Source organism: Paroedura picta, chromosome 9, assembly GCF_049243985.1.
Source record: "Paroedura picta isolate Pp20150507F chromosome 9, Ppicta_v3.0, whole genome shotgun sequence".
Lineage (NCBI taxonomy): Eukaryota > Metazoa > Chordata > Lepidosauria > Squamata > Gekkonidae > Paroedura > Paroedura picta.
In genome coordinates this window covers 4382668-4498105 of record NC_135377.1, presented here as the reverse complement: position 1 = coordinate 4498105, position 115438 = coordinate 4382668, and the positions used below count along the sequence as shown (strand labels likewise).

Genomic DNA, 115438 nt, shown 5'->3' with positions numbered 1-115438 from the left:
GGAAGTCGCCGGGTAATTCGTAATGCCGGATTACGATTTTTGCCAGAGGTTATTTGCAGAGGCGGCTGGTAAACTTTTGTTTGACTGAAGTGATAACGTACTCCGGTTCAACGACGGCAATCTGGCGCTTCCTGAAACACAAGCCCCTTCTGGATGATGCAGTGCTGCCCTTCACCCGGAAAAGTTTTGACTGACTGGTGTGCTCCCCCCCCCCATTCTGGTTTCAGTGGGACCTGTGGAGTTGGGCAAGGTGGTTGAAACAGAAGGGGTATGCTCCTGTTGACCCGATCTTGCGCATGCTTGGTTCTGCTCCTGGAAACTTCTACAGCCAGCGGACTTCTCCGTCGAAACAAATTGCCCCCTCTAAGTGCCTGGACAAGATATGGAACAGGGCGTGCTCTTGAAGAGGGCCGCTGCCTTGAAACAGCCAGGTTCGAATCCAGTGGCATCTTCCAGACCAGCAAGATTTTGGATCAAAGTTCCCTTCAAGAGGCAAACTTCCCTTCATCCGTTAGTCTCAGAATTGCTCCGGGACTGGAATCTAAGGGTTCTGCTGGGTCCCCTCTGAACCTGCCTTGAAACAGGCATGCTGGCGGGGCACAGCTGGTCTTCCGAAAAAACCAGCTGATGTCCTCCAGGCCAGACTGCTGTTCCAGGGGATCAATACATTTCCATGAGACAGGAGTTATTTTTAACAGCACTCCAGTTTGCGTGGGCAAAACACCAAGCTCAGATAGCCCTTGAAGTGCTCTGGTTTCGCCTGCCGCCTTGTTAAAAACATGTCTGTCAGTTACCTGTTGCAGAAAACAGATGGGGTATATCAATTTGCCCTCTCCCCTTTCCTCCGGCTGATGTCTTCCTCCAAGGCTGGCCGTCCCCCTACAAAATCCAGCGGGTCTAAGTGAAATGTGCATATCCCTCCCCCCTCCCTCCTTAGTCCTTCAAAATAGACCAGGGGTAGTCAAACGGCGGCCCTCCAGATGTCCATGGACTACAATTCCCATGAGCCCCTGCCAGCAAATGCTGGCAGGGGCTCATGGGACTTGTAGTCCATGGACATCTGGAGGGACGGCGTTTGACTACCCCTGAAATAGGCCCAAAGGGAAATGATCATGCCTCTTATGTGACATGTTGAGGTCTAGTACAATAAAATGTGGTAAAGATAGAATTGTTTAGCGAATGGCCGGTGGGCAAGTGTCATAAGCCATTAATTGCATATATTGTTATGCGTAATTAACAGAAGGATCTCAGTGTCATAATAAAACATGCTGGATTGAGCTTTTGCGTATTAAGGGAGCATCTGCAGTGGGAATGTCCAGACCTCACTGTCTGAATTCTCCTGTTTCTTGTCTTATGACTTTCAATCCTCCACTCCAACAATGCCATCGGATAGGCTGGGCATAGGCTATGGGGGACCTTATGGCTGCTGTATTTTCGTTTTGATATTTTCAATCTGCCTTTGCCCCAAACTACAAGGATGAGCTCACTTCAACCCTGCAACAGTGAAATGCATCAATATCTGTATATCTAGGATATTTTGAGCCTCCCTTTGCCCAAGAAGCTCAGAGAGGCATGTTCCTTTCCACCTTCCTTTATCCTCTCAGTAACTCAGTGAGTTGGTCAAGGCGCTGAGAGAATGACCGATCCAAGAACACCCAATGAGTTCCCTCAAATGTAGGCACTAGGCCAGCCCGTTTGGTGGTGTGGTTCAGAGGGGTGACCTCTACTCTGGAGAGCTGGGTTTGATTCTCTGCTCTTCCACATGCAGCCAGCTGGGTGACCTTGGGCCAGTCCCAGTCCTGTTAGAGCTCTTCTTGCGGAGCAGTTCTCTTAGAGAACCCCCCCCCCCCATCTCACAGAGTATCTGTTCTGCGGAGAGGAAGGGAAGGCTTGGAAGCTGCTTTGGGCAGTGAAAAGCAGGGTATAAAACCCAACTCTTCTAGAACTGTAGCCTCCTTGAACCCAACCACGTTTTATTTGGAAAGACCATTCTATTTTCAAGCCCGTTTTTTAATCTGAACGAGAACCGTGGTTAAGCACAGACACCTCCCACTCTCTCTTGGCGGGTGGGTTCTCCATTTTGGGGGGGCAGCAGTGCATAGGGTGATTTTTAGAAGTCACCGGCGTGAAATCTGCCACAATGCAGGGTCCAGACTTTCAAATGTTTTTCTTTCAACAGCAGAGGGTGCAGTTGATTTGCCAATGACTCCCTGCATTGGCTTGCATGTGGAAAAACAGTGCAGAAAGAGCCCCTACTCCCCTGAGCATACCGGATGGGGGAACTTTTTGTTTCTTTGGGTGAGGTGTAACCCGGACACCACTAGGGGGAGCTAAAGCATTGGAGTAAACGAATGGGCCCCAAACTTTTTCAGGCTGGGGACCGGTGGCACCAGGGAGGGCGATTGCCCGGCCATGCATGCGTGTTTTTGGCCGCGCATGGCGCATGGCGTGTGCGCGGCCCGGCTCCCCCCCCCCGCAGTAAGGAGCTTACCAGGCCGCAAGCTTGCGGCCTGGGAAGTTTCTTACTGCGGGGGGGGGGGGGCGGGGAGAGGGAGCTGTGGCCCAGTGCCAGGGCCTTCGCGGCCCGGCGGTTGGGGACCACAGGAGTAAACTAAAAGAAAGAGCCTCTTGTGGCATGCAGTCTGAAGCTCTGCCCATGAGGCTGGGAGTTTGATCCCAGCAGCCGGCTGAAGGTTGACTCAGCCTTCCATCCTTCCGAGGTCGGTAAAATGAGCTCCCAGCTTGCTGGGGGGTAAACTGTAATGACTGGGGAAGGCACTGGCAAACCACCCCGTATTGAGTCTGCCATGAAAACGCTAGAGGGCGTCACCCCAAGGGTCAGACATGACTCAGTGCTTGCACAGGGGATACCTTTACCTTTACCTTTAAACTAAAATAAGTGGTGCGAGATTGGAAATTGTGGTGGTAGTTGTGCCATAGGATTGCCAAGAGCCAGGCTTGACTACGTTGCTTAAATCATCATTCCTTGTAAGGTGAAAAAGGCACGCTTTCCCCTCATGTATTTGGAGGGCTTGAAACTGCAGGTCGAAACACTCTCCTGCTTTCTGCACTTCACAAATCGCCATGACCTGCCACAGATGGCATCAAAATGTGCGGAAGCTCATGGCGGTTTTTCAGTTCATGAACATCTCTTCGGAAACCACGGTAATGCTGGCAGGGGCTCATGAGAATTGTAGTCCATGAACATCTGGAGGACCACAGGTTGACTACCCCTGCCTTAAGCCATGACCACAGCTCTCAGATGCAGGACAGTCTGTGTCTTCCTACTGACACTTACGTGCTCCACTGGAGTGACAGGAACTCATAAGAATAGAGGTCTCCTGCTTCAGGGGACCTAACTGGATGGGACCTTCTCATTGCAAAGGGGTCTTTCTACCACCCAAAGCTAATGTTCTACTAACACAAGCCATGTTCCCCTCTGCAAAAACAATCAAATGCCGACCCGCTGGCTTATACTGAAATGTTTATTAAGACTGAACTGGAGAACAATGAATCGAACACAATGTAAATGTGAAATAGTGGTTCCGTTTTGTATTTTAAATCTACATTCAGCCTTTTTTTTTTTCTCTCTATCCGTACATGGAAAAAAAAAATAATTATACAAACAGACCAAAAAGTGCAGAACAGTTAAACTGTTTTCCATGCAACAAAGTCTTTTGACTTAAAAACCAGAAAAAAATAATAGCTTTGTGTGGAAATCAACCCCCCCTCCAACACCCCCCCCCCCAGCATCATCGGATTCACGCAGACACATTCATCGGTCAGGTTACTTGCTTGTTATCCTTTTTCTCCTTGTGAAAACTTAAACATTTATGTGTTTAACACACGCTTATAAACATTGCTAAACTCAGCAAGAGCTAGTACAGTGCCCCAACTTAATAAGTTGATAAAAAAGGAGTTGTCGTATGGCCAGTTCACAATGGAACTAAATATATATATTTATACTATTTTTTTTCTTATATTTTTCATTATGAGATGGCTAAGATGCAGCTTTTCACCACGCAAGGCATTTATATATATATATATATCTTTTAAAAAACAACACCAAAAAAAATCAGCTGGCCATTTGGTGACCAAGACGGTTTCACGTCCCAGTAGCGCCGGAAAGAAAAGGCCCCGCTCCGTTGGATCCACGCAGGGCTACTCAAGTCACGTTACACCCAGGAGAAGATTATGCTTGCATCGAATGAAAAACAACACTCAGCTTGGGTGAGGGTCAAGGCAAACATGTCTAAATTCTTGCACCTTTTTAGGGGAGTTAAAAATATATATTTGGAAAGAGAGAGCAGGTCGGGGGATTGGACAGACAGCTTATAAAGGTCTGCAGACCGAAGAGACATATACGGAGAGGGTGACTTTGTCTGGGAGATGTATTTACTCGGGGAAGTTTCTCGTGGGCAGCTAATAGCGGAAAATGTGTCCCTCTAATCTAGGGCCTCTGCCTTTCAGTTGTCAAATTCAGCGGGCAAGAAAATCTAATGCAAAAGGGGGAAGAGAGTTCAAGGCACCGGGGGGGGGGGTGGGGGTTAGTTTCTGGGTAATGTGATGTAGCTACAAGAAGAACCCTTGAAAGATTCCTCCGGGGTTACCAGGCAAAAACCTCGAGAGGTTTCAGGGACCAGACTGGAGACATTTAGAAGGAAGAACCTTCATGGTTGCATTGCAGTTTCTTTTGTAGCTACGCGTAAACGACAGAGAAAAGCCACATCTGCTGGGTGATCCCCCCTTCCAAACACCTCCTAAGGAGCAAGGCTAGCTAGAGGCCTCAGGAAACAGGTTTCCCCAGATTGGCTATGGGTGCTGCTTGCTCCAAGGTCCGTCTGTGGCAACCACAGCCTTGGCAAAGAGCAGGATTTGCAAGCATTCAGGTGTGCAGAAAACATCTGTGTTTTTCGTTGCTATTGCAAGCACAAGGTTCCCACCGCGCCCAGCTGTAAAATAGTACATTGGAACTAGCCCCTCCCTGCAAATTGTTCAGGATGGAAGTGAATCCGTTTGGGGGTGGGGGCTATCCTCAAAAGTCATCCATGTGCCTCCCCCCAGTGGGTTGTTGTTTATGCTCTCAGGATTCCTCTCCTAGGACCCCCCCCCGCAGGAAGGGGATGGGGGCATCACGAGTGATCCAGTGGAAAGAACACCTGGAAATTAACGTTCTAGTTCCGGGTGCCTCATGGAAACACTGAACTCAGCTAGGAGTTCCGCATGCGAGTGAGTGACAGAGCCTTTCCTAGTGCTCTTGATTTTTAAAAACAGCCACCAGTCCTGAAGTCTTGCAGAAATCCTCACTTTGGAGCCACCCCGGCTAGACTAACAACCCACTGAGAGGATAGGACCAAAGCTTTAGCCACCTGCCCGCCCCACAAGGCCTGCACGGTGACCCATTCCCACATCATAGCATTTGGCCTCCTTTACAGAATTTACCCCTACTATTAACAGAAAACAAAAGGTAGCTGCCAATTAATGCACAGCAGTTAGTCCCGCCCAACCCCAAGATGAGTCGGTAACCGAAGCTGCTACATGTTCTGTGGGGGAGCTGGAGAGAAGAGAGTCACGCGGGATTGTTCAGCAATGTGGGCAACGACATCAAGCAGATTGTGGGGAGGCGGCAAAAAAGGGTTGTGAAAACGACTCCGTAATGTACAAGCGGGCAGCGGCATCCAGCTGAGTTGGGGACCAAACGTTCCCTCCTTGGAGATATAAAAAGCTTTCAGTGACTTAGCTACAAGGAAGGTTAATGACTGGGGGGGATGCCAAACAGCAACCCCCCCCCCACCACACACACACACACAACCCCTGCACATACAGACTGAATAGGAAGGTCTGGAAACACTCCAGTGATTTTCGGCTAGCCGAGAAAACAGAAACTGCAATTCTCCCTCTGTGGTACAAAAGGGGACCTTAAAACGCCTTCTTGAATAAAGGTCACGGATTCGGCCACGTGGCGGCTACTGCAGCAGACCCCCGGGGCGAGGCGTGTGGCGCTCTGGTTTTGCCCCAAGCAAATGACCCGAACTCTCTGCCATGGTGTCCCGAGACAGGTCTTGGCAGAAAACCAGGAGGGGGGAGATGGAAAGATGGCATCACTTCCGCCCCGGACACCATCCCCCACTTCCTTCAGATCCAGAAGGCGGGACTTGGTTTCTCCTTAGGAGCTGGCAAAGAGGGGCGCATCAGCATGTCGACCCCTATTAGCGGATCTATTTTCAGGGATCACCCACCTTTTTTGAGGAAAGGGGTGGTCAAACTGTGGCTCCCCAGATGTCCATGGACTACAGTTCCCATGAGCCCCTGCCAGCACAAAGCAGGGGCTCATGGGAAGTGTAGTCCATGGACATCTGGAGAGTCACAGTTTGGTCACTCCTGGGCTACATTAAAATACACTGGGTGGGACTCGGAAGAAGCAAACATTGCAAATCTTAATGCTGGTTGCCTGAAGACCCTCTGCCCAAATCACCCTTCCCCCTCCAATGCATCTCTGAAGACTCAAGGAGGACCAATATCCTGCACATTTTGATTTGCCATCCTGATACCAATATCTGAACGACAGGACGTGCGGGGGAGAGATCAGAAGGAGCATTAAAAAGATCACTTGGTCAAGATTCCCTGTTTTGAACCCATAAGAACCCATTTATAGAAAAAGGTTATTGCTTTTGACTTCTTCCCTAAGATGCCCTAAAATGTACAAGCTTGCCTGTGATCGAAGATGACATCATTAAAGAGCAGGTTTCCGGGAAGAGCGGCCTCCGACCCTTTCGGGAGCCATAAAAAACCAGAAGGGACAGTGGGGGCTAAGAGAAGAATTCAAGATTCCCCATGCAAGAAGTTCATCCTGAGGCCAAAGAGTTGGCTGAAGGCAAAGAGAGTCTGTGTGAAGGAAGGACCCCCACCCTTCTGTTTTAAAAATCGGTCACAGTATTTTCTGTACAAGGTGAACTCAAGTTGCTGAGTGAAATTTTGGTCATTGTAGTTTTGCCAGAGTATCGAGGGCTCCTAGCTCAATTCAGAACTACAGCTCCCAAGAATTCCTTGGGAGAGGAACTTAATGCACCCAGGCGGGTTAACACACTCAATTTAAACGTGATGCTCTCTCTCAAAAAAAGGACACTCACAGGTGGGTTTTTGCATTGGCCGAACATTAAAACTGGGAGGCTACGTGCGCCGATCAGCTGCCCGGCAGGCACAGATGTGTTGCCTGGGTAGTCATAAGGGAGATGCTGGGAACGTGCATCATTTCAGCGAGGCCCAGGCCTGAACGGCAGAGGTCCCCTTCGTTGGGCTAAGTCCTGTATTCCTAGCCAGCGTGGGAAGTGCACGGTTCTCTCAACTCCCCAAAGGGAGGGGACACATGCCCTTCAAGTGACGATACAGCTAAATCTTGAGCTGCCTCCCTGTGGGAGAGATCGCAAGTGATATTTTCAGGACACGTAGAAGATCTACAAAGCTATCTCCCTTGAGTAGAATAGAAGATCTACAAAGCTATCTCCCTTGAGTGACTCTTTTGCGCGTTGCTAAAGGAATGTGTCTCTCTCTGGAGATACAGGTGTGATGGGAGAGACATTCCGGTCCTCCTAAAATGTCATGTCCGATTCGGGAAGATAAATACAATGAAGAATTTGGTGGTTGAAGCAGCTGAGAAGGCTTTCATTCTCCACTAGAACAAGTCTTATCTCCAGAATCTGAGATGCAGGTAAAATTTTGGCAGTATTCATTCAGCAAGGACACGTAACTGGGGGGGGGGGAGACGGCGTGTTCCGCAGACCATGCGGTTAAACCAAGATGGCGCTTCAGCTACTGAAATGCTTCGTAGGTTATAGGACCCCATGGAAGGCCAGGAGCCCCTAACCCTGGCCATATGAACCAGGTGGGTCAAAACAAGGAAGAGGTGGGAACACAGGGTGGGCTTGCTGGGATTCCAGCTGGTTCAAGGGATCATCCAACAAGGATAGGAAGAAGCCAGGTTGGTGGGTCCAAAAGAAGACTTGTCCCCCTCCAGAATCAGCGCAGATACGGACCCTTCCTGGAAGGAAACCGAGAGCTACTACTGGGGTGTTTTCAGACCCAGTTAGGGTTTCAGACATTTCCATTAAAAAGGTGGAAATAAAGGCCTGCTCTGTGGTGAAACAAGGGGTGCCTTGTGATTCGGAACGGGAAACACGACTCAGCCTTAACTGAGGCAGAACCCTCAAGCTTTGCCCACTTGGTGACTGGACTGGTTCAGGAGTATCTAACTCGCGTTGAGAAACAGATTTCATACCAGAGCCTCCACAATAATGGGCTGCATCCCATTACTGTGTGTTCTGCTGCTGGTGATGTGTTCCACATGCTATGTCCTGCTGATGCAAGGGGCCTTCTTGTTGGAAGAGGAAGCTGCCCCAGCACTGGGGAAAGAAGCCACCGGTCCCGGAACAGACCCCCTGGGGTCCAACCTATCCTTGTGATGGGAAAGTAACACTCTAGTCCAGGGGTAGTCAAACTGCGGCCCTCCAGATGTCCATGGACTACAATTCCCAGGAGCCCCCTGCCAGCGTTCGCTGGCAGGGGGCTCCTGGGAATTGTAGTCCATGGACATCTGGGGTGCCGCAGTTTAACTACCCCTGCTCTAGTCTTTCCTCAAACGCTGAAAAGGCGGTTCTGTGAAACCTCACGTAAAAAAAGGACTTGTACGAAGTCCCACTGGCCTACAAAGAGCCTATTCACCCACAACGGGGGATGGAAACAAGGGGGGGGAGTGGTAAACGAGGAATGGAAACCCGCACCAAGGAACAAACGGAAGCTGTAATCAGACTAGGCGAAGGGGACGGCCAGACGATTATCACCTGAGCCGTGTCATTAATACAAGGCATACCTTTTAAAAAAATACATCAGCAATCCAAGTCATTTATTAAAAACTGCTTCTCGTTCTGAAATATATATATATATGTGTGTATAGAGATAGACATTTGCTTTTGAAGTCTGATTGTGGCTGTGTGGCTCACAACATGCATTTCAAATGAGCAGGAGACAGGAAAATTTCACGGGGGCGGCCAAGATTCACCACGTTCAGCCTGCAAACCAGCCGCAGCTGCCACTCTGGCCCACCTGCTCAGCGGCTGCCAAGGAAGGTCCCAGGAGCAGCTGCTGATCAGTTGGGGAACCCCCCCCCCCCAATCCTGGAGGTGACGTCTCCTAAGGACAATCGTCACTGGCCGGGTAAGCCCCACGGTGTACCGCGTACTCTATCCGAGCCCGGCCTACCTACAGTTCCAGCCTGACCCAAGAGTCCGAATTGAAATTCAAGAAGTACTTTTGCGCATGTTACTGATCTTGTCCCGAAACAAATATTCCGTTAGAGCAGCGTGTGGTGAGTTTGGAGGAGGGGACGGTGCGGCAAGGAAAGGGGTCAAAAAGGAAGTGAGGGGAATCATTCAGCGAGAGACACAAGCCCCAAGGGAAAGGGCAGCATTTTAAGATGTTGGATCCTTTAAGGCGCAAAGTTGTTTTAAGACAGCATGGGGGGGGGGGGGAGAAACAAACGCCTAAGTATGACTGTTTGAGGCTGCCGTGTCCGAGGTAGGCCTTTTGGTTTACGCTCGCTGCAGCGAGACTAACCCTATTCTCACCATTCCCGCTCCGGAGGTTCAACAAAGTGCAATCCATAACCCTTTCGCGGTCAAAGGGGACGCTCCCCACCCATCTGAAAGCGCTCCCGAACAGGGACCCCTGTTCCCAAAGCAGCTTCGTCACGAAGGAGATGATTGGCTATCAAGGCTACAAGAAGAAAAACAAAGGATGTCTCGATTTAGATTTGACCAGCTCATTGGTCAAAAGGGATACTGTCATAAGAGACCACCAGCCACCCAAGGCATGCCGAAACCTCTCGTCCCACCAAGACGTCCCCCAGCTCTATGCCAAGCAGATCACACACCTCAGAAACGACAGTGACTGGCAGCTGTCGGAGGCAGATGTTCTCGGAGGGGGGGGGAATCTCAGATCGAAACAACGTTAATGACAATTTGACAGCGGTTTTCTCTGCAGCTGCAGCTATCTGTTGAGCGTCTGGCAAGTAAATGACAGCCCTGAAACGTGACGAAATCCAGACCGAGAGTTAACGGAAAGAACGTAACGAAAAAAGGACCGTCTCTTTCAAGCCGGCATCGCATTGCTAAAATAGGCCATTTGATCAAAACAACTAACTGGTTTGCCGATTAAAACTCGCAGGTTTTGAAGGGGGGGTGAAAGAGCTGAATGGAAACGGGGGAATCGCTGCATAAAAGCTGCAGAGATTGGTTTCGTTTTCAATTTATATCATTAAAAAAAGAAATCACGGAAACACATATTGTAATTTGTCCAAGGGGATAACTGAGCATTGTCCAAAACTACCATGACATTTTGGGGGGAAAAGAAAACATGCAAGAAGGTAGTTTAACCTGCCAATCGGTTAAAGTTATCTTTGAAAAAACCCGGGGGCACGACTCCTCGTCCGAAAGACCATGAGACGAGGAGATCCCCTGGACTGTAGAGAAAGCGCTCTGCCTTCAAGGCTGTCCTAAAACTATGGGATTTCATCTATGCTTTGTCTCAGGAACCATCCACCCACTGTAGCCCAGGGGACATCTCGTGAACGTTCAGATTTTGATTGTAACAATGTTCTGGTTCATGCACCTGGATGGCTTGGAATGTGCGCGAAATGAAGGTGTATTTTTTTGCTCAAACGGTCGATTCGCTCTCCACTTCGGACGGAACCGCCTCTTTCCAAGACAACTTGAGCACGGCCGGCTTCTCCTCGTTCACGCCACCGTTGCTGCCGGTCGCCTCGGGAGGGGCCAGGCTTTTCTGCTCTTCCTTCGGACTCTCGCCGACGCTGGGGTAGATAACCAGGAAAGTGGCTGTGAGGAAGCCCAGGAATGAGCCCACCGAGGCCACCACGGGGATGACCTGGACCGTGCCCACGGCGTCCACCACCCCGCCGAGAGCAGAGGCCACCAGGATCTGGGAGATGTAGACCTGGCAGGACAAGATGGCACAGTCTATGCCGAACCCTCGCTTGGAGTTGCCGGGACTGTGGTGAATATACTGGAAGAGAGATGGGAAATTAGCATTAGTCAACCCCAGCAAGAGAGAGGAAATCCAGGATATTGTTTTGCGGGGTCTGAGACACTGTTTGATGGGATTTGCATATATCAGGCCAGAGGCAGCCCTTTAACGCCAAGGGTCGTGTTTTGCTATTTAGACAATGTCCTTGTTTTCTTTCAGCAAAGTATTGTGGGGGGAGGGTTGACGATAGACTTAAGAAGGCAGACCTGTAAGGTGCCAGGACTGGATGGTAACTGTACCGTAGGGCAGGGGTAATCAACCAGTGGTCCTCCAGATGTCCATGGACTACAGTTCCCATGACCCCCTGCCAGCAAATGCTGGCAGGGGCTCATGGGAATTGTGGTCCATGGACATCTGGAGGGCCACAGGTTGACTACCCCTGCCATAGGGGGTTGATCTGGTTGGGCTGTTTGCCTGGGAAAGGGAAGGAGAATGAAGGGAAGTCTGTGTTCTTTATGTGGAAGTTATTACTCTAAGTGGCAAGGGAGAAAATGAAGTCTTGGTGGGGGGCGGAGGCAAAGAGAAAACGGGGGAGAAGGCGACTTGCATTTATGTGGCTACCAGGAAGCAAGTAGGCTAAGGGAAACCTTCAAATTTCAGCTACACCAAAACCATTTTGCTTTAATACTTCTTTATCTATTAGGGAGGGGTGGTTTATAAATCCACTGCAATCGGTGGAGTAACTCCGTAACTCTGCCCTGACCTGGATGGACCTGGCTAGCCATATCTCATCAGAAGTCCGTCCTAGCTAGTACTTGGCGACCACCAAGGAAGTCCAGGGTCTCTACCTAGAGGCAGGCAGTAGCCAACCACCCCCGGATGTCACTTGCCTTGAAAGCCCTAGGGGGATGCACAAATCAATTGTGACTTGATGGCACTTTCTACCCACAACTCTTGTATAGGTTTGCACTGTCATTTTGTAATGAGCAGACGGAATGTTGAGAAAATCCTTGTCTTTACACAGTAACATTTTGATCTGCGGATACCTAAATCGGCAGATTAGGACCATCTTCGCATACCTCAATCTGAAGATTATGTGCGAAGGGGCAGGATGCAGGCTCCTGTGCTGCATTGCGTACCTGTTTGATGTCATGATATTGTCCCAAAAGTGCGTAAGGGCAGTAGGAGATGCTCATGGAGACGATGCCCATCGTGCTGATCATTATCATGGCCACATACACGTTGGGGAAGATGGCCATCACGGCGGTGCCGATCGAGAACCCCAGAGTGCCCAAGATGTAGATCACCCTGATGCTAAGGTCATAGTTGTCCAGGTATTTCTGTAATAAGGCTGGGAAAGGTTTGGAGGAACGTTATTGGGTGGACCAAGGAAGCTGCCCACAGCCAAGCCAACCGAGACCAACAAATCCCGCTTCAGAGAGGTTCCCTTCTCTGCCCTATTGCCCCTGCAATGTCCTCTGATGCCACTGTGGCAATTAGGGCCCTTGTGCTCCCCAAGAGATGTGTGTAGCACGACAAGACAACGGGGCAAACTAAGACTAGAGCGCTAAAAGCAAAGAGCGGAGTGCAACATATAGGCAATAGGCTGAAATCACCACATTAGGATTTGGCAGCGCTGAACTCAGGAATGTCCGAAGAGCCAACCCAAGCCATCCACCACCCCTCCTAAGGGGCAAACCTATATCAGAACACTCCCTCCTTCAGCTGGTCTGGATGTTACAGGCACCACAATATTGGGCATTTCCAAGAGAGCTGTTTATTTGTACCCTGCTTTTTCCTACCCAAAGGAGTCTCAAAGCGGCTTACAATCCCTTCCTCCCCAACCTCCACCATTTCTGGCTTCTTGGCTCATCTCCACCGAATGCCTCAAGATAGGTGCTTAGAGGAGGGGTACAATATGATCTTCTCAGCCCTGCCCTCAACCAAATGCCTGGTGGAAAAGCTCCACTTTGGGGTAGCCTTGTGTTCAGAAAGCTCTCCCTTGGCCCCACCCCCTTATTTTAGCACTGTGCACTGCCTTTTCTGATCTAGGTTTTTTGCCAGCTGATTCAGAATCTCTTACCTGAACACACAGCAGCAGTGGCAGCGTAGATGACCAGTCCCCAACAGCCCATCTGGACACCAGCGTTGTATGCATGCAGCTCGGTAGAATTGGAAGGAGCCTGCGGGGAGACAACATACTTTTAACACCAGTGCAAAGTGCAGAAGCTCCCCTGTACATAGAAGCTCCCCTGTACATAGAAGCATAGAATCATAGGCTTGGGAGGGACCTCCTGGGTCATCTAGTCCCACTCCCTGCACTATGCAGGACACTCACAACCCTATCCCTCACCCACTGTCACCTGCCACCCCCTTGAAGCTTCACAGAATCAGCCTCTCCGTAAAAAATGCAGCAGGTTCTAGCGGGATGAAGGGGGGGAGGCAGGCTTGGGGAGGTGCGTAGAGACCTTCCAGCCTGTTTGCCACCGCCCCCCCCCCCGAACGCAGCGGGTCGAGGGAATGCAAACAGGACTTTCATGGCAGCTAGCGAGCTAGCAGAACATTATAAAATGCATCCCCTTTCCTTTCCTCTCCTCACAACAGGGGTAGGCGGGGCTGAGCGAGCTCTCAGAGAACTGCTCTACAGAATAAGTTCTAAGGGAACTGTGACCAGCCCAAGGTCACCCAGCTGGTTGTATGTGGAGGAGGGAGTGGGGACTCAAACCCGGCTGTCCAGATCAGAGGCCACTGCTCTTAACCCCTACTCCCCACAGAATTAACACATACAACAGGAAGGAGAGGTCACTGAGGGCAGTGGGAGGTCCTGGGACAGCAGAGGCAGCGCCTTGGGGTTTAGCAGTCAGGTAGGCATGTAGGGAAGCAGGCAATCCCGAAGAAATGTGGGTGTTTAAAGCACCCTGCACTGGGCCCAGGAACCACCTGGGAGCCTGTGTAGATGGGGCCAGTCCCACGGGCCCATTTTTGCCACTGGCGGCCCAGGCCTGGTGCTCACCTTGGGGTCCCCGTTGAAGATGACCTGCCCCATGAAGTCCGTGTAGAACACCGCTTCAGCGATGATGGAGAACCAGGTGAGGAGGTGGCAGAGGCAAAGGCGCAGCAGTTCCTTGGGCATCTTCAGCATGGACAGCCACAGGAGCTGGACGGTGGTTTCCGTCTCCCCTTCTTCGCTCTCCGTGTCCCCGCTGGAGTTGGTGGCGCCGCTCTGGTTCCGGTGCCGGTACCTCTGCCGCTGCCGCTTCTGCATGTCGTAGATGTCGTTCATGCTCCGGGAGGACTTGATCAGGACGATGGCGTTGGCTCGCCGGAAGCGGTAGCGGTGGGTGCCGATCTTCCCGTAGTAGGAGAAGGTGTAGGAGGGCTGGCGGTAGAACATGTGCCTTCGCCGGCGCATGGAGTTTGAAGTGCTCGACTGCTTCATGCCGATCCGGGCGTGTCCGTTCAGGAGGTCTTTGGGGAGGGAGCCGTTGCTGTTGGGGACTTTGGCTTCGTTCAAGTGATTATCAAGTAACATCTCCTCTTCCTTCTCGTTTTCCCTGAGGAAAGCAGACAGGCGGTTGAACTTGGACTTCATGAGTTCCTGGCTGGTGCTGTGCGGGGTGTTTGGGTACGAGGCGTCCTGAAAGATGGAGGGCTCGATATCGTGGAGAAAGAGCAGCTCTGATTCGATTTCCAGGGTGGCGTCCGGCATGTGCAGGACCGAATCGCTCTTGCTCCGCACGATGTCCACCTCGAGGAACTCCATGTCGAGGTCCTGCTCCGACTGGACCTCGTCCGGGAACATGGCGTTCCCGTACGGGGCTTCCTCGCTGATGACGTTCAGCCGATTCAGAGGCGGGAGGCTGCCGCTAAGTTTGACGCTGGAAAGGGTGTCCGCTTCGTCGTCGATTCTGTCCTGCTGCGGGTTGTACTGCTCCTCCTCGATGCTGAAAAGGTGGAGGACAACCGAGACCGAGAAAATGATGGCGGCGAAAAAGAAGAGCACCTGCTCTTGAGATTTGAAGAGGCTTCCTAAGAAGGTCTGTGTCCAGTCTAAGCCCCCCAACATGTAGCCAATGGCTCCTCCAAGACCTGGGGAGGAAAGAACAACAACAGTTAAATCACACACTTCTTTTGCTTTGTAACAATTTTTAAGGGATGAGACGGTAGGCCTCCCCTTTAAGAAGCCTTATGTGGCAGCCACACAAAATATGAAGGAGCTTTTTCTCCAGCCATGTACAACACATAAGCTTTAAACTGTTGCTGTGTGCCTGCTACAAATCAGGATTCTGTGAGCAGGGCATCCACGTGGTCCAAGAAAAACCACTAAATTCAATTCTAGTTGTACTTTGAGAAACCAAAAAGATAAGCTTGTGAGAGGCAAAGCTCCAGCTTAGATTCCCCAAATCCTGTTGCTTTCTTAGGTGCTTCTGGACTCTAATCCAGCTACTTAGAGCCTCTTTCTCATGTTATAAACAATTTGCAGAGACACGAGAAATGCATCCTCGTGGATTGGCGTGCGAAGTCTCCTCCACTGCTTCCAATAATTCTAGCCGAGGCTCAGTGGCAGAGTATCTACATGATGGGTCTGTTGGACATCAAGGCTGTCATGAGTGGGAGGGTCATATTTTTTACTTTATTTTTAATTTTTATTTGCATATGGGGCATTGCAGGCAAAGTGTGGTGGGGAGAGGTGATGGGGGGCTGGTTTCATGTTTATTTGCATATTTATATTTGCCTTTGGGGGCGTGGCCAGGAGCATGGTCAGCTATCACTTCTGTGGTATCGTGAATCCTGAAAATTCCCCAGCCTGTGTGAGGTTTACCTGGCCTCGACCAGGGCCAGAACCATTTTTATCTTGGCCCCCACCTGGTGGAATGAGCTCCTGGGAGAGCTGCGGGCCTTGATAGAGCTGTCAAAGTTCTGCAGGGCCTACAAAACAGAGCTCTTCTGCCAGGTTTTTGGTTGAGGTCAAGCGGACTGGAGGATCTTGCCCTTCCTCTGAATGCCTAACTGAAACAACAAACTGGAGACAGTAGCTGGGGTGGGTGAGGTGGAATAATAGGATTGGACTGGTGAGGACTTGTATGGGGTGGGTGGTTTGGGGATTGATTTTATTGTATTTTATTGTTTTAATTTATTATTGTAAACCACCATGAGCTGGCAGGACTGGGAGCTCTGGCCAAGAAATGGAATGAACGAATGAATCAATAAAAAAGGTTGGAAAAGGTCGACATACCAGCTGAGAAAGCGTGGATATTGAGCGCCATGTCCTGCTCTTCGCTGTCCACCACATCGAGCAAATAGGCTCGGATCGGCCCTTCTGTCGCATCAGCACAGAAATCCAAGACCACTACCCCCAGCACAGTGAGGACTATACCAATTGGCTGCTTGTCTGGTACATCTCCAATGGCTAGACCTGGGGAAGAGAAAAGACATCTGTTAGGTCACGAACAGAAGGGGGAAAGGTCGATCTCTTTAAGGGATTGGGGCCATCCTCATTCTCCAGCAGTGCAACTCAGTCCATTGAAACCACCCTCTCAACAGCGAGGTCCAACAACTCTGGTCTCAGCAGAGAGCATTTCACATTTGGGAAACCTGCAGTGATGGACAGGTGGCCAAGGTAATGCTTTGGTGCCTCTTCAAAGACTAGTTACCACTTCCTTGGTTCTTTTCAACACTGATGAAAGTAAGGTGGGTTTTGACAAAGAATCATATACTAAGATGCCAGCCTTGATAAAAAGAAACCTGCCTTACTGAAGTGGTATTGAGCGAACAAAAAATGCTGAAAAAAACAGAACCATTTAATTTTAGCCCTTCAGAGAGCAGCCATTCCCTGTTACTTTTATTTGTGCTTTAACTCAGCAACTGCATAAAAAACTCTCCAGCTTCTTTCATTGTGGAAATAGAAAGGGAAAGGCATATCTTCACAATGGAAGGGGTGGGGGACCTTCATTTTTCAAAAGAATTCAAAGAAAGGAATTTGGAGAACCTGTTATGAACAGGGTAATAACATTATGTTGATGAGATACTCAGTTGCTGAGTAAAAAAAAAAGCCCAAAAGCCTCAGTGGCCTGGGGGGAGGAGGGGTCCACTGCTGGGTGTCTGGGGCATGGTAACCTGCCAGGTGGAGGTCCCACTACGGAAGCAACAGGGAAACCAGCTATGGAGTTCCCAGTTTTCAGCAAGAAATCCAGGTGTCTGATTAAGCAAGGAGATTAAACCTTGCCAAGCTACATACATACACACAGAGCAAGTGTTCCCCCTTTCAATAATCTCTAGAAACTTTTTACAGGAATTTTACTGGATGCAGCATTATGAACATGCTCCAGCCCGTACTGCAACAATGGCCCAAAGGGGGGCGCCAATCGTTTTCTTCCGATGACGGCGTGACTAAAGCCGAATTTCCCGAAGAAGGTGAATTTCCGGCTTCAATTGTTCCTTATGGCATGGTTATTAGCAACAGCCTGGGAGGGAGGGAGATAAAGCCGGCTTTCCTCATGTCGCCGCCTGATAAACAATTATTCAATCCCGCTGTGATCTTTTCTTTTCAATGCGCGCATTTAAGAACAGAGCAAGGAAAAAAAGAGATCCTTTTCCCCTTCTCCGAATAATGCTGGAAACAGGATGTGGTTGGCTAGATACGCGTTAAGGGGAAATCGGAACACAACAGGAAATATTTCCCTGTGAACAGGTTCCTACGCTTTTCCCATGCCAAGAGACGGCTGGGTTCGCTCGGGTGGATAATGGGCTGGCCGACGTTTGTGGGGCAAGGAAGGTGGGCTAAATATGGCAGCCGAGTCAGGGGTGACCACAGTGCCCTCTAACTGTGTATGTTTCGGAGTTCCCCAGAGCCCAAACAGATGAAATGCAGGAGACCTGCATCTCATTAATCATCCACGACTGGACACCTTGCCTTTACTGTCCTTATTAAAACTGCTGATGAGGCTCCAATTTTGTTGAAACAGCCCAGCAGGGGGAAAGCGGGATTTAACCCTTCCCCACCCTGGAACTATTTTCTCTATTTAAACAGCGGTGTTCCCTAACATGATGCCCCTGGGGCACAACGGCACTCGTTGGTACTTCCCTTGGTACGTCCCCAGTGGCTAAACGTGGCAAAGAGAAAGGAAGTCTCAGTTACTTCACAAAAAGAAAGGGGGGGGGGGAGTTGGATCTCTTTAATGGATCGGTGGCCAGCATCAGCAACGAGAAAGTAGGTGAGGCTGGGAAGCTTTTCAGAAAAGGGAGACGCACGAAAGTCAAGGTTTGTTATTGGTTGCCCTCGTTCGAAAGAAAATGTTTTCCACCAAAAGATTGGCAACCTCCCCACCCCTGGAGCTTTCTGTAGTCAATGGTTGGTCCCAACCCCCCCTCCCCAAATCAGGCTTTCCTTCCTCCCAAGTGTTGTAAGGAGGTAGATATTCTGTTTGGCTCCACCTTCTGCGGCAACCATTTTGGGTTGCCGTTATCTTCTACGGAAGCCATTTTTGGAGTAGTGCTGGCCACATCCCTCTCGAAATTCCCAATGTGCCTGCAAGACAAGGGAAAGCTCTACGGGGGCCTTGCCTTGTCCTTGACTTGAAAAATACAGCTGGTCTAATCAGATTCAAGGTGCTGGTTTGACCTTTAAGGCCATATGGGGTCTGGGCCCTGTGTACCTAAAGGATTGCCTCTCCGAATACACCCCCTGAAGGGTGTTACACTTGGCAAGAATTAACCGCCTGCTGGCCCCTGGGCCTTGGCCTTCTTGGCCCTGGCACCCTCCTGGTGGAATGAGCTCCCAGAGGAAGTTAGGACCCTGTCGGAACTCCCCGCGGGGCCTGCAAGACAGAGCACTTCTGCCAGGCGCCAGAGTGGCAGATAACACCTAACTGTGAAGCTGATGACATCCAGTTGCAGGTTGCTGTAAAAAGAGGCTGAGAAGCATCACATGGGAAGGGCAGAGCTGTCAAAGTTTGGAGCTGTAAAAGTTTGGCTGCAACTCACCAATGCTTTCAAGCTGACTAGACTTCTCATTGGGGCAGAGCTGTGGTTCCGTGGAAGGGCCTCTGCTTGGCCTGCAGAAGGTCCCTGGCATCTCCAGTGAAAAGGGCCAGGCCCAGGCAGGAGGGACAGGAAAGATCTCCGCCTGAGACCCTGGAGAGCGGCTGCCAGTCTGAGTAGACAAGACTGGCTGATTGATGGATGGAGAACTTGCTCTGTGTTTGTGTCCGACCTTGCTGGTTTGGTTAACCCCCCACCCCCGCCCCTAATCTCATGGCCCTGAGCAGATTTTGCCTCTCTGTCCCATGGCCAATCGCAGGTTTAGATTAAAAACAGCAACACAGCAGCAATGTAGCCACGGAGGTTGCATCATCTCACCTCACTTGGCCCTAAACTTTAAACTGCAGCTGCTCGGTGTGATCCCACAGTGCCCGTTTCAAGGAAGAAGGGGTGTTCCGGGATACCCAAGCAAGCCTCCCCCCTCCCCGCCTGCTATTTACCTATGACAGAGCCGTTCAGGAAAAGGGCGACGCCAAGGAGGACCCCGATGCAGAGGGCGAGGATGAAAGGCCGCCGGCGGCCCCAGCTGAGAGTGCAGCGGTCACTAGCAGACCCTATCAGGGGAGTGAAGATCAGGCCCAGGATGGGGCTGAGGAACCAAGTGAGGCTGTAGTATTGCTCCGGAAGACCTGAAACAGAAGGGGGCAAGGGGAGGAGTTAGCGGCCAGGTTTCGGCAGGGGCCCTCCCCCTCCTTAGTCTCCACAAAATCGTCCACGGAGCCCAGAGGCGGATCAGATGTCGACACCAACCTGCACCAAAACTTGAGGAAGCCACTTTAGAGCTACAGGCAATTTGCTTTTCCGGATTAAGTTAAGGAAGTGTTTTCAGCTGCGACAGTTTATGTTCATTTTGAGGATGGTGAAAGTACCTGGTAACCTGTATTTTGAACTACAAAATCAGAGTCCAGCAGCACCTTTAAGACCAACAAAGGTGCGCCTTGAATAAATCTTTTGTTGGTCTTAAAAGTGCTGCTGGACTCTGATTTTGTTGTGCTGCTTCAGACCAACACGGTGACCCATTTGGATCTGTATTTTGAACTGTCAATGTGAAAAATGATCCACTGATTATTTTTCACGTTGACAGTTCAAAATACAGGTTACCACTTTCACAATTTAACAAATTCATTTTCCACCTGTGAAGTGCAATTCTGAGAACCTTCTATCAAAAATAAATCTAGGAAAAAGCAAAGAAATATCATCTTTGCAATTTAACTCAGTTGATTCTTGTCTTTCCCTTTTATATGTCCTTGACACAGTGTAGCCGTTCTTTGCTTTGTACTTTACAGCAGTGGTCCCCAACCCTCAGGCCGGAGACCGGGACCGGTCCGTGGATTAGTTGGTACCGGGCGGTGGCTCCTCCTAGTCCTCTTCCCCGGCTGCTGCCTCGGGGGCTGCCCTGCCACTCTGCCGCCGGCTCACCTTAGGTGCTCTCCGGTGGCCACCATGGCTGGGGCTCCCCCTCGGTGTGGCACTGCACAGCTGCTGCTGGCAGCGCCCCCCAACAGGCGGCGGGAAGTCAGGGGTGCCGGCGGGAAAGCAAGTGGAATAGGGGCTCAGGCGGTGGCAGGGACGTCCCTTGGTGAAAGACTGCCCCCCGCGGCCTCAGTAAAATTGTGAAGCGTTGACCGGTCCCCAGTGATAAAAGGGTTGGGGACCACTGCTTTAGAGTTACGGGCAAAATGGAGGACGGCCTGAGCGTGAGGTGATTCCGCTCCCACAATAAATGGTGCAGAAATGAGTATGCAATAGTTACCAATGTTCATTTAGAGCACAATCCCGGAACCAGTTTGGGTTAAAACCGTTTTAAAACACTGTTTCTGCATGTTCTAAAAAAATGGGCGTGGTCTTCAGAAAAGGGGGTGGAAGAGCTTGAGATGCATCATGTAGAACTAGGATTGCCAGATCTGGGTTGGGAAAGAGCTGAAGACTTTGGGGGTGGAGCTGGGGGTGGGCGGGATTTGGGGCAGGGGGGGACCTCTGTGGAGCAGGCTGCTCTGGATCCCACCTCCAAAGCGGCTGTTTTCTCCAGGGGAACGGAGCTCTCTTGCCTGGAGGTGAGCTGCAAAACCTGGGGACCGGCATTCCCCACGTGGAATCGCACATAACTGTGGCACAGAGCACAGAACAGCCGTGGCTTCCCTGGTTACCAAGCTGGTACTCTGCAACCGCAGGGGAAAGTTTTCCCACCAGATAAGGGTTATCACCGGAGGACTCCAGCTGGGAGCAGAGTTCTTCCCCGGGGAGGTTCACTTATCCAGCTAAGAGCAGTGTGACAATCTCACATGGATGCACCAACCCAGATAAACAGATTCCAACCGGGCTAACTCTGTTGCAAAAACTTTAAAAGGGAACCTTGCAGCACCTTAAAAAGATTAACGGGTCTTTCTCAGATGGGCCCTTTCCAGGACTAGAGACCGTTTTGTTAGATGCTTCCGGGGAATCTGACCAACAGAGCTTTGGCTCTGAAGAGTTTATAACCCTCCCTTCCAAACTTGTTGCCCTCGTACTGGGCTTGAATCGAGCTCTTTTCCCGCAGTGAGACATGGCGACCCTGACTCCCAGACACCAAATGTAGAGGTCCCAGACAAAATGCGGGTGGAAGTTATCTGTGGAAGTTCACGCCACAAAAAGCCACTTTGCCCTTAAGGTGGTGGAAGGTTGTACAGCTAACAGGAAAAGGTGGTTTCTCTGCATACTTCAAGCCACCATGCTGGAAGAAAACCAGGATATAAACATTTTAAGCAAGCAAATAACTGGGCCACTGATAGGGGTAGGCGTGAGAAGTCTGGTGCAAGGAGAATTACCATGTCAAGGAAGGGGAGGAGGAGGAGGGGGTATCCCTTTAAGTGTTAATAATAATAATTATTTCATTTGCATAGTCTGCCCTTCCCGGTTGGCTCAGGGTAGGTAACAACAGGCATGTACATGTACATGGGATAAAGTTATATTAATAACAATTGAAGTTTCTAAATTAAATTATTAATTAAATTAAATGATCTTATTGACTTATTAGACCTCTACAGGGATCTTGTGAAATGGGGGGGGGGGGAGAGCTTCATTTCTGCAGGGCAGTTAATGTGAGGAGGGCAGGCCCTCCATGGTGAACACTAGCAGAAGCAACACAAGTGGAAGAAACAAGGGTGAAGAATTTTAAGAGCTTTGAACCACACCTTTTGAAACAAGGGCAGAATTAAGAGTATGGTGTCGCATCCAATGGAAAATCTTGGACTGGGAGACTGAGATTCATAAGATCATCAGAAGAGCCTTGCTGGATCAGACCGGTGGTCCATCCAGTCCAGCATCCTGCCTCTCCTAGTGGCCAACCGGTTCCTCTGGAGGGCCAACAACAGGGCACAGAGGCTGGGGACTTCATAAGGACATAAGAAGAGCCCTGCTAGATCAGACCAGGGATCCATCTAGTCCAGCATCCTGTCTCAACCAGTTCCTCTGGAGGGCCAGCAACAGGGCAGAGAGGCCGAGGCATTCTGTTGATGGTGCTTCCTGGTTTGGTGTTTCAGTTCTAGGCTGGGTATTTAACTATGAAATTCCTTCATAAGAACGGAGGACATCTAATTCCCTCCTACCACACTCTTTCCCTTCCCCGAGAGCCCCCTTGGTCTATCCCCTTTTCCTCTTCCTTCTCTCCTTCCCACCCACCAGCCAACCTACAGATTGGGGCAAGTTGAGAACCACAGATATCTTGAATGATATACTGGATTTGTTATTTTGGGAAATACCACCTTTGAATGTACGGAGGCTTTAAAATCAGGAACGAAGCCAATGCATAAATGATGGGTCTTGTGCAAACCTACATAGAATAAAACCCCTTTAAATCCACTGAAATCAATGGGCTTAGGTGTGCACAGCTCTCTTTAGGACTGCATTTAGTGCAGTACTCACCTTGAGCCTGTAGATGGCGCCAGTCTCAATATAACCGCAACAGAACAAGTCCCACCCCCCCCCCACACACACACTAAATGCCCCCTTGCTCCAAAACTATGCTCAATTTACTTCAAGTAACCCTCTGATGGATGGTTTCGGCTGATCCTGCCTTGAGCAGGGGGTTGGACTAGATGGCCTGCATGGCCCCTTCCCACTCTAGGACTCTATGATAGGTCTCAATAATCAGTCCGTCAAGGCCAATCTTCCAGAATCCCACAAAGAGTAAGCACATCTGTTTTGCAGGGACGCACATGGCCCAGCTGTGATTAGGATTTGACCTTGCAGCCTGGATCAACACTCTCTGCGGTTCCTGTCCTGAATTTGAAACCGAGAGCACGGCAATCCTCCCACGGCTTTGGGAAGAACCACCTGCTGCAAACTGGAACCCATCCGCACATTTATTGCATGGGGTGATTTGCTGGGGTCCCGGCACTCCCCCCCCCCCAAAACCCTTCCCCCCTAGCCTGTCAGGAGCATTTGGGCAGATGGCAGATAAAAGCTCTGGGTGCATTTAACAGACTCTGAAGAAGTGTGCATGCACATGAAAGCTTACACCAGGGGTAGTCAAACTGCAGCCCTCCAGATGTCCATGGACTACAATTCCCATGAGCCCCTGCCAGCATTCGCTGGCGGGGGCTCCTGGGAATTGTAGTCCATGGACATCTGGAGGGCCGCAGTTCGACTACCCCTGGCTTAACCCTTGAATAAAAGCTCAACACCCTTCTGGACCGTTATCAGACCAGATGGCACTGCAGCTGGTTGCATTCGGAGGGTTTCGGCCCATTGAAAACACAACTCTGTTATCAGTTTGGCCGCTTTGGAGAGACACCGAAAAGCTTTTAAGAGTTCGGTATCGTTAAACAGCCTGCCAGGCTGCTAGTCCCTTGTGCTTATCACCTCATCCGACATGGCAGACGAACACGGACGGAGATCCGGATCCAGGAAAAGGCAGAAACGAAGGCAGCTCTCTTTCGGCCCTGCAGCACAGAGAAAGGGACTCCTGTATAAGGGAGGCCTGTGTTCAGGGGAGACTGATCTGACCTGGCCAATGTTCTTTCAGAGATTGTGAGGGATGGGCACTTAGTTAGAGGCTGGGAACTTTCCCTTTTGCGAGCATCGTAAGCCACACAAGGGCTGAGCATGCCGTGTTTTCAAACAACGGCACTCTGATTTGCTACGGCAATCATTGAAATTAGGCGGCGTGGCAAAAAAGCTTGCCACATTCTGCGGCCATTAATGCCTGTGAAAGTCTGAGATGGTCAAGCGGAGATTTTTCTATTCTCTCGAGCAGGGGTCTCCCACAGGGCTCCCATGGGTCGTGCGGCGTTTGCTGACCTGGCGAGGGAGGAAAAGTTCCACTTTGACACTTTCACGCATGCTCGATGGTGCAGTTTTAATTCGCTGCTTCCAAGTGGACGCTGCCATTTTGCACACTAAAACGCCATTGCAGGCTGCATTGGAAGGCCCGTGCCAAGAGAAGCAAATTTAAAGATGAGTAGCTGCTTCAAAGCAAGTCCCTAGCGAGTGTGGGTGAAAGCCAAGCTTGCCAACTCTCTCCACCCCGTGCACCACCTCCTCTATCACGTCCCCCTGCCTTAGCCATCTCTGAAAAGTCCCAGACTCTTCCGCCTTCCCACAAAGGGAAGGGCCTCTACCCCCCCTCAATGCTTTTGGTTGCCCTCCTCTGCCCTTCTAATCTTACAGAAGACCTTCCCCCATATAGTCTTTGGCCTCGGTCCAGACAGCCTTACAGAAAACTGAACAAAGTTCCAGTACCACAGCCCCTTTTAAGACCAACACAGTCTTCTTCAAAGTAGAAGTTTTCATGTGCAGACACACTTCTTCCGATACAACAGGAAAGAGTTTCCTCAGCCAAACATACAGGTCGAGCAGGCTGTCTCAACCAGCGTTTCATGATACCCCGGGGTTTCTTGATGGCCTTGGAAGGGTTTCCAAAACGGCTGGCAATTTTTAATATATTTTTTTAGATTTGTTAAAGATTTATCGGATAATATGACCACATATGGTCATGTTGACCCCCTCCCCAAATGGCCATTAATGGGCCTGGAGGGGGTGGGAAGGGAAGGGTCCCCGGAAGGGTACGTCTACAGCTCTGATTCCCAGCCATACCCTGCATAATTGCATCACTTCTGGGGGGTTCTTGACAGTAAAAAAGCTGAGAAAGGCTGCAGGGGAGAGAGAGAGAGAGTTTTGTGTGTGTGTGTGTGTGTGTGTGTGTCTGTGTGTGCACATGGGGTTAATTGCCAGGAATGTCTCGCTAGAGTTCAGATGCATATTTAACTGGGCAATTATAGCTGAGATCGGATTGAGGCGGTTGTCAGACTCTTGCCAAGGGCTGTCAATCGGCATGCAGGCGCAAGAGTTAAGGGACAGCAATTTGAGTTCCGTGGGAGCCCCAAGGTCAGCAGGTTCAGCTCTGGGTGGAAACGGGAACTGAGCAAATAGTTTGTGCATCTGAACAACTTTCCTTAAATGGAGGGAGGATTAATAAGAATAAAGAGAGGATTATATATAATAAAAATAAAGGTGTATGAGTAACCAGGCAATAAATGCAGCTCAGACTGCAACGATACGTTTGGCAAGACCTCTAAACTGGCACGATGAAAGAGTAAAGAAGAGCGAGGGCTTGTAGCTCATGTTTCAACCACCCAGGGGTGTCTCCAACCTACTTACAATCACCTTTGCCTTCCTCTCCTCACAACACACACCCTGTGAAGCAGGTGGGAGAACCCGGAGAGAACTGCTCTGGGAGAATAACTCAAGCCCAAGGTCACTCCGCTGCTGGCTGCACGTGAAGGACCGGGGAATCAAACCCGGCTCTCCAGATTAGAGGCCACAGCTCTTAACCACAGGGGTGGCCAAATCGTGACTCCCCAGATGTCCCTGGACTACAATTCCCATGAGCTCCTGCCAGCACCATGTTTGGCCACCCCTGCACTACACAATGCTGGCTCTTCCCACAATAGATGTGGGAACTGAGAGCGTGTCCAGTGTCTCCCCCCTCCCCCAAATAAGTTCAACATCTGGGTATAGGTGAAAACCCGTTTCGTGCCCTGCAGTCACATCTGACTGTCTTTTCCTGCTGCATTTGTTCATTTTGAGCAAAACCCAAAGGGCTGCACTATGTGCAAGGATCTTTTCGGGTTCCCTTTCAGGTGGCGTTTCCCCCTCGGCAGCAATTTGAAGATGAGCGTGATGGGGAAATCGGTACACATGCCCCCCCTCACCCGAGAGCACCTTCACACCTGTGCAGGGCCCAATTCAGACCTTCACCTTGTGCTTTTTTGTGATTCTGTATTTGGTTTCAGGTTGTTGGAAGCTATCCTGGGGGCCTGCTCTGTGGCCAAGGAAACAGGCTGGAGAAAAAAATAAAATAAATTAAAAAATAAACTGCAGGGATTAAAACCCGCCAGAACCGCAGCCCCCCCCCCCCCCCAGAAGCTCTCTCCCTGATTGCAAGAAAGAAAGCTGGCTATTCTTCTTCCAGCTGGGTAATCAAGCAAAAGGCTGAACAGAGCGATTTGTGCATAACCGCACCCCTGAATCAGCCGGAGCTTAACCCTCCCCTGCAGCTGACGGCTTGAAATAGGGGGTGGGTGGGTGGGGGTATTTGGAAGGTATTTTGGGAAGCGGGCGGCTGCAAAACAATTTGAGAATAACAGGTCACCCAAAAGGACCCCTGATAAGTAAAGCTGATTGCACCTTCTGAAAAACAAAACGACAACAACAACAACAAAAAAACCTACCCCAAGCACCACCAAGGCTCGGCACAAAGCTTTTGACGTCCCACGCGGATCAACAGAAAACAATTTCGTTTGTCTGAGAGTGACCGCTCGTGCTGAGACCCGGGAAAAGTGGCATTTCCCAGCGAGCTACAAACAAACAGGACATGGGACTGCAAGTAAATAATTTCTGCTTCCCCCCCTCTCACGTGCCCCCCCTCCAACACGAGGGGGGGGGAAATCCCATCAAGAAGCCAACAATTGTGAGACAAAAGCAGCCTGCAGTTCACAGGAAGTTCTTGGTGTGAGTCTTGGGAACCGGGGAGGTCATGAATTACCAGCGAGGGTCATGTGCCCCAATTCAAGACACCTTCTCGATAAGCTCGGGCAGGATGGAGGGTGGGGGAGGGACCCCTCTGGTCCTCAGACGATAACCTTCTGGGTTGGGAAAGGATCTTAAAAAAAGAAGACCTTGGGGCCTTGAAATAAATGTTCCAAGTTCACATCAACTAGCCTGTGGAGGACCCCCTTCCCCCCGAGGGGGGGACCATATCACGGCTGCTCAACTGCTTGAGGTTTTTTGCACAGAATGCAGTGCCTTCTACAAACAAGAGTAGCCCATCTCCAGGTTGGGAAATTGGTGGATTGGGGTCGGGAGCCTGTGGAAGGCAGGGCTTGGGGAGGAGAGAGAACTGCAGCCCATGAACATCTGGAGAGCCAGGGCCACCAGCTGTAAAGTGCCGATCGGGATGGCCAACCTGTGGCACTCCAGATGTCCAGGGACTAAAATCCGCACGAGGCTTTCCAGCATTTGCTGGCAGGAGCTCATGGGAACTGTAGTCCATGAACATCTGGAGTGCCACGGGTTGGCCATCCCTGGTGTAGAGTGCAGAGGCATGTGCCACCATGTTGCGGCTTATGGTGACTCTGTGGGGTTTCCAAGGCAATAGACGTTCAGAAGGGGTTCACCATTACCTGCCTCCATATCACCATCTTGGTATATCTTTGGTATACCCTTCCAAAGACTGATCCCAGATGACCCCACTTGGCTTCCGAGGCTAGCCTGAGCTACCTGGGTCAGGGCTGTGGACGCGGATAGCTCTTAAAGACAAGACACATTTCTCTAGGATATGAGATAAATGGGGTCCTGTCAGAATTTAATAACGGGATCCTCATTATAGCGCTGGAGCCTATGGGTGGATAATATTACAATGACAGGCTTTGAAGTGGCTGGGGTTCCCCCCGGGCGGCCGCCTCTCCGTCGACTCGCCAGGCTCCCTGTGGGCCTGCTTTGAGGCCCGCAGGGGAGCCTCCCATGGTGGCCCCCTCCCCGCCGACGCCCCTGTGGGCGTCGGAGCAGGCCCACTCCAAGGGCTGCAGGGAACGCTCTGCCGCCCGCCCCCCTCCCAGCCAACCTCCACTGCTTCTCTGCAAGTCTAGGAGCAGGCCCGTCGCGTCGGGGACGCGTTCAGCCTGGTCCGAGAGCCGCAGGGTAGTCTTCCCCGCTGCAACCCTCCCCGGCGATTCCCCGGCTTCCCAGCGAGGCTTGTAGCAGGCCCGCTGCGTCAGAGACACGGCGGACCTGCTGCGAGGCCCTCACAGAAGCCTCCCCCTGCGCGACCACCTACCTTCCAACTCCCTGGGGCTGCGGTGGCCTCAAGGCAGTGGGATAATGGGCCAATAAGAAGGCGCTTTGTGCCTTCCAATTGGCTCCTTGGGGTTCTGTATCCCAGAGACTCCGCCCCTTAACCAATTATTTATACCGCTCCCTGAGTGGTGTACAGATTTGGAAACAGTGTGAGAGAAAATTTCAAACATTTGAAGAATTGATCCAGAGTTGGTCTTTCTTCATTTTTAGATTTTGTGGACGGGACAGGCCCACCCTCTTCCTTGTGGCTCTGAGGAGACAAACAGTGGTTGTGAGGGACCCCCCCGTCTGACTCTGCGTGTGGGTGTGTGTTGAGGGAACAGCTCAGCACAAGTGGATTTATTTTGCACCACCTCCATGTTTGCGGTCCGGTGATGGCTCGTGGTAAACCGAAAGGCAAAACGGAACGAGGAAAAAGTGTTTACTGGAAACTGAAATGAAAACCCTGCGAGGCCAATAAGCAAAAAGCCTCACCTTACATATAACAGACTCCTGCCCCTTCCAGAAATGTGCACCTTCCCCTGCCCCATTCACTGTCTTCCCTTAATTTTATTTAGGTGCTAATTTCAACTTCACGGGGTTTTAAAAAAAGAACAAAAAGATGGGAAACAACAAGGCGTCTTAATTTATCAGAGCTGCTGAGCGTGTACAGAGTGTGTGTGCATGACAACGCCCTTGCCTGGAAGGTCCACAAGCAGCGCTGCACGAAGTTAATGGGTGTGGAGGAAAGACAGCAAGGCACATAGTGAAACAGGAGGGAGCGGTGAAGAAATCTGTGAACCAGGAAGTTGGGTTGAGTCCCTGTTCCTGTATCAATACAGCCCAATTGTTTCATAGGCTTGGCATCCGGAAGGTCCCAGGTTCAATCCCCAGCAGCCCCAGTTAAGAGTTAAGCTGTAAGTGGTATAAGACAGGGGTAGTCAACCTGTGGTCCTCCAGATGTTCATGGACTACAATTCCCATGAGCCCCTGCCAGCTGGCAGGAGCTCATGGGAATTGTAGTCCATGAACATCTGGAGGACCACAGGTTGACTACCCCTGGTATAAGAGACCTGCACCTGAAACCCTGGAGAACCCTTGCCAAACTGTCAACTATCAGGGGTGGCCAAACTGTGGCTCTCCAGATGTCCAGGGACTACAATTCCCATGAGCCCAAACTGGAGAGCCACAGTTTGGTCACCCCTGATAGTTGACAATCCTGGCTGTGATGGCCCAATGGCTTTGTGGCCTGTCATCTGCTCCCTTTCCTAAGACTGTGGAACGAGCTACGCTTGCTAAGCGGAAACACTCTATGCAAAGGTCAAGCGGAAGAAAACACTCTCTCTATGCTCAGAGGGCCCTTTGTATCGCCCGTGAAATGCCAAAGACGAGAGAGATGGTTAAAAGGCAGAGGGGTGTGTGTGTGTGGGAGTGGAATCCTACAATAGCAACACCAAGTTGCCAAGAGGGCTCTTTTTGGGAGCGACACAACCGCACCTCAACCAGGAACTTGGGATCGTTGCCACAGCAATATACGGTCCTTCCCTCGGAGGAACCACGTTTCTCCGAATTTAATAGTTTCAGACTATAGAGGAGTTTTGACGGATCCACCTGGAAATGCCCTCGATTGTGGGAGCTTGCTAGAGTCAATCTAGAGTCTCTGTTAAGTATCTCTTCACAGCTGATTACCTAGAAGGGAGCAAGACACTTCCTCCCCCTCCAGCACCAATTAGCTCCAGTCTGGGTTTCCGGATTCCCCTGAAAGGGGATGATCTTTATGTAATAAGTTGGCTTCAAATAACCGTATTGCCTGATTATCTTGCCACAATTCTTTACTCATCTGTGTCCATCTATGGTGGACCGGCTTAAGCCTGTAGCCCACGCATCCCGCTGTATGGTGGCCGGTCAGCTATTTGGATCAGTGTAGGGTCACCTTAAGAGCCTCTTTGTGGCGGAGAGTGGTAAGGCAGCAGACATGCAGTCTGAAGCTCTGCCCATGAGGCTGGGAGTTCAATCCCAGCAGCCGGCTCAAGGTCGACTCAGCCTTCCATCCTTCCGAGGTCGGTCAAATGAGTACCCAGCTTGCTGGGGGGTAAACGGTAATGACTGGGGAAGGCACTGGCAAACCACCCCGTATTGAGTCTGCCATGAAAACGCTGGAGGGCGTCACCCTAAAGGTCAGACATGACCTGGTGCTTGCACAGGGGATACCTTTACCTTAGGGTCACCTTCCGTTTGGAGTCTACTTATCTCAGGGCAATTGTACCCTTTCTAAGTATTCCCATTTCAGTGGATGGTTTGAAAACAAGATGCTGCTTCTTGTGCTTATTCAAGAAGGGCAGCTGAAGGACCCGATGTCAGCAGGGACTCACCAAAGCTCCTCCCCTGCCACAAATTGGGTTAGTCTTTCAGGTGCGCCTCTTTTCTGCTGCTGCAGAGAGACTAACACAAGCACCCATCCTGCTCTATGAAGAAGAAGGCAGGAAGAGGAAGAAGAACAGGAGAAAGACGAGGAAAAAGACGAGGGAGAAGATGACAAAGGAGATGGTGAAGTTTTTTTATACCCCGCTTTTCCAAAGGAGTCCCTAAGCACTTTACTAACACTTTCCCCTTCTTCTCCCGACAGCGGACACCCTGTGAGGTAGGTGGGGCTGAGAGAGCTCGATGAGAACAGCTGACAGAACTGTGACGGGTGCAAGGTCACCCAGCTGGCTGCACACGGAGGAGAGGGGAGTCAGACCTGGTTCTCCAGACTAGAGTCTGCCGCTCTTCAATCACTACACCACACTGGCTCTCTTTGGACTCCAACCAGAGGCAGAGCTTTGCTGACTGCAGACAACTTACTGCTGCGGAAAGGAACTTGAGGCACTTGAGGCTGGAGCAGGCGTGTTCCGGCTGCATGGCTTAATTGCAGCCTTTTGCTCGGGGGCGCGTCCCTTGTGCCTCACCGGTGACCTTGCAAAGAGTCACACGCCCTGTGGCGCTCTCTGAACTGGTGTGGCTGAGGAACTGGCCGCCTGCCAGGATTGCAAGAGGGCCCTTGGTCCCCTGACAGGACCTTCTGGGTAAGTTTGTGTGGCTTTCCCTCTTGACTCCCAAGAATCTTCCAGCCCAAATGAAACTTGAGTCCAGTGGCACCTTGGAGACCAACTGTGGCTAGACCACACTCTCCACCACCAAGTGATTTTGTGTCTCATTGCAGAAAAAGAAAAAAGAAAATCTACAGATGAGAAGTTCTCGGCCTGCAGATGAAAATGCTCAGTGCTTCTTTCAAGAACGTTCAAAGAGATACCTGAAGGCTGCTAGATGAATTTAGGTATCTCTGGCATGGTCCCAAAAGGCCTTGTTCACACCAGAGGCATCCTGGGTGATTTTGTGGGTGTTTTTATTCTTTATTCTATGGCCCAAAGATTTCGGAAGAAGGGCAATCACCAATACTTTGGGCTTGCTAGGGAAGACAGTGTTTCTTGTTCTTCAATCCTCTAAAGAACAGCTTTAAAAAAACATTTCAAGGGGGGAAAGGTGTAATGTGCTATGTACTCCGCCCCGCTCCAATCTTGGCTACAAGGTCCCTCACAGGCGACACCCTGAGGCCGCAAGTTAAGGAAATGATTTTTCAGAATTGCTGTGCAGCGAGAGTTTTATGACTGGGGGGGGGAGGATATAATTCCAAAACTGGTACATGTCGTGACTCACCTGTCATGACGGAAGGAGTAGAAATAAACATGATACATTTGAAGCTTAATGAAAAAGGGAAGACTTGTAAAAAATCATTCTGATCTACAGATCTCTTTGGTCTGAGGCAGGAAACACACTGCCTAAAGTGAGACAGAAACAACAAAACTGGGCTAGGCAACTGTGCATTTCATACAAATCCCTGGGTGAATGAGATTTTTTTCAAAGCCTAAGAACTAGACATTCTGACATCCAGATTAGATTACTGCAATGTTCTCTCGGTGGGGCTGGCCCTTGAAGACTGTCTGAAAGTGACAGTGTGAACAGGATGCTGCAGTCAGTGTACAGAACGGAGTGGGTTGTAAGGGACCATTCTCCTTCCACCTGCACTGGCTTCCAATTTGCTTCTGGGCGCAATTCAAGGTGCTGCCATTGACTTTCATACTTTAAGGTCCTTTTCTTAAAAACTGGGGACAAAACCTGGGGGTCTCTGCGTGCCAAGCAGATGCTCTACCACTAAGCCGTGGCCTCTCCTCAAATACTCACTTTCAGCTCTTTGGTGCAATGAGCAGACCTGGTCAGTGCTCCCCCTCCCCATGTGAAACAAGAGTGAGGCCCCTGAGGGCTCTGCAGCTGCCAAGTCAATGCGGGAAGAGTTCTGGGGGGTCAAAAATGCTCGAAAGCCACAGCAAATGGTGTTCTTCGGCCCAAGAAATGGGTTTGGGCTACGCAAGAGAGCGCCAACACAGGTGTCAGGGGTTGCTGCGAAGCAGGGGTAGTCAAACTGCAGCCCTCCAGAGGTCCATGGACTACAATTCCCATGAGCCCCTGCCAGCAAATGCTGGCAGGGGCTCATGGGAATTGTAGTCCATGGACCTCTGGAGGGCCGCAGTTTGACTACCCCTGCCGCAAAGCATGTATACATCCATTACCACAAAGGGGGCGCATGACAAAAGCACAGCCTGGTTATTTCCAAAAACCTCCAATTACTTTGTGGTCAATGGAGAGGACTGCACGGCCGTTTCCCTTAACCCCAGATTGTCGCTTGGGGGTTTCCAGACCTCTATGGGGGCAAAGCCACCATTCTTTTGTCACTGAACCCCCCCCTCCACCCCCCCCACCCAACATTTCTGCTGATTTACAAATTCCAGCCATTCCAATCGGCCCATCGATGCTTTTGGGCCACTGTTTATTGTCTGCCTGAACCCCGGAGCAGGCCTAAAATACTGTTCATTAAGCCTCTAATTCGGCACATGCCGACCTCTGCAGCACGTGGCCCTTACGGAAGCGAATGCCTTCTATGCAGCTCCGGGAGAGAGATGCAAATCCTATTTAGCCGTCTCCGCGGGCCGCCTCCTGCCCCGTCGGCTGCGGGGAAACCTCAACAGTATGCTGCTTGTTCACCAAAGCCCGTCGGTGAATAGACCACTACAGAGGGACGGGCATTAAGGGGGCTCTTGTGCCTGGGGCACTTGATGGGAGCAACAAAGGCGTTATTTGTCTTCTGCAGAGTCCCAAATTTAATACTGTTTAATAGTCCACTGGCCGCTGCGGCCTCTACTTGCCGCCCCCCTGCCCCCAAAGGATTGTAGAGGTTTAATTCAAAACAGGGAGGGAGCAAATTAAAGAGATTTTACGGAATCATAGAATTGGAAGGGGCCATGCAGGCCTTCTAAGCCAGGCGAATGCTGGCAGGGGCTCCTGGGAATTGTAGTCCATGGACATCTGGAGGGCCGCAGTTTGACTACCCCTGTATCTTAGCCATAGCTGCTCCCCTGTTGGTCAGGGGGTGGTGTCACGAACCCCACCGAACCTGTGGTTCGTGATCGCTGGTTGTAAATTTGGCCTCCAGACATCTCCGCTGGAAACACGCCCACCCTAACTGCTTCTCCTGCACTGCAATGCTGATTAACACAGCTAATAATGAATGGTGCTTAATCATGGAAAAATCTGCTAGTGGGAGGGCCTTCGCGAAAAAGGGGGCGAGGGTCTTTAAACAGCCGTCGAGCAGAGACAGAATTCCGCTCCGCGGTGAATCTCGCTGGGCTCTCTTAAGAAGAACACACAGCCCTGCTCTTGCAAAAAGACTCGCCAAGGTTCATTTAATGCAATTAACTGGTGGAAAATTCCACGGCCTGGAGTCACTTCCAAACAGTCAGCCTGGAGTTCGGGCGCTCCATGCCGCTGAAGTGAAAAATGCAGGTAGTCTGCAATGTTACACTGGGTTCTGATGGGCCGTTTGATAAGCTCCGTTGAAACAGGATAATCTGACCGCCTGCTGGCCCGTGCGTTTTTGCTAGGGTTCACCGAATTCTCCGGCAACATGCTGTGCTCTCCGTAATGGCAAACAGAACACTTTGCAACTTGGGGGATCACACAATACTCAACAGTGGGCCAAATATAAAGGCCTTTAACTGTCAAGTGGAGAGCTGGGCAGAAACAGAATAACTGCGCCGTCAGCTGGCTTTGCCCACCATTCATCCCCCTGAGCCCATTACTTGGCCTTTCCTCGTTTGTTCGTTCATTCAGCTTGGTGTAGAATCATAGAATCATAGAGTGGGAAGGGGCCACACATGCCATCTAGTCCACCCCCCTGCTCAACGCAGGATCAGCCCCAAGCATCCTAAAGCATCCAAGAAAAGTGTGTATCCAACCTTTGCTTGAAGACTGCCAGTGAGGGGGAGCTCACCACCTCCTTAGGCAGCCTATTCAGAGAATCACAGAATCATAGAGTGGGAAGGGGCCATACAGGCCATCTAGTCCAACCCCCTGCTCTACGCAGGATCAGCCCTAGGCATCCTAAAGCATCCAAGAAAAGTGTGTATCCAACCTTTGCTTGAAGACTGCCAGTGAGGGGGAGCTCCCCACCTCCTTAGGCAGCCTATTCCACTGCTGAACTACTCTGACTGGGAAACATTTTCCCCTGATATCTAGCCTGTAACTAGTGTAGTGGTTAGGAGTGCGGACGTCTAATCTGGCGAGCTGGGTTTGATTCCCCGCTCCCACATGTGCAGCCAGCTGGGTGACCTTGGGCTCTCCACAGCACTGATAAAGCTTTTCTGACCAAGCAGTGGTTCTGGGTCTCAACAAAATGCCTGGGGGAAGAGTGCTGTCTTGCAAGCCCTCCAAGACCTTAGGAAGCTGTGTGATGGCTTGCACTTCAGCCAGCAACTCACTCCACCAGGCTGGAGCCAGGGCTGAAAAGGCCCTGGCTCTGGTCGAGTCCAAGCCCACCTCTCTGGGCCTAGGGAATATCAGCAAGTTGGTATTTGCTGAGCGAAGAGCTCTTTGGGGAACTTATTCATAGAGATGGTCCCTCAGGTACACAAAACATTTGAAGCTAGACATTCATGCACCCTCTGCTGCAACTCTTCCATCTTGTTGAATAGAAGATTCTCGGGATGCACGATTGTCTTAGTTTTGCTTACATATGGGTAGAACTGCACTGCAAGTTGACTCTTGCAGAACTGTCCGGCTTGTGGTAATGCTTTTTTTTTTTTGATACATGATGCTTGGAGGACCTCTTGGGCCAGGTAATTTGGCCCTGCTGGTGGACTTCCTGATGACGTTCTGTGCTGTGTGCCACAGAGCGTTGGGACTCGACAGGACATTGGCCTGATTCTGCACAGCTTTTCTTATGTCCCTAGGCCAGGTTTTCTCAAGCAGTTTTGTGAAACCCTGGGGTTCTTGATGGCTCTGGAACGGTTTCCTGAATGGGTGAGAATTCATTAATTTTTTAATATATTACTGTTTAATCAGGACAGCTTTATCGGTGCTGTGGCAAGCCCAAGGTCAGCCAGCTGGCTACATGAAGGGGAGCGGGGAATCAAACTCGGATCGCCAGATTAGAAGTCCGCACTCCTTACTCCTACACCAAGCTGGGCTCCCCAGAAGTGGCGCGATCATGCTGAATAGAGTTGGGAAGCATAACTGTGTACATGACCACCCAGGGCCCCTTCCCCTTATTGCCCATCACTGGTCATTTCAAGATGGGGGGTGTTGACATGGTCATATATGGTCTTATCACCCGATAATTTTTTTAGATATTTTTAAAATTTGTTAAATGTTTAACTACAACCTATCCGGGATACACTTCCAGGGCCATCGAGATACCCTGGTTGAGAAATACCGTCCCCAAAACCATAAGGTGCTCTGAGACTTTAATCTAGCTACAAGCCTCCAGGGACTGGCATCTGGAAGTCCTTCCGAGACAATATCGTAAATAAATCTACCCTTTTCCGAATGGAACGAACTCGGGGGATCCAACTTAAGGTTTCAAGCCGTATTAAGTGGCACATTGAGAAGAAAACTTTTCAAAATCAAGTAACCCCACTGGCCGTGTTAAACGTAAAGGTTGCTAAGTAAGACACCAAACAGAACCTCTTTTTTAGTAAGCCAGGTTCTGGTGCTTCACGATAACCAGCTTTCAAGATTCAACCTGATCTCTGAGCAGTGACAAATGTCTTCTCGAGAGCAGCAGAAGGGCAACCTGCTCTAGTTCCGGACGGCTCTGGCCGCTTTCTCCCCCCCCCCCCGTGAAAACGAAAGCCTCGGGATTAGCGATATCTATGCTCAGAAGTGCAGCGACAGAAAATGTTCCCAACTGGCATACCTGAGTTGGATTAAGCACTAGAGGAATGCGCTTCATTAAAAGGGAGCCTTTTCAACAGAGTGCTAGGCTATTTCCCTTCTCTTTTAAGACCACTGCACGACAAGAATGCTGGGAAGCAGAATTCTTGAAAGATGCAGCCCTGGGACACAAACCTCAGGAAGCAGCAAAGGACTGGGGGCAGGGCTTCTAGCCTCTCTGCAGTACCTGATGGAACCTGGCTTTTAGCCACTGCGACACAGTGTTGGACTGGAGGGACCATTGGCCCAATTCAACCTGAATTCTCTTATGGTTCCTAGGAAGTCCAGCATGGTATGTTTGTGTGTGTTTACAATTTTTCTACCATGCAATCACAGAACGCACGGGATCCTTGTCATCAGTCTTGAAAATGCGCAGTTCATGATGCAGCGGGGAAATGTTGCAGTATAGCTTCATAGAATCAGAGTGGGAAAGGGCCACACAGGCCATCTAGCCCAACCCCCTGCTCAACGCAGGATCAGCCCTAAGCATTCTAAAGCATCCAAGCTTGCTTCTGGCAAGCTCTCATGCAATCAAGGAGGGGTGTTTTCCATACATACACCCCCAATGGCACCTACCTTAATCTGGGCAGTGGTCAAGAGGCTGAAGGTAGCCCCACTTACCTGGGTAGGTTTGGCACCAAAAACTGCTGCCTCTGTACAACTCTCCCTCGACCCACCCCAGATTACGTTCATACAGGAATTCTGAGACTTGAAAAGGCACATGTAGATCTTATCGTCTATACCAGAAGTGGCCAAACTACGTCTTTCCAGATGTCCATGGATGACAATTCCCATGGTGCTGGCAGGGGCTCATGGGAATTGTAGTCCACAGGCATCTAGAGAGCCACAGTTTGGCCACTTCTGATCTATACAGACTCCACGCTAGTTCCTAACGAAATTCATGGGACGTAGCAGCGTTAAAGGGCTCAACACCACCCAGACGTACCCTCTTCTGACTGGACTAGCTCCCCTATGTTCTAGTTAAGGCTTCTATCGTGGCAAAACAATCTACAGGAATTTCCAAAAAACAAGTCCGTACTGGATAATGCTCGCCAGGGCGAAAAGCAAAGTATCCTTGTAGCTCTCCAAGAAGAACTGCTCCATGAGGCAATATCGGCAGCCGGCATTCCACAAGCTAAGCACCTTCAGTTCTCCACCCACTCTCTCTGTTCAAATCACCTTCAATTACATGGCCAAAAGCAGCTGGAACTTTCCCCTGTCCCAGATAAGATTGCCAATTAACCGGGATGCACAAGGCTGACATCTTCCGGCGAGGTCCTTGCGCCCCCCGCTTGCGGGGTACCGTGCCGAGTGCCAATTTTCATCAAACTCCCCTTTGTCTCTTATTAGCCCATATGCCGTGCTGTGTTCCAGCAGGCAGTTTTGCAGGCAGCCTCTGCCAGCACCCCAGGCTCAAAGTAAATTGGATAAATGACTTGCTTAGATCCATTTCTCCACCTTACCTCCGGGGTAGAAAATGAAACAGGTCGTGTATTTTATTTTAAACACCCCTCCCCGCCCTGCTGTGTCAGGGATGTTAGCTCAAGCGTAATTCCCCCCAAGACCGTCTGGTGAATTAGATCTTGGTTGCCCACACGGTAAACCCCCGTCACTGTTGTAACTCAGGGCTCAGTAAAAGGTCACAAACTTCAGCAAGCATGCGTCTGACACTTGAAAACTGATATCCTCAAAATGCTGTTGGTCCCTAAGGTACTACCGGACTCGAATTCTAGCTGTTCTAGCCTGCTTCTCATGTTACAAACAACTTACAGGGACCTGAGAAAGACACCCAAGGTCAGGGGTACAGTTGACCACAGTCAACCTGTGGTCCTCCAGATGTCCATGGACTACAATTCCCATGAGCCCCAGCCAGCATTTGCATTTGCTGGCAGGGGCTCATGGGAATTGTAGTTCATGAACATCTGGAGGACCACAGGTTGACTACCCCTGCCCTAGGTGGCTTTACTAGCTGGGGTGTCACAAACTTGAATTAAAGCCTAATCCAGCTGAGATTTACACTTGAGAAACCCCTGAAACTTTTTTCAGGCTTCAAGAAACTGGGTCATGGTCCAGTTGCGCAGAATATAGTTGGGAAGCATAGTTGTGTACATACCTACCCGGGCCCCCTCCCCCTTCACACCTTCCCAGGCCATTTTGGGAGGGGGAGTGGGTGGGTTGACTTGAGGTGACATTGTCGAGAGTGGTGGGGTATAAATTAAAGCATGTGCTCAAGGATGTTACCACTACTGCCCAAGGACCTGTGGGACTTGAAGCCGGACCCTACCCGTTTGCACATGCTGGTACCGACAGCTCTTAGAACAGGGGTAGTCAAACTGCGGCCCTCCAGATGTCCATGGACTACAATTCCCAGGAGCTCCTGCCAGCGAATGCTGGCAGGGGCTCCTGGGAATTGTAGTCCATGGACATCTGGAGGGCCGCAGTTTGACTACCCCTGTCTTAGAAGGTTGGCAGGAAATACTGTAGAGCAGTGGTAGTCAACCTGTGGTAGCCCATGGACATCTGAAGGACCACAGGTTGACTACCCCTGCTGTAGAAGACCGACATGAGCTAACTGAACCTGAGGTTCCGCAGACTCCACATCAAAAGGTGAACAAGTGAGGAGCGTTTATCACGCCATGCAATAAATGTGTGGGTTTTTCTCAACTTACCGATTTGTAACAACACTGGAGTCACCAAAGCTGTCTCCATAGCGTAACAAAATTCCCTGCCGAACATGACGGCGCCGTGCATCACCCAGAGACGTACAGGAATCCGGTCTATGGATCCTTCGCTGATGGTCTCTTCCTTACTCTCGTTCTCCGGCTTCTGGATCTGGACCACAGGTAGCTCTTGAACTTGCATAGATTCCGAGTCGGCATTCTGCGGGGCCATTTTCATTACCACAAATATATATATATATATATCTTTTATTTATTTATTATACCTATATAAATAATGCTATCATCTCTAATGATAAGTTACAGTGTCTTCTCTTTCCAACGGCACGTTGCGTCCCTCGAGCAAGCGAAATTTGTAATTCCCCCTGGTTACGAACAGGCTGCGTCATCAATTTGCCGTGTAGACGTCGAAACATTCAGAGAAGAAGAAGGAGAAGAAGATCAACAATAACAAAAAGCTATTTGGTTGGAAATTCAACATATGGCGTGCTGGCTTGGGCTTTCGTTTACTGTGAACTAGAGTTAAAAATCCATAATTGCCATTCAGTTAATACCAGTTTCATAATTGTTATTGAAGAGTTGTTGAAGTTGTTTTGCTGGCTACACAGTGGTGGGAAGGTGACACAAAGAGCTGCTCCACTGGTAATCCCCATCGAGCGGCTGATTAATCTGCAAATAAAAGAGTAACTCATGTGAACATATGAAGAGGCCTTAGACTAAATCAGAACCACTAGCTCATCTAAGGCTCCTCGGACGGGAGGCGACTTTACAGGGTTTCAGGCTGAGGTTGTTCAACAATCTGCTGCCTGGTCCTTTCAACTGGAGATACTACGGATTAAATCTGGGACTTTCCTGCATGCCAAGAAGAGACTCAGCCACTGAGCCAGAGCTCTTCCCTTGAGAACCATTCATCTCTCTAGATAACTACTGTCTACCAAGACTGGCAGTGGCTCTCCAAGGTCCTAGGTTGAGGTCTTCCACACTACCTACTGCTTTTAGCTGGAGATGCCGGTGATTGAACCAGAGACCTTTTGCCTGATGAGCAAAGGTTCTTGCACTGAGCCACAGCTCTTTCTTTGAGCAAAACCATTCGTCCACCCACCTACGTGACGACTGCTGATTTAGTCTGGCAGCAGATCTCCAAGATCTCAGGCTAGACATCCTTAACATCATCCACTTCCTGGTACTTTCAACTACGGACAATGAGAATCTACTGTGGGACCTTCTACATGCCAAGCAGATGTTCTACTGCTGATCTCATGCGCTGCCACCATCCTCCCTATGACATGGCTTCCTCAGCATCTTCTTGTACGCTTTTAAACTATACCCCTTATGCATTGCAATGGTTCATCTGGGTCCTTTTCTTTCTGCTCAAAGATCGGTTCTCAAATGTTTTACAATTCACATCTACATTTACCGAAGCTTTTGAGATCTGCTTGCAAGTAAACCTGTTACTATTACTTATTTAATTTATATACCACCCTTCCATGTGGCTCAGGGTTAGTGTACCGCCCTGACTTGCATGGGTTACTTCCCCCCTTCCTGATCTAAAATTCCAGTAATTTTACATCAGTTGTAGCTGAACAAGTCTACACTCTATTTTTCAAATTCAGCACTGGTTTCCATCTCTGGTACAACTAACCAGAAGGCTCTTATTCTGTACACTAAGCCAGGAATTCCCAAACTTTTTGAGCCTGCAGGCGCCTTTGGTGTTCTGACACAGCATGGTGGGTGCAACCATAAAATGGCCACTGCAGGAGGCGGAGCCACCCACAAAATGGCTGCCACAACTTACCTTCAGTCACACAGTGGAGATCCTTTTGTTGAGGTGGCAGCTGCTGCCAAGGCAATATTTATTAAAAACCTGTACCACAAAACCAATCTCCAAGGATTAGTCAGAAAACCTGCTGGGCTACAATCCCACTTGGCCTGCTCCCTAAAAACACTCTGTGGGCAGCAAAACCCACATCTACCACAGAGCCTTCTAGAACCTTCTCTCCTAGCTCAACTTCCTCCCAACCTCGTGACAGGCAGACCCCTCCTTGTGGGCTCTCACCCACATGTTGGGGACTCTTGTGCTAAGAAACACCCAGGGTGGCTTTACAGAACGAACCAGATGCAGCAAGTAAAAGCGCAAGAACGAGTTTGCGGCTTTTGCCGGCTGTTATTAAAAGCACGGGCAAACAGGAAGGCCTCTTATCAGAAAAGACGACGCGTGGGTGCCCAACAACACTGGCTGAGAAGGGTGTTCCCTTAACCAGTATGAAATCCCTTCCTTGCTAACCTCCCACTTGAATCTGGAAAACGGAGATACTGGGAAAAGAGCCCTGAAATTAATCTTAATTCTCAGGACCAAAGTGGGTTTTGTGACAGGATAAGTCCGGGACCAACAAAGTAGTGGGAAGTGTTGTCAAGTCACAGGTGACTTATGGCAGCTCCCGTAAAGTTTTCAAGTTGTCATTGCCTACTGGGTTTTCTTAACGGCCTCCCACCCAAGCACCAACCTGGGCAAATGCTGCTTAGCTTCCAAGACCTGGGAAGATCCGGCTAGCCTGGAACATTTATGGCAAGGCAGGGTAGACCAGTCAGGGATTCTCTACATTCCCTATATATATATTCCCTGTCATGTAAGAAGATCATAGTCTGACGAAGAGTGCTTGCACTCGAAAGTTCATGCCCTGAATAAATCTTTGTTGGTCTTAAAGGTCCTACTGGGCTCTGATTTTATAGAGATTCATAAAGACAGGCTTTGAATTATTCTTGGAAACAAATGGAAAGCCCATGAAGTTTTCAAATATTGGGTGTCCCCCGCTGGCCCCCAGGCTCTAGCGCCCAGTACTAGACAGTGTCATGAGCTTTTGGAGGATGCCCCCCCCTGTTATTATTTAACTTTATTTTATTTTAATATCCATATTGTCCTTTTGACCGATTCCAATGGTTTGTTTGTGGATAGAGGAGATTTTATGTACCACCATTTTATTTGTTGTTGTTGGTGGGGGATTGCTAACTTTTATTCATGGGGGTCGTATAATTTTTATATTGTATATCGTTTTTATGACACTGTTGTAAACCGCTGTGAGACAGTTCACTGGCAGCAGCGGTATAAAAATCCAATGAATGAATGAATGAATGAATGAATGAATGAATGAATGAATGAATGAATGGGTTTAAACTTCAAGTACAACGATATCAGGGGAAAAAAATTCACAGTCAGAGTAGTTCAGCAGTGGAATAGGCTGCCTAAGGAGGTGGTGAGCTCCCCCTCCCTGGCAGTCTTCAAGCAAAGGCTAGATACACACTTTTCTTGGATGCTTTAGGGTGCTTAGGGCTGATCCTGCATTGAGCAGGGGGTTGGACTAGATGGCCTGTATGGCCCCTTCCAACTCTATGATTCTGTGATTCTATGATTCTATGAATGAATGGGGAGATGTATTTCTGGCCACACAGACACCAAGGGGGGCAACCACAATGAACTTGCAGGTCCACAGCACCTGCTAACCACATGATCAGGTTTACGCCACACATTTTACACACCTTCACAGGTGTGAACTGAACACATGAAGCTATCTTGTAACGAATCAGACCCTTTGGCCCATCAAAATAAGTACTGTCTACTCCAGAAGTACCAACTGGTCTTCAAAGTTCCAGCAAGCACATTTTCAGACACCCCCAAACCACCTGTTCGGTTAATTATAAACATTTTTTAAAAATCTAATCGCACTTATAACTGATTAAAGCCTCGCTACACCTGATTTTAGGGTGTGCCCACGGTGTTTACCATGATCCAGTGCCAATTTCAGGCATCTAATGCTTCTCTGTTCCATCTGACCTGCCCCCACTGCTCTAATTAAAATGCATTAATAGACACGGCTATGTAGAAACCGAGAATGAAGCAAGGCGCAGTGGAAAATTTCCATGCTCCACTTCCTTGTACTAAAGCTTTCTGAAAGCAGCATTTTAAAAATCCAATATTTTGACAGCTTAATCCTGTGCTCCTGACTCAGAGAGGCCTGCAGGCTGTACAAATGAACCACCAATTTCTTATTTTGAAGAAATGCTAAGGCAGGGGCACCCCACTGTTCAGAATACTTTGGAATTTTGAGACAGGTTTGTGGGTACAATCCCAAAATGGCTGCCATTGAAGGTGTGGCCAAACAGGAGCACGGTTGAACATGAAGAGGACCTCTTCAACCTTTCAGGCAGAAGCTCTGCTCAACAAGATGCCTTTTAACTGGCCCAGCCAATCAGAGGTCCTGCAGGGCAAAAGCCTCACCAAACCCCACCCACTGCCTGGAAGCATGTCAGATGGCCTGTTGCTCATGGACTTGGCGGCTCTCCTGAAGACCAAAGTATCGGCAAAGGAAGTAGGAAGAGGAAGAGGAGGTGGTTTTTATAATTCTTCTCTACCAGCATGGTATAGTGGTTAAGAGCGGCAGACTCTGGCCTAGAGAACTGGGTTTGATTCTCCACTCCTCCTCCACGTGCAGCCAGCTGAGTGACCTTCAGCTAGCCCCGTTGGGGCTATGCTGAGGTCAAGATGGCCCTACAATCGTAGTATTTCTATTGATACATTCAAGGGGTTTTGTAGGACTGTCAGCACTGCTGTACAGCTGAGGGTAACAGCCAGTATTCAAGCAGTGGCTGGACAGATTCTTATCAGGGATGCTAGAGGCTGATCCTACACTGAGCAGTGGGTTGGACTAGATGGCCTGCCAGGCTCCTTCCAATTCTATGATTCTAGGAGTCTAGTTCAACCATGGAATAGACTGCCTAGGAGGTGGTGAACTCCCCCTCATTGGCAGTCTTCAAGCAGCAGCTGGACAAATCCTCCTCCTGGATGCTTTAGGCTGATCCTGCACTGAGTAGGGGGTGGAACTGCATGGCCCCTTCCATCTCTATGATTCTAGGAGGGCATCTTAGCCTCGGGGACCTTGTTACATTCAGTGCAATGTGAAATGTTCTCCACTGGCTTTTCATGCTGAACTAAGCCCTGAGACGTTAAGCATGTCGAAAGAGTTAGAAAGGCTCTGATGAAACGGTGGCTTCAAGCTGGTTCACATCCCAAGGTAAGGCAACGTACTTTTATCACGGGTCTCCGAGCCAAGATCAGTAAATTCAGCCTTGCAATATGTCAAAATACAACTTACCAATGACGTTCAAGCCAAGACAAGATGTTGCAAGTGATCGGCCCGGGACTGACTGGCAGATCGTTTGCACAATCAATGCAGATTACAAAAGGTTGTGGGGAATCAATGGCCTTCCCATACCATAGATGGTGACAATATTCTCCCATACTTCTGCAACTACTAATCTCTCTCTCTTCCTGTTGATGGTGTATCTGTTCTGTCTTCTCAGTGGTCCTGGAGGTCAGACTTGCAATAGCCTTCAACCAGTGGCTTATCTCCTTGGGCGGACCTGCCAGCTTCAGACTACGGCAACATAGCTCATGGCTGGCTTCGAAGATTGTTCCAGAGAGTAAGAACGTAAGAGAAGCCATGTTGGATCAGGCTAATGGCCCATCCAGTCCAACACTCTGTGTCCCACGGTGGACAACCCCCCAGTGTCATCAAGAGGCCCACCAGCAGGAGTAGCCATAATGGTCTTCAGAACACTAGCTAGATCCGTCCACTAGCATCTTAGAAACCAACCAGATTTTGGGGGATGACTGAAGGTCCTTTTGTCAGATCTGACAAAGGTAACCTTGGCTCCTGGATGCTCTATGTTTCTAAGACTTGAATCTAGCAGGCTGTGAGTACCTGGATGTGAAGGTCTGCAAATAACCCCTGTGGAATCGATCCACATCCAAACCCATCCCTCTACTAAACAAGACAGTTTCACAGTAACCTCCAACTTGGGCAACCAGGTGATTATTTGTGTGCAGGGCACCACAATGTATATGTTCACGTACTTTCAAATGGCACATGCGGGCTACTCCAAGGTTGGGAACTGGGTATGCCAGTTTTAACCCTTCCAAATCCTGCAGACCGGACACAGGCAAGGTCAACTTGCACAGAGACTATGACAGTGACTAGGAAGAACACATAACCGACATTCAACTGTGCATTCAACATGGAGGCAAACGCCACACCGTATGCCTTCAGAGTTCTAAAATTGAAAAAAAATAGAGACAACCCCTCTGCCTGCATAGAGCATTTCAGGCACTGTCAGTAGATGTTCTCTCATTACAGTAGCCCTATTTTTTTTTTGAACACCTGCTGGCATTCCTACATTGTAACGCAATAAGTCTTGGTCTATTACCACACCTTGAAAGCATGCCAAAATGTGGGTTGCCTCCGGGCGGTCAAGGCAAACAACATCCAAGCAGCCTTCCAGGAGGCCAATGCTGAACTGACTCAGATCTAAACCTATGTCCTCCAAAGAGCATTGCACTCTGTACTTTCCAACCAGTTGGTAGCCCCTGGCCCCAAGGACGTGCACCTGTGCCAGTTTAATTTCTATCCCTTTGCAGTTGAAAAAATCCCCAACGCGCAACTTTCGGTGTCATCAAAAGCAGAACGGTGAGAATGACTTACTTTATGCGACATGGCCTGTCTCAGCACACGCGGCAGAGGCTCCCTGGTTATTGTCGGGGTTTCTCCGACTTCACCGCTCCTACCCGGGGACCCACCAACGAGAGGCGTATCACCTGGACCTTTATCCAACCCTGCAGAGCCGGGTCTAGGGGAGTCCTCGGCGGGGGGAGTCCTCAACGAGGAGCAGTGTTTGCGCTTGGAGGACCGGGGAGGAGTGAGGAGCGGTCTTGGCCGGGCAAGGAGCCGCCCAAGATTGAAACGATGGATGCAAGACGCCGGAGCTTCTCCTTTAAGGGTTCGGTGGGCGGGGGATGCAAGGGAGGAAAGCTACTTAATGGGAGAGGTCGGCGTCAGTGAAGAGGTGGGGTTCGGGATAGTGCAAGAAACTATCACGAGCCCGGGAGTTTCAGCCCGGGTTTCCCGGTGGACTCCATTCTGAGACGTCGATTATCTGCCACAAGTGCTATTCCGACCTGCCTTCCCGTCTGCCGACACCGAGGCGGAGCAAAGAAGAGGAGTGGACCCCTCGAACCCTGACAGTTATATCCTCGCATTTCATGCACAAGCAAAGCTGGCGAATTATCAGTTATACAAGCGAGACAGATCACAGGAAAATCTGGACCCAGTAACTTTTTAAATGAAAAAACCCGGACGACTAAGCATTCTCAGACCTCAGCACCGGAAGACCAACCCTTTTTCTGGGTTGCTATTGTTACTTGTTATCGAAGTAGTCTAGGCATTAACACGGCCGAGCTCCCCTTCCTTGACCAGTGCAAACACAGAGGCACAGGAAAGTGGGTTTGTTTTTGACACAGGCACCTTCTGAATTGAGGAGACCGACAAACCTCAGGGCATCTTAAATGCAAAAAGGAAGAAACTATCAGCGCATTATTTGCTACCTTTATGACAGTTAATTTGGATCTCATGCCGAGCGAGAGATCCTCCCCTCCTTCCCCTCAAGCCATTTTCAATCGAGACCGCTCTGTTTCTCTTTTTGCCACAATATGTGCCAACGTCCATGTGTCGTGCTCAGCCCTTTCGAGGGCGAGAACGAAGCATTGTTATAAACAAAAACAAAGGGATTACGGTCTCGGCTATCCTAAGTTTGGGGAAACGGTGCCATCCTCATATACCAAATTTGGCAAAAGCTCAGTCGCGAGGGGTCACAAGAAGAAGGCCCGCATTTGAAACGGCGCATGCACTTTGAAGATTCACAAACCGGCGCTGCGGTGGAGCATCGAGGCCAACGACACGGCCTTGTCTTTAAAGGGCTGACGTTATCGAACAAAACACACTCTGTGACTCGCCTTGCGGGATTTCGAGTCGTTGAGCCAATTTGTTAGCGCTTGCTGCGAAATGCACAGAAAATCCAGCCTCGGTGTTACGCACGTGCCGCTCGGCCAAAACTAAAAATAGGAGGCTTGCATCCAAAAATAAACTCCCATTTGGATGGAGGGTACCCAGCAAGGAGAATTGGACCGCCGCCATTTCAGCAATCGGACAGCGGCTCTTCCATGGCCACATTCTGCTATGCCAGGGGTAGTCAAACTGCGGCCCTCCAGAGGTCCATGGACTACAATTCCCAGGAGCCCCCTGCCAGCGAATGCTGGCAGGGGGCTCCTGGGAATTGTAGTCCATGGACCTCTGGAGGGCCGCAGTTTGACTACCCCTGTGCTATGCTGTGGCATTTATCAGCCAGCCCAATTTTTGTCAAGAAGGGAAAAGAACAATCGTGCTTGGAAGTGCAAGGCAGCAGGAAAAGAGGAGGGCCCCACAGGGCATGGATTGACTCTATAAAGTGGGAGGGGCCAAGCTGGCTCTCCAGATGGCCATGGACTACAATTCCCATGAGTCCCTGCCAGCATGTGCTGGCTAGGGTTCATGGGAATTGCAGGTCCATGTCCATCTGGAGAGCCACAGTCGGGCCATCCCTGCTACAAAGGAAGCCATGGCCCACAGCTAGTAAGACCTGAGCAGGGCAAGAGGATGTCTTGGAGGACGCTACTGCAAAGGATGTCAATTCAGAGGGTACTTAAGATACATGCTCCACCCCCCCCCAAAAAAAAAATTGAAAGCCATTTTCAGAGGAAAGCTTCCATGCCCTTTAAATGTTTTAATCATGTAGGTGGGGGTGAGGCAGCTGGCGAGTCTTTAAACTTCCAGTGCAAATTTCTACGGAAGCCGCATTAATTCCGCTCGAAGCAACGTGCAAAAATAGAAACTAGACTACTCCTTTCAGCTTACCAACGTCACAGTGGGAATGCTACGTCAGCTGCCTGACCGTGCTCAAAGCAGAGAATCATAGAATCATAGAATAATAGAGTTGGAAGGGACCTCCTGGGTCATCTAGTCCAACCCCCTGCACTGTGCAGGACACTCACAACCCTATCGCTCATCCACTGTCACCTGCCACCCCCTGGAGCCTTTACAGAATCAGCCTCTCCGTCAGATGGCTCTCCAGCCTCTGTTTAAACATTTCCAAAGATGGAGAACCCACCACCTCCCGAGGAAGCCTGTTCCACTGAGAAACCGCTCTGTCAGGAACTTCTTCCGGGTGTTTAGATGGAATTTCTTTTGAATTAATTTCATCCTATTGGTTCTGGTCTGTCCCTCTGGGGCAAGAGAGAACAACTCTGCTCCATCCTCCATATGCATATACAGGTAGGTACAGTGAAATTTAACTGAGTTGGCCATTTCTTTGCTGTGAACCCATCTATCTATTTAACCTGCCCATGGCAAATGAATTGCCTAAAGGCTGAATGAATGGACAGCACCCCAAGAGGGCGAGGAGAGAGATGGTATGGGGCTCTCCAACCACACTGTCAGAAGAAGCTGCCACAATAGCCCAGTCAAAGGCTATTGCATGAAATGGATAAAGGAAAATAAAATCTGTCACTATCTCCATTTCTTCCCCATCTATTTGCCAGGACTCTCTCCTCTACACCCTCACAATTTGTCCATGTCTTTTTTGTAGTTGGCTCGGCCTCCCGAGATGGCCACTTTTCGATTGCACCCACCACCCTCTGTCGGAATTCCAAAGATCCTCACAAGCCCAAAGAGGCTGGGAGCCCAAGCTATGCAAAGCACTAGGGAGTTGCAGGGTTCTTCCAAACTCATCTTACAAAGTCACCACGAGGTCCTGAGCCATTATCTAACGTTGCTTCTCTGCACCCTGCAAGAGAGCTGAAGAGAACGCTTATCAGCATGCACAGAATCGCTCACTCCTTTCCAGAGACATCCCCAGCGGGGCAACGCCTGCTGAGACACCACTCCTGACTGGCAAGCAAATTTGACCTCCAGTGCCTCCTGCCCTAAACACACCATGAACAAACTGAGCTGAAATGGATACCTCCAAAGGTATTTTTTTGCTTATGCACTAACTGCACAGTGGGGGGGGGGGGGGTCCCCAAACTTTTTGAGCATGCGGGCACCTCTGGAATTCTGACGTGGCGCAGTGGGCACAGACACAAACCACTGATGGAAAATGGTTGCCACAGGAGGCGGAGACAGCCACAAAAGGTCCTTGTGCTGTGGTGACAGCTACTACCAAAGCAACTTAAAAAAGAAATCTGCACAGCCAATCAAATCTCCAATAGCCAGTGAGATGCCTTGCTGGACAAAAGGCCCACCCACTTTCTAAAAACAGCTGGCCAGCACCAAGGCCCCCCCCCCTCCCCAGACACCATGCCGGTGACTTTTCATAGACTAATATACTTCTTGCTTGACCACCCCCACCCCCTCCTCCCGTCAAGGCCTTTTAAACAGCTCTCTTCTTCTGCGTTATTATTAACTAGGTTGAGGTTAATAATTAGAGCATTTTACCCCAAGACATACTGTAAGCACGAACTCTAATTTTCCAGACCGTCAGGGATTAAGTCAAGTTCTGGATGTCCTGGAAGCAGATAAGATTATGTTTTGTCGGCGAAAGCATTTCTCAGGGAGGGCAGCCAATCCTCCGGGTCAGACACCTCGAATTCGACACCGTTCTCAGATATCGGGTTTTATTGCTAGCAGCTCCTCCCATTTCAAAAATGTTTATACCCCTGATAAAGGAAGTAATCATTCTAGAAAAAAAAATAGAGACCCGCTCGCTTTCTTATTCAGTATGTGCTTCCAAAAACCCATTCCTTAAAAGGGGGGGGGGGGACACAATGTGAGTAATGAAGTTAGAAGCTAGGAACCTTTGAAGAATCACATGGATTCGTCTTCAGAGAGCAATAGAAACAAATGCTTTCATCAAATGGCCAAAGCTAACCACTTTCCATTCATGTCGCAGCAAGAGCCAGCTTGGTGTAGTGGTTAGGAGCACCGACTTCCAATCTGGTGAGTTAGGTGTGATTCCCCACTCCTCCTCCACATGCAGCCAGCTGGGTGACCTTGGGCTCGCCACAGCACTGGTAAAGCTGTTCTGCCCGAGCAGGAATATCAAGGCTCTCTCAGCCTTACCAACCTTGCAGGGTGTCTGTTGTGGGGAGGGGAAAGGGAAGAAGAGGAGTTGATTCTTATATGCCGCTTTTCTCTACCCAAAGGAGTCTCAAAGTGGCTTACAATACCCCATAAGGCGACTGTAAGCCGCTTTGAGACTCCTGGCAGAGAAAAGCAGCGAATAAGAACCAACTCTTTTTCTTCTTGAGCTACACTGACCCACCTACCCATCCAAAAATAAAATAATAAAAAAGAGCCAATATGGTGTAGTGCAGGGTGGCCACACTGTGGCTCACCGGGTGTCCATGCCAGCAGGGGCACATGGGAATTGTAGTCCATGGGCATCTGGGGAGCCACAGTTTGGGCACAGCGACGGCAACTCTGTAGGTTGTTCGAGGCAATAGTTGAATAGAGGTAGGTTTTGCCATTGCTTGCCTCTTTGTGGCAAGCCTGGCCTTCCTTGGTGGTCTCCCGTCCAAATACTCAACAGCAGGGGTAGTCAAACTGCGGCCCTCCAGATGTCCATGGACTACAATTCCCAGGAGCCCCCTGCCAGCGAATGCTGGCAGGGGGCTCCTGGGAATTGTAGTCCATGGACATCTGGAGGGCCGCAGTTTGACTACCCCTGCTCAACAGGGATGACCCTGCTTAGCTTTGGAGATCTGACAGGATCACAGTCATCCAGGCCATCTAGGCCAAGGTGCCTTTAAGGCAATCATAAATAGGAGTTTTGTCCCAATGTCAAGACTAGCTCATTTTATCCTCGGAAAAGATTTCTGCAGCAGCCAACGACTGGCATATGTAGAAGATAATGCTCCAGCCAGCCTGCAGCCAAGTGATTCAGCGTGACCTACATAAGCCTGTTTTGAAAAACCGGAGAGAACGTGAGGCAGTTCGCTCTCATCCGGAGCGCCATCGTCAGTATAAATGATTCATCGTCTTCCTAACAATGAGTCTTTGAGGAGGGATGAACCGAACGCTTTGTCCCTCGCCGGTTTTGAGTGAGAGCAGGTCCTTGCGTTAGCTGTCGAGACTGGGGGGCGGCCTTGCAATCCAAAGCAGCAAGGATTTCCGAGAAACACCTGGGGAAGGTCACCCAGGGGTGCAGAATGAGGCCAAAGCAGTAGGCTGACACCCCCCACCCCAACTTTATCCCTTCAGCTGCAAAATTGAACAATTCAAGTGGATATTCGCTGGCAGGAGGCTCATAGGAATTGTAGGGTTTTTTTTTTTAAATAAGGGTACAGGATTACAGTCCACTACATTAAGAACATAAGAACCCCCCTGTTGGATCAGCACCTTGTCTCACACAGTGGCCATCCAGTTCCTCCGGTCAGCGAGCAAGGCATGGCGGTAAAGGCCTTTCCCTGATTTTGCCTCCTGGCTTTGGGATTCAGAGATTGACTGCCTCTGCATGTGGAGGTTTCCCTTCCATCGCCATGGCTAGAAGCCAGTGACTGATTGACTCATGCGCCAAACTACCTCATCTCCTTTTAAAGCCGTTTATTGAAATCCATTTTCTGTATTGTTTATGAGGGCTATGTCACGTCTTGCGATGGTCCCCCCCCCCCCCTTTTTTGCAACGCCTTCTGATTTCGTAATCTCAGATTTATTGCACTGCTCCCTGGTAGTCTTATGCCTGCCTGGCTGCATTGTTTTTCTTTAATATTTTGTAATCCCTCCTGAGTCTCAGCAAGAAAAACCAGCTAGAAATGAAATCAATCAATCAATGGAATGCGGCACTGCGCAGAAAGAGCTCAGAGTCCTTCGGAGATAAAATGTGGCGTAACAAACCCTGGCTTTGATCCAGCAGAACCTCCTGGAAACGAAACCTCCATCCCCACCCTGGATCAGCAGAAGGCCTTCGGTGTTGCATAGGGAAGAACGGGGCAGCAGAAAGGGGGGGGGGGAGGAGAGATACCCCTTCTGTCCAGTTCTCTGCCAATGGAAAACACGATTAATGTTCAAGCAGTTCTGAACACGACAGCCACAGTTCGCATTGGATTTCGTCTCCAAGAGGTTGCCAACTCCAGGCTGGGAAACTCCAGGAGATTGGGGGTTGGAGGTGAGAAGGGAGATCAGCAGGGATCTGGTGCCAAACGGTCCTACTAATGCTGCCTCCCCTCCCCCGTCTCCAGTGAACTGATCTCCATGCTATCGAGATGAACGGGGAGATCTCCAGCCTCACCTGGAGGTCAGCAAACAAAGTAATGTGGTGTAGGTCAAACCATTCTGCTCCAGCCCCCAATTGGTTACTATTAATTTATCGGCTGTCCTGGGGCAAAAAAGGGGTGGACACAGAAATGGCGCCCCATCAAACAAAGCAAATGCAGCCCCTAAATTCACAGCGGCAAATTAGATTGCATGGCTCCAAGGCTGCAAATAGGGATGTGCGAATTGGATTGGCTGAAAAGAACCCGAATCAGCCTTGAAATAGGCACAAATCAGCTGAATCACCGTTTTCCTATGTTTAAATGGCCGAATTTGACTTGATTTGGCAATCAGAACAAGTGGCCATTTAAACTTTAAAGAGAAAGGGGAGAAAGCTCCCCTTTGTCATTTCTGGGCGCTTGGGGGGGGGGTGTGAGGGTTTGAAGTAGAAGCACCAAACTTGCAGCTTTGCTGCAGGAGCCTCTCCTCAAAAGAACCCCCAAGTTGAACAAAGATTGGACCAGGGGTCCAATTCTGGGGCTCCCAAAGAGGTCTCCCCAATCTGTTCTCTAGTCTGTTTGTAATTTCAGAAGCAGGGAGCTGGTTGGACTAGATGGCCTCTATGGACACTTTCTAGCTTTCTGATCCTATGATACTGTGGGCACTGGAGCCAGTATACTTGGTGACTACGTATTCCAGGGGTGGCCAAAGGGTGGCTCTCCAGATGTCAATGGTTTACAATTCCCACGAGCTCCTCCCAGCATCTGGCAGGGGCTCATGGGAACTGCTGGGACAGCCACCCTTTGGCCACCCCTGGCATATGCCAATCTTCCCTATGCGCTGCCGAACATTAAGGGTTGGGGCAGTGCCCTTTCTTGACATGCTCTATACCATACATTCTGCCACACGTTCACCGAAAGGGAGATTAGCATTTCTTTAAACAAAGAGGGGGGGGGGGGCTTCGATTTCAGACGGTGCCCGCCAATGAAGCAGAAACCAGAACGGTGACGTTCCAATGTAAGAGTATCTGGAAATGCTGCTGTAGAGCTGCTCTCCCCGAGGCCTTGACCTGCTCATGACAGTAAAGAATTATGCAGGCTTCATACCTGCATGGGGGGGGGAGGAGGGGGGAGCATGAAGGCAGAATTGTTCAAGCTCTTGGCGTTTCAAGCACCAGTCTTGAATGATTCAACAGTAACCTTGTAGACTGAGTCTTCCAATGCACAGCTTAAGATAGAGATCATGCTATTGTTTACGGTTAATACGAGATGAAAACGGAGGCGAGGTGAGGAGGATCAACAAGCCCCTCAATAGTCACAGGCCCCTCTCGGCTTACATGAGCTTCTCAAGTGGCACGCTGAAAAATGAAACGGGATAAGGGAGAACCAATAGAACAGGGGTGGCCAAACGGTGGCTCTCCAGATGTCCGTGGACTACAATTCCCATGAGCCTCTGCCAGCAGGGGCTCATGGTTATTGTAGTCCACTGAGATCCGGAAAGCCCCAGTTTTAGCCACCTCTGCAACAGAAGTTTATGGGGGAACCAACCTCCTCTCGCCTGAGCTTTCCTCTACCAAGGGGGGGGGGGTTCTCCCCAATTCTTTTCAGTCTGCGGGCAGCTTTGGAATTCTAATATAGCACAGGAGGAGCAGACACAAAACCGTGGAGCCACTTGGACCACGGCTGCTGCGGCTTACCTTCAGAGAAGATCCGCCTGCTGTGATGGAAAAAACCTCTTTTAAACCAAGGGGCTATCCAGGGCTGTCAGCCTAGGAAACTGAACCAAGTTTGAGTCCAGTGGCACCTTTGAGACCAAGAAAGTTTTAATTTTGGGTCTAAGCTTTCGGGTGCATGCACGAACGCTTGCAACCAGAATTAAGCTTGGTTGGTCTTAAAGCTACCACTGGAATCCAGCTTGGTTCTACTGCTTCGGACCAACTTGGCTACCCAACCTACCAAACGGTCTCTCTGCAGGGGATCCGGAACCCTTAAAGAAGGCGGTGGCAGCCACAAGCTAAAAAGAAAGCAAAAGAAGAACAGAGAGAGGAGAATAAGGGTGCCCTTACCGAGCCGGAATTGGCCCTGCAGAGACTTAAAAGTGCACATTTGAATTTACAATGCAATAAACACAGGGACTTCCTTTTTTGGCTAAAGAGAGCAGGGTTTGCAGTTCATGCCTCTGAAAAGTTAGTTTGGGAATGAATTTGCACCTCCAGGGTGGCTGGAATGCCACTCTTTTGCACTCTGTCACTCTCTTTATTTTTGCTTGTTATTCCTTAAAGTGCTACACATGTGGACAGTCCTGCATAAATAACCTTTTTGGAAGGGGGGGGGGGGAGCCATGAGAAACTTTGAATGCCCCAGCCAGTTTCCTTAAAAAGGCAGTCGCACAAACGTAGGGAGAGGTCTGAACAAACTGGGCAGCTATTCCGGGCCAACTTTGCCCCTCAGGCGGTTGCTAATATTAGATCAGATTACACTTAAATCAATGCCACGGCTGCACTTAGAAACACAAACACAGAATAGGTGGATCAGGCACAGTTGTGTTTTTCGGCTAGCTGCGGGACAGAGGCTGATAAACCAGCTCTGGGAACTCCCCCCCCTCCCCCTCCACAAGTCTTAAAGGAGAAGTATCAAGCACAGCACTGGCAAGCCCCCCCCCTCCCCCAACAACAGCAACAGCAACAACAAAAACCAGAACCATAAAACTTATTCTTTAGAAATAAGCAGGCCTATAGTTGAGGCCTATAAAGACAGCACCAAGAACTGCAGCCCTCCCTCTACACAAGTCAACAAACATCTATACAACATCAAGAAATCCTTAACAATGCATTGTACCCCCCCCCCCCACACACAAAAAGAAGGCACCAAATTTCTGATTGGTTTTAATATGCGAATTGGATCGTTTTAAATGTCAAATGTTAATTTATGGTTTTACTGTTGATATGTTGCGAGCTGGGTGGCATCTAAGTTAAATTTTGAATAAATAAATAAACAAGGATCAGGTAGTCAGTGACGTGGAACACCTCCAGTCTGAGTAGAGACAGCGCAGACTTTGCTGGACCATAGGTTGGTCTGATTCAGTAGAATCAGAGAGTTGGAAGGGACCTCCAGAGTCATCTAGTCCAACCCCAAGACAAAGGCTGCTTCACTTATTTTAAAATCTCTATGCTGCTTGACCACTAGGTCCCAGGACAGCTCACAACATCTTAATACAAACAAGTGTTACAATGTTAAGAACCAGTTTACATTAAGACCCGGTACCCGGTGACTCTGTCCATGCCCGGCATCTCATTGTCGCCCTGCTACATATGCCGAGTTAACATGAACAGAGCCACAGTAGATACGTCACGAAAATACAAACCGCACAGCAGTGACTGTGTAAACTTGCACTAATAAACCACGACAATAATTGAGGGTCTCTTTTCACATATTGTTTCAAACAATACAAAAGACAATTGTTTCAGACTGACAACCAACAATGGCTGGAAAATGCATAAAAGTGTAAATAATTCAAACAAGCCACCGGTTCAGGCTATTTTTCGCCGCAGCCTTCTTCAGAAATTCACCCAACGAAATCAAGAGGGTTGGAGCACCAAATGGCTGTCGGGGCTCTTGAGTGGTGCCGAGAATTAGAAAGGAGACCAAATCCAGCTCCGGAGGCAGAGAAGCAGCAAAATGCACCAGGAGCCGGATTTGGCCGCCTCGTTTGTCCGTGCCGGGGCATAGGGCTGCATGTGATTTCGGCTTCGATTAAATGCTCTCGCTCACCTCCCGGCAGCAGCTCGGCCTCCTCTAATTTGATGGATTAGTTTGTCCCGGTAAGGCAGGGCCACTGCTGGAATGGATGCAGGGATGATGGATGGGGGGAAAAATAGTTTCTGACCAAGCTTCTGAAAATGAAAAATAGCCTCCTGCTGGGTCCCCCCCCGCCCCCCCCTTTGGAAGAAGAAGCTTTCCCAAGATTTTTTAAAATATAATTATGTATAATTTAATTTATATACCACCCACTTGCACAAAAGCTTTAAAAAGCAGCTTTCGTAACGAAAAGGCTTCCTTCTGGCCTTTCGCGCAACCAAAGCCAAGTCGCTCCGAAGCTGCTAAAATAGTTGAGGCTCACCTCTGCTGAGAACTATTTTCTCTCTTCCAGAGCTCAAAGTCAGCTCAGGAGACTGGAAAACAGCTCTCTCTGGGCTTAGGCTAGGGGTTGCCCAATCTTTTACGACTGGGCCAAGCAGTTGAATTCTGCATTCAATCTGGACACGCTCTACATCAGGGGTAGTCAAACTGCGGCCCTCCAGATGTCCATGGACTACAATTCCCAGGAGCCCTTGCCGGCAAGGGCTCCTGGGAATTGTAGTCCATGGACATCTGGAGGGCCGCAGTTTGACTACCCCTGCTCTACATTTTCAGAGGGGCGTGTGTGTGTGTGTTTTCGTTTCCAAGTACCTGGAAGAATACGTGCACAGTAATTCTTCCGTGTGAAAGACAACATGCCCCCCACTCCCCAAAAAATCACTCATCTGCGCATCAACTGTGCGGCCTAATTTCCCGAAACTCAAAGGGCTGAGAGTTGCCAGGCGCTATCTACAATTCCAGTGTCCGTTGTTGGCTCTGGAAGGAGAAGACAAATCTATGCCTGTTAGGAAGCCAGCGTGTGCAGAGTCGGTGTTTTCTGAGACTGGTCTGTATCCTGTCTCTCGGCACCCCCGGGGCCCTTGGTCTTCGAGGGATGCCCGCTCGCTTCCTAGCTGCCCTTTTCTCATGCCCTCTTCCACACTGTCTTTCATTCTTTTTCTGTCCTTTGCCAGTTTCTTATCAGATGCGGAGGCTGCAGGAAGCAGAAAGGAAATGACTCGAATATTTCGGAAAAGGTGCTCGAGATGAATAACTTGCCCGGTGCCAAAGACAGTATGAGGATAGCAGGGAAAAAAATACTGAAAAGTGGTGACCAAGCACAGCGGTCCCTGGACGCTCCTTTTTGCTAGCCCAAAGCAGGGGGTTTCACCCTGAAGGGCTTTGTTTCTGCTGATGGGGTTCCAACTCTGCAAGCACATGGATAGTTTTCAGATGTGGGAAAAGACCAAGTGCCCAGGAGCACCTTAAAGACTAACAAAATTTGTGGCAGGGGAGGAGTCACTGAGCACTTCTTCAGATACCCCAGAACCTTCTCCTCTGCGCCTTCCCACCTGTGATGTGGTCAGGATTTAAGGTGCTCCTTCCTGGAGTCTTCTTTACAGCTATAGACTAACATGGCGACCTCTCTTGACCAGTTGTCAGATGGGCACTGGCAGAAACACAAATCCCCGCCTACTCCAGAATTTCCCAGGAACGTCTACACATTCTCCGGAGACACTTGATCCAGCATTCCCTCTGCAGATCATGTATCCAAAGTACCTTCTAAGTTAACTTCCCTGCAGCATACCATGCCCCGATAAACAGAACACAACTTATCTGCTTATTCCTGTGGCCATCACTCCATCCTCTGGCAGTGAATTCCACATTTTGATCCCTATCTGGGTAGAATCATAGAATGATAGAGTTGGAAGGGACCTCCTGGGTCATCTAGTCCATGCATGGACACAAAAGATCGCACCTTGAATGAATCTTTGTTGGTCTACCATGTTTCGCCTTCGTCATCTCTTCCCTAAACTGAAAAGTCTCAGACTCTTCATCCTTTCCTTCTAGGGAAGGTCCTCCAACCCACTCCTCACCTTGGCTGCCCCCTGCCCTGTAATTTTCCCAGCTCTGAAATACCCTTTTTGAGACCTTCCCCAGGCTGCCCCTACAGACAGCAGGAGAAGGAGAGGTCAAGCAATTCCCCTGCTCTGGAAAATGCACCAAAGGCAGAGGAATCAGGAATTATTTTCATCCCATCCCATTTCTAGTTCTCAGTGCGGTTTCACCCGCTTCCCTACAGTCGGTCACTTTGGAACATGGCCAGTCATGTAGCAGCGACGATAAATGCTACCATTTTAAGATGCCCATCATGCGCCCGCCCCCCCACCCCCATAAATCCACAGACGGGTAAAAGGACCGTTTCCGAGGCCTGTGCAAAAAAAAAAACAACCCAACTGATTTGTTGACAAGAAAGGGACCCCTTAGTGCAGGGGTAGTCAACCTGTGGTCCTGCAGATGTTCATGGATTACAATTCCCATGAGCCCCTGCCAGCAAACGCTGGCAGGGGCTCATGGGAATTGTAATCCATGAACATCTGCAGGACCACAGGTTGACTACCCCTGCACTAAGGGGTCCCTTAGTTTGCTGGCAGGGGCTCATGGGAATTGTATCCCATGAACATCTGGAGGACCACAGGTTGACTACCCCTGCCTTAGTAAAAAGGCTGAGAACTTGGCGCACAATGCCGCCCTTCTTGCCAAGGAGGCCTCAGTTTACCACTGAACAACGACCCATTCAGGTCTGCGCTAGGGGGTTGGGCGGCATTTGGAAGATATTCTCCAGAACAAATGTTAGCTTTGTAGCGTGGCCAGTCAGGATGGGCAGGTTGCTTTAAGCTGCATTCCCCCCCCCTTAAAAACAGACACACACAAACAGAAGTGAGAATGGAGCAACTATGCTGAAATCCCCATTGGAAACCAACAGCTCAGCAATCAGAAGACATGACATCAGTACAAGGCACTCTCGGTCATCCGGCTCCCTGCCACTGGATGCCAAGGGCGTTCTGTGTTGCAACGGGAATGAAAGCTCTGTAAGAAATGCCTCGTCAGAAGAGCCCCGCTAGACCAGACCCGTGGTCTATCTGGTCTAGCGTCCTGTTCTTACCCATGGAGGGCTAACAAACAGGGCACAGACCTTCCAATGATGCTACCTCCTGGCACTGGGATTCAGTGGTTTGCTGCCTCTGGATATGGAGGCTCCCTTAGTCAGCCCAGCTAGCACCTATTCATAGACCTATCCCCCAGGCATCTGTCTAACCTCCTTCTAAAGCCGTCTGTACTCATGGCCAGCATTAAGAGCAGCGGCTTCTAATCTGGCGAACTGGGTTTGATTCCCTGCTCCTCCACATGCAGCCAGCTGGGTGACCTTGGGTTACTCACAGTCCTGATAGAGCTGTTCTCATAGAATGTCAAGGCTCTCTTGATGTCACAGGGTGTCTGTTGTGAGGAGAGGAATGGAAAGCGATTGTGAGCCGCTTTGAGACTCCTTCGGGTAGTGAAAAGTGGGGTATAAAACCAACTCTTCTTCTCTGGCAGTGAAGTTCAGTTGAATTACCTGTTGAGTAAAGTAGTATTAGTATTCTAAGAGCCTCTTGTGGCGCAGAGTGGTAAGGCAGCAGACATGCAGTCTGAAAGCTCTGCCCATGAGGCTGGGAGTTCAATCCCAGCTTCCAGCTCAAGGTTGACTCAGCCTTCCATCCTTGCGAGGTCGGTAAAATGAGTACCCAGCTTGCTTGCTGGGGGGTAAATGGTAATGACTAGGGAAGGCACTGGCAAACCACCCCGTATTGAGTCTGCCATGAAAACGCTGGAGGGCGTCACCCCAAGGGTCAGACATGACCCGGTGCTTGCACAGGGGATACCTTTACCTTTACCTTTAAAGTAGTATTCCTTTGGTTCTGGCTGAAGCTCCTGCCTCACCCACTAGTACCCCCCCCCCCAAGTCCTTGGATTTTAGGAATGAAGACTTTTGGGGGGTTCGCTCTCAATCTCATGCATAATTTCACATCCCTCTATCACGTTCTCCCTTAGTCATCTCTTTTCTTAACTGAAGACCCCCAGACACTTCAACCTGTCCTCAAAGGAAAGGGTCTCTGACCCCTGAATCATTTCGGGTGCCCTCTTCTGTACTTTCCCCAGCCCACCACGTATCGGTATGGGAGCTTGACGACATAGGCCGTTTCATTTTCAATTCCTTTCCAGCACGATCCCTGCTTGGTACGGAGTTTGCATTCCTCGTGGCTGCCGCATACTGACCCGACATTTTCACGGGGCTACCCGCAGAAGGAAAAATCATTAAAAAGAAGCCGCGTTTGTCATCCGAGTGGTAGATGCAGAGGAGAAGATGCCAGTTCTGAACTAGGACTTGCCTCACACATTAAGCAGCCTTCTACTGAATCCAGGCCGGCAGAGGTTCTTCACATCACCTACGACCATGTTTAAAAGGCTGCCATGTAGAGCAGGGGTAATCAACCTGTGGTCCTCCAGATGTTCATGTACTACGATTCCCATGAGCCCCTGCCAGCAAACGCTGGCAGGGGCTCATGGGAATCCTAGTCCATGAACATCTGGAGGACCACAGGTTGATTACCCCTGATGTAGAGGATGGAGCAGAATTGTTCTCTCGTGCCCCGGAGGGACGGACCAGAACCAATGGGATTAAATTAATCCAAAGGAAATTTCGTCTAAACATCCGGAAGAAGTTCCTGACTGTGAGAGTGGTTTCTCAGAGGAACAGGCTTCCTCAGGAGGTGGTGGGTTCTCAATCTTGTGGAGATTTTTAAACAGAGGCTGGATAGCCCTCTGATGGAGAGGCTGATTCTGTGAAGGCTCAAGGGGGTGGCAGGTGACAGTGGATGAGCGATAGGGTTGTGGGTGTCCTGCATAGTGCAGGGGGTTGGACTAGATGACCCAGGAGATCCCTTCCAACTCTATGATTCTATGATGTCCTTTCTGACTGGAAGAGTCAGGGATTGAACCTGGGACCTTTTGCATACCAAGCAGACGTTCTACCGTTGAGCTACAGCCCCTTCCCCTCAACTCTAACAGTATGCATGGGATCCAAAGCCACGGTCAAGACGGATCAGAGCGTACTCTTACAAAGCAGGAGGAGGCCCAAAGACTATGGCACCTTTCCTTAGCGGGTTCTCCTTTCAGAGAAACAGTTCCTGCAGCAAATGGAAGCAGATGCATTTTAAAAAAATACTATTACAAAGCTATGTAACAAGATCAGCAGTTTCAGGAAATTAGCTGGCAGGAGAATCTGCTTGGCTGCTCTGGAACATGGAAGAGAGTGACCCGGTCACAGCCTTCTGGGAACTGGCCATGTGTGCTGATGGGACACCACAAATGTAAGAATGTCGCGGGGGAATAAAGACTGTGGAAAGGCAAGGCGGTAGCAAGAGTTGAGCGTGTGTTCCTGCCGCCTCCAAATATTTGGCTCTTCAAGGTGATAATGGACTTGTTTTGAAGGGATTCAATTTTTAAAAAATGAACCAGCGATGCCTCTCCAAGGGTGGCTGGATATTCACGCTCAGCAAAACGCTGGGGTTGTGCAGCCACAAAATCATTCTGGTTCCCTCTACACAGAGGCCAAAAAGTTGAGGGGGAAGAATCTCAATCCTCAGATCTTTGAACACCTCGGTATAATTTGACACACCACACCAAAGAGTTCCCAAAATGGTTCCCCTGTGCGTCTTATTATTAAATAAATAAATAAATAAATAAATAAATAAATAAATAAATAAATAAATAAATAAATAAATAAATAAATAATAATAATAATAATAATAATAATAATAATATTTTTAGGCTACCTCCAGGCTGATGTACTGGGGCCCACATACTATAATGCTGTGAAGGCCTGGGGGCAAGGGAAACCTGAGAAAATTGGGATTATTTTTTTCTCTGGGAGAAGCTCCTTTTTCAATTTTTCTTATGGAAAAATTTGAGGACCGCTGAAAATATACCTCTATTTCCAATGGAAAAACTGGAAGATTTGGGAAAACGGTGTGTGTGGGGGAGAAGCATTTTATACTGTAAACAGGGGTCCCCAACATGGTACCCATAGGTGCCCACCAAGTATTTCTCAAAAATGAGTGGGGCTAGGCCAGCAGGGCTTCTGATTGGTCACTGAAGTTGTGATAAACTATGCAGATGAAAATAACATTGCTTCAGTGGCAGTTACTACCACACTGATGCGGTTTATTCTTATTCCCTCTTTTCCAAAAATATTCTTTAATTACTGTTCTCCTCTACGCTTCAGCTTCCTTGGTAGGAAGGAACACAAATAACAACATCTTCAAACTTTGGGTGTTGTGTGTTTGAATGTAAATAATTTTGCCAACAACTAGTACATTGTGCATTTAATGATCTGCTATTTTTTTAAAAAGTGCAGTGCTTTATTATGAAGTTTAGCTGAATATCCAAACACACTGGTATTCTCACCTGTGGGGAGAAGGGGTCACTACGGTATCACCTGTCCTACCGTGTATAGAGACCGTTTTATCCTATACCACAGTGGTCCCCAACCTTTCTGAGGCTGGGGACCGGTAGGGCAACTGCCCCGCCCGCGCATCGCGCATGCGCGGCCAAAACCGCGCATACGCGGCACTTTCGCACATGCGCAAAAGTGCAGCACATGCGCGATTTCGGCCGCACATGCGCGATGTGTGGGCGCGGCCCTGATTCCCTCTCCCCGCCGGCCCACAGTAAGAAGCTTCCCGGGCCGCAAGCTTGCGGCCTGGGAAGTTTTTTACTGCGCGGGGGGGGGGGAGGGAGCCGCGGCCCGGCGCCATGGCCTTCGTGGCCCGGCACCAGGCCGCGGCCCGCAGGTTGGGAACCACTGCTATACCACACTGCAACTGGGGAGGAGTCTCCAATCAGCAGTGACGATAAGGAAGAAGAAGCAGGTATTGTGACTCCAGAGTCTGTATGTGGCTGAGGGCTATCAAGGAGGTGAGGTGGGCAGGGCAAGCTGGTGGCTGGGGCATCCCACAGCCAGCACCTTCTACCCCCTTGGGTTTATTAAAGAGCTGGTCACGAAAGCAAAAGGAACAGGCCAGGGGGTGGAAGGCAAACAAGGAGAAAACAAGGGTAGCTCACGCTTGCAACCGAAGTAATCCACCAAATATTTGTTTAGAAGCCTCAAGGTCAATAAGGTGAGTTGGCAGGCCTCCAAGTGAGCTACTAGTGCATGTTTAACTACACAGCATGCGTTAGGACCCTGGCATTTCAATTGCAATGCTGCCCACAAGACATAACCCGGGGCCGGCTATCGCACGACCTGCATCCATTTCAAGCAGAGCGCCCCGAAATGCAAATAAATCTACTGAGACCAGTTTTGTTTTTTTATGAAAGCCGTTTCACGCAGATGAAGAAGAGCTGTTTTTTTCTAGCCTGCTTTTCACTACCCGGAGGAGTCTCAGAGCGGATCACAATTGCCTACTCTTCCTCTCCCCACAGCAGAGACCCTGTGAGGGAGGTGAGATTGAGAGACCTCCAAGAGAACTGTGACTGGCCAAAGGTCACTTACCTGGCTGGGTACAGGAGTAATCTCCAGATTAGAACTCATTGCTCTTAACCACTACCACCAACTACTATTCAAGGAGCCTAAATATGCTCATAAGAAGAATTGGTTCTTATATACCGCTTTTCTCTACCTGAAGGAGTCTCAAAGCAGCTTACATTCGCCTTCCCTTTACTCTCCCCACAACAGACACCCTGTGAGGGAGGGGAGGCTGAGAGAGCCCTGAGATTACTGAAAAAGAGTTGCTTCTTATATGCCGCTTTTTTCTACCCGAAGGAGTCTCAAAGCGGCTTACAGTCACCTTTCCCTTTCTTCTCCCCACAACAGACACCCTGTGAGGGAGGTGAGGCTGAGAGGGCCCTGAGATTCCTGCTCGGTCAGAACAGTTCCATATTGGACTTCCTCTTCTAAATCACAGCACACGTATTTTACTTTATCCTGCAACATTCTTACATGACTACTCCTTTGGAACTACTTGCCAGTAGAACAGGAAGTCTGGCAAGGAGGATTATGGGCATTGCCCCTTGGAAAGAACTTCCCAGCCCTCCTTGGGGGTAATGGAAGCAGATTTAAATAGAACTTGCAAAAAGGACAGTTTCCATGACATAAATTTCCTATTGCAAGGACACCACAAAACACACCTTGTCTCTCCTGAACTGTTAGGGGCCTGTAAGTCTGACATCTTTTCAGCTAATGCCTGCACAAAGTTAAAGGCCCAACCAACGGATCAGGTTTAAAGTTAGCGCTGTGCTGCACAACACTTCCAAAAGCACGGGGCAAACTTAGCTGTTTGATGCTTGAGCAGTCTGCTGGGCGACAGAACTCACCGTCAGCTGAAAAAAGCCCTGCTGTGGAGTTATTGCCAATTTATGGGACGGTCTCTCCGTTTACCGACCTCTCAGCACAACAGGACAGCTGGTTAATTGCCCAGGGTTTTCGTCGGGCTGCTTAGAAAAGCAAAAAGAGAACCGAAACCCAACTTGGAACAGAATTTAGGAACCCAAAAGTTGAGCTGCAAAACAATAATAAAAAAATCATTACAGATATTTATTAAACAAAGTGCACCTCTTCCTCAGTGGTCAATTTATTGTGTGACATGCTCTCTTGTATAAGAACAAAATCTAAAGGCTTGCTAGGAGGCAAAGAAAAATCTGTTTGGTGTAGTTCCAAGTATCTGGTTTGGAGCTCCCCTTCTAAAATATGTCTTATCTGAGGCCACCACTGTCAGCTTTTGCCTAACTCCACATCAAGAGTGCATTTCCATGTGTGCCAGATACTTTGTTCTTATACAAGAGAGCATCTCACACAATATATTGACCGCTGAGGAAGACCCCTTTGGGATGAAACGCATTTGGTCTGATCTATCACGTGCAGTTAGATGTTGCTTTTACTTTGTTTTGAATGCATTATGGGTGCTCTTTGTTTAATACATCTCTGTAATGCTTAGAAAAGCAGCCTGAAATTTCAAGTACTGTCAGGATGATGCAGGAACTACTGTAAGGAAGGAGGACGGCGATCCCAAAGGGATGCTAACTAAACCCTATGAAGATAGGCTGAGGGACTTGGGAATGTTCAGCCTGGAGAAAAGGAGGTTGAGAGGGGACATGATAGCCCTCTTTAAGTATTTGAAAGGTTGTCACTTGGAGGAGGGCAGGATGCTGTTCCCGTTGGCTGCAGAGGAGAGGACACGCAGTAATGGGTTTAAACTATAAGCACAACGATATAGGCTAGATATCAGGGGGGGAAATTTCACAGGCAGAGTAGTCCAGCAGTGGAATAGGCTGCCTAAGGAGGTGGTGAGCTCCCCCTCACTGGCAGTCTTCAAGCAAAGGCTGGATACCCACTTTTCTTGGATGCTTTAGGATGCTTTGGGCTGATCCTGCGTTGAGCAGGGGGTTGGACTAGATGGCCTGTGTGGACCCTTCCAACTCTATGATTCTATGATTCTAAACCAGTCCTAATCTGAGCACTCAGCATCGGGACTAATCCAACCCGTGACTAGACTTAAAAGCCATTTTGATGGTGAGCGTTCGGTAGGAAAGCCATTTTTGCTTTGCAGCCCCTCCAGAAACTCTCTCTACAGCGCAAACCTCCCCCCCCCCCAGGCGTTCAGTTCCATGCTCCGAAAAACAGACCTGGCAGCTGGACTCCCACATTCCCCCCAAACTATACCACAGCCTGGTGCACAGGTGGGTCGAAGCGGGCAAGCTCCCAGTAGCTGGTGTTGCCATGACAGGAGACAACCTGACTCTGTGGCTTCATGACCTCACAATTTGATGGAACTGGCATCTGATGACGAAAGGGAAGAGGCAAACAAGCAGCAGATCCTCCGTTGTCTTATGTAACTATGAATGACACAGCTTTCTCTTCCCCCTATTGAGGAATGCCAAGGATGTGTGTGTGTGTTTGTGTGTGTGTGTTTGTGTGTATTCTTCACACTTTATATTTCTCAGGCAAATATGTCAGATTACGCTGGATCCAAACATGCAACACTAAATAAAAACAAACGTGACAGGCAAGTACTCATGTGCATCTCAGGCGGGTAAAGGTATCCCCTGTGCAAGCACCGAGTCATGTCTGACCCTTGGGGTGATGCCCTCTAGCGTTTTCATGGCAGACTCAATACGGGGTGGTTTGCCAGTGCCTTCCCCAGTCATTACCGTTTACCCCCCAGCAAGCTGGGTACTCATTTTACCCACCTCGGAAGGATGGAAGGCTGAGTCAACCTTGAGCCAGCTGCTGGGATTGAACTCCCAACCTCATGGACATACAGCTTCAGACAGCACTCAGGCGGGTATACTTGGCCCAAAAAGCCAGAACGGGCTGCCGTTCCCTGGATACACTGAGTGTGATCGCTGCCATATTTGCATGGGAAGCAGCCCTTTTAAGAACAGCCAGCGCCGAGACGAATTTTAAAAAACACAAAATGTTCTGTACTTACACAGGGTGACTAGTTTTTAACAAGTCATCTTTATCTATAGAAGAAATACAGCAGTGAAACCCTTTAAAGCAAGGGTAGTCAAACTGCGGCCCTCCAGATGTCCATGGACTACAATTCCCAGGAGCCCCTGCCAGCATTTGCTGGCAGGGGCTCCTGGGAATTGTAGTCCATGGACATCTGGAGGGCCGCAGTTTGACTACCCCTGCTTTAAAGCAAGGGTCCCCAACATGGGCTCCCACTGACACCTGTCAAGTATTTCTAGAAAGTGGGTGGGGCCACGTGGGGCTTCTGCATAGGAAAGCTTCTCATTTGTCACTGGAGCTTTGATTGGCTGTGCAGATCTTTAAAAACAACACTGTTTTCGCGGTGGGTGCCGCCACAGCTTCAGTCACTGTATGACTGATGGGAAGCTGCAACGACCATTTTTTGGCTGGCTCCGCCTCCTGCAGCAGCCATTTTGTGGCTGTGTCAAAACTGCAAAGCTGCACAAAGGCTCAAAAAGATCGGGGACCTTAAGAGAACCAGGGATTAGTATACCTTGAGCTCACGGAGACAGGCAAAACGTTTTGTCAGATCCACCAAGCGGACTAAGAAAACGGCAGACAAACTATGGCGGATAAACCATTAACAAAACGAGAAGATAAACGGGATGCAAACATCACAGGGCCCGGTGCCTGCAAGGGTCCCATCCTGAATATCTAAACTCTCACTCTGTTAGATTACAAAACCTAGGCTGACTGAACAAACAGGACCAAGGCCTGGAGATAAAAGGAAACATTTTACAGGATGCCACAGGTCAGAAAGAAGCACTGGCTAAAAGCACAGATAGTAGGTAATGAAGATTAGCTGTATCAGATCATGAGCTCTCTCGTGTTTTTGTTTGAGAAAGAAGCTAAAAGCCAAGCCAGGGGCCAGCGAAAGCACAAAAAAAAGGCCACGTTAGGCCGACAGTCAAAATCCACAATGGAAGCTTGGCAGCTTGATGCTTCCGAACTGCCAAGCCAACGGCATCTTCTCCCAGGATAAACAAACATCTTTTTTTTTTCAAGGCCTTGGCAATGGCTCCAGACCTTGGGGTGAACTTCAGTCCCTCCGCAGGCCAAGTCAATGGAATGCGACCCACTTGAAAACCAGGAGAGCATGCTCTGGAAAGGCCATTCTTTGATGAGAAAAGGTGCCAGAGGGAAAGGAGAGAGAGAGACTTACCACTAAGCCAAGAAACTATCAGCTAGGGACTGCAGTGCGTGTCTCAACAACTGAGGCTGGGCACACACGAAGTACAGATTGTGCCAGTCCCTGATGCAAGCTGGGCTTTATTTGGGCATTTACAGAATGCCTAGTGGAGGGTGAATTACTCTCCACATGAAGAAGAGCTGTTTTCTTGTACACTGCTTTTTACTATCCGAAGGAATGCCAAAGCGGCTTACAATCCTTCCTCTCCCCACAACAGACACTCTGTGAGGTGGGTGGGGCTGAGCGAGCTCTGACAGAACTGTGATAGGTCCAAAGTCACCCAGCTGGCTGCGTGTGGAGAAGGAGCAGGGAATCAAACCTGGTTCTCCACATTAGAGGTCGCTACATGCTGGCTAAAGAGATCTTGCTGGGAGCCTCTGCAAAAAGACTCCCCAAGCGAACCAACTCTGGATACTTGGGCTTGATCCCTTTTAAACAATATTGTTCGTCTTGCATTCAGCTTCCAGTTTGCCCAACCATGCCACTATGGCATGTTTGCAATCAACACAGCAGATTAACAAACAGAGACCCTCATCCATGGAGCAGATTCTCTTGCGAGAAAGTAAATAAAAATAAAGATTTCTGCTGAGGTTTCGAAGAGCACCTGGTAAGAAATTCAGGTGGAGGGCTATGAGACCAAACTGGGAGGGAGTGTGCCTCAGGTGAAGAGCATCTGTGTGGCATAAAAAGCACTCTCGAAGTTCAATCCCCAACATCTCCAGATAGGAGGTGATATGAAAGGCCTCTGCCTAGGACCCCGGAAAGCTGCTGCCGTCTGAGCAGACAATACTGACCCTGCCGTCTGAGCAGACAATACTGACCCTGACAGACCAACCGACTCCGTGTGTTTGATGGGGCCCTTCCAGGTTATGCTTCGTGATAGCTCAAAGGGAACTAAAACGGTGTGGAAATTCCAATCTGCTAAGAAATTCTGCCGATGCTTCACCACACAAAGAAGCCCCAAAACACGATGCTCTCAAGTGGGAGATTGGACCCTATTGTGGGTGCTCGGCTTGAAGGGGAACGCAGCCAAAGAGAAATTCTTGCGGGAATCCTGGATTATCTTCCTGCCGCTCCCTCCACGTGAACAAGATGCCTGAATGGTGAAGCACGCAGGAACACAGCCTATGTACAAACAAGGTTTATGCGCAACTTCATGCTTCCTTGCTACGCGATCAGCAGCTGGAAAACCATGAATCTGTACAGAGAGGACTCCTGCAGCGAGGGGATGTAGGACTTACTAGACTTGATCGACTTGCACGTTCGGTTCCACTGCAGCCGGCTAGAGACCTTTATTTGCTGGAAAGGGTCAGTTCTCTTTGGAGAGGCAAAACAAGGTGGATCCCTCCGTTGGCCTGCCTAGAACCAGCACAAGCTGTACGGCAGTGGAGTCGGCTACCTGGGGAGGTAGTGAGCTTCACTCCAACGCAAGTCTTCAAGCAGCGGATGGACAGACACTTGGGTCAGGAATACTTCAGGCCAATCCTGCGTGAGTGGGGAGTTGGGTCCTTTCGGATCTATGATTCTATGAACTAGTGGCCATTCGGTTCCTTCCACAACCATCTCCTGCCAAGTGGGCGGCAACCCAGAAGAAGGCCTTCTTGGTCATGGCACCAAACCTCTGGAATTCTCTTCCCAGGAAGATTTGTCTGTCTCCTTCTGTTTCCATCCTAGCAAGTGAAGACGTTTGTTTTGGTTGGCATGCCTTCCGTTTTCCCTCCTTCCTGACGGTTTAATGGGCGTTTTTATGTCTTAGTACGTAGCTTAACCTGCTTTCTAATTTGCTTCAATTATACCTGTTGGAGGTGGGGGAGGTTCGATTTTAATGGCTTCATAATGTGATTTGTTCTTATTAATTGCTGCCTTCATGGCCTTTGTGAGGGCAGAAAGGCAGGATATAAATTTTGTAAATAATTCCTACAGGCATATAAGAACCAACTCTCCATTATGGACCCATTATTTAAGGGTTTGTTTTTCCTCTTTCCTTCCTCTCTCGTTTCCCTTTTAGGTACCAGTGCACTGTAACGTATCACAATGACTTGTAAGCCACCTTGAGCACAAGGACTGAAAAGCAGTGTATAAATGCATCAAATAAGGGGAAACCAACACATCTGGCTCTAATAACCATCATCTTCTCTCTCTCTCTTCCCTTACTTGACATGTGGGCTGGTTGATACCTGTAAAAACCAGCACAGTGAAGTGGTTAAGAGTTCAGATAGGGATGTGGAAGCCGGGGTTCAAATTCTTGCCTCACTATAGAACTCACTGAGGTCGCTGGACATGCAACTGACTCCTGGGCTAACTCACCTTATCAGGTGCCAGGAAGCACAAATGCTGCCATAATTAAAGGAAATTAAAACTTGGGAGTGTCCACAGGTCAGTGGTAGAGCAAATGCTCTCTGCATGTGAGCGGTCTCAAGTGTGATCGTGAGCCCAACTAGTAAAGAAATCTCAAAAAGACCTCCATTTGAGATCCGGAGAATAATTCAGTAAAAAGCTTTCTTTTCTTCTTTTTGGCTGACATGTCAACAGCTGACTTATGGCAAACCTAGTAGGGTTTTCAAGGCCTTTTGAGTGGTTTGCCCTTGCCTAATTCCTGGTACTTCTTAGAGGTCTCCCGATCAAATACTAGCCAGGGCTGGCCCTGACCAGCTTCCAAAGTCTGGCTAGCCTGGCCTATTCAGGCCACTCAAGACCAGCGGACTAGAAAACATTGTGCATCAGACTTCATCGACACTTATTTAAGTTACTTATAGTCTGCCTATTCCGCTGGGACTCCAGGCATCTGACGTAGAATTAGTCAACACAATCAAGTGAGTAGGGGACACGGCAATAGCATTGCACTTGTAGGAGTCTTGGAATCGAGCAGAGGTGAAGCACGCTGTTAAGGATTAAGATGACATGTTCAACGGTGCAGAAATCACACAGTACCTATTTATAGCAACAGGCAGCACAAATGATACAGTGATATAGTCTACAGCAGGGGTGGCCAAACGGGTGGCTCTCCAGATGCCCACGGCCTACAGTTACCATGAGCCCCTGCCGGCAGGGGCTCATGGTAATTGTAGTCCATGGGCATCTGGAGAGCCACCGTTTGGCCAACCCTGGTCTACCGTCCCTCAAGCGTTACCTCAAATGGTTCTTGGAATCATAAGGCTTGAGTCCAGCGGCACCTTTAAGACCGAAATGCACACAAAAACTTTTACCCAGAATTCAACTTTGCTGATCTTAAAGGTGCTGCTGGATTCGAACTTTGTTCTATGGATTCAGACCAACACCTCCGGCCAGTTGAATCTTTCTAAAACGCCCTGTGACAAGTACAGCTCTTAGCAGAGTGAACCGTGTAACTTTTGTAGTTGCAATTAGCTCAGAGTCCTAGTGAGAAAACCAAAATGAATAAATAAACTTCTGTTTTTGTGTGTGTGTGTGTGTGTGAGAGAGAAAGATTTAAGCATTTCTCTATGCAAAAATAAATAAATAAAATAAATCAAGTACTCTCTTTCACAAGCACTGCGCATCTGTTGTGCTATCTATTCTATCATCTCATTCTCTTGCAAATGTTGCCCATGTGTTTGCATACATGAATGCACAGGTGTTCACAGGAGACCTGGTCAAACCAATCAGGGGTTTCTCATACACACACACACCCCAGCAGTTGCATTAGTGCGCCTGAACATTACTGGAGGGAGGCAGGAGGGGGGAAGAGACATCTCTTAAAGATGTCTGGAGGGGAAAAAAATTACTAAGAGCTAATGCCCACTAGATTAAAATTGCTCTTCGGATAGAGGAAGCATAATGTTTATTTCCAAGAACAGCTGCTGTTACCTTGGGTAAGTGGTTGTATTTCAGCGTTTGGCAGCCTCGGAGAACTGCCTTTCAGAGGCCCTAAATGAAGCTCAAGAATATTCCTCTCTTTGTGGTGGAGTGCAAAATTACTCAAAGGCCGCAAGTGGAGTGATTTTTTTTTTAAAAAGCACGTCTGTCGCGGAGATCGTTTCTGGAGGATTCGTTATGGCAGAAAATATCGCTTACGGAAAGCCGCAGTCGCGGTGGCTTCCTCCTGCTCCGAAGGAGGACGGCGGAGGGGGGAAAATTCCACACCGGCAGCTCCTTATGTTTTACAGCTGTTTGAGCAAGGCAGGCCCGCCTCACAAAGCGCACCGTTTTGTGTGTGCTTTTGAAAAAGAGCCTCAAAGCAAGGAGTCAAAGTAAACTTTCCCCTCTGGCTTCTTTCGGCTCCAATTCGGGCCCGGTGGACGCATCGGTAAACTCTCGCTCCTTCCGATGGAATCGGTGACAACACCCGCCCAAAATAACAGGTGACGTGCAAACCGTTAAAGAGTTACTTAACTGCGGCTGATAGTTATCAGGAAAACAAATTACATTCTCCCCCCCCTCCCCCAGGCAGGCTCAAGGTCAGCAAGGCATTCTCCCCCCCCCCAAAAAAAATTACTTTTTATAAAAACAACCCCTCTGCTATAGCAATGTCAAAGACAACCAAAGGGCATTCAAGGGATCTCTGACCGGCAGAAATCAGATGGGTTCTTATTTCAGGTTCTTATGCAGGGCTACTCAAACTGCGCCCCCCCAGATGTCCATGGACTACAGTTCCCATGAGCCCCTGCCAGCATTTTCTGGCAGGGGCTCATGGGAATTGTAGTCCACGGACATCTGGAGGGCCGCATTTTGCCTACCCCTGTTCTTTTTGGACCCAGAACCTTAACCTTCCATTCTGCTCCAGAAAAGCCGCTGAAATTGAGTGTGAAATTCCTGGACGTGGGGTTAGCAGTTGGGGCACCCACAACGGGAACACGGTGAAATATTCCATTTTCAAGTTTATACCGATCTGCTGGTGGTTTGTCTACCCCCCCCCATGTGCAGACGGAGGCGTCTTCCTCCGTCTCCACGGAGCGTAGAATCTCTGCACTGCTGACACGACGAGACAGCGGGAGTGATAGCCGGACTTTCTCACTAATGCATTATTGCAGCAGACCCCTGAGCAATCTGCAGAGGCGCTCTCTCTCCATAAAATATGCCTGTCTTACGGAGACCCCTCCTCCCCGAAAAACAAGCTCTCTCTAGGTTGCAGGGAGAGCAGACAGATGGTTGCAGCAACCACCCCCCCCCCCCCCGTCACTCACCTTTCTGGCTGCCCTCAAAACCTCCTCTCTCGCTGCCCCACAGCTGTCCTCCTGACCCTACATGCTGTCGCTTATCAACTCATCGGTTCCCCTCACTTTCCCTCCCTCCTCTCCCCGTGAGGCTTCTCACCTGGCTTCCTGCACCACCCTCCACAAACTTTGCCCCTCTCCGACACTTCCCCCGTAGTCCCTCGCACAGGTCCCTGTCATGTGACTCCCTCCCTTTCCCCGGCTCCCTTCTGGGCACTGCTTACACTGCAAAGAGACAAGTTCCTCCCTCTGCTCTTATTTACCTCTCGCTTCTTCCCTTTTCCATTCCGCTGCAGCTGCTTTCTGACCGCAGCCAGCCCCGAAGAAGCCTTCCATCTGATCTTCCTCTCCCTTCCCCTCACTCAGCAAACCCTCCCTGGGGTCCTTTTCAGCACCTGACCCTTCCGGCGGGGGGCACAGGAGACCGCCGTGAGGGTCTCTCCCCCCTCCCTTCTGATATTCTGCAGCCACTTCCTGTGCTCCTCTCCACCTCCGATCCCTCCTTCCTGACACTTACCTTCGGCACCTGCCTTCTGCCCAACCCACGGGGGATTTCTTTGCTCCTCTGAATTCTCTTCTGCCAGCTCTCCAGGGACTCTCCCTTCTGCCACCTGACGCCCTGCTGCGTCTCCTCGAGCACCCGCGCTTGATAACTTAAGCCTGCCACTTCAGTCTGGGGGGGCCTCTCTTGCAATACCCCCTTACTTTGCTCGACCCCGCCTCTTCATCTAGGGGGGTTTCATCCAGAAGCATTTGTCTGCCCTCAAAGCCTCTTCTCCATTTGCTCCTCCTTGGTCGGGGTCTCTTTTATTGCTGAGGGCTTGCGCGGCCATTGATGACGGGACAGTTTTGGAAATCACTCGTTCGCGGGGACGTAAAAGAGACTTGACCGCAGTTAGCACACACACAAGGTGGCCAAGCTGTGGCTCTCCACAAGCCCAGGGACTACAGTTCCAATGAGCCCCTGCCAGCGGAACTGAACAGAATTGTAGTCCCTGGGCATCTGGAGAGCCACACTGGGCCACGCTTGACACACACATACACACCTTCCTTGCATTGATGTATCCTACCTGTGTGCCCCCAGGGCAATCCTGATCAGGGTGCACACAGCAAGCTTTTACATCCTTTTGTATACTCCTCTTTTTAAGGTCCTCCCTTCCCTCTTGGGTCTGCCTTTTTCAGAGATTTCCAGGGCTCTCCTCCCACAGGTTTCTTGTTTACCTCCCAAATGTCTTCTGCTAGACAGGCATGCCCCGAACCTCCCACTTTTCTCCCTGGAGCTCCCATACCCCCAAACTCCAAGGCAGATCTCATGGAAACCAGTTCTCCCCAGGACTCCTTCGCCTTCACCTCTTCCATCTCTTGGGGCCCTTTCACTACCTCCTTCCCCCCCCCCCCCAATCTTCCCCATCTTCAGCCATTTTTCCTGCTCAAAGGATTCTCTCATATGCAACCAAGACAGCCTCTGTCCAAAAAGCTACAGGGAGCAGCTGTTGCATTTCTGTCCTGTTTGGGGTCCCTGAAGATATCTAGTGGGACATTCTTGGGACCCAAAGGCAGGAATGGCTGCATTCTGGCCAGTTTGTAAACAATTCATGCTACTATGTCCTGATTGACACCGTGACAAGATGCTAGCAGTACCAATAACGACGCCGCAAGGGTGTATCAGGTGTTCAGACACGGCACCTATGTAGGGCCTCCTTGTTCAGAGGCAGTATACCCCTTGCGTTCCAGATGTTAGGGACCAGAGGGGGAAACTTCCAAGAGGGATTTAGCTGACCACTGTGGGAGACAGGATGCCCACAGTTCACTCCAGAAAGGCAACTCTTGAGATTTCATATGCTCATTTTCATAAAGCAGAAGCGTGGAGATTTTCAAGGGCTTGATTTCACACTTCATGGCTGGGATGCACCTTATCATGCCTCGGGTCTGTATACAGCTCAGCTCTGGGTTTTTCAAAGGCAAGCAGAATTAAAGGGGGAGATGAAACTCCGATCACATTTCAGGAACCACAGAGCTGCTGGTTTCTTTTTATTATTATAGTCTTCACTGCTAGTCCTTCATTCCTAATGGGAATTCTCTGTACATGCTAGGGCCCTAGCTTGCAAAGACTTATGTGAGGATATTGGCCGTTACTCCTTCGCAAGACTTTGTGTACTTCTGAGAGTCAACCTGCTGCAGCAACTAGAATAGTGTCTGAGGCAGCTGGGGTTCAAATCCCAGTTTGCCACACAGCTTACTGGGTGACACTCTATCAGACTGACTTACATCATAAGGTTGCTGCTGGGATAGAACAGAACTGATACACCATCCTCAGCTCCTCAGGAGAAGGGAAGGATAAAAATGCAATAAAGAAATATGCGCACATGCCCCCTTTCAAAAAATTACCTGTAAGCCTCTTTTGCCCTGACGGGAATAGCCCAGACTAACTTGATCCTGTCAGATCTTGACCCTGGCTTTTATTTGGATGGGAGACCTGCAATGCAGGGGAAAGCAATAACAACCCACTTAAGGTCTCCTGCCTTGAGAATCCCATGGGTTGCCATAGGTCAGCTGTGAACGGACAGCAAAAAGAATAAAGTTATGAAGCCCCCCTTGCATGCTTTTTTAAGCAGAAGGCCAGGGCAGACAGCTCACAAACGGCCCTGATAACTCCGTTTTTAGAATGTCCATCTAGGTTCAAATTCCCCACTCTAGCTCACAAGCTGCAATCTGGCTGACCTTGGGCAAGTATAACTTACTTATTTATTTATTATATATTTCTAAGTATAACATACTCCCACTGGGTGCTGTCGAGCCAAGGTGCCATAAAGGTCAGAGCATCAGACTAGCACCGGGAAGACCCCAGTTCAAATCCCGACTCTGCTGTGGGAAGCTCACCGGGTGACCTTGGGCCGCTTGCTAGCTCTCAGCCTAGCCTACCTCACAGGGCTGTTGTGAGAATACAACAGAAAAAAGAGAAAGGCGTGCCAATGGGGGGAATAGCATGAAAAATCTCAAAGAAATCTCATTGTTTCAGGAGGGCATGGCACAAACTGCCCTGAACCCTTGGCCAAGGGGGCGCAGACGCTGGAAAAGGGAAGGAAAACAGCAGCAGGCACAAAAGAGACCCACGTGGGCAACCCTAACCCAGCAAGCCAGATCGATGCTGCAACCCGCCTTGGGCCACTGGGGAAAGGCGGCGCAGAAAACTGACAACAAAAAGCCGCAGATCCACGTGGACAAACATAAACAAACCAGCCCGGCAGGCCGGGAGGGCAAAACAGCCGGAGGCAAAGAGCAAACCGCAAGCCCTTTCCCTCCCGCCCCGAAACCTTCCCTGACGCAGCGGCAAAACCAGCCCTGAGAACGCAATTCACAAGCAGGCGCTCCGCTCGCACAACCCCCCTGCGAGGTAGGCCGGTCGCGCCGCGCCTACCTGCTGTGCGGCTGGGGAGGGGCGGCTCCCCTGGCCAGGGGCGGGCTCCGTCAGGCGAGGGGTCCGCGGCGGGCAGGCAGGCGGGCGTCGAGGGCGGCGGGCGGGCTCCGAAGCGGGCGGCGGGCGGCAGGCCGGCGCTTTATAGCCTCGGCTCCTCGGAAACCGTCTCCGCGCAACGCTTCCGCTTCCGCCCCTCCCTCGCGCCCGCCCGCCTCATGAATATGCAGAGGAGCCCCGAGCGGGGCGGGGCCTCGGACCTGGAGGAGGGGGGCGGGGGCGCGCGGCCAATAAGGGGCGCCCCTGGCCAGCCGTCGAGGAGCCGCGCGCTCATTGGCTGCCGCGCGGGGGACGGAGGTGGGAGTAGAACCTGTCCGCCCTTGTGACGTGTCAATCAAGCAGGCTCTCCGGCCAGGGCGGGGCGGGGGTGGGGTGAGGCGAGGCGGGGGGGGGGGGCTGCCCCGCTTGGGATCGCCCGCTTCGCCTCCTGCCTGCTCGGGCGGCACCCCCCACGGGGATGGGCGGGGCTTCCTCTCCGGGGGCGGCAACCTCGGAATGCGCATTTTGCCCAAGGAGGAGAGTTTTGGGAATGCAGAAGCAAGGAAGCTCCCAGCCACCTGCGGGGCAAGATGCTCAAGAGCAGGGGTAGTCAAACTGCGGCCCTCCAGATGTCCTTGGACTACAATTCCCATGAGCCCCTGCCAGCCGATGCTGGCAGGGGCTCATGGGAATTGTAGTCCATTGACATCTGGAGGACCACCGTTTGACTACCCCTGCTCAAGAGCATCCCAAGAGCCCTGCTGGGTCAGACCAGGGAGGGTCCGTCCAGTCCAGCCTCCTATCTCACCCAGGGGCCAGCCAGTTCCTCTGGATCAGGGGTGTTCAAACTGCGGCCATCCAGATGTCCATGGACTACAATTCCCATGAGCCCCTGCCAACATTCGCTGGCTCATGGGAATTGTAGTAGATGGACATCTGGAGGGCCGCAGTTTGAACATCCCTACTCTGGACGGTCAGAAACAGGGCAGAGGGGCTGGGATCTTTCCCTGATAAGAACATCAGAAGAGCCCTGCTGGATCAGACCAGGGGTCCATCTAGTCCAGCATCCTGTCTCACTCAATAGACAACCAGTTCCTCTGGATGACCAGCAACAGGCCAGAGAGGCTGAGATTGTTCCCTGACAAGAACATCACAAGAGCCCTGCTGGATCAGACCAGGGAGGGTCCATCTAGTCCAGCACTTGGTTTCACTCAGACAACCATTTCCTCTAGGTGACCAACAACAGGGCACAGAGACTGAGATCTTTCCCTGTTAAGAGCATCAGAAGAGGCCTGCAGTACCAGACCAGTGGCCCTTCTAGTCCAGCATCCAGTTTCACACATTGGACAACCGGTTCCTCTTGCATTACTTGACACATTTCTGTCTTAGTGTTTTGACTTGCCTAGTCTCCATGGGACATCTGGGCAGGTGCCTTCCCTGTTGAGGAAATTACGCAGGTTTCATTTTCTAGTTCTCCACCTTGGGGCTCTGCTCTTTCTCCACTGAGGTCAGTGTGACCCGGGCAGGACGGTGACAACATCCCTGTGAAGCAGAGGAACTTACTTCCCCCCAGGCCACCTAGGGAACTTCAGGGTAACGCCCAGAAAACAGCATTTCAATTTGATGGGCAATTTGATGCAACACATCTCATTTTTATCTCGCCCTTCGTTAGGGATGCCAACCTCCAGAAGAGCCCTGGGGATGCCCTGGATTTGCAGCTCATCTTCGGAGTATAGAGAAAGGGATGGTTTGGAGCAGGGGTGGGCAAACTGCGGCCCTCCAGATGTCCGTGGACTACAATTCCCATGAGCCCCTGCCAGCATTCGCTGGCAGGGGCTCATGGGAATTGTAATCCACAGACATCTGGAGGGCCACAGTTTGCCCACCCCTGGTTTGTAGGGTGGATTCTAGGGCACTGGACCCCTCTAATGCCCCTGTCCTCCCGAAATCTCCAGGAATTTCCTGGCAACCCTACCCCCCTTCCCAAACCCCACTGTTGACCAGGACCCCATGGGACCCTACACTCCATCCACGCAGATAAGGACAACATATCTTTCTTAACAGGAACCCACCCCTACTCCTATAGAAAGGACTTACCTTCACATACTACGAGAATCCTCAGGGCCCAGCTCTCTTGTGGCCCACAGGAACCATTTACCCTTTCCGAAAGCAGATGCCGTTATTTACCGGTGCCGGCCGTCTGAGCCAGAGGGATGCTGGCCTCCTGACATTCCGCTCCTAGAGGACGCGTCCGCCTGTTCTTGCTTGCACGCTGGAGATCCGGGGTCTGAGCTCTGCCGGTGCACACAGAGCTCTGAGGACAGCCAGAAATGCCGAACCGGCTGAGTTTTTACGGTGCACCGATGGAATCAGCATCGTCGCCCTGTGAACGAGGGAGCCATATGCAGCGATCCTCCCAGCTCTGCAGTTTGAAGCAGCAGGAGCAGCAGAAAAGCGTCAAGCGCCAAAGCCCGAGAGAGAAGAAACCGTCTTCGCGGACTGTGAATCGCCCCGGTTCCTACCAGCAGGGAGAGCGGGGAGGATTCAGGAAAAAAAGATGCCGTTTATAATTGACTGTGACAGTTATAAATCTCAAGCTGAAGGGGTTTTTTAAGCACCGTCTCCTAACTGCTTGTTCTCTGGCAAGTCAACAGCTCTCTCCTTGAGCAGACTGTGCGGTGTTTTCTTCCCTTTGCATTAAAGCAGTGGCAACTTGGATGAGACGTATGAATCACTCCGATGAGCTGTCTGTGGCAGCTCCTGATGGGTCTCTCAAGTGTTGTCGGAGAGTAGCTGGCTTTTCTGCGGCACATGGCGTTTTCGGAGATGTTTTGGGATAGGGTCAGCAGCCGAGGAGCCTTGGGGGCTACACCCAGGCTGACTTTGAATCCCGCAGCTGACCCTCTGCGAAAAGCTTGCACAATCCCCATTAGGCCCATCTGCCTCGTTGTGCTGCTCCGTTTCCATGTCAAAATCTGGAGACTCCTGCAACTGGAAGTCGCTTCGCTTCTCAGATTGAGGCAGGGGTGGGAGGGTGTTATGGGATGGAAGATGGGACGCATGGGGAAAGGGGTTCTCGTAGGGCGAGGGGAAACCTGCCCTGTGACACAGGGACAAAACTTACCGATGGAAAGGGAAGATTCCAGATCAGCGAAAGACAACTGGCCCTAAATTTCCTACCAATTCAGCAAAAGGGTAATGCTTGTTCTAGGAGGTTTGTGGCTCATCCGAGGGTCCCAATCCACTGCTCCAGAGGCCGTCACCAATACACACATTGGTTTTCGTACTGGAGGAACAAGGTTTCCTTGGGAGATGAAGTTGATACGGAGGGTACAGCATTGCTCCAAAGACTTCATAATTTTTTGTATTTGATAAAGAGAGATTAGACTCTTGAAAGCTCAGACCCCTAGAACAGGGGTAGTCAAACTGCGGCCCTCCAGATGTCCATGGACTACAATTCCCACGAGCCCCTGCCAGCGAATGCTGGCAGGGGCTCTTGGGAATTGTAGTCCATGGACATCTGGAGGGCCGCAGTTTGACTACCCCTGCTCTAGAATATTGCCAGTCCTTAAGGTGTTCCTGGCCTTGAGTCTACTGCTGACCAACTTGAGTCTTGAGTCTACTCCAGACCATACTCTACTGCAGACCAACAGAGCGATCCTCCAGAAAAGAGCCAAAGGCAGGTGGTGCCACAAAGATTAACACAATTTGGGGTGGGCTATGAGATGCTCAACTCACTCTCCCCTGAAACTTGTGGTCTTCCGTCTTGTGACTTTCCCGAAGACTGAGTTAACTCACGGGCAACCTCGAGACAAAAACTTTTAGTTAAGCGGTCAACTTCCTGTCAAAGCGATCCGTTATTCACACCACTAAGTTGATTCTCTGCGGCCGGCCGGCTGCCCACAACGCTGGCGTTCCCGTTCTTCGCCCGTCCATCAAAACAGCCTTTCAAAGATGGCCAATTTCACACTCTGCCCGCAGTGCCTTTTTGAGGGACGGCAAACTAGCCACGAAGCACGCCTCGGCCCAGAAGTGAGCAGCCGAGATAATTGGGATTGAGAAGGCGGGGAGGTCGGGCTGCCGGGTTCTCCCTGCCCGCTAGCAGGAGATGGGGTGGGATGGGAAACTGCTGGAGATTAGGGGCAGGGAGCTCAGGGGGTTACAATGCCAGAGATTCCCCCTTCCAAAACATCCGTTTTCTCCAGGGGAACTGACCTCTGTAGTCTGGACATCAATTGCAATTCTGGGAGATCTCCAGGCGTCACCTGGAGAATGGCAATCCTACTCCTTGTGCTGTTGTGCCCCCCCCCATCTACACACACACAGTCCACAACTGCTTGCGGACCTTACAATACACTGGGAGATTATATCATGGGAATGGGCTTTAAGGGGCTGCGGCAAGGGGCGTCAGCTTCTAATATGGAGCACTGGGTTCAGTTCCCCACTCCTCATGCAGCCAGCTGGGTGACCTTGGGCCACACACAGTTCTCTCAGAGCTCTCTCAGCCTCATCTACCTCACAAGTATCTATTGTGGGGAGAAGAAGGGAAGGTGAAAGGAAACTGCTTTGAAACTCCAAGTAGTAAAAAGCAGGGCACAACCCCCCTACCCCACATCACAGCTGCTGCTCTTCTTTTCCTCCTCCTCCTTGTCCTGCCTCTGCTGTGCATACAGAATTTGCCGGGTTCAATTCCTGACATTCCCCATTAAAAGAATGAGATAGTGTGTGATGAGTTTCACCTGAGAGTGATCTGTAGAGTAGCTGCCAGCCTGAGTGGGCAATACTGACCTTGACAGACCCATCATAGAAGGCAGCTTCATACATAGACATGTAAGTAATGGTGGCCTCTTCTGCTTGGACAACCCTCCCAGTGACCGGTGGGTTCCTCAAGCCAGGAAGCATTTTTCAAATAACGAAGGTCCACTTGATTGGCATTTTGAAGCAACCAAGGTCAGGTAGATGCAGAATGAACAAAAGGAAATCTTTGTCCACATCAAAATCCACAAGCACCTTTAAGACCAACAAAGATTTATTCAGGGCGTGAGCTTTCGAGTGCACTCTTCGTCACGCCTACCCATTTGAATTTCTCCACATCAGTGATTAAGATGTGGAATTTGCTGTAGACAGAAGCCTATGGAGGAGAGGTCTTTCGGTGGTTCACAGCCACAGTGAAGAAAGGGAACTTCCATGTTCAGAGGCAGTCAACCTATAAATCGCAGTGACAGGAGACCTGGGAGAATCCCAGGAGAAGGCCTCTGCCTCTGTGCCCTGTTGTTGACCCTACAGATTAATTGGTTGGCTGTCCCAACCAGGGTTTTGTGAAACCCTAGAGTTTCTTGAGAGCCTTTTAAGAGTTTCCCATCCACCGAGAACTTTTGGCTGAACATTCAGAAGAAGTTCCTGGCAGTCAGAGTGGTTTTTCAGTGGAACAGGCTTCCTCGATTGGTGACGGGTTCTCCTCCTTTGGAAGATTTTAAGCAGAGGCTAAATAGTCAATTAGCAGAAATGCTGATTCTGGGAACTGAGGCAGATTGAGAGTGGGTGGGCAGAAGGGACTGGGTGGGTGCTTGGCTCTTGTGGCCCTTTCTTGCATGCCCAGGGAAATGCTGATCAACACTTTGGAATCAGAAGGCAAATTTATTCCAGGCCACACTAGCCAGGGAATCTGGGTTTTTTTTGGGGGGGGGGAAGGGAGCATTATCTGGGCATGGAATTGGGGTCCCTGTGGGTGGGCAGGTAAGTTGTGAATTTCCTGCATGCTGCATGGGGTTGGACTGGATGACCCTGAAGAGCCATCCGAGCACTGTGATTTAACCCCATCCCTGCATTTATATTCAGTATAAATGTTCTGAAATCATTTCAATCAACGGAAGATGAATTCTCTAAAAAGACCCCGATAGTTTTGATTGGTCAGCATTTCTTCGAACTGAATGGGACGTGGGGAAGAACATCTGGCACATAGTGTTTCCAAGAATATGGCCAACAAAACAATGGTAGGATGAAGTCAAGCAGGGACGGGCTGGACAGCAGGCAGGGGGAACAGGAGATTTTGGAAAGATGCTTCTCCTTGCTGGTCAGTTCGTAGCATCGGCCGAAGCCAAGCAAGTCCCTCACTAACCCATGCTGTAAACCAGGGGTAGTCAAACTGCGGCCCTCCAGATGTCCATGGACCACAATTCCCAGAAGCCCCTGCCAGCGAACGCTGGCAGGGGCTTCTGGGAATTGTGGTCCATGGACATCTGGAGGGCCGCAGTTTGACTACCCCTGCTGTAAACACTTGGCTGGAGAAGCACAAATTTTTGATTAAGTTATCTTAACTGTATCTGCCGAATCTCCTCTTGATCAAAGGAGGTTAATCAGTAATTTATTAAGAGTCAGACTTTGGCTTCATCTGGACCAGTGTCAAGGTGCCCTTTATAGAGCCAATAAGGAAGGACACCTACAGCCTGGCTCTTGTGCTGCTCAAAACACAGCAGCGGGGGACCCCTGATTTCGGAAGAGCCGGGGAGTCACAGCAGGTATCAAAGGCCTGCTCAGCTGTGCGTTCCGAAGGAAATTGTGTCAAAGGCCTTGGCTGTTAAGTTTCTTTATTAAAAATAAATAACCAGTGGAATGATAGCTGGTCTATAGAACATGGGGGGTGTATTTGTACCGATGGGTTGTAATTGGGGTTGCCAGCCTCCAGGCCTAGAGGGGAACCAGAATTACAGCTGAGCCCCACAATACAGAGATCAGCTCTCCTGCAGAAAATGGCAGGTTCAGAGGCAGAAGATACATCTTCCAGTACTCAAAGGGCTGTCGTATAGAGCAGGGGTAGTCAACCTGTGGTCCTCCAGATGTTCATGGACTACAATTCCCATGAGCCCCTGCCAGCATTTGCTGGCAGGGGCTCATGGGAATTGTGGTTCATGGACATCTGGAGGACCACAGGTTGACTACCCCTGGTATAGAGGGTAGAGCGGAGTTGTTTTCTGTTGCCCCAGATGGTCAGGCCAGAACCAAAGAACTTTCAGCTAAACACCCGGAAGAAGTTCCTGACAGAGCAGTTCCTCAGTGGAACAGGCTTCCTCGGGAGGTGGTGGGTTCTCCTTCTTTGGACATTTTAAAGCAGAGGCTAGATAGCCATCTGACAGAAATGCTCATTCTGTGAATTTAGGCAGATGGTGAGTGGGCGGGCAGAAGGGACTGGGTCGGATCTGGGCTCTTGTGACCCTTTCTTGCATGTCCAGGGAAATGCCGATCGCCACTTTGAGGTTAGGAGGCAAATTTCCTCCAGGCCAGACTGGCCAGGGATTCTGTGGGGTTTTTTGGGGGGGAGGGAGCATTATTTGGGCATGGAATTGGGGTCACCATGGGTGGGCAGGTACTTGTGAATTTCCTGCATTCTGCAGGGGGTTGGACTAGATGACCCTGGAGGTCCCTTCCAACCCCATGATTCTAGGGTTGCCAAATCCGGGGTGGGAAATGCCTGGTGATTAGAGGGGAGCCCCTGAGGTCCCTAACTTTCCTAGGCTCCAACCCAAATCTCCAGGGATTTTCCCCGCCCCCCCTTCCCCCCACTTTTTGTGTTTGTAGCCACTTGCACCTGCCAAAGTAGAAGGCCAAGGTTTAAGAGGGAAAGCCATATTTTTGGAAACCAAGACTCTCCTGGTCGCCAAGCAAGGATCTGCAGGTTTCGGCCTTCGCCCAGCCAAGCAATAGAAATTCCTTTGCCTAATTGCAGGCAGCTGCAGGTCAGATAACTTGCAATCCGTCACCCGTTAAGTTGGGAACTCCCATGGATTGTGAATAGAAAGTGAACGGAGAGGAAATTCGCTGCTTCCTGTATCATCCTTCGGGGGATCCTGAAAGTGTCAGGGAAAGTCACTTAAGACAACATTTCTGCTGGAGGGCGGAAGGAAAGGAAACTGTGAACAAGCCAACGGCCCTCGGCTCCGAGAGCTGCACAGGCAGGCGAAATCCGTGAGCGCCTTTTGTTTGAAAAATAAACCAACCCTCCGATCCTCCAGAATACGGGCCTCCCCGCCCCAGCAATGTGAATTCTGACCTGGAAACCAGGGTTATGGAGGCACCACCGCCTACCTCCTTTGGGGTGGGAAGGGCTGTCAGGTTGGAGCCCACGGATGGTGACCTCAGGGTGTTTTGTAGGCAAGAGAGGTCCAGGGGTGGCCTGCCTTTGTCTGCCTCTGCAGAGTGACCCTGGACTTCCCCAGTGGTCACCCTTTTAAGCACGTGCATATCGCTGCTCAGTGGTGACCCTGTAAATTTGCGATCTGGATGGGCCTGCCAACCCTGATCTTGTCAAGTCTTGGCTGTTCCTTGGAGGGGAGACGACCTAAGGGTTGCCATGAAGAGGCAAACCACCTCTGAATGTCTCATCTTGAAAATCCATCCATCTCTCTCTACATACCTTCCTACTTATATATCTATGTTATCTATTATCTACCCACCCACCCATCCATCCACCCACCTATCCATCATCTATCAGTCTATCTACCTGTCTATAATAATCCATCCATCCATCCACTGCCTTTCTCCACAACAGGATCCCAAAGTGGCTTATAGAATCATAGAATCATAGAATCATAGAGTTGGAAGGGGCCATACAGGCCATCTAGTCCACCCCCCTGCTCAACGCAGGATCAGCCCTAAGCATCCTAAAGCATCCAAGAAAAGTGGGTATCCAGCCTTTGCTTGAAGACTGCCAGTGAGGGGGAGCTCACCACCTCCTTAGGCAGCCTATTCCACTGCTGAACTACTCTGACTGTGAAAAACTTTTTCCTGACATCTAGCCTATATCGTTGTACTTGTAGTTTAAACCCATTACTGCGTGTCCTCTCCTCTGCAGCCAACAGAAACAGCATCCTGCCCTCCTCCAAGTGACAACCTTTCAAATACTTAAAGAGGGCTATCATGTCCCCTCTCAACCTCCTTTTCTCCAGGCTTAACATTCCTGGAGAACATTCCTTATATCACTCTCTTCTCCATTATATCCTTACAACCACCCTGCAAGGTAGGTGAGTCTGAGAGACTGTGACTGGGCCAAGGTCACATTGTGAACTAAGGTTGCCAACCTCCAGGTAGTGCCTGTAGATCTGGAATAGCAACTGACCTCTCCAGGCTACAGAGACCAGTTCCTCTGGAGAAAATGTCTGGTTAAGAGAGTTGATGTGATGGTGTTATACTGTGCTGTGGTCTCTCCCTTCCCAGATCCTGCCGTCCCCAGTCTCTACCTCCCCGAACCACCAGGAATCTCCCAGCCTGCTGCGAGAAAGTATCGGAACGGTTCTAGCACTGGATGCTAGGGTATTCTTCCCAACATGAACATCCAAGGAGGTTCTACCATCATATTTCAAATCCATAGTAGTGGCATTATGGGCACCTTCATTTGCTGAAAGGACTTTCCACATAGCAAGCAGTAAACAAGCTGGTAGGTCCCCCCCGGCCCTGCAAAAGACCCACCCGTTTCATAAGCCTCATTACACGGCTCCCGGGAGATGAGTGACACATGGATCACCCAATGAGGCACAAGCGTCCTCAGCCATTCCGCAGCCAGACACCCTACTTGCCCGAGGCCCTGAGCCCAGTCGAAGGAGCCTGGTTTTCCCACCCCGTCAGGCAGCCCTCAGGGGAACAGACAGGCAGCCAAGCCCGAGTCAGAGAAGCTATTTTAAGGCCTGGCGTAAACCACCCTTCATCTGTCAAAGCCTCCCGCATCCCTGACCCCAGCGGAACGCTCGGCAGTGATTTACCACCAAGGACAGGGGTTTGGCCCCTGGCCCAGCAGCTCTGGCTATAAAGGCAGAAAACAGCTACATCGATCACAGCTTTGATCCCGAGGCGCTTGGGGTGGGGGGTGTGTGTGTGGTTAACCCTCCCTCTGCAGGACCACTGCAAAAACCCAAGAGGTTGGCTTGGATGAGAGAGAGAGAATGCCCAGACTGAGGTCACCCCGGGTGCTTTAGCACAGAGGGAGAAGCTTTTAAGCTCCATACAGCCAAACCTGGCCTATAGGGGCAGACAGGCTAGGGTTGCCAATCCCCAGGTGGTGGCTGGAGATCTCCTGTTATTATTACAGATCTCCAGGTGACAGATCAGTTCACCTGGAGAAAATGTCTGATCTGGGGGGGGGGGGTGGACTCTATGGCAGGGTTGGATATTCCCAGATGTCCGTGGACTACAATTACCATGAGCCCCAGGGGCTCCACGGACATCTGGAGAGCCACAGTTTGACCATCCCTGCTTTATGGAGTCAATTTACATGTGAGAAAGAGATGGTGGGAATTTGTAACCGGCCCAAGTCAGGACTGTCATATCCTCCCATTCCCCCACTCCAAGCAACTATTGGCTCAATTTCTGAAATTAGGCTCTCTTGGGGGCTGCACCTAAGTTTGGCAATGCAGCCAACAGATGCTCTGTGGTGTTGATTAAGGCGCAAACAGCACATAGGGAAAGGCGGTGACCTCTTTGGTGCCGTGTGGCAAGGAGAAAGGGGCATGCATGAATCTGGGTGACATTTCCTTTGAAGTCTCAGTGTCGTCACACAACAAACACAAGGCCTTTGTGACATGTCAAGAAGCAGCGAACAGACAGTATTTGGCTCCTCTAACATTTTGGGAGTATAACCCAGCTTCTTAGGTTCCTCCTAGGAGCCAACTAGCAGTACTACCAAGTTGCAACTGACTTATGGCATCCTTGTAGAACTTTCAAGGCAAGAGATGTCCAGGGATCGCTTTGGTGTTGCCTGCCTCTGCGTAGCAACCTCAGCCCCTCCAAAGATCAACCAGGGCTGACCCAGCTTAGATGCCAAGATCTGATGAGATCAGGCTAGACTGGACCTTTCAGATCAGGGACACACAGAGATGGCTTTGCCATGGCCTACCTCTGCATAGCAACCCTGGACTTCCCTGGTGGTCTCCCCTCCAAGTACCAACCAGGGCCAGCCCCTTTTGACTACTGAGAGTAGGGTAGCCTGGGCCACCCAGGTCAAGGCAAGAGGTGCACAAAGTTTCTTTGCCATTGCCTGCCTCTGCACAACGACCTTGGACAGTCTCTCATCCAAGTAGGAACTGGGGCCAACTCTGCTTAGTCTTTCAGATCTGATGAGATCAGGCTGTCCTGGTTGATACAGATCAGAGCATAGCAACCCTGGATGTTGTGTCTTTAGATCTGCTGAGGACCGAGTTTGAGGTCCAAGGCCGGATGGTAACCCTGTGCTGTAATCAGCCAATGCACGGCTAGATCCTGATTGCCAGATCCAGTCAGTTTAAACAGACACTGACCAATAGCGTGCGCTGGCGGGAAGATCTACTGTGTTGCATTGTATATAAGTTAGGGATTTTGCAGGAGTTTTCTAGCTCAGTTCTGGTTCAATCTTTGCTGATTGTACCATCATGCTGGGGTCACAGTAAAGAGCTGAAGTGGACTCCCGGTCTCTGAACCCATGGATCTAACCCATGGACTTCTCAGGTGGTCTCCCATCCTGCCAACCAGGGTCTACCCCAGGGGTAGTCAACCTGTGGTCCTCCAGATGTTCATGGACTACAATTCCCATGGGAATTGTAGTCCATGAACATCTGGAGGACCACAGGTTGACTACCCCTGGTCTACCCTACTTAGCTTCCAAGGTCAAGCTAGCCGGGGACATCCCAGGGTTAGAATAATTCCAGGGTTTGCATTTGGTCCTCCCAAGTGCTAAACAAGGGGATGTCCTGCTCCGTTGAGGTGAGACCAGAAAGGCAGATCCACAGCCCTCCATCTGCGTTCTGCTTATTTTCTTCCTCGGCAATTCCTTTCCACAATCCCAGAGGACATGCTTAAATTTTTCGACGTTCTTATGAAACTGTTCAGAGACACAAGTAACCATGGCAACGGTCAGATTCCCCCCCAAATTCATGTGCAAATTCACCATCAGAACAATAAGACGCTCCCATAAATGGAAAGCTAATATACAATTGCCCCTTGGAACCAAACGTTCTTATCAAGTCCGTTTAGAGAGGAGCTTTTAAATGTTTGTTTTTTAAAGCTTAGCTTGCCGTAGAACCACAAAGTCCCAAAATAAGGCCAACAGAGAAAGGAGGTTAATAATAGCGAGACTTCACTCACATTCACAATTTTTCTGGAACATTTTTCTTCACTTTTCAGGCAGCCACTGCATTGAAAATTCATTACATTCTATTCATTACATTGTTCTGTCTCTCTCTGTCTCCGTGACATAATCACAAAGTCAAACCCCATTGGCTGTGCTGCGTAATGACATCATCTCATGCATTATGTAACTTTCGATTGCCCTAACTTTCACTTGACTTCCTTTGACCCCTGCCATCATGCTGGGCTGCATATTGTGGTGATGTAATCCCATGATCGGTTAAGTCCCGCCCCATGTCGATAATCCAGGAACGAGAAAGAGCAAAACAGTTGCCAGAGAGGGAACAGGACACCAAAACAACAGCTGCTTACTACAGAAAGAGTGAATATTTGGACTGTTTGCAAATCAGAAATTGCGATTCCACACAAAAACCAAACAATCACAATGGGAGGAATGGGGCACAGAGCTGCGAGCATCAATTCATTCCCTCTGAAATCTCTCTGCAAAAATGCATTGCATATCGGAAGAAGAAGAACAGGTTTTCTGTACCCCCCTTTTCATTCCCCAAAGTGGCTTACAAACACTTTCTACTCCCTCTCTCCTCAGTCTCCCCACCTGTGAGGCAGGTGAGGTCGAGAGAGCTCTGGAAGAACTGTGACTTACCCAAGGTTGCATGTGCACGTGGAGCAGGAGGGGGGAATCAAACCTGGTTCTCCAGATTAGAGGCTACTGCTCTTAACCACAACACTAGGCCGGCTCTCAAACTCTATTTTCCAGGTTATTATCCAAGGCCTGAATCTAGGGCTAACCTCCAGATGGTGGCTGGATGGAGACTTCCTGGAATTACAACCCACCTCCAGATGATAGGGATCAGTTCTCCTGGAGAGAATGTCGGTTTTGGGAGGTGAGCTTTGTGGCACTTTACCCTATTTGAAATCTGCACTCCAAAGCAGCCATTTTCTCCAGGGGAACTAATCTTGGTAATCTTTTAATCTGTGTTGGAATCTGCAAGATCTGTACTGTGCCTGATTCAACATCATGTTAAGAACATCCTGCAGGGGGCATCAGAGGAGATGTGCTTTTAGCATATCTAGATTGGGAACTTCTGGGTATTTTTTGAATAATCACCTTCTATGTCCTGATTGGCTCAATTGGAGACGTCCTGCTCCTCTGAGCACACTTCCTCCTTGTTTGCATCCAGAATGAGAAGAATGAAGAACAGTTAGTCAGTTAGACTATTAGGACTTTGTCTCTCCTCTCAGTTTACAAAGTTGTTTCTATTCTCCGTAAAGTTATTTATTCTTTTAGCAGCTTCGAGCTTCATCCCTCTGGGCATTTAAACTTTGCCAACAATCTGGAGATCAACTGTAACAGCAGGAGACCTGCAGGCTGGCAACTGTATATTAAGCTCTGCATTCGGGTCTCCAGCGGCAGCTGGGTGAGTGCGTTCTCTAACAACTTTTGCCAAGTGCTCTGCACCCAAGAACAATTTTAGGGCATGAGAGTTCCAGGCCCTGCGATACTTGGAGACTGAACTCCTCCTGGGACTAAGAGAGTTAAGCCAACAGTAACAAAGCTTGCTGTCTGGTGCTGGGATGGGAAAAGAGCCACCTATTTTCACGGTCCAAGCGAAACAGACCAAAATAAAATAAGAGCAAAGGGTGAACAGACATTTTCAGAACCAATCTGGGCAGGAGTTCCATGGAGGTGTGAGCCCGTCTACCAAGATTCCCAGGTACCTTTTAGGGGACAATGCCAAAAGACTTCGGGTGGGGTGGCTTACATGAGAATCACGAGCAACAAAATGAATAAGATCTGTATTCTTATAGCCCATCCTGCCCATAGCATTCTGCTCCACTGAGGTTTCTCCCCACCCCAAACCCTGCTCTTCCCATCCTCCAGAGAGGGTCAGGGAAGCAGAGCCAGCCCTGGCTAGCACTTGAAAGGACGACCTTCAAGAAATCCCAAGGTCATGATGTGGGGATGGTCAATGGCAAACTACCTCTGAACATCTCTTGCCTGGCTGCTGGACAATGTCAGCATCTAATGGCTATATTACCCGCATGTCACATGATAAATACTTTGGGTGATTCTAGAAGTGATGATGTATTCTTTCTTAGAAAGAAGACTACATGGAGCTTGAAAGGCAAAAAGACTTCAACTATTCACCTCCCTTCCGACTGGGCATAGAATTCAGTGAAGACAATGCAACTTTCTTCTCTGCAGCTATGAGATCAGGTTTATCCTCTTCCAAATACCTACCGAGCCAGAGATACAAATAGAGCAGCCAGTGCCAGGTTGGGAAACACCTTGAAGGGTGAGGTTTGTGGAAGGGAGGGACTTCAATGGGGTATAATGCTATATTGTCCAACTTCCAAACTGGCCATTTTCTCCAGATGAGCTTTGGAACATCAGACTCCACTGAAGTCCCTCCCTGTCCTCACCTGCTCTCCCCTGGCTCTAGACCCAAAATTTCCAGAGAATATCCAACTTAGAGTAGGCAATCCTAGAATGGTGGCATCCTTTAAGCAGTGCAGAAGCCACAAAAGTAGGTCACACCCAGGCCACCAGCGCTGTGGGTTTCTACTGCATATGCATTGGACACCTGGATCTCTAAAGAACAAATAAGAGATACAAGAAGATGTCTCGAGTCCAGTAGCACCTTTGAGGCTATTGGAATTGTAATCAGCAAGTAACTGGATGAAGTCAACCCTGTGGGGTGGTTGTTAAACTATTAAACTGGTAAGGTGTGCCTCTGTGCTCACTAGTGACACCAAATGGTTACTGGTGGGATTGCAGCCATATGGAGTAGAATGTTCCGAGCACATGGTTGGTAGATCCATTTGTTTATGGTGGGCCACCGCCCACTTCCTCTTTTTTCAGAAAGAGAAGCTCTCCTGCCATGGAGGAAGGCATCCCCCATTGGGCTCTCAGCTCTCTCCGTCTGCTGATGCATGGGCATGTAGTCCTGCTTGCAAAGCCAGCCACAGTAATGTATTTTCTTTGTAACAACTTTAAAAACTTTCATGTGCTGCTTCAGCAAGGATCCTGAAGCAGTTGAATATGATCTACATTTCTGCATCATCTTTCCAGTAAAGATTATTCCTTTTAAACCTCAAAGCACTGTGAGCTTGGATCTGTGCCTCATCCACAAAAAGTAACCAAATACTGCCAGTGCTCTGCAAAAGCGTTGCAATTCTATTTTCCTGGAGCAACGTAGAGCTAAGCCAAGTTCAAAAGCCCCAACAGTGATCAACAAGATTTCAAGGGGGTATAAACTTCGAAGAACTTGGACTCCCAACAGCTTATACCACCCAAATCTTGTAGGTCTCTAATGTACTGCCGAACATGGACCTAGCTGTTCTTCATCAGACCAACATGACTACCCTCTGAAACAACCTAAAAAGAAACTCTCCCATTCTTTTTTTAGCTGGTGCAGCACTTTGCTCCTTTGGGGAGGAGTGAAAGACCTTTTTAAAACATCAAGCAGCCGGCTGGCACCAGGAACAAAGGAGGAAACTGCAGGGGGAAATGATAGTCCAATGGCTTTCCTTTTTGGTTTGCTCAAAGAGCACACAGAGTATGCTAAAAATTGCCTGCAAAAGAACAAGGCAGTGTGATAGCATTCAGAGCCCAGGTCAGCCCCGCTGTGCAAGATTGAGAAGATGGAAAGTTCGGGGGGGGGGGGGCTAAAAAGGAGCCAAAATTAAAAACAGCTGGCTGAGGCAAGGCTTACTCAGGCCCCAGAGCATCTTTATGGTTGCAACAACACAAACTTCATTGAATGGAGGTCTGGATTTAACCTAAATATGAATATCTATCTAAATATCTTCAGGTCTGAACTTGTATTCAGCAATCTCACTTTGCAATTTGCCCTTGAAGTTTCTTTGAGGACACTCTTCCTTTAAACTGATGAAGCTGGGGATAGAACTGGGGACCTTCTGTGCTCCAAGCAAAGGCCCTACCACCGAGCCACGGCCCTTGGGTGGGCATTGCCTTTTCCGCAATTCGACAAAGCAAAGAGGAGTGAACCCTCCGTTTTCGAGCCCTGCCCTTGTTTGAATTGCCCTGCTCCAAGGATTTCTCTGTCAAACGTTATCTTTGTACTTCACGAACGAAATAGAATTACATTCCCAACAATGGCATTTTGAAGCACCTTAATACACTTTAGCTTAATTAGAAGCCGTCTGTAAGCCGAGGGGGTGAGGTCAGGGAGCCGAGTGAAGAAGGAGAAAAAAGACAGGATAAGAATCTAAACCCATCAAGTGATTCTTAGGCAAATGGGAAAGAATACAGAGTTCCATCAGCCACGTAGAGATGAGCACGATGTCCAAGGAGAATGAATAAAGCCCAAAGATAATGGGAAGGCCAGGCTGCTGGCAGAAAGAGAGGCAATCCAAGGAGAGATGCTGTTGCCGTAATTCGTCATTTTCTGCAGATCAGATCCGCGACGGACAAAGCTGGCACTTTGTTAGTGGAGATGCCAATCAATCGTAGAAATGGAAGATGGACACTTAGCTTGTGTTTGGCAAGGATTCTGGGATGTGTAGGCCTCAGCCTGAAATCCCAGCTGAGCAAGCTTATGAGGGACTCTTCGTGCTAGGAAGAGGACGGTTTGTGTGTCATCAGACCATCAACAAGAAGGGAGTACAAAGCCTTAGGGTGGGTCTAGCCCCAGGTTGGCCAAACTGTGGCTCTCCAGATGTCCATGGACTACAATTCCCATGAGCCCCTGCCAGGGGCTCATGGGAATTGTGATCTATGGACATCTGGTGAGCCACAGTTTGGCCAACACTCAACAAAGCTAAATATCTTCACTGCAGACTGTAGTAAAGATCCCCAAGCTTGTTGATAGAGTTTGAATATGCACAGAGTAGAAAAAGCCAGGTGGCTTAAAGAATAAAATAGTTTTATTATGAGGAGAAACTGGAGCATGTTCACAGGAGGGCAAGAAAGATGGTGAGGGGATTGGAGACCAAGACGTAGGAGGAAAGGTTGGGGGAGATTGGTCTGTTTAGCCTGGAGAGGAGATGACTGAGAGGGGATCTGATAACCATCTTCAAGTATTTAAAAGGCTGCCATACGGAGGATGGAGCAGAGTTGTTCTCTCTTGCCCCAGAGGGACAGGCCAGTACCAAAAAGATGAAATTAATTCAAAAGAAATTCAGTCTAAACATCTGGAAGAAGTTCCTGACAGTCAGAGCGGTTTCTCAGTGGAACTGGCTTCCTCAGGAGGTGGTGGGTTCTCCATCTTGGGAAATTTTTAAACAGAGGCTGGAGAGCCATCTGACGGAGAGGCTGATTCTGTGAAGGCAAAGGGGTGGCAAGTTACAGTGGATGAGTGATAGGGATGTGAGTGTCCTGCATAGTGCAGGGGGTTGGACTAGATGATCCAGGAGATCCCTTCCAATTCTATGATTCTATGATTCTATGAACTCTATGTAGAAAGGAGAGAGGAGACCTAACTGTCTAGTAACTCTTGTCTTCGACTGCTGTTTTGGAGACAAGTAGAGAAGAAGTCTACTCAAAGGAGTAGGAAGCCTCCCACTGGGCCAATCAGGACACGATTATTTCTGGGGGTGTTTAGTACCATGAAGCCATTTTGACTTGTGGAACCCTACAATCGAATGCCCCCCCCCCCCAAATGTCCTTTTAACAGCCTTGCTTGGATCTTGAGCAGTGAACGCTTTGGCTTGCTTTATATTCCCCAGAGCATCAGCAAAGTTTGGTCAATAAATTAAATTGACTAGAGCTGTCAACTGATTTATGGGCTGGGTGACGGATAAAGCAGTTCATAGGAGTTGGCTCCATCCCCAACTGCTTCTGGCCACAGGCAGATTTCTTGTTTACTCTCTGGGAGTTTAGGGCATATTTCTATTTACGGGTCTTTTTCATAAGAACCTAAGATGAGCCCTGCTGGGTCGGACCAGTCATTGACCTAGTCCAGCATCCCATCTCTCACTATGACCCAGCAGGGAGGCCGAGGCCTTCTTCTGATAAGAGCCTCAGAAGAGCCCTGCTGGGTCGGACCAGTCATCGACCTAGTCCAGCATCCCATCGTTCCCTATGACCCAGCAGTTCCCCTGAATGGCCAACAACAAGGCATAGAGGCCGAGGCCTTCATAAGATGATCAAAGCCCTGCTGGATATGACCAGTACTCCATCTAGCTCAGCATCCTGCCTCACACAGTGGCCAACCAGGTCCTCTGGAGAGCCAACAACAGGGCAGAGAGGCCGAGGCCTTCTTCTGATAAGAGCCTCAGAAGAGCCCTGCTGGGTCATACCAGGGGTCCATCTAGTCCAGCATCCTGCCTCACACAGTGGCCAGCCAGTTCCTCTGTACTGCCAACAACAATATCATGGCCCTCCCCTGATAAGCCCACCAGAAGAGCCCTGCTGGATCACACCGTCTAGTCCAGCATCTTGCCTTACACAGTGGCCAACCAGTTCCTCTGGAGTTTCACTGGGCATAGAGGCCAAGGCCGTCCCCTGATGTTGCCTCTTGGCACTGGGTCTCATGTTGACTGCCCCTGGATGTGGAGGCTTCCCTCAGTCACCATGTCAGGCAGCAGCTGCTGGACTTGGCCTCCATGAGTCCATGCAATCTCCTCTTAATGCTGTTTATTGCTGTGCCCATCGCTACACTGGACAGTTCTTTTCCCAGAGAGGTCTGTGGAAGCTCAGTCAGCGCTTTAGACGTCCATTACTGAGTGGGAATAAACATGATGACAGGAGACCTTTGTCCTATCGTAGTTGTAGCGAAGACTATGGAATGAAATGTGCATTCTTGAGCCATGGCAAGAACAAACCGATTAGGAGTTATGGGGAACATTTCCCTTGAAGGCACATGCTTATCTTGTGCGCAAACATATCTCCATTCTCTATGTCACAGTCCTCCAGACCAGGGGTAGTCAAACTGCGGCCCTCCAGATGTCCATGAACTACAATTCCCAGAAGCCCCTGCCAGCATTTGCTGGCAGGGGCTTCTGGGAATTGTAGTCCATGGACATCTGGAGGGCCGCAGTTTGACTACCCCTGCTCCAGACCCAAGTTATGGTAAAACCAGGCATACAAATTAGCCCCTCCACTAGGGTTGCCAGCCTCCCTTATGTGGGAAGAGTTTAAATAAGCAAGAGGGTAAAGCACCAGGCCGCTTAAAGCTATACCAAAGTATTATTGAAATGAGAAACAAACTTAACGCGTAAGAGATGACATAGTCCTAACAGTCTAACTGACTAACAATTCTTCATCTGGAGGCAATCAGGGAGGAAGTGTGCTCAAAGAACAGGAAGTCTGCATTCAAGCCAATCAGGACACAGGAGAGAGATAATTTGAAAGCATCAGGAAATGTCTAACCTAAATATGCGGACTACACACCTCTTCCAATGCCCTCGGTAGGATGTCCTTCTTGAGCCAAAAAAGGTAAAGGTAAAGGTATCCCCTGTGCAAGCACCGAGTCATGTCTGACCCTTGGGATGACGCCCTCCAGTGTTTTCATGGCAGACTCAGTACGGGGTGGTTTGCCAGTGCCTTCCCCAGTCATTACCGTTTACCCCCCAGCAAGCTGGGTACTCATTTTACCGACCTCGGAAGGATGGAAGGCTGAGTCAACCTTGAGCTGGCTGCTGGGATTGAACTCCCAGCCTCATGGGCAGACAGCTTCAGACAGCATTTCTGCTGCCTTACCACCCTGCGCCACACGCAAACAACAGATTTTGCATATTTAAACACTCCTCTTTCTCAACTGGGACCCAAAATAGCTGGCATTTTTCTTCTCTTTTCCACTTGGTCCTCGCAACCACGGCCCAAGCTGACAGCCTGTGCCTGGTCCAAGGTCACCATGACAGAGTGGGGCTTCCTGGGTCCAACGCTATAACCACTACTACACAAAAGTTGCACACGCACTCACTGGTAAATGGAGTTTCCAGAGCAGTATACCTTCAAACAGCACTTGTCAGGATGCAAACCAAGGAGGTCATTGGTGTTCCCTGGACTTCCCCAAAGAATTGGACTGGGCCCAGCTGAAACTATTTTTATTTATTTAGATTTTTAGACCCCCCCCTCCCTTCCTGCAAGATGGCTCAAGCTTGTTTTTTTTGCAGCCGGATCCTGCAGGCGCTCTTAGGATGCCTAATTTCTTTTAGTTTGATTGTTTTGTGATTAATCCCGTTGCATAACTGCACCCTTGCAAAATCTGGAGTTCAAGCCAGACGAAGCTGAATTAATGATAAGGCTTCTTCAATTGGCAGTACGCTGATCAGAATGTCTTGTGGGAATGCTGAAGGGCTTCATACTAGTTGCGTGGCAGAGAAACACCAGCAATGCTGTCAGAAGGGCCTGGAAGCCCAACTGCTCCCACCAGAGATTAAAAAAAGAGAGAGGTCATTATTATGTTTTTAGGTACAGCCCCTATTCTTCCTAGACTTAACGAAGGTTGAAGTTAAGCCCTCCCCCACTACGACTGACACGAATCGGCCTTACCCACTGGGTCCCAGTAAGAGCTGAGCTGAGGCTCTTGCAATTTCTATTTTATAACGTTATTGTTATGATCATGTTAAGTTATTATTGTTATAATGTTATTACTGTTATCACCTGTTACCATATGCTATCTGTATCTTTTCCTGTTTTCTGTAAACCTCCCAGAGCCCTCGGGGAGGGCGGCAAATAAATAAAAAATGAATGAATGAATGAATGAATGAATGAATGAATGAATGAATGAATGAATGAATGAATGTGTTCAGTTGGACCTGCTCTTGGTCCAAGATGGTCCTTTATGGCTACAGTAGGTGAAGTGAAAGACCTGAACCTGGGATCCTGTAGAGCTACTACCTAAATGGATGAATGGTTGTACTGTGGCTCAGTGGCAGAGACTTTGCTTGGCGTGCAAAAGGTCCCAGGTTCAATCCCTGGCATCTCCTGCTAAAAGTCCCAGGTAGTAGGTAATGGGAAAGATTTGAACCTGAGACCCTGGCTCAGTGGCAGAGCCTCTGCTTGGCGTGCAGAAGGTCCCAGGTTCAATCCCTGGCATCTCCAGCTAAAAGGACCAGGAAGCAGGTAGCGTGAAAAACCTCAACTTGGAACCCTGGAGAGCCCCAGCCAGTCTGCATACACCACATATCCAAGGATGGACCCAGAGCCTGATTGGGCATAGGTAAGCCCCCCTCCCCTGCACAGAAGGTGGTCCCTCCGACCCCAATTCCCTTTCCTTCCAAAGCACATTCGAGCTGACAGCTGGAATAAACAGAGGCTGCCCTCGTATCAGCGTGGAGGGCCGGTTCTGCAGGCATGGCGTGCGTCTCCTTGCCCGGCATCCCCGCAGCATCGCTAAGCAGCCAGCCTACCCTGTCTCTGTTATGCAATTTCCATAACAAACGGGTCTCCTCTGGCTTCGCTGATGCCCGTGCAGCTAGCAGCCATCTCAATGCAGGCAGGTCTCTGCAGCAGCATTGGTAGGCGTCTGTGCCGTGGCTCCCGAAGCATCCTTCCTTCTTTCTTTTGGAAAGGATGAGGAAGAATAGCATCCTGCTCCTGTCCCTAGGATAAAACAGGCACGGACCTCCCCCCTTGCCCCCCTCCAATGGAGCGGTCCCTAGCATAGCATGGTCGTGGCAAGCCAAACTGCTTTGAGGACTTACCCTGCATTTCTCGCTTGTAGTGAAATCAGCTAAGTTGCTCTGCCAGGAAGTGGAACCCCCCCCACCCCCCTTGCCGAATCCGCCTGCTTCGCACAGCCTTGGCTCCTTTCTCCTGGTCTGGCAGGGTAGACCCATCTGGGAGGCTGCTCTCCTCTCTTCCCGCAGCCTGGCCCCCTCCGCACCGCGCACCGATGTATGAGATCAGCGCATATTAGGGGGGAAAGAACAAAACAAACTGCAGACTTTAACGTATGCGCAATGCTCAGTGACCCAAAGCCGACCAGCCCAGTTAAGGAATTCGGATTCAAAGCACAATTTGTTATTTATTTCTTCATTGCAGGGCAGAGTTACGTACAGGAAGTCTAGCATAATATATGTTGTTACCCGCCCTGAGCTGACTGGGAAGGGCAGGCTATAAAAATAAAATAATAATAGTGCGTAGACAAGGAGGCACAATGGATATGCAGACCTATTGGGCCATCCCCTTAAATGCTAGTATCAAAGTTTTCAATCCACTCCCATCGCAGCCGGGGAGAGCACAAAGAGCTCTATCACATCTCCCTGGAAAGCACGATGCTCACATTCCTGCGAGAGATGGGAAATAGCTTGACTGGCTGCACCACAATCGCATTCAGGACCTGGTATTTGGCCCCATTTAAACAATAGCTCTGCACAACTGACCAAAGAGGTTAGTATACTATTAGCTGTCTTCCAGCTAAGGGTCTCTCATGCTGGTATCAGGAGTATGGTATCGGAGAAAGTGTCTGGTGTTTCTGTTAGCACATTGAATCAGCAACCTTTAGGGTTGCCAAACTGGAACTGGGAATTTCCTTAGGGAGGTCAGGGTGTGGGAAGGGGAAGGACTCCAGTTTGGAGAAATCCCTACAATTCCTCTCCCATGCAGCCCTTTCACCCTGTCACAGAATCACAGAATCATCAAGTTGGAAGGGGCCATACAGGCCATCTAGTCCAAATCGATCTTTTGTAGTCTGGGGGCTAGTTGTATTTCCAGGACACCCCCCCTAGCCCCCAATTAGAGGTTAATTACAGGGAAAGAAGGGTGGGACCCAGTGAAATATATACAAAATAATAAGCAAACCAGAGGACACCTAGATGGTATCATAAAATCACAGTCAGAGTAGTTCAGCAGTGGAATAGGCTGCCTAAGGAGGTGGTGAGCTCCCCCTCACTGGCAGTCTTCAAGCAAAGGTTGGAGACACACTTTTCTTGGATGCTTTAGGATGCTTAGGGCTGATCCTGCGTTGAGCAGCGGGTTGGACTAGATGGCTCCTAAGACCCCTTCCAACTCTTATGATTCTATGTTTCTAGAACATAGAACATAGATTCTATGTTTCTAGAACATAGAAAGGGAGCAGTCCAGGGTCCTTCCACGGGGCCCATCCAGAGTCTGAGTGAGCGCATGTGTGATGTGAGCAGAGAGAGGCGTCAAACAGCATCACCAAAATGCAGGGCACAGAAACAACAAGGGTCTCCTGGCGCCCCCTCCCAAATCTCCAGGGATTTAGCAATCTGGAGTTGGCAACCCCAACCTCCACCCTCTTGTCGCTAAAGGGTGGGATCCAGAGTTGGGTTTTTACTCAAGGATTTAAAGAAGGGGACATAGGAGGCTCCCACCGGCGCTTAAGTGCTTGTAGCAAACGCAGCTTCTAAAAATAGCCGCCGTTTCTAGCCGCTTCCATCGCTTTCCCCTCCGGGGCCCTGGATTCTGCCTCAACCCCAGGATCTGGATCCGCATCTCTCCTCCGGCTGCTGCTCGTTTCATGCCGTCGACCTCCCCCACGACCTGCCAACTTTGTTGTCTCTCGAGTTCCCCATCGCTGTTGGAGCCCAGTACAAATTTTGCTGCAGCTGCGGGGGGGGGAAGAAGGCGGAAAAAGGAGGAGGAAAAAAAAAAATCCAAATGAGTTGCTCTCTGGGAACCTGTGTTTAATCCTATAATCAGCTGAGAAATTTTCATCCTTGGCGCTGCCATGGCGACCGGTTCCAGCCACACGGTTGGCTCCACTGCTAATTACTCTGGCTCATCTGGGCACCTCTGGCGAGTTCGAAAGCCGGGCGCGTGAGCTGCGAGGAAATTACAGTCAGGGACGTGGAGGGCCCGGTGGTCTCCTCTCAGGACGGTGTGGGGAGTAGGCGCTTTTCTTTCCCATCATGGTTCCTGAAAAAGAAAACGCTTCTGGGGACCAGCAACACCCCACTCCTCCCAAGAGCTATTTCCAGACCAGCTGGAGCATTTCCCAGCCAAGAAAAACAGACAAAGAGCAGTTTCTTCTCATACCCTCCGATTCCACCAATTGGGTAGCGTAGCATCTCTCGCTGCAGGTGTTTCTCTGTGTGTGTAAAGTTGTAGCCAATATATGGTGACCTCAGCAGGGCATTTTCAAGGCAAGAAGCCGGTTTTTATACCCCAAAGCAAGAGCCAAGCCCTGACACAATCCCTTCTGTCCATCCACAATCTGCCTAAATTCACAGAATCAGCATTTCAGTCAGTTATCTAGCCTCTGCTTAAAAACTTCCAAGAAAGGAGAACCCTCCACCTCCCGAGGAAACCGCCCTGCCTTCACCAGGCTGCACCTGCTACATCTCCGAGCATTTTTGGACCTGGAGATGCCCACTGTAGCCCCCTCTCTGATGGGCACTCCAAGGGCACCCATTCACTTTCATGCACATAAAAGAACATTGAGGTATGGTTGCTCAGGAAAGATGGCCCCTGCCAGGGTTGAGATGAATGAAACCGTCCCTTTCCTACTGTCCTTAAGCCCGGTGGAATAGCTCTGTGATGGAGGCTTTGCAGAATACACTTTGGGTTCCGCAGGACCTTGGTATCTCTTAAGAGCTGATTCCTGTCAGTACTCATAGAATTGGAAGGGACCTCCTGGTTCATCTAGTTCAACCCCTGTACTGTGCAGGACACTCACAACCCTATCGCTCATCCATTGTAACCTGCCACCCCCTTGAGCCTTCACAGAATCAGCCTCTCCGTCAGATGGCTCTCCAGCCTCTGTTTAAAAATCTCCAAAGATGGAGAACCCACCACCTCCCGAGGAAGCCTGTTCCACTGAGAAACCGCTCTGACTGTCAGGAACTTCTTCCTGATGTTTAGATGGAATTTCTTTTGCATTAATTTCATCCAATTGGTTCTGGCCCGTCCTTCTGTGGCAGGAGAGAACAACTCTGCTCCATCCTCTACATGGCAGCCTTTGAAATACTTGAAGATGGTTATCAGATCCCCTCTTAGTCGTCTCCTCTCTAGACTCATGCAGCTGTGTTTGTAAGCTGCTTTGGACCCCTTTGAGTAGTGAGAAGTGGGGTATAAACCCCACCAGCTCTTCTTCTTGATCTCTAGCAGTGGAGTGAGCCGTCTGAAAAATACTAGCTCACTCACTGCGAGACGGCCAGACCCCCCCCCCCATCTCTGTCTCCCTCCTGCCCCGCAGTGAGGAGGGAGCCCTCCCCTCCCTGTTTGTTTAATGATTTAAGAAGATTAATTATTTCTGAGCCATTCGTCCATCGCTTTGTCCGCCCCCTTTCCCCCTGATGTTGCTTCTAACCAGTTTAGTTTGGCAGATCCGAAGGAGGCCAAACAAAGAAGCCTATTTATCAGAGCACGGTTGTGTTAAAAATAACTTTGTGGATGCAAGGAATCTTCGGCTCACCCCGTAACCGCAGTATGCGGCAAGGAATAGGAGTAATTAAAAATCGCCAAAGGGAGCCGAAACCGTTCTGTCCAGGCTGTCTGATAGCTTAATGATGGACATCATTTCTCAGGGACTGGTACAGATTTGTGTGTTGGAATTTGCAAGAAATGTAGAGTGCATGATTCAACGGCATATGGAGAATATCCTTCAGGGGGCATCAGAGGAGATGTGTATTTAGCACATTCTGATTAGAAACTTCCTGGTGTTTTCCAAATCATGTCCTCTGGAGTCCTGCTCCTTTGAGCACACTTCCTCCCTGCTTGCCTCCAGTCAGTTAAACTGTTAGGACTATCTCTTTCCTCTCTTCCTGACAAAGTCTCTTTGAAAGTACTTATTTCGTTGAGTTTGTAACCCACCCTCTCTGCCCAAGCTGACTCCAGGCGGCGGACAGCATGTTCATAGGAATACAATCCGGTCACATTAAAACCATTCTTAAAATCGAAAAGCCAGGAGTTGTCTCTCTCCTCTACAGAGCAATTTATTGTGTCAGCAGCAGGTGCTATGCATTTTTACATATTTAAACTCTGTCAGCAGTGTAGTACAAGTTTCTCAACCAGGGCTTTGTGAATTCCTGGGATTTCTTAACAGCCCTGGAAGGGTTTCCTGAATGAGTGGGAGCTAATTAATTTTTCATATATGTTTTAATGGTTTTAATTATACCGGGGATGTTTTAATTGACGATTTTGTGAACCTGCCCGGAGCCCATTTTGTAAAAAGGGAAGGGCAGTTTTATAAGTCTAAGAAATTAATTGATTAATTTTAAAGAATGAATGAACCAGTGTCTCCAATTCTCCAGACTTAGATTCTGTTTTCTCTTATACCCTGGTTTAAAAACAGGAGTTTTCCTGAGACCATGAGCCATAGTAAAAGAAGAAGAGTTGTTTTTTATACCCTGCTTTTTTTCTACCAGGAGGATCCTCAAAGCAGCTTACAATCGCCTTCCTTTCCCCACAACAGACACCCTGGGAGGGAGGTGGGGCTGAGAGAGCCCTGATGTTACTGCTCCATGAGAACAGCTTTTAACAGGACTGTGACTAGTCCAAGGTCACCCAGCTGGCTGCATGTGGAGGAGTGGGGAAAAATCTGACTTAGAAGCTGCCGTTCTTAACCACCACATGAAGCTGGTTGCACCAAGCAGGGGAGAAAGTTATTGAAATACGACAGGGCTTATTTTAGCAGGATGTGGGGAAACCACAGCTGTCTCCACACTCTCTGGACGACTGCGGTGACCTCTCCAGAGCCCTGTGACTCACCAGCCCTCTCCCAGAATATTTACCCAGACTGGGGTCCCTTCCTATGAAGTCTGGAGTCATCATTCTTCCTGGTCCTGAAGGACCCCCTTGTCCTCCTTCCCTTTCCTTCGCCCCTGGAGGCTTCAGCATTACTTCAGCTTGTCGAATGCTTGTTTGACCAGATAATTTGACAAGCCTGAAGTAAAGCAAATAGAGTCAAGGGCTGTTTCTCCTCCTCTCCTCTCTCTTCTACTGACTGCCTGGCCCTGGGGAAGACAGAGGGATCATCTAGGTAGACTCAGGTGGGTCGACAGAACCAAATCAGAGCCCAGGGGCATCTTTAAGACCGGCAAAGTTTTCTTCAAGGTATAGGCTTCTTGGTGTAGGCACATTTCATCAGAAAGTTTAGACCCAGAATTCAACTTCCTGGACTCAAACATGGATTATCTGCTGCCCCTTAACCACTATACCCAGCTGGTGAGTGGGTGGGAGGTAGCAGCAGTGTCAGATCAGCAGGCAGAGGATGCAGGGGGATCTCGCCAGGAGCGGGGAGGGAAGAAGCTGGAAACGCCACATTGCTACCTCACTCGGATGTGACATAAGCACTTCGGTGACGTCAGGGGGGGAGGGCGATGCTCTAATTTATGGGAACACCTTTATGGTAGAATTATCTCCTTGCCATAGACTTTTGCCCCAAACCGAATTTGCCACCAAGTTGCCTAAGTCAGATCCTGGTGCCGTAGCAAAGGTGTATTTACTTTTGGCTGTTTGCATGATTTTTTGGGGGGAGTCTTTTCCCCAGTTTCTGAGTACCCTGAAAAAGGAGGGGAGTCTCCGAACTGGGGGATTCCCTGCCTCCAACTGGGCATATAAGAACCAACTCTTCTTCTTCTTCTTCTTCTTCTTCTTCTTCTTCTTCTTCTTCTTCTTCTTCTTCTTCTTCTTCTTCTTCTTCTTCTTCTTCTTCTTCTTCTTCTTCTTCTTCTTCTTCTTCTTCTTCTTCTTCTTCTTCTATGACAGGGGTGGCCAAACTGTGGCTCTCCAGATGTCCATGGACTACAATTCCTATGAGCCCTTGCAGGACATCGGGGGAGCCACAGTTTGGCCACCGCTGCATTATGGTATATTGACTCTGGCCCTGCAGAGTAGGCATGGAGCGTAACTGGATAGGACCCCCCAACTGAATCAAACTTCACACCCCCCCCAGTATAGATTAGAATATAAAAACGGCCTTCATCCATCTCAGGGTTAAACTTCCTGTTAGCTGATACTGTGTTCCCTTCCTCGGGCCCATTTTGCCTAATGAGAAAAGGGATCACATCAGATGGATGGAGAGCTGCGATGATTACGTGATCGCCCTTGGGGAGCCCTCCGGCAGCCCCTCCCTCCCTCCCTCCCACCCTCCTCCTTGCGCAAGGCTTCTGCCAGGGCCGATTCCACCAGGGATGCTGATCTGTCCCTGCAGATTTGGGCCGCGCACAGAGCTTTAATCTCCGGAGGCAGTTGTGAAACAGAAGATGGTATCGGGCCTCCGTTGCGCCACCGTCTGCATGAAACGTCCTGCCGGACTGGGCTTGCACGGGCTGGCCTTGGACAGCTTTCAAGGGCTCGGGGACCGTCCGTTCCCAAGGAGAGGAGAATGGCAAGTGCCAAAATTATTCATGGGGAGCAGTGAATGTGCAGCTAATAGTCCCAAGGAACAGAAGGGGGGGGGAAGCATTACGCGTTACCTTGAGATGCCAGCCTCCAGGTGGGACCTGGGGATCCCCCGGAAATGCACCTCCTTTCCGGATGACAAAGATCGGTTCCCCTGGAGAAAAGGGGATGGTTTGGAATAGCTCTTTTCAGCCTTTTGATCGTGGAGGGACCCTGGAGGTGGTGCCATGCCCCTTTAGAGAAGTGGGTTCAGGAGTAAGGTGCGGGAGGCAGCCAGTTAATCAATCAGTCAGTCAATCCATCAATCATATACCATTTTTCCATCGTGGAGAAAGAGACTAGACCAGGGGTAGTCAGACTGCGGCCCTCCAGATGTCCATGGACTACAGTGCCTATGAGCCCCTGCCATGGACATCTGTAAGGCTGCAGTTTGACCACCCCTGGACTAGACTGTAGAGCAAGAGGGTAAGTGGGCTTCTAGTGATGTCATTGGCCATCGAGACTTCTGGGAAAGGCTGCAGAACCCCCGGGGAGGTCTCCTCCAGCTCCATGCAGAATTCCTTTACCTTCCACCCATCCCTTTGTCCCTTCACACCCACCCTTTTCTGACGCCTCACTTTCTTCCCCAAAGCATGTTATGCCACTCTGGAACCATGCGCAGTAGAAGAGCCTCAGCCGTCCCCAAGTCCCAGTGAGCCTCATCCTGACCCACCAATCCTTCAGGTGTTGCAAAGATTCATTTTGCAGTTTTCCTGGGCGTGAACAGAGTTTGAGTCCAGGGGCCCCTTTGAGAATAACAAAGTATGATTTAAGGGAAAAGTTTTTGGGTGCTTGGACTACAAGTACCATGAGCCCCTGCCAGCACGCTCGAGGGCCTTGGCAGACACCTCCACATTGTTCGAAGCTGCAGCAAAGCATCTCACTCTCACCTGGCCGTACTTTGGCGCTGACCTCGTGCCACTTGGATGCCCGCGTGACTCTTCAATGCACTGTTCTGTTTGCCTCTCGCCCGCAGCCTCTCTAGCACTTGTCTGTTGGCAAAGGGACCCCACCTGCCACGTCCTAATCTGTTGGTATTAGACCTAATTCGTCAGGGATTACTTGTACGGCTTCTTTTCTCAGCTGGGCATTCCATCCGCCCCGAAACCTATTTGTACCTTTAGGCTTGTTGCTCTTGCAGGTACTTAATTACCGAACGGAGAGCCGGGGGGCCGGTCGTGAGAGAATCAAAGCCGTTTATGTCTGCATGACCCGTCCAGTTGCTTGCATGCTTGGGGATTAAGAAAAGGACCATCCAGAAGGGCTGGAGGGCAGGAATGGCCTAAATGCCATCAGCCCCCACCCAAATCTTTTGTGCAGCCTAATTCCCAGGGATCACGTAGCCCCTCCCATCAGCGCTGGGTAATTAAGGAGGCGTTATGAAACATCCCTGTCTGTTATTTGCCAGTTCTATATCCATCAGAAGTTATACGTAAGGATCTGTTTATGAAATACCGTTCAGTGAAGTCGCAAAAGCTCCCGTGTGTATTAAGGCATGGCGCCATCAGTGTCCAACCCTTATGGAGAATCTTAATGGCAAAACTCTCCAATAAACTACCCAAAAAGTTCAATAGAATCACCTAAAATCTCACCCAGAGATACAAAGTTCTATTGTGTCTTTGTGCCCGGGGCCATCAGTGTCCAATCTTACTGTGGCCATTAGTGTCCAGCCCTCATGAAGAATCTTGCTGGCAAAAAATCTCTTCTAAATGAAATGAAGAGGCTCGAGGAAGTTGCCTAAAATTTCTGGTGGAGATACAAAGTTCCGTGTGTAGTAGTGCAGGTGCCTTCAGTATCCCCTGTTGCTTTGTGCCATCAGTGTCCAACCCTTATGGAGAATCTTAATGGCAAAACTCTCCAATAAATGCAACCAAAATGTTCAATAGAATCACCTAAAATCTCACCCAGAGATACAAAGTTCTATTGTGTTGTAGTGCCCGGGGCCATCAGTGTCCAATCTTACTGTGGCCATTAGTGTCCATGGAAAAACTTAATGGCAAAACTCTCAATAATTGCCCATTCTCCCTCACTGCCTCTTCTGACCCAGTATCCCTCCCCAAAACATGTCTTTCCTGTTCTTCAGATTCCTTTGCAAAACTTTCCTTTCTGGCACCTTCCTCATTCCTTAGGTTGCATAACCGTCATGGCTATTTTTCATTCCGTGCGTCCCTCATCCCTCCCGTCTTTCCTGGCCTCTCTCTTCCCTCTGCACATTCTGCCTCCCCCCTCCCCCCTGAAATATAAATGGTCAGCTCATTGGATCAGGGTCCTGTCTTTGTTTCCATGTTTGTTCCTGTGTAAATACATCAGTACACTGAGGGAACTGCTAACATCAAATCATATTTCTATCTCAGGTGTCCTCCAGGGAACCTGTCCTGACTTAATCCAAAGGAAACAGAACAAATATAGCAAGAGAGCCAGAGAATACAGGACACTGAGATGAGGGGGCCCCCTCTTTTATACCCCACTTTTCTCTGCCCAAATCAGAGTCTAAAAGTGGCTTATAATGCCTTCCCTTCCTCTCCCCACAACAGGCACCTTGTGAAGCAGGTGGGGCTGAGAGAATTCTGGGAGAACCATGAATGGCTCAAGTCGACCCAGCAGGTCTCATGTGGAGGAGGAAGAATAAATTTTAAACACTCCTTTTCTCTACCTTAACGAGTCTCAAAGCAGGTTATAATCTTCCTTTCCTCTCTCCTCAACAGGTATCTTGTGAGGCAGGTGGGTCCGAGAAAAGCTCTGAAAGAACTGTTCTGTGAGCCCTAAGAGAACTGCGATTAGCCCAAGGTCGCCCAACTAATCGCATTTGGAGAACTGGGGAATAAAACCCAATTCTATAGATTAGAGGCCGCTGCTCTTGACCACAAGAGTACCAGGGTTACCAGACCCCCTCGTCCAGGTGGGGGTTCCCATGGAGATGGGGGTTCCTGGCTGCCAGGCCCTGGCCCCCTCCAGCCTCCGATCAGCCACCCAGCAAGGGGACAATGATTTATTTTGTCAACCAGCAGATATCTGGTTGATAACTGAGTTGGCTTAGCAAAAGCAGATTCGTTCTTTAGAAAGAGTGGGGCTGTAGCATCCTCTCGACCAGCTTGCTGGAAGTACATTTAAACCGAGCCAGCATAAAGCAGCATTTCAGAGACAGGACTACGGGTGTGGAAAAATACGATGGCAATGATCACCGTGGCCTTTTCGGGAAGCTGAAATGCCTTTCCCGCAACCCACCCCGAACTGGAGATTCACTTGAGCCTCTGGAGACGGCGGCCAGAGGTCAAGCCTCCGGAAAACAGCGGAGAGAGCGCTCTGCCGCAAGGGGGGATCGGCACAGGCTGAGCCCACAGCCGCTGGTGCCTGTCGAAGTGGGAGAGACAGTTCTGGGGGCTTGCCAGGGCATCATCACTGGACGTGCTTGGGTTATGCAAGGTGGTAATAACAGGCTGCAGGGGGAACTGCTGTTGACATGACCAAGCAGAATCCACTAATCCAAGCGGATCAGGCTGCAGCAACAGGACCGATGGCAGAGAGAGAGAGAGAGACTTTTCTGTGACTGCCACCTGATGGCCGAAGGGTATCACAGAAGCCCAAAGAAGAAAAAGAGAGTAAATCTGAGGATAACGTTTGATGGCTTCAGGCAGCTCTCTTTACCCGGAGTGGACAAGCTGCTAGGGCTGGTGAGGGCGACCGCTTGCCCCCTTGATCCCTGCCCATCCTGGCTACTCTAAAGGAATGGCCAAGGGATAGGAGGCCCCCTGAGGGATATTGTGAACTTCTCCTTGTCTTTGGGGAGTTGCTGGGGGTGCTGAAGGGGGGGGGGTCGGCCCTTTACTGGAAAAAACAGGGCTGGATCTGCAGTCCCACCCAACTGCCGCACAGCCTGTCATTTTGCGTTTCTGGGTAAGGTGGTTAAAAGGGCCACCGTGGACCAGCTCCTGGCATTCTTGGAGGAAGAAGATTTGCTTTAGGATGCTTTGGGCTGATCCTGCGTTGAGCAGGGGGTTGGACTAGATGGCCTGTGTGGCCCCTTCCAACTCTATGATTCTATGATTCTAAGCTTCAGTGCTCAATTTGTACCAGTCGGGCTTCCATCCTGACCACAGGGAGGAGACGGTGCTGGTCACTCCGATGGATCTCTGGCACCAACCAGCTGGATAGGGGCAGTTTGACTATCATGTTGTTAGACCTGTTGGCCATGTTTCACGTGGTCGGCCACGGGTTGTTAGCTCACTGCCTCACTGGGGCTGGGATACGTGGGAGAGCCATTCTGCGGCTGATCTCTTTTCTTCAGAACCGGACGCAGAGGGTCACTGTGGGGTAAGAGCCATTGCACCCCTTTCAACTCCCTTGTGGAGTTCCAGAGGGGGCGATTCTCTCCCCCACACCGTTCAACATCTTTATGCACCCTCTGGGCCAGCTGGTCTGAAGCTTTGGGCTGGGCTGTTACCAATATGTGGATGACACCCAGCTCTATCTCCTGATGGATGGCCGCCTTGGCTCCCCCACCGGATACATCCACCTGATGTTTGAAAGCCATCACTGGATGTTGGGAGCAGAGTTGCCTGAAATCCAGCCCCTCCCAGATGGAGGTCCTGCAGTTGGGTATGAAGGGACCAGATCAGGACATGTGTTTGCCTACTCTGGCCAGGGTAGAACTTATAACACCTCACAATTGGCCAGGAATTTTGGTGTGATCCTGGATGCCTCCTGATCAATGGAGGGGTTGAACTAGGTGACCCCGGAGGTTCCCTCCAATGCCACGATTCTACGATGGACTTCTCCAAAGCTCTTCCTCAAGTTAGTGGTAAACACCCCCAAAAAATGTGACACGGAAAGGGAAAGATGTTCTTGGCCATGAGGTTAAGGTCCTTTGAAGTATCCCATTTGATGTGCATCACGATACAGGTGAACGAAGCCTAAAGTACTAGCAGGTGAGGAGAAGAGGAAGATGAAGCTAATAAGGACTCAGGATCTGATAAAATGAGCCATTCACCAGAATGCTACACAGCATGCCTAAGGACAGATTCTAAGGGCCATTCCGCATCGGGATCCATGTAGCAAATTGTTTGCTGAACGAAAAATCACCATTTTAAATAGTGGAATTCGTCGTTATGCATACCTGCCTTTGTAGTGGGATCCAGTTGCGTTTCTATCGTTTCCCACAGGGTTCCGGTCTCGGCAAAAATCGCTAGAAAGGAAGCGCTATTGCTGAGCTGTGTCCCACCCCTGGCCATCAAGCAGCCAATGGGCGGCTGTTAGCATGCTCCCAAACAGCCCCTTTCCCTTTAAGGAAGGTTTCAAAAAAAACCCCACACCCGTTGCAACGAATATGCATTGATTCGTTGCAAAGGAGAGACCCATCCAGCTAGCTAGTGTTGCAGATTTGTTGCAGGAGTGTAGCGCTTTCCGGAGCGTGAATCCACTTTTTGGGATTTCCCTGAAAGCGCTACAACGAAGCCCTTTTTGCGGATCGGTTTCAGGAGTGTTGCAGATTGTCAACGACGTTGTGCATAACAGCAAAACTGTAGCGATTTCAATTAGTAACCATTGTGCTATTTTGGACGAATGCGGAATGGCCCTAAAAAAGAGATCTGTTCAAAATGTCTTGTTTAATGAAGGGTGAAAAATCACAAGTTCAGAATGCAAACACGACAACATGGTGATGGAACGTGCTGTTGAGTTACGGTCAACTTATATGGGGACTGCCTAGGACAGGGGTGGCCTAACTGTAGTTCTCCAGAGGTCCATGAACTACAATTCCCATGAGCCTCTGCCAGCAGCCTGATTTTTATTTTTTAGCATGCCAGCATTATTCGTGAATTACAGAGACTTATTCTTTCAGAATAGGACATTTTCAAGAATCCCTCTAGAAGAACAACAGAGGGGAGAGCATTAATTCTTGTGTACATAAATGCTGTGAGGAGCTGTTAAATGGTAAAAATATGGGGCAAGGGATCCATCATTTTCCAAAAGTCCGAAAGGCAAAGAAGATGATCCTCTGGCTGTGTCACTAAGATTTTTAAATTCCGCATCCAATAATCCATGCTTATTCTCATTAGACACTAGGGGTGGGCATGAACTCAGTCATGAACATAATTTGGGCCTGATAGAAGTGAAGGACTGCAATCAGCTTCCACAGATTTTACGGCAGTTTGGGTCAGTTTATGAAGAGCAGAAAGCAGGGGCTGAGGTTATGCTCACAGTGAAAAGCAACGGGGAGCAGAAATCAGGGGTTGAAATGGCTCTGAGCTTTTTCTGCTCCCGGTGACCTTGGCAGGGAGAAACTATAAATCTGCAGTAGAAACCCAAAGCTAAACCTATAAACAGGCATAGATGGTACTGTCAGGCACAGAGTTCATACTCTGCATTTGACAAAGCAGAATGTAATTCTTGACAGCTGGTGTCACAAGACCCTTTTATTTTGCTGCCGGTAGAGATGAACATAGCTCCCACTTGTGGTGAAATGACAAGATGCAGCCAGAATTTTCCACTTGGTGTTATGAATGTTGAGCTTATGTTCTGTTAATGCTCAGGGGTCAAGGCCAAACTGCTCCATGCAAGCTGTCGGCTTAGAAGAAAGAGCCTGTTCTCCCAAATTCTCATTTCATTCTGAATTCAAAGCTTCAGATTTTTGGGGTAGTTAATATTGGCAGAATTTAAATGTGCAAAGAGGAGCAAAACACCAGGCTGCTTAAAAGAAGAAAACAGTTTTACTGTGAAGAGAAACAACACTGTGCAGAAAGGAGAAAGAGAGAGAGAGAGAGAGAGAGAGAGAGAGAGAGAGAGAGAGACCCTGCTTTCTACTCCCCACTGCTTTCCGCTCTTCACTAACTGCCATGAACTACCACAAACTGCCTTAAAATTCTGTGGAAGGACACTTGTGGTTCTTCAGTTTGTGTATCACAAATTTCCCAAAATTCATCTGTGCAGATTCAGGTAATATCAGAAGAAGCCCTTTTGATTCTGTGCACTAGAGGGCAGCAACACACGGCTGGTATGATTTCTGGAGCGTTAAAAACAGGCACACAGACCTGAAATTAAGACACATGATATTCAGAATCCTGTGGGGGAATATTTTAATATTCCAGGACTCTCTGTGGTCCGATTTAAAAGTCATTCTGTTTCAGCCAAAGGAGACCAGTCTTCCATTTGACATTGCTGGATTAGAATTCATCCAGGAAATCTGATTGCCATGGACTCAGGAACAAAGATCGGAGTTTTCTTGGTGCTGACAGCTGTTTGTCTAGCAAAACGAGGAAGACTGTTTTCTCTCCTGTAGCAATGTTGTAAATAGCCACTACATTGAGAGCCCGAGTGGTGTGGTGGTTAAATGCAGTGGACAGATCCTAATCTGGAGAACCAAGTTCGATTCCCCACTCCTCCCCATGCAGCCAGATGGGTGACCTGAACCTGGTCACAGTCCTCTTAGAGCTGTTCTCATGGAGCAGTTCTCTCAGGGCTCTCTCAGCCCTACCTACCTCACAGGGTGTCTGTTGTGGAGAGAGAATGGAAAAGTCCTGAAGGTGCTCCTGGATTCTGGCTCTGTTCAGCTGCTCCAGGGAGAATCACACGGCTACCCATCTTGCTCTATCTGAAGAAACGAGCAGCGACTTGCAAAAGCTCCTCCCCTGTCACACGTTTTATTTATTTAGTTATTACAGTTTCCTACCGCCTCTCCAAAAGGGTCAGGGTGATTTTCATCATCACACATTTTGTGAGTCTTTTAAGGTGCTCCTGGACTCTTGCTCTCCCTTGGGTGATTTGTAAGAAACCGAACTTCGTTTCTTCTTGAGAGTCAGTGAACTGTGGTGTCCAGCATCATAACGGGCCAAGGACGAAACAATGTTGAAATCTTCACTCAGTCATGAATCTTGGATTGCCAGCTCTGGATTGGGAAATTCCTAGGCCCATTCCGCACCATGACCAATGTTGCTAAATGTTGGATTTTGTAATCTTGAGGGTTTTTAATGGGGGTTAATGGGTTTTATCTGTTTTACTGTATATTGAAATTCTTTGAATTTCTATGTAACCTGCCGCAAGCCGGTTCTAGGAGTGGCGGGCTAAATGCTCAAAATAAATTTTAAAAATATTACATTAAAGGTAAAGGTATCCCCTGTGCAAGCACTGGGTCATGTCTGACCCTTGGGGTGACGCCCTCCAGCGTTTTCATGGCAGACTCAATACGGGGTGGTTTGCCAGTGCCTTCCCCAGTCATTACCGTTTACCCCCCAGCAGCAAGCTGGGTACTCATTTTACCGACCTCGGAAGGATGGAAGGCCGAGTCAACCTTGAGCCGGCTGCTGGGATTGAACTCCCAGCCTCATGGCCAGAGCTTTCAGACTGCATGTCTGCTGCCTTACCACTCTGTGCCACAAGAGGCTCTATTCGCAGTTTGACTACCCCTGCTCTAATATGTGGTGATTTCATTTTGCTGTAAAGTGGCAGAGTTGGGCTCTTGTCTGCTCCAAGACCGAAGATGATTGGCTGAGCTTAATTAATCTGCCAGGGCGGAACTAACTGCATGTATGGACAAAACTCAGATTTGGGTCACGTAAATACGCCAAGCGTCTCTTTTGCACGGATGAGTCCCAGATCGAGGGGGTGGTCTCGGTATGGATTTTTAAACCGCACATCCGTCTTTGAGGCCCAGCCTTTTGCTTCCAGCAGCGGGTGGATTGATCTGTTTCTGCCGCCCAATGTTTGCAGAAGGACGGCTCCCCGAATTATTGTTAAGAGCCCCACTGTGTATAATAGCAGGTCAAGGGGGTTACACAACCGCTGGCACAAAACGCCGTCACTGGTTAAACAGGCCATGACTCACCTTGACAGCTTTTCAACAGATTCGAAGGGCATCTGCCGGGCAGGAGCCATGCGGGGGAGAAATCCATCTGTGGCAGAGACGCAGACGCCTCTTCAGGCTTGGCAGGGCGGCAGCCCACTCTCCAAATAATATAAATCAGTTCAGACCCAGCCCATAATATTTAGATTCAGGTCACCGGCTGAACTTTGTCTGGAGTTCAAGTCCAATGAATATCTGGGTCAGCCCGACTTTAAATGTTACCTCCCATGGATCTCTCCCCACTGCCTGTGCTGTTTCCCCATCCTCACTTTCCCACAGATTTGTTATTGGCTCTGCTGTGAAAAGTCCACAGAGCCACGCAAATGACATGATTTCCACAATGCAACCAATGGCATATCAATGTGGTGGTTGGCAGATGTGAAAATGTAGTGTGTGTGGGGGGGAGGGGGGCTAAAGCCGCTTCTCCTTATGTGCTGTGGTTGCAAAAAGAAAAGAACCATTCCTGCATAGTGCAGGGGGTTGGACTAGATGACCCAGGAGGTCCCTTCCAACTCTATGATTCTATGACTCTATGTATGTATAGAGCAGACTTCAAGGTTACCCTCATCATATGGGAGATTTCCTGTCCTCAGCTCCCATCGTCTGCCTGACTCTGATGGCTGTCATAACGAAAACCTCCATCACTTTTACCATAGAGTCTTTGACAACTCCTAGAGCGATATGACATCACTTCTGACTTTTTCCTGGAAGGGATGGCATCACCTCATGGTGTGCCACCACGTCCTGCCCCCTCCTCCTGCTAGTTGTCAGTCAGCTTGCGACCCTAGTTGGGGAGACAGCCAGAGCGTCTATGATTCTATGATTCTATGTCAGCACATCAAGCGTTGCTCTAGAAACTCGATGGTATTACTATAGAGTTTCTAGAGCGTTGGCGACCATCTGACATCACATCCTGGGTTATTGCTGGGACATGATGTCAGCACATAGCTTGACTTCATTTCCACATCCTGTTATTCTTCCCACTGGACAGAGAAGCAATGGCCGATGGGAGAACTATTGTCCAAATTGAGCCCTTGGTAAGATTAGCTGCAGGGGATTGAGAGTGCTGATTTTCAAAGCAAAGGTGAGACTTGAACTGGGAACCTCCTTTTCTTAACTGCCACGATGCCTCCTCAGGAATAAAGGGAACAGTCTTAATTTCACACAAATTGGATAATGCACCATCAGACAGCCCCCCCAATTCCCACTCCCGTTATTTTGTACCTGGCCACCAATCTACTTAATCTCCAGGCACTCAAAAGCTCACACCCTGGCGGAGGTGGCTAAAGATGTCGTCCTGAGAGGGTGGCAGGGCATCTGCTCTGCTATCTCTGAAGCCTGACAGGGGTCAATTGTGCAAGCAATTGGCAGAAAAGAGGAGGGGTACGCAAACCCCACCTCACCTTTCTACCCAGGAAGTTCTTGGGGCCGTCTCCAATCCTTTAGGGAGTATATCTCCCTGGATTATAGGCTGTCAGCGTTCCAGGTCCAGAGGACGACTGCCATTTTCTACCTCGGACTTTCTTTTCTTTCTTTAATCTTAAAGTATCTGCTTCAACCCTACATGATGATTTACCACAAATGAACGCTCTGAACTGAGGGGAGGACATCGGCTGAGTTCCAAAACATCATTTACTGCAAGTATCTCTCGCTTTTTTTTTTCTCCGTCTCTCTTCCTGCATCAAAGCCCTTTGTTTCCCCCCTCCTCTTACTCTGCTCTGCCTGAAGCCACCTCGTTAAGAGGCAGGCTAATTC

At 49.7% G+C, this 115438-nt stretch overlaps 1 protein-coding gene across 13 annotated transcripts; it reads right to left on the bottom strand.

The window, feature by feature from the left end:
• Positions 1-3471: 3471 nt before the first annotated feature.
• SLC45A4 (solute carrier family 45 member 4) lies at positions 3472-98345 on the bottom strand. 13 transcript variants are annotated; one of them, XM_077351379.1, is made up of 9 exons: positions 65818-65996; positions 64510-64626; positions 39360-40037; positions 19515-19703; positions 16271-16450; positions 14048-15123; positions 13118-13217; positions 12174-12385; positions 3472-11073 (listed from the first exon to the last, which is right to left on the bottom strand). In XM_077351379.1, exons 3-9 carry the CDS (start codon positions 39586-39588, stop codon positions 10708-10710), a joined length of 2352 nt encoding a protein of 783 aa, XP_077207494.1. In that variant the 5' UTR covers positions 39589-40037; positions 64510-64626; positions 65818-65996; the 3' UTR covers positions 3472-10707. The 13 variants fall into 13 exon arrangements, with proteins under 13 accessions (XP_077207494.1, XP_077207492.1, XP_077207499.1 ...); XM_077351377.1 differs by having other exon boundaries at positions 64510-64629; positions 65818-65896; XM_077351384.1 differs by lacking the exons at positions 64510-64626; positions 65818-65996 and adding an exon at positions 98205-98345.
• Between the last annotated feature and the right edge of the window lie 17093 nt (positions 98346-115438).

Bases quoted from the DNA above. Each gene is read 5' to 3' on its own strand.
- SLC45A4 (XM_077351384.1), bottom strand. From the start codon at position 39,588: ATGAAAATGGCCCCGCAGAATGCCGACTCGGAATCTATGCAAGTTCAA. The intron at 19,704-39,359 runs GTAAGTTGAGAA...CTTCTGTTTCAG, and splicing joins TCCAGTGTTGTTACAAATCG to GTCTTCCGGAGCAATACTAC. The intron at 16,451-19,514 runs GTAAATAGCAGG...TCTCTTCCCCAG, and splicing joins CCTGAACGGCTCTGTCATAG to GTCTAGCCATTGGAGATGTA.